This window comes from Apodemus sylvaticus, chromosome 2 (assembly GCF_947179515.1).
Source record: "Apodemus sylvaticus chromosome 2, mApoSyl1.1, whole genome shotgun sequence".
In the NCBI taxonomy this organism is placed as follows: domain Eukaryota; kingdom Metazoa; phylum Chordata; class Mammalia; order Rodentia; family Muridae; genus Apodemus; species Apodemus sylvaticus.
In genome coordinates, this window is record NC_067473.1 from 80,233,882 (window position 1) to 80,355,441 (window position 121,560).

Below are 121,560 nucleotides of genomic sequence, written 5' to 3' on the forward strand. Positions count from 1 at the left end.
GACTGAACTGTCTCCTCAACCCTGTGATGAAGTTTTAGAATAGTGTCATCTCTGCCTATCAAAAGCCCCCTTACATTTATGTGCTTTCTTTTTTTTAAATCCATGACGTAGAAATATCTTCTCTGCTCATTTCCCCCTTTGTCTGTCTCTGCCGTTTCCCTCATTTCTCTCTTCTCTAAGATGACCTATCTGATGGTGTTAAATTGGTGCCATTTGTACACGCTGCAGGTGACATGGCTCAGTAAGTGAGTGAAGAGAGGCACAGTGCTTTTGTTTGCTCCACTATTAGTCAAGATCCAGGACCGGAATGAATGTATATTAAAAGGCGGTTCTCACTTCAAACAAAAGGCTTATACAATATAATGTAGCTTTTCCAAAAATGGCTATTTCATACTGGGGATGCCAAGAGTTCAGTGGTTTCTCAGTCCTAGGAGGCTGAATGTCACAGTTGTCCCATATAGTGCTGAAGGCCTGGAGGAATCCTGAGGAGCTGCTGGCTTTCAGTCTATGCCTGGAGCCGAAAGAAGCTGATCCTCATATCAGCAAAGGAACCACTAACAGCAGCCACAGGATAGAGGGACTTGCAACAAGAAAAAGAGCAAGCTGACCAAAAGCAAAGTTTCCTTCTTCCATCTCCCTGTTATCTGGGCTGCCACTTAAGATGTCTTCCACAGTAAGGGTTGAGTTTTCTCACTTCAAACAATATCAAGAAAATCCAGCACAGGAGTGCCAGTGGCTCGCCTTTCCAGTTTGTTCCAGATCCAGTTGAGTTGACAAGCAAGATTAACCATCACACCTGGATTTGATGTTAACCTTGACCTCCATAGAGGGAGATCTTTCCTTAGTTTCTGGGTTGTTTTTTTTTTTTTTTTTTTTTTTTTTTGAGACAGGGTTTCACTATGTAGCCCTGGCTGGACTGCAACTCACCAAGATCCACTGCTTCTGCCTCTTGAGGGCTAAGGTTTAAGTATCTTTTCTTTTCTTTATTAATAAAGTATCTTTATTTATTTTTTTTTTTAATAAAATACTGTGGGAGGCAGAGGCAGGTGGATTTCTGAGTTCGAGGCCAGCCTTGTCTACAGAGTGAGTTCCAGGACAGCCAGGACTACACAGAAAAACCCAAACCTAAACCAAAACAAGCAAAAAACACTGTGATATTTTTACATTGTCAGCATGACAAATGATTTAGACTCTTCTAGGAAGAAAGCCTCTGGGATCATGTAGATTAGGTGGACTGAGGGGGATGACTTCTGAATCTGGTGATTGACACAGGAAGACCTGCCCACTGTGGATGACTCCATTCCCTAGGCAGGGGATCCTGAACTGTGTAAGAGTGAAGAAGTGGGGTGGAGATACTACTTAGTGGTTAAGCGTACTTGCTGCTTTTGTAGAGGATCCAGGTTCTGTTCCCAGCATCTATATGGTGGCCCCAATCATCTGTAACTCCAGTTACAGGGGATCCAACATCCTTTTCTGAGTTCCTGGGCACTACCCATGCACATGGTAGACATAAATAAATGCTAGCAAATTTACCCACACACAGAATAAAAATGATTACAGAAAGAGTGAGGGCAGATCATGTATATACTTACTGTGCGCTCTTCTTGTTGGTGGGTGTGACCCGACCAATCCTCTCAAGCTCCTGTTGCTGTGACTTTTGTGAGCTGTGGCTCTGAAACCTACAACTGTGGATCCCAGTATTTTGTCACGGTAACAGAAAACAAAATGGAGACAAGCAAGGACCGTTTTTGGTATTCAAGCTCTTGTCTTATGTCCACGTAAGAAAGCCCACTTTGTGCTTTAAATAATAACACATTTATTAGTGTGTCCTTACATCTGAAATAGCAGGTTCCATGGTAAGGCTCCTGACTGCCATCTTTGCTCTACCCACATGCAGCTCAAGAGTGCCTTTGCAGAGAACTCCTTGGTGGATTAGACGGTGAGGATGCCTGGAAATTATAATTCAAACTGTCCTAATACAGTGATATAGTGCCATTCCCGGGAAACCAACGTGGCGCATGAAGCCTCCAGGCACAGTGCATGTGCCATTGGTTATGAGACAATCTTACACAAAAACATACCTTTCTGCTTTTGATAAAGGTTTTTAATGTTTCTCAGAATTGAATAATCATATAAACCTAAGATTTTGTGAGTATTCCTGCCAAGAAACACTTTTAAGAAAAAGTAGGAGACATTGGTTTAGAGAAAATAATATATAAGTAACAATATGGCTGATATGTGTTGAGTTGAGAGCATAAAGTTCCTAAGGTGAAGTCCTAATGCCCTTGTAATATCTAAAATGTGGCTTATCTGGAGGTAAGGTAACGTCAAAAGGAGGTCGTTATGGTGAGCACTTAACTCTTTGTGGTCAGTGTTCTTTTAAGAGATGAATAATACACAGGTACATTTAGAGGGAGGCTCTGTAAGGACACAGAAAGAAGATGTCAACGGGAGGGGCCGCAAGCGACAAAAGCCCCGGTGCCACCTTGATCTCACGTGCTTGCAGGCTACAGGATTGCAGACTAGTAATTTTGTTGTTGAAGCCACAGTCTGCGGTATTTTATTATGGCAGCCCCAGCAAACCAACACAACAGGCAAAGTACAGTCGTGGAGAAAGTTGAGGTGCCACCCAAGGGACTGGCAAAGACCTGGGCTTTGCCCGTTTCTCATTCTTCTAGTTTCTAGATGTCAGGAAATGGAGTCTTAGCGCCCTTGCCCTAACAGAGGCCAGAACACTGTCTCAAGTGAACCTGGGAGGCGATTGCAGTCCTGAGGATGCACTGTCGGGAACGTTTACCCGCCAGTTCAGACTTCAAGAACCACAGGGTAGGGCGTGTTTGCCATTTTATGTCTGTAGAAATGGAACCTTTGATTGGATCTGTGACATCCACCACAAGAAGCCAGAGTCAGTCAATTCGGCGCCCAGAACTCATAGGCTAAGCCCCGCCTTCAGCTGCTGCACAGCAACTGGCGAAGAGAAGCGGCTTGGAGGATGCTCCTCCCCTCTCCCGCCCGCCTAGGTCGCTGGCTTCCCAGGAAGGGGAGGAGTTCTTCCTGGCGCGGATGCCACCGTCGCCAAGGCAACGTCGCTTTACTGGGCCCAACGGATTACGGGGGCCTGGGGCTGCAGGCGGCCGCGTGTCCTCGTGGGCAGCGCTAGCAGCATGGACAGTCTGTACGTGGAGGAGGTGGCCGCCTCCCTCGTCAGGGAGTTTCTTAGCAGAAAGGTAATGTCTGGACACTCCGAAGCCCACGAGTATCCTCTAATGTTGGGGGCAATCAGTGGTTTTCCATCAGCATCTTTGCACCTTCGAGGGTGGGGGAGCATTCCACGCCTTCTGTTCGCCCCAGAGATTCCCCCAAGAGCGCCCCTTTCCCGGGACAGGGAAACTACATTTCCCAGAAGCCAGACCTTCCCAAAGCGAGGACACTTCCACAAAGCCAGGCCGGCGCTTGCTTGGCTGCCCTCCCCTGGTCTCCTCTGTCTCAGCAGTGCCAGATTGGCAAAGGTGACGGATCAGAGCAAGTTCACCCAGCCAGGGGCACAGGACGTGTCTGTAGGAAAGAACTTTCCCAAAGGAAAGTTCTGGACAGCCAGTCCTTTTGATCATTTTAATCAAGGATGGAAATTCCAGCTGCTGAATGAGCTTTTGTGGGAGAATTATGTAAATTCTCTACTGCCTCTTCCCAGAAGAGTTTTCAAAGTGTTTACAAGTTAGGAGGTTCTTGGGGAGGGAGTATGGGATAGGGAGTTTTCAGAGGGGTAACGAGGAAAGGGGAGACCATTTGAAATGTAAATAAAGCAAATATCTAATTTAAAAAAAAAAAAACAAGTTAGGAGATTTTTGAGTCCCACATGAGGATCTAGGAGAGGAAGGTAGGTTCCCGGAGCGGCACATTGGCTTGTCTTTTACACGAAGAGGCTGGGGACTATGCACTAGGGGCCTGTACTTCCACATGATGTCATATTGAGTTGGCCCATGGGGGCACTAATATGAGATTTGAAGCATGCACTTCCTCCTATGTTTTATATCTAAAAAAGTGTGTGTGTTTGCATGGAACAAAGGGTAAGGATTTGAGATCGGACGGTGGAAGTTTGAGTATGTGTTATTAGTTTGAAATGCAAGTTTGACATGACTACCTCATCTTCTCTCTAACACAGGAACTTTCACCGTCCTCTCATGCCTGATGTATAGTCAGCATTAGTGATAACAGGCAGTGCCCGTGCGTTATACTGGATACTTACATACAACATGCACATAGGTGTTCAACTTCATACTTGTTTTGCCGCTCTATACCAGCTCTGACCGTACCTGGTTTGAAATGCCTGTGTGCTTCTTATAAGTTATTTTTATTTGGAAAAATTGTCATGCATCTGGCTTCACGGCCTCTGCGTTGACTCTCTGCCACTGAGCCCTTGATGCAGTTTGGACGACCCGTGCCACAGGCTTGGAGGCTGATTGCTGCTGCTGTTTAAGTCTGGGTACTAGATTTAGAAGGGTCAGAGAGGCCTTCCGTTCTTGAGTGATCCAGAACTCTCTCTGACATCCTGAGGCCTTACGGCTTGGCCCAAGCTTACATCCTCACGTTTGCTTCTCAATTCTTTTTCATGTTTTCTTTGATCTCTTCTGGCTCAAGACAAGGCCGGTTTCTTCCCAGGCTCTTCAGATCATTCCCATGATCAGAATTGATCAGGAATGTCCTTGACTCACCTCGACTGCTTGCCGGTTGGTACTTACATTACAGCAGTCACCTTGTTTCACCCCCTAGACAGAGACACCAAGCTGACCTCTCAACAGGGTGACACCTCAGAAACCATCTACCGGCCTGGCCTTCTCTTCCTCCCATGGTTTATATCTAAAAGTATAAAGAGAGGCGTCTTTATTTACTACCTGTGCTAGCTAGATTTTTGTCAATATGGCATAAGCTAAAGTTATCTGAGAGGAGGGAACCTCAGTTTTTTTTTGTTTGTTTTTTTGTTTTTGTTTTTTTTAAATGCCTCTGTAAGATCGGGCTATAGGCAAGCCTCTAGGGCATTTCGTTAATTACTGATTGATGAGGACGGGCCAAGTCCCTTATGGATGGTGCCATTCCTGGGCTGGTGGTCCTGTATTCCATATGAATACAGGTTGTTTAGGCTGAGCAAGCCCTGAAGAGCAAGCCAGTAAGTTGCATCCTTCCATGATGCTCTGCATGGAAACTCCTGCCTCTGTGTTCCTGTTCCGATTTCCTTCAGTGATATGAAAGTGTAAGCCACATGCCCCTGTCCCCCAAAATGCTTTGGTTATGATGTTTTGGCAGAGCACTAGAAACCCTAACTAAAGTCGCAGAGAGCAAGCACTATGGGCGAGGGCAACTGCTTATGTTACTGGGGTTGGGGCTGGGGTAGCTCTGAGACAGGGACACCTTTACATTACCCAGGCTGTCTTTAAGCTCTCTGTGTAGCCCAGACTGTCTTTAAACTCTCAATCCTCCTGCCTCTGACTCCTGTGTTCGGAAATATGGGTGCATACCAGCGTGTGCAGTCATAATTCCTTTTCTCATTGCTTCTGCTCTGGGGCAGAGACCTTGTGATCACCACAGGCCTTTGTGCAACTAGTTCCCACCCTGTGTGTACCTCCTAGACGGCAATTGATCATCTCAAATGTTCTGTATTAGTTTGGGTTCTCTAGAGTCACAGAACGTATAGATAGTCTTTATATAGTTAGGGAATTTGTCAATAACTTACAGTCTATAGTCCAACTCCCCAACAATGATCAGCAGCAGCTGTGGATGGAAGTCCAAGGATCTAGCAGTTTCTCAGTCCCACGAGACAAGCAGGCAAGGAAGAGTGAGAGAGGGCGTCTTCCTTCTTCCAATGTCCTTATATATCTCCAGCAGAGGGTGTAGCCCAGATTAAAGGCTGTAGGTCTCCAACAGAGTGTATGGCCCAGATTATTGGGGTGTGGGTCTCCATCAGAGGGTGTGGCCCAGATTAAAGGTGTGTGCATCCATGCTTTTAATCCCAAATGATCTTGAACTCGGAGATCTCCTTGTCTTAGCCACTATGCTTCAAGGTCTCCATGCCAAGATCCAGGTCAGAAACTTTTATCTCTGAGCCTCCAAATTAGGATCATAGGTGAGCCTTCCAATTCTAGACTGTAGTTCATTCCAGATATAGTCAAGTTGACAACCAGGAATAGCCACTACATGTTCCTAACCATCCTGATAGTAAGATATGTATACTTACATTATTCCTTTTCATATAAGAGTGCTGTGAGACAAGGAAGCAAAGAAACTTGCCCAGGGTGAGCAGGCTAGACCATGACATAGCCTTGCCCTGAGCCCTCCCCTAGCAGCCTTCCAGAACGCTGTGTGTAACCCGGCTAGCCCTCAGACCCGTCTCCGCTTTAGCATTTCCCAAAATCCATCCTCTAGCATGTGATCTGCCCTCAGGAGACCTCATGATGCCTCCTGGCCATTTCAGGGTCCTGGAAGTGACTTCTGGTGCCCCAAGTTCCTGTGTCATTGGCTTCTCTCCTTCAGTGTGGCATGACCTCCATCCGTCTGCTACTTGTCTTCCCCATGGTCATGCCACAGGCCTGTCCCGTTCCAGCTTTCCACATGCCCTCATTTCTCAGTTATTTTCCTTCTCAGTCCCAAACTGTTCTACAGTAGCAGTCCATTGTCCCCACCGGTGTTTCACAGTCCCAGCCCCAATCTAAGACCTTCTCGCCTCTTTCTCTCACTTCATTATAACTCCATGGTCTGCAGTGGGCGTGGCTTTCTTATCTTCTCACCTTTAGTTACACCCCCTCTGCTCTGGGGGAAATTAAATTTGTCCTGCTTCATGCCCACACCACTGAGCTGAACTGGATTGTACAAAGATACCTCCATGTTGATGGCTGCACCTTAAACCCGTGGCCACTTAATGACATGGCGCTTCCCAGGGGCAGGCCCACTGGCTGCCCCCTGTAGCCTGTTTCCCTCTCAAATGCTGCGTGACCTTTCCGCACATCTCCAGCTTTCCATTCATTTTCCCTCAGAGGACAGAGACAGTCAGGAAAATGAGTGTCCCCCAGGCCGCTCCCACCTCCACCCCACCAACCCTCCAGGCCTGAGCCCCGCTGTGTCATCATGCTCAAGAACATGGCCCTGAGCATCCCCACTGTGGGCGTGTGCTCCTTTCTCCACTGGGGCATCCACTCAGCACATCTCCACACTGGGACTCAGCCTGGACCCCAGTCTACTGCAGTCACTGTCTTCTCCCCGTTGTAGTAAACCCAGTGAAAGAGCTGTGGTCCTGTAACCCTCAGTCCGCCTTCACTCCTTCAGCCCAGTCCATGGATTTCACTGGCATCACCTTTACTAAGGCCTCCTCATCCCTCTGGCTCTGAAGTGTCCGCATCCTTCATCTGACTCCCACTACCTGTTCCGGCCCTTTCTCCTCATTCCTGGTGGCTTTTCTTCGTACTGTTTGTTGAGTGCTTCTCTTTTCCCCAACAGTGAGTGCTGTGTAGCAAATCGGCTCAAAGACTGTCTCTGGTCTTCCTTCTTTTCTGCATCTCTTTGTGTGTGTGTGTGTGTGTGTTTGAGACAGAGTTTCTCTGTGTAGCCCTGGCTGTCCTGGAACTCACTCTGTAGACCAGGCTGGCCCCGAACTCAGAAATCCGCCTGCCTGCCTCTGCCTCCCAAGTGCTGGGATTAGAGGCGTGCACCACCACTGCCTGGCCTTCTTAAGGCATCTCAGCCTGCTGTATGCTGTCTATAACATGGCAGCTCCAGAATGTCTTCTCTGGCTGAGCTCTCCCTGAGTTCCTGCCTTCTTATCATCTGGGATACTTGTGATGTCTGTGACGTCTCCACTAACTTCTCTTTCTCGCATCCAGTGTGTTTGTGCTAGTGTTTCTGTTCACGTTTCCAACACTAAACACACACGTTTTTCCTCTCCGCCAGCCAGGTCTCCAGCTCCTGGATGCGAGCTGGCCGTCCCACACTTGCAGCACGGCTCAGAGTTAGTATGGAGCCCGCAGGTTGGGGGCTCACTCCCCCCCCCTTATCCTCCCATCCACTCCATCAGCTTTACCACCAGAGCATAGAGAGAACGGAATCTTCTCTCAGGACCTCTGTGTTTGATGCCCTGCTTCAAGCTGCTCCTGCCTTCCATGTAGATTGTGTGACTCACCCAATAACCTTTAGATGGTCACTGCTCAATTCCTTGTCCGCACATCTGTTTTCACTTCAGCAGCCAAGTTCTTCAGTCTGGCATTCCTCTCTTTAACTTTTTTTTGTTGTCTTAATCCTCAGGCTGTAGGTGCCCTTTCTGTTTATTTTTCCATGTAGCTGTGTGTGTGTGTGTGTGTGTGTACACTTACTTATGTGCTCACATGTGTGTGTTGGTGCATATGTGTATTGCCAGCATGTGTGCACAGGTGTGTGGAAGTTCAGGTTGAGATCAAGTGCCTCCCTCCAGCTCACTTCGCCTTACATGTTGAGGCAGGTCTCTCAGTTGAACTTACCAACTTGGCTAGTTTAACTATCTACCTTGGGAATCCCCCAGCCCTGCCTCTGCCTTCCAAGTGCTAGGATTACAGGAGGGCCTCACACCCACCCAGGATTTATGTGGGTGCTTGGTATCAGAACTGCAGTCTCCATACCTTATTCACTTGCCATCTCCACAGCCTCTGGGTGACCTTTCTGGCTGTATCTCCTGTCACTTTGTCCTGAAGCTCTGGATTCCCTGCTCTTGAAACTGCCGAAGGAGCTTTTGTACTTGCTGTCCCTTGTATGTGCCCCCCAAGTGCCTCCAGGGCCTGCTCTCTGACTCTCCTAATGTCTCTGTTTCACAGTCACATGACCAAGGGATCACTTCGTGACTACTTTCTATAGCAGTTCCCCCCAGACCTCTCCTGGCCTTCTCTATTTATCTGTATCTCCCCTCCCCCTTTATAGACCCCCCCTTAGCCTGGTTATGTCCTCCTCCATAGCCTGGAAGCTGGAGTTTAATCTGTTAACTCCTCTGCTCGTGTTTGGACCACTGGACCAAGGGCGAGCACATGGTTAATGCTCAACAAGTAGCTGTATTAAAGAAGTCATGCCCCGGCTTCATAGTCCCCTGCTTTGCTCTACGGTGTACATTTTTGCGATGGACAGACTGTTCTGTCATCATGGCCTGCTTCCATAGCATGCTAGCTTGCCTTCCTTCTTTACCTCCTGTACCAGGATCAGAGCCTTGCACAGCATGGCTGCAGGGCAAACCTTAGCTGAGTGAAGAGAGTGGGACTCACTCCCACAGGGTGCCTGTAACTGACTACCCCACTGGTTCTGTGTGGTGATATGCTTCAGAGCCAGCTTGGGGAGCATGCCTTTTTAATTTGTGTGTGTGTGTGTGTACTTGTATGTACTTGTGTACACTTGTGTGTTAGATGCTCTGAGACTTGGTGAGTCTGAGGCAGGTAATCAGCGAAGAATCATCATCTCTGGATGCTCCCTATCATGTTGGTTGGTGAAAATCAGGACAATTAAGGGTGTAGAATGCAGGTAGTTGCTTCTGGGCCTTCCTTCTTTTTCTCTAGAGGCGCGTGCACACACACACACACACACACACACACACACACACACACACACACACACGTTGCTTTCCCTTAAGACCGCATTCACTTTCTCTGGGTCAACACCATGACTGCCTGCATCTCACTTTTTTTTTTTTTTTAAATAAAACTCATGGCAAGCAGTGAGTTTGGTCTTGTTCTCTAGCAGCTGGAGCCACTATAAAGTTCTGAGCACACAGGCTGAGGGAGAAGTTGAGCCCTACCTCCATGGCACTTGGGGTCTGGGATCCATCAGGAGCAAGGGCAGCCCCTGGCCAGAAGGCCAGGGTTGAGACATCTTTGGCAGGCATTTGGTGGTCACAGCGTCCTGCGATGTGGATGAGGCAGCTGTTGTGGCTGTTTGCAAATGTGGATGCCAAGCTCCTGGCGGGTGCAGGTTCCCTGTTTACCATAGTCTTGGGTGTTTAGGAAGAGGTGCTGGGTAGTGACATGATGGCAGATATTCATGAGGTGCCCTGTCGGGGATTGTGTGTGCCCCAAACAGACTTCCTGGCTAGACTGATGCGAATCTCCGCCATGTGACTTCAAACATCTTTCCTGGCTTCCTTGGTTGAAAAGTTAAGGGAACAATGGTTGGCCTTTTGACTGTAGTTTGGCTTTATTTTTTTAAACGTCCATTTATTTTTAAAGGCTCATCTTTCATAACCCCAGTCTAGGCCAAACACTGAGCTGGCTTGCAGCAAGCTAGTTCCTGAATTTCATTGTTATCTATAAAATGAGTTCACAAGTCTGGCCTTACCTAACCCCAAACCAATCTGATAATGCTGTCAAGCCCAAGGTTCTATGGAAATGAATTCTGAAGTCAGCTCTAGGCTCCAGCCATGGCCATGTAAGGAAGGTTATGAGCCCGGTCCTAATGAGCCCCAGCAGTCCTCTGTTTCTACTGTGTCAGAGAAGAGAAGGTTTTCATTTAAAAATGAACAGGGACTCGGACTTCTTCCCTCAGGGTTTGAACAAGACATTTGTGACCATGGACCAGGAGCGCCCCCGCTGTGAGCTCAGCATCAACAGCAGAAACGATCTCCGCAGAGTTCTACATCTGGAGTTTCTCTACAAGGAAAACAAGGTACTTACTTGTCTTCTGAAGTGCGAGTCTGGTGGTGTCCTGGCAGCCAGGGCCTGGCAGCTGTGGCAGGAGGTTTGGGGACTGGCCAAGATGACAAATTTCAGAGTGAGCTAGGTTCAGCCCACTAGCCCTGAGTGTCCCCTGGCAAGTCTGAGGTCACTTTGTGTCACAGTGTGGGCTGGTCATGCCTCTTCTCTGGTAATTGTTTTCTATGCTCCCCTTCCCACACAACGCTATTTTCAGTAAGACTGCTTAAGGATATATTAATCAGGATAATATATTTATATATATTACCATATGTAATATAATTGTCAATTATATATATATATGTGTGTGTGTGTGTGTGTGTGTGTGTATGTGTGTGCTATACTCACATTGTCCATCCCCTGCCTGTGTAAGATTTCCCTTCTGTGGTTGTCTCTTTTGAATGTGGGTCAGCAGAGATGGAAGGTGGGTTTAGCATACCCAGGGGTGTGGGAGTGAGGAAACCAAGGGAACAGGTTTTCTTGAGGTATGGAGGTCCCTGGCCCCAGACTCAGAGTCCGCCTGCTGCTCTCCTGGTGCTCTGCAGAACATTTTGGTTCACTAGTGTCTGCCTCCCTCATACCCAGGGACTTAGTAGATGGGCAGAGACTGTGTATCTTTTCACTGTTGTGTCCCTGTATTTAATGAATCATCTAATAACGTATTGAAGAATTCATATGTATCCATGTAATAAATGGTTAGAAGCTAGAAGAGTGAATACATGAAACGTAAAAAGCTATAATCCTCACTTAATTTCTCTTTCTGTGCGTCCTTTCCAGCAATATAAGATATAATATAACATATGATATAAGAGTCAGGGAGAAACTGGTGATTAGTTTCAATAGTTCTCTGTTTGTCATACTTTAAAAAGCTACACATGACAGTTCATGCAGAAGTCTGTTACAAGCGAGAACATAAGGGAAGCCATGCTATATTGAGTAAAGTGCAGGGCGTTCTGCCTTGGGCTTCTTGGCCAGCGTCTGTGGGCCCAGTATAAAAGCTCAGAACCCACTTGTTTGATGGGAGTCTGGGGGGGGACGTGGGGGGTGGGGGGGGAGATCTCTGAACCAAAATGGCTATTTGATCTCTGACAGTCATTTATATGGGCCAGGGTAGAGATTTCTTTTTCTTTTTTGTTTCATGAGACACAGTCTTAGTCTGTAGCCAAGGCTGGCCAAAACTCACTACATAGCTCAGGCTAACCTCTAAGTATGGCAATTCTGCTTCAGCCTTCTGAATACTAAGATTACAAGTATGTGTGCTTCCAGACCCAGCATTGTGGCGCTAGAGATTGATTTTCAAAAGAAGTCTCGGGGCTAGGGAGATGGCTTAGTGGTAAAAGTTTGAATCTCCAGCAACCATAGCAAAAGCTGGCATGACTCTGCATTTCTGTCACGTCAGCACTAAGGGGCAGAGACAGGAGGATTCTAGGGTTTTGCTGGCCAACCATCTTCCTGTGCAGGGAGAGACCTTGTCTCAAGGCAATAAAGGCCAAGGATGATAAAGGAAGCCATCTGGTGTTTCTCTCTGGCCTCTGCATGCCTGTGAACAGCTGTACACACACACACACACACACACACACACACACACACACACACCACTACCAACCACTACCACCACCACCACCACCACCACCCCCACCCCCACCACCCACATATAAAAATAGATAAAATAAAATGAGATCCTAACTGATTGAATGGCGTGTGTGAATGAGAACAAGACTATTTGAAACACCCAGAGAAGCCTCCAGACCCCTTGACAACTAGCCCACTGTGGGTGTGGCAGAGAGAACCCTGGGTCAGGCTGCCTTATGTAAGGCAAGCATTCCAGATAGGTCTGCAGACCGCAGCCACTGGCCCTCAGCTCACTTATCTCTGCCTGCAGGAGCCCTTATGATCCCTTCGAGGAGGTTATGATCCCTTATGATCCCTTCCCTGGCAGCCAAGTGAGGTCAGAGCAGAGGCTGAGGCAGCCCATAGCATCCGTGTCTTCTTGTCCTCCATCCACTCACGTGCAATCCTGCATCAGGGATCCGCTGAGCCTGAAGCACTGTGTCCTTCCCTTGCTGGATTCGGAGGTGGGGGCACCGGTTGTTCATGTTAGGGAGGTGTTTCACAGACATGGAACCTTTACCTGGAAACTCCAAACAACCATTACTGTCCCTGGGATTCTCTATAAAACCACCTTATCCAAATTTCCCAGAAGCAACTTCTCATTTAAGTTATTTTTATTTTTTTCACCACAGCATAGTCGCTCTAAAGTAATTATTATCTTCACAACTTAAGATATCATCAGTCCTGGATGGATCCCTGGTTATTTGATGTAAACAAAGTTATTAGTCATGATAGAATGATTGGAGCCTATATTTTATATTATTTTATTTTTTAAAGATTATTTTATTTATATGAGTACACTGTAGCTGTCTTCAGACACACCAGAAGAGATCATTGGATCCTGTTATAGAGTTGTGAGCTACTATGTGGTTGTTAGGAATTGAACTCAAGACCTTTGGAAGAGTAGTCAGTGCTCTTAACCTCTGTGCCATCTCTCCATCCCTGGAGTCTATATTTTAAAACAAAGTATTAAGTATATAGTAATAAGTATAAGTATAAGTAAGTAATAAGTATACTTATTAGCATCTGTTGCAGGTAATTTCGAGATGCACTGAGTCCAGAGCTCATATGACCCCAGGGAACCTCTGCAGTTCAGTGTGAATATTCCCAGTGTCTTGTTTTCCTAACAGTTGTGATATACTGGAGTACCTACTATTGGGGGTCCAAGAATCACTGAAGGAAGACTCCAGATATGCAAAGGCAAAGAGCGTTTATTCTGCAGAAGTTACCAGCATGCAGGGGTCAACCATTCATCAAAATGGCAGTGACTTGAGGGGCTCATAGGCCCCTTTTATGTAGGTCTAGGGGAATTTTCCAGAAGGGTTAGGTAACCTTTAATATGATTGGTAGGAGCAAAACAGTGACATTAGTACAACTTTAATTGGCTGCTATGTTAGTTCTGTTATATTTGGTGAGACCTTGGAGAGTTTCAGAAGCCAGCTCAGCTCTGGCCTTGTTACCTCCTGCAGCTAGGTGTCCCAGGGGCTTCCTCCACTCCAGACTCACCTCCCTAAGCCAGGGCTGCCATTGACTAAGGGCCCATTGTCAGTGGAGCCTTCTGAGGAGCCTCATCTGATTCCTGGAGAATTGAAAATGTTCATTCCCAAGGTTTTTGGCTCTCTCACGATGTAAGACTGAGGTTTGGGGAAATGGTTTTAGCTTCACCTCAAGGCTGTGTGTTCACTGTGAGCTTTAGTGAGACAGGTACGAAAACTCACAGAGGTGTAATGCGGGCAACCCAGGACCCAGAGCCCCCCACTGAGAGAAAAGGCAAGATAGTGAAGTCAATTTATATGTTCTCTTCAACTCACTTCATTGGAATCTTAATTTAGACCAAGACAAAATAAATATTTTTTTTGGTCTTATAAAAATTGAGCAAATAAACACATTATTCCTGATTTTAATGATCTGATAAGGCTGCTGAACGCAGTGTTGTCCACTGGCCATGGGTCTTGGCAGGAGAGGACTAGCAGGGGAAGGCATTGGCTTATGCTGAGGGCTCCACACCAGGCCCCTCGTCAGACTCTTGGCTGCTCTGACTCGGCAAGCACTGCCCTCAAGACCATGTCTGGACACAGCTCAGCAGGGTCGGATGCTCCCAGCTCCCAGCTCCCAGCTCTTGGGGTGGGACTGACACAGGCCCCAGATGCCCGAGGCCAACCTGTGGGTCACTGCTTGGACAATTGGTGTCTGTTCAGATTATTTGGGCTGAGGGGTTTAGGAGAAATCAAAGTTCTAATTCTTGTTGTTTGGGTTTAGTAAGCCTTAGCTGGTCACATATTTAAAAACAAGAAATCCAAAAACCAAAGAAAATACTTACTACAGGCAAGGCTGGAAAACACTGATATCATTTATTTGGAAGAGTTTCCTCACATATTTTTTCCTTTCTATTTATGGTTGGGATATAGCCTGGGTCTGTCCCAGCTGACTCTATGCTTTTCATTTTAACTTCCTGCTCCAGTCTGCAATCGCTTAGTGGTCAATGTTAAAGACACATCATCTACTTTGTCTGGGCTGTGACAAGATACCTCATAGGAACAACCTAAAGCGTGAAACGTGGGATCATGATTTTAGGTATTTTAGTCCATCATGATGGAGAAGATCTGGTGCCTGGAGAGTGACACGGTGTAGATCAGAAGCAAAGAACGTGAGACTGGAACCATGGGCAGATGTGCTCCTCACAGTTCTGCCCTTTACAGTCTGCTCGGACCAGCCAGGCCCAATCTCCGGAAGGCTCCAGAATTCAAAATGGCGCTGCAAGCTGGTGATCAAGTGCCCAGAACATGAGCCTGAGGAGGACATCCCAGTTTCAAACCATCACACCCTGTAATGCTCAGGCCCCAAATGTATCTTGGATCTAAAGATGGTGGAAGGAGAGAATTGGCTATTTCAAGTTGTCTTTTGATTGCTATACACATGTGGTTTTCAGCTTCTTCCCACTCAATAAATGAGTATAATGCAAAATAAAATCAAAACAGTATTTTTTTAAACGAAAGGATTTATCTCTTGCAGTTGTTTACAGAGGGAAAGAATGCAAAAGGAGATTAGCTTTGACAGTCCTCTTTTTGACTCACAGTGCACAAGATGGTGGTTCTTTCAGAGTGGAGACTTTTGTCTTTCTTTCTGAATCCCAACCCAGTGTGGTGCCTGGCACATAGACTAAGTGTGTGTAGCATGAGTGGAAAGCTGGTAAAGTATGTCAAAGGATTGACATAGGTTTTCCACCCTTCCCCAAATGCTGTGCACTCAATTAATGGTATTTTCTCCTCCCAACGATAGGCAAAAGAAAAGCCACTGAAGACGAACCTGGAGCTCATTACCAGATACTTTCTGGATCATTTTGGAAATACAGACAACAGTGAAGGCCAAGAAGCCCCAATCCCTGCAATCCCTGTTCCAAAGAAAAACAACAAACTGCCTTTGAGATACTCAGAGACCACACTGGTGAATATATACGACCTTTCCGATGAAGACACAGGAAGGCGAACATCATGGTCAGAAGCAGGCAAAGCCAGGTACCTGCCTCCTCTTCCTCCTCAGCCCCTCCACCCTGCCTGCCATCCAGCCAGGCAAGGCTGCCCCGCAAACACGGCCCTGCTTTTCCTCACGTCTGGCTCTCCCTTCCTTCCTTCCTTCCTTCCTTCCTTCCTTCCTTCCTTCCTTCCTTCCTTCCTTCCTTCCTTCCTTCCTTCCTCCCTCCCTCCCTCCCTCCCTCCCTCCCTCCCTCCTTCCTTCCTTCCTTCCTTCCTTCTTTCCTCCGTCTCTACCTCCCTCCCTCGCTCCCTCCCTTCCTCCCTCCCTCCCTTCCTTCCTTCCTTTTTTTTCTTTTGAAATTCAGGTCTGGTCATTTCTTTGTTGCTCTTAAAGGCTTGTACTCTTAAAGATTGGACTCAGACTTCAGAGTAGATGCTCTTAGTGACGACAGCCTAAGTCTCTTGGCATCTGTTCCTGGCCGTTTTCTCTGGCCTCCTTAATTCTCTTGGCCACAAGTTTAGCATATTCTTCAGCCTCACCTCATTTTCTTAGTGTGTTGTTTCTTCAGAGCGGTGCACTGGCATCTGTGGTGCAGGATGTGTGGAGTAACTGGAACGGTGCAGGCCCTGTGGAGTGCTGACTCTTGGGTGCTTTGGTCCTGCGCTTCTTACTTTAAGGGCTTTGTGACAACATATTGGTGGACATCATTCACTTTAGAGATTGAAATGGTTTAAGATTCTGCTAGCTCTTTGGGACTCCAACCACTGAGGCATAATAGTATCTGTCAGTCAGTCCAGGAATATGTGCTCTCTCTCTCTCTCTCTCTCTCTCTCTCTCTCTCTCTCTCTCTCTCTCCCTCCCTCCCTCCCTCCCTCTTTGCCTCTCTCTCTCTCTCTCTCTCTCTCTCTCTCTCTCTCTCTCTCTCTCTCTCTCTCGTAACCAAGTTGAGAACTCAGGTTGGCATCAGCATGCATCCCCAAACAGACTTGCGCTTCCCCTCTCCTTTTCCTGATCTCTAACAAGATTGCCCTTTCTCAACAGCAGACACAGTCTGCTGTGGGCCAGCACACCTTGCTTCACAGGAAAACCTTGTTTGTCATTCCCACTGATCCAGATGACATAACCCAGAGCATCAGTAGCAATGTCTGTGGCCACGAGCTTCTCATAGAAAGTATGAAGTTCGTGTTTATTGTCAACATTAATGAGGTTGGAAGGGGAGATTCAGCTCTATCACAGCATGGCCGACCACCTAGGAGGCTCCACCTAAAAAGATTTCTTGCTCCTTTTACTGTTTCTCTCTTTTTCCTTTTGTTTCCTTCCCCCTTACATGCACACAACTCAATACACACGGGTCCAGCTTTACTAAACACTGGAAATGTGCTTTTCCTCAGGTGTGCTCCATGTACAGCCAGGCCAGGCCCACATGCCCAGCACGGCACCGCAGGCGCTCTCCTCTATCATTTGAGTGGGCAACACTCAAGGCAATCTTTCGCCTTCAGCCATTAGGACTGAGGAGCCCTGTGGACCGTCATCTATCTGACTTTCTTGTACTCAGCGGCCTTTGTCCTGATACCAAGGAAGTGCTTCCTTCCTTACCTCTCCTGACTCGGCTCATTTCCAATGATGTATTCACGCATGGTGGTTAACTTTGGCCTTTGTTAGTATTATCTTTCATTTGGAGGCTCTGTTTAAATGGAAATATTGTGTTTCTGCAGGCTTGACAGTCTGGATGGGGACATACTTGGTAATTTCATATCTTCCAAAAAACCCTCATACAAAAGTAAGCCCGCGCACATGGTCCTGGGTGACAGCCTCCCGTTGGTTCCCGCGTGGGAGAAGGTGGACCAGCTTCATGCATCAGAGCCTGGCATAGATGTGAAGAGGACAGTGGAGAGGACCAGGCCGAAGTCTGGCCTGATTGTCCGAGGCATGATGGCTGGGCCCGTCGCCAGCTCCCCGCAGGTGGGACTGCCCCTTTCTGTTTTCTGAAGACTGGGCAGTGAGAGATGGATGGGCTTCAGGCTGCTGGCTGAGAACGGGGTAACATGTGGGGACAGGAAGGCTGCCCGCCTGCTTCCTCCTTGGCTGTACTTTAGTGACCCAGTAGACCTCAGCAGGTTTCGTTACCTCCTGGCTCTCAGTTTATCTGCCTGAGTTAGTGAAGTGGATGCTTTGATTCCTCTTCCCTTACTTCTAGTAAAGACACACATTCTTGGCTCTGTCTTCGCATTTCTAGAGAAGGGGACCTCCCCTAGTCTAGAGAGTAATATTCTTTACCACAGTAGTTAAAGGGGACTAGGACATTGGTCTTCAAAGCTGCCATTTATTCTGTTTCTTTTCTTTTTCTTTCAGAAAAATTGTAAACATTTCACTGACTGCTTGGTGGTTTCCTTTAAGGAGGGATCATGATTGGGTCTCCTTAGGTAGGAGGGTACAGCAAATGAGAGGACAGTGTGAAAGAAGTTTACAAAACAATAAATGGGGAAATATGAGAAACGTGAGCGGCCTGGGCAGACCTACCCCGGTTGTGGGGGAATGCCACCTCCCTCTCTTAGCTGTCTTTCTGTGTCTACATGATGTGTCCGTGCTGGCACTAACTTTTCACTCTTGTCGCGTTAGGACACCTTTGGTGCCATGTCCCACCCAAGGCATCTTGTCAAAGAAGGAAAGTCAGAGAAGTTGGGCGGAAACAGTCTCTCAAGTGTAGAAGAAGGAATAGCTAAGTCCCAGGGTAGCAGATATGTGACTTCAGACTTTGGTGCCACCCCATAATGCCTTGCTGTGCCCAACATTGTAGTCAGCGTCAGGGTCTTTCCTTCTGTCAGATCCCTCTGGGTACCTTGAGTAGTTACCGCCAGGAGGGTAGTGTGGTGGCTTATCAGAGGAAGCCATCTTAGGTTTAGTGTGTGGCCCGCGGTATTTGCTCACAGGCCTGTGCAGGGTGGAGTGGTATAGAGTCAGTCCCCTGAGGGCTGTGGGAAGCACGGCTATACTCTGGTTGGAAGATGGTGTGAGGATTGCACTGTCGAGCTGCCTCATGCGGAACAGGTTGTTCCTCTCCCCGCAGGGGGCACATGGTGGAAGGGAGCCTTTCTAGCTGAGAGTTCAGGCCTCAGCCATGGCTCCCAGACCATTCAGTCTCAGCATCTCTGTGTGCTTCTAACAGTGACGGTCTCTGTAGCTCTTGTTTATGGGGACTGTATCTATTGATATTTGCTGTGCTGAAAATTAAAACTTGGGTTTGGAGAGATAGATCAGTGCTTAAATGAGTGTGCTGCTCCTCTAGAGGATCGGAGTTCAGTTCCTAGCACCATCTGGGGTTGCTCATAGCTGCCTCTAACTTCAGCTCCAGGGGATCTGACTCCATCTTCTGGCCTCTAAAGGCAGGCCTATACTTGGGTGCACAGTCCATATTCACACACACACACACACACAAAATTAAAAAAGTTAAAAAGTTTGAACTAAGAAATTAAAACAATTTACTTCATAATCATTAAAACAATACTGATAAACTATTCACATTAAACAACATTTTATTATAAAATTGTGCTTTCCAAAACAAATAGTTGGTGAGATTAGTAACTGCTTTGTACATGGTTTTATAAATATCTTTAATGTCTGGTGAGATAGAAAACAATATAGATAGCTTTCTTTATTTTATTTTTTATTTTTGCTTCTGAATGTAGTCTATTGTAGTACACTATTTTTATTTAAGTGTGTGGACAAAATTTGGCTTTAGACAGAATTTAGAAAAGAAAAAGAATTTAAGAACCTTTTAAGTTAGTGCCACCATGTCTGGTATATGTGGCACTGGGACTCAAACCCAGGGATTCACTATTCTAGGCAAGTATGCTATCAAACAAAGCCAGACTTCCACCCCTTAATGTGGAGCCTTTTTTGTTTGTTTGTTTGTTTGTTTTTTTGAGACAGGGTTTCTCTGTGTATCCCTGGCTGTCCTGGAACTCACTCTGTAGACCAGGCTGGCCTCGAACTCAGAAATCTGCCTGCCTCTTCCTCCCAAGTGCTGGGATTAAAGGTGTGAATGTGGAGCCTTAAAGTACATGTGTGCTGTCTGTACTTTATCAGTTCCTATAGGTCTGTCATATGTGCTCAATCCTTTATTCCTGTATGATTAAGTAGTGTGATGCATCAAGTCCTTTGGAATACATTGATTACTGAATTATATAGATCTTCTAGATGGACACATGTGTATGTACACACCACACACACACACACACACACACACACACACACACCAAAAATTGCAGGAAAAATTAAAATCCCTCCAAACCCTCGAGCTTCAGGTGGCTGATGTAGGATTCCCAAAAGTTGTGGTGTTTACCCCACAGCTGGCATTTCATCCCTGAAAACAGAACACCATTTGTTTCCCTTGCTGTGACAGGCTCAGTTTATTTTCAAGAAATGCCTGCCAAATTGCAGTCTGAATCACTATTGTCTGTCTGCCCGCGGTTCCCTGAAGACAGAAGCCAGTTCGCTTCACTCACAGACGGTTGCACAGGCCACAGCCGCTGTCCTTCCTACTCAGCAGAGCGGGCATACGTACCATACCTCCCGTTTGGTTGCTTGGAGTACTAAAGTGATGTGTGTGACACAGCGTAGACTGAATGAGGTCAATAATGCTTCATAATAAAAGCTCCAGCGGGGCCGCTCTTAAGTCAGCACCATATTTGTTCATTTTTACTGCAAGTGTGGGGCAGTGAAGAACACCCAGAACATGCATAAAGTTTAGATTCACGTACATGGCCAGCCGTGTTCCTGCCGCTGCTGTGCACCCTAAATCTTACTGCGAAAGGCAAATTGGGCCGTGTTTCTACTGCCTGTCAGTTGCCTGTCACTCTGACATGGTATCCGAGAGTAGATAATTAAACAGAGGTTTATTTAGGTCATAGCTGTGGGTCTTATGGCTCCTGTCTGTCCACTCTCCGTGAAGTCCCTTTGTTCAACATCATAGTGCGGAGGGCAGGTGCCACTCTGTTTGGATTACCTGCGGGAGAAGCGGGCTGTGAGTATGGAGCAGGGATTCAGGGGAGCTGCCAGGTTCATTTACAGCAAACCATTCTTATAGGAGTTTATCCAGTCCCGTGAGATCAGTATTGATCCCTTCAAAGAGTGTTACCTCTGAGATTTCAATTTTCTTCTTCTGGGCCCTACCTTGTCATCTAAATGCCACAGAGGACACACTCATATCATACCTAGTTACTATAGGATTTGTTTTCCCTAATGATCTGGGGACCTCTAGAGGTGAGTGGACCCCATTTTGAGAACCAGTGGTTTAGTGGGTGCCAGGGTCCTATCTTCTACCAAGATGTCTCAGTTCTTCAGTGTGTGCTGGTGAGACTTTGGTGACTGGTGAGAGGGAGGTGATGCCTTCCCCTCAAGGGCATTGCTGTAGTCTTCTTCAGTAACTGTTTTGGGAGGTGAGTTTTCTTTCCTCTGTGATATCTGAGTCTGGGGAAGTGCATGAAAGGTGGTAGCTGTAGAATTTCCCATGTTTCCTGGAAGGTGTTTGGCCACACTAGCTGGGTATTCACCGATTTTTACCAGTAAGTCACGGATGCGTCTTCTTGGGAATGGTGACCAGTGTCTTTCTCACTGTGTGCAGGTATGCCCTACACAGCTTTGGAGCAGATTTATAGTGCCTAATTATTTTCATGAGGCCAGAACACAAGAATATTAGCTGTCCTTAGTCCAGCTCAGGCTACTGCTTGCCCCTGATATTGTTTTTGGAAATGCTTAGAGATCCTGAAGTCTGGACCAAGGAAAAGCTTGAAGGTGGAGTTTGTCTCTTGGCAGCACTCGAATGCCCACTGCCTCACTGGGTAGTACCTGGAAGCCCCATTTCTTCAGCAAACCACCGATAGGAGGGGCATAGTCTGTCTGACTATTGATTCCTTCTTTTTAAATAAGCAAATCTTGAGTGCTAAGGAGATACAGGCAGCTGAGGTAGGGTCTCCATCAACACCACTGATCTACCATCAGGAGAGTGAGTGGCCTGCTGTCTGCCATGATTCTGTGACATGCCTGTTGTGTATTTGGGCTGTATCTTATCCTATCCATGGTAACGAGAAGGACGGGCTACAAGACCCTCCTCTCTCAAACATGGACCAAATGTGTTTTGGACTATTTATATTTCAGAAAGTTATCATAGCACATAATAATATCTCATTGTTATTCCTTAGATGCTTGTTTACGTCTAAGGAGAGACAGAGAGGGTGTGGATCTGGATGGGAGGGATGGTAGGGAGGGACTGGGGGAGTCGGGGAGAAGAAACTGTCATCAGAATATATTGTTTGAAAAAAATCATTTCAATAAAGGAAAGAAAAAGAAGGACTTGGGGAGGATTGTCCCAGGGATTAGAGGAAGTACTTTGTCCAGCTCCACTAGTTACAGATGCTCACTGCCTCTTTCCTTACCACCTCAGGACTCTTTCCGCAAACGCTCTCTGAGAAGGTCCTCAGCATTGAGCAGGAAGCTCCAAGCCCCAGAGGAGAGCCAGCAGCAGTCTGAGCCTTTTGTCCACACTCCAGCCTATCTGGGTCCACAGGAGGTCCCTGCTTCCAGCAGCGACTCTGTCTCCAGGAGCCCTCTGGGTCAGCTGAATGAACTCTCTATAGAGAAGCCAAATGCCACGTCTAGCAGCCCAGGGCTGTCCCAGAGGGACAGACCCAGGCTAAGAAGTATTTCAGAGGACAGCCCACTGGGGTACGGCCACCCAGATGGGAATTCCAGGATGCCCCAGGAACGGCCGGGAAGAGCATTCAAGCGGCAGGGCAGCCAGCCCCCATCTCTCAGGTGAGCATGGAGAGCCTTCCAAAGCAAGCAGCACTCGGCACACATGGTCTGGCCTCTGTACCATTCATGGGGTTCTTTTGGTTTCTTGTGCTGTCACTGCAAGCCAGTGAGGCAGGCAGGACCAGAAGATTATAATCAACCAGGAAGAAAATGGAGCCAGAGGTCACACCTTCCAAAGTTCAGGGGGAGGCCTTCTCTGCCTCTTCCGTTCTTCTCCGAGTTGTAGAAGGCTTGATGTCCCCAAGCACAACTGTTGAGTGGCACACCTGGCTGATGTGGATTTGAGGAGTTCCCTGCATTCATGAATCAGCCCCAAAGGCGTCTGTCTAGTGGGCACTCCTTTTATTTCTCTGATCCTCTTTTTACTTCCATTCTTTCATAAGAGCTCACTGGGGATTTCTGCAGTCATTGGCTTTTGACTGTTCATCCAGTCCTACAAGCGGGATGGGCCTCTTGGCTGTGATAGCATGATTCAGTCCATTCACACCTCATTTAGGACTTAGAGCATAGATTCATGGAGGAGATTGGCTGGTGGGTTTTCCTGTTGCCCCTCCCTTGTTGGGCGTTGGCTCCTTTCTCTTCTCTGTAAGAGCGATGCTGTTCTCCTTCAACGCATGGTAGAGCTTAGCAGGAAGAACTTCTGAAGGGTTTTAAGTTATATCTTCAATCAGAATGCTTTTAATTAGAAGTATCTATTCTCTGTCAGTTGGGCCAAGTTATATTTTTCAAGGAATTTGGCAATTTTCTCTCTATTTAGCTTATTGGTATAAATTACACAGTTAAAAGATGCTTTCTTCACTTTTAATTTTTAAAAATCCATAGTAATATCTCTGCTTCATTCCTGAAATTATTAATTAGTAGTAATTAAAATGTTAGTAATTGTCATTTCCCTCCTGTGCACGTGAGCGTCTGTGCACATTCACACCCATTAGTCTTATTTATTCAGTCTTACATATTTTCTAGGAACGTCCTTTGGCATTATGTGTGCCTTACAGTGATTTGGGCCTTTTTAATTATTTATTTGTTGCCCTTCCTTTTGGTTTAATTTCTGATTGCCTTCTAGTTTACTCTTGCGGGTCTGACGTGGCTTCTCAGCTGTCTTCTTTCGTGCTGTTTGCCTGCATCCTTCTGTGAGCTTAGGCTTTCTTCTTGGCTGGTGGCAAGTGAGTCACAGTTTGACGGCTGCTCTGGGCACTTTGGAGGGTGACGCACTGACTGCTCCCCCCACACTCTCGGCTCCTTTACGAGATTCTTCTTCCTTTGGGTTCCAAAGGTTTGGATACCACACCCCAGCGTGGTTTGCATTGATGATTCTTTTTGGGATACACCAACTTTTCTGACATTGAGGATTCATACTCTTCATTGGTTTTGGAAAAAAAAATCATCATTTTAATACTGATTTTGTTTCACCCCCTTTCTTTTCTTTTCTTTTCTTTTCTTTTCTTTTCTTTTCTTTTCTTTTCTTTTCTTTTCTTTTCTCTTCTCTTCTCTTCTCTTCTCTTCTCTTCTTTTCTTTTTTCTCTTCTCTTCTCTTCTCTTTTCTTCCTTCCTTCCTTCCTTTCCCCTTCTCTCCCTCCCTCCCTCCCTTCCTTCCTTTCATTTGTTGGACTGGGACTCTGTTTACACAGATACTTTTCACTGTGTTTGTGCAGTGTGGCTTTTAAATATTCTTTACATATTTTTTCTGTCATTCTCTTTCTGTGTTTCCATATAGATATTTTTCTCTTTTTTTCTTTTGCAATTAGATCTCATGGTTTCTAACCTCTGGGCTGGGACTGTAGGAACGCACCACTGTCCCCTGGGTATTTTCTCTTGATCTGTCTTCAGTTCATGTGTCTTCTCTTTTGTCATGTCTAATATGCTATTAAACTTATTATGTGGCTTTTTAATTTCAGTTATTTTTATATTTTGGATTTTTTTCACTAAAAACACAGATTCTTATTTTCAGGCATAAGATTCCTCTTGGTTTTAAAGTCACTGTCCCTGACCCCAGTGGGTGAATGACCCTGGGTCTGCTGCTGTTACCTAGTTTCCCATTGAATTTCAGTCATTTCTTGTGTCCTCTTTCCATGCATTTTTGGTGATTCTGACCGGACCCTAGTCGCTGTGTGCGGATATAGTGGGCCTGTCTGAGCGCGTGTGCTCAGCAGAGAGTGAGCAGCAGGTGGGAGAACGCCTCTTGGGAGCTCACTGTCTCCGCCTACCTTGAGTTTGTGTCATCGGTTTGTTCGGCATGGGCTCTACATTTCAGAACTCTTACTCAAGTCCTTCTTGAGTTTATGTTTCAGTAATATTTTGATGCGTTGTTTCTGTTTACACACAGTCTTCACTTTCCTGTTTATATATTTGTTTGCTTCTTGGGGTGACAAGAACCTCTCTTTATTTCTGTCTTTGTAAAGGGAGGTTTCCTCTGGGCCATCCTGTCGTGGTCTGCCTTCCACCATGGCTGTGCTGTCACCTTTGCTCCTCACTGAGATCGTGTTCAGGCAGGGCTCTCTAGGACCTGTTGAGTCTTTCTGTCCCTCCCACTGTCCCTCCAGTCCTCCCTCCCTCCCTCATTCCCCCTCGGTCCCTCTGTCCTTTGTCCCCCATCACTCCCTCTTACCCCTCCTTCTTCAGCCTTCCTTCTGTCCTGAAGCCACACTGATGGCTACTGCGGCCTCGTGCTTCTAGCTCTGTGTCTTGCTGAGGTCAGCCCTGCTGCTCCAGAGCTGTGCTCAGGGCTTCCTTCTTTCCACAGGGTTTGGTTGTTTCTGTAGTACAGCATGTCCACCCGCTCCTGAGGAGGGGGCAGTGTGGCATCTGTTAAGGCCCTGTTTCCCATCATCTCACACGGTCCCTCCCTTGTTAGTCATGTGCTTTTCTTAGGCTGCCTCCTGAGTCATGCCTTTACTCTTTAACAGCATTTATGATTACCAGAGAGTCTTGTCTGTTGTCTGTATCTTTTGCTGAAGACTCTTTTCCCAAAGGCAAGGACCTTTTTGTTCCCTGTGTTTCTGACACACTCTGTCTACAGAGAATGATCACTTAACAATACCATCCCCCACAACTGACTTCAACAGCAGTGTGGAAGTCAGCCCTTCTCTGATGTGGGTCCGTGTAGTGTAAAGCACTGTTCTAAGTATTCTGGGTAATCATCAAAGGTCTGATGGGTAACTCCACATCACAGAAGAGGAAGCATTCAGGGGCATTTGTTTGCCCAGAGTCAGGGCAGAGCCTGTCGAGCACACGAATGACTATGTCACATCTGTCCCCGGGTACAGATCCTTCCACAGCCTTTGGGTGATGGCTTCCTCTCCTCTAGCACACTGCAGATCGCCAGAGTCTTCTTCACCCGGAGCTGGTCAGCTTACCTTTAGTTTAATCCAGAGTCACTGCCTTGGGTTTCCCTATAATGCCAAGCAGCTTTGTTCTAGAGAAAGGAAACATCAACACTAGTGGGTGGGCCCACTCTCGAGCTGTGGAGGTCTGGGAGAGTGGCTCTGGTGTAGGGTGGGAGGCCGGGCTCTTCAGTTCTAGCTGACCCCGGCTTGCTCACTCTCCACCCAGGCTCAGTGTCTCTGGCTGTAAAGTCATCTTACTTCCACATATTGCTGGCCGGAGTCTTACTTTCCAACGTTGTGCCCCTTGTGGGAATCAGCAGGTATCTGCTGCTTACAGGGCTCTTAAGAGGTGTGGTTCTGGAATCTGATGATGTGAGTTGGCAAATCAACCGCATCCTCTGTAACCTCTGCCACCACAATCCTTACTAAGGCTTGGGAGATGGCATGGACTCATCGTCTAGGAAGAGGACGTGGGATAAAATGTTTGCACAGCTCCCTACCCTCCATATTTGGCAGGGTGTAACCAGGGCTATTTGTTGTTGTATTTAATAGTATGGATTTCTGTCAGTCAATCAGCATACATCTGGTTATGTGTTCCTCCCCATTTTCCTCCTCTTCTTCCCTGTCTTCTCCTTTGTCTTCCCCTTCCTCTTCCCCTTCTTCCTCCTCACTTTCCTTCTCCCTCTTCTTTTTGGGCACCATATTAAATGCATTACATTTTACTACAATGTACAATACAATCCATTTTGTTCTTCATAATGATCCATTGAGGCAAGTATTGTTTTTTTATATTTTTTATTGAGGAAAGTTTCTATTAGATAATATCTCCCCCAACCCCCTCAAACAAATAGTACAGCAATAGGCATTGGGCAGACAAGTGCTAACTATACAGCACCTTTGTGACTGTAGAGGCTGAGGGCAGAAAGCAGGAACTCCTGAGTGTTGTGGTCCCAAGGGGACAGCCTTCTTCACCTCATTGTAGGCTGGGGTGTGGAGGACACCCCTGGGCGAACTGCTCACTCTCAGAAGGAAGAAGGTTGAGCCTAGGATGTCCCTTTATATATACAAAGTTTAGCCATTAAACTAGGATATCCCTTTATATATACAAGGTTTAGCCATTAGACAGGTCCCACTTTCTTATCCCCTAAGGAGGCATGGGGGAGAGGAGAAGGCCTTGGGGTGGGCACCGAGCTTTCTCCATAGCACGGGCCACATTTGCTGAGTCCCTGCCAGGGTGCCACCTCTCTGCTTTCTCCTCTGCCTCTGTCTTCCACAAGCAAAGGTTCTGTGATGATGCAGGGCCCGCCTGGAGAACCAGGCTGCTCTCCTCGCCTTGAGGTCATGCGGCCAGCAACTGTCCACAGCCTCAGTCTGCCGTTGCTGACTGACGTTAGTATGGCAGCAGGTTTAGAGGAAGGGATCATTACCAGCAGCACCTTCTTGCAGCATTTCCGAATTCTGTTAGGTCTTACTGCAGTTTTTAATGATTGTCTTCTGTCTTAAGTCTGTCTGTCTATACCACCAGGAGCTGGCACTTTCACTTTGTCGAGGTATTTTCTTGTATTGACCCTTTTCTTTAAGAAAAAAAAAAAACAACAACTGGGCTTTGTGTGAGCAAGGATTCAGGAAACCCCATAGTTACAGCCATTGATCCCCAGGGTCCACGCAGGTTTCTGAGCTCAGGGAAGGTGTTAATGTCACCATTATGAGCGGATTTCACATGTATATGGTCTCTGAATGCCACATGGAAGTATTAAGGAAAGAGTTAATTTAGTAGAACCCCTCCCACCCAGGTTTTAAATTGGGTATTTAAAAAAAAGCAGAGTATACTAGAGGCTCCTTTGGAACCCCTTTCTCTTCTTGGCTTCACTGTCAGAGGTCTGTAGCCACTGAGACCTTTATGTGGGGCTGGGAAACAGCCCCAGTGCATGGAGGGACTTCCCATAGGTCGTGGACCGTGTTCTTGGAGCCATAAACATGTGCAGGGAGTTGTCCTGTGGTTCTCACTGCAGAGACTGTCGCTGTTGTGACTGGGTGAGGTGAGGAGGGACCAGGGCAGAGGACAGACTCAGCAAGGACATAGGGTCTTAAGCTTGATCCCATAGAGAGATGTGGAGTCTGAACTTTGGAATCCGTGTCAGTCATGGCTCTGGGCTGCCTGTCCTGGAGCGGGCTGAGCAGTCAGCCTCCTTGGTGAATTATTCCAGAGAGGTAAAGCTGTGAGCCCTGGGAGGCTGGCAGGACAGCAGATGGGACGGATGCATCCAATGAGAGGTGTTTGGGGGAGCACTGGGGCTCACAGTTGTCAGAAGTTCCAGACTTTCATCCTCCAAGGTGTTAAATATACAGTGAGCACATTGCAGAGCCTGTTTGTGGGTAGCTGTCCTGGTGGAAGTGGCCAAGCAGGATTTTTATCAGATATAAAGTACAGACTCTGGCAGGCAAAACTGCAAGAAGCCATCTCCAAGCTTAGCTTCTCCCATCAGGGCACCAGTGACATTTTTTTTTTTTTACAAGAGCATCCAGGCAATCCATCACTGGCTTCGTGGCTATGTTCTCTTATACCAATGAGACAAGTCTCACGAATCCTTCTTGGTACCCAGCCTTGCCAGGCACTAGAGATATTGAAAGATGAGCCATCTGCCCCCCTTTGTAAGCCAGAACCCATTCTGGAAGCTAAAGCACAGCCCTGTCCAGAAGCAGAAGAGCAAGGCGCAGTGAAGGGGAGCTGTGGGGTGGACAGGGCAGGGCGCCTGCCTTGGAGAGGTGTGCTCAGGGCAGGGCACTTTGGCTTCATAGGGGACAGCCACACTAGGCAAGGGGTAGCTGGGAGTTTGGTTCCCAGGCTAGGCCAGGCTGACCTGTCTCCTTCTGCTGGGGGATTTTGCAGAGCTAAAAAAGCTCCTTCAGACACCTCAGCTGCCTTGCCCAGCACTTGTCCAGGCCAGTGGTTGGTTCAGGAGACCTCGCTCCTGACTCTGGTGGAGCTTTCAGGTTCTATAGAATGGACACTAGGTGGCAGCATAACCGTGTCCATCTGTGACTTCTAGTTACTTATGCATGTTTAGCAGTACTCGGTTAGCAGTACTCCTTAAGTTCTCTCCCCCCTCCCTCTCACCATTTTTCTCTCAATCCCAAGGCCCCCCAGTCCCTTCCTGGAGTCCCCAGTTCAGGAACAGAGGCTTTAGACCCACAGGTGCCTATCCGCAGGCCAGGCTGGAGGGACTTCTGCCAGCTGAAACTTGGCCATCACTTAGGAGAGGATGTGGCATCTGTAGTTTATTGACTGTTCCCCTCACCCAGTGTCCCGAGTCTGACCACATGGGACGAGTTGTGGGTAGAATTTTCATCTTAATTTGTCTCTGCATTGTTTGGTCTTTATGTAAGACTCTGGAGACTCAAACTTGCCTGCTCTTTGAGACCTACACAACACCCAGATGTTCCCCCTGCCTTCTGGCCCGCCCACAGGACCAGGTGGCCTCTTGGAGCTCAGCCTTGCTCCATGTTCTGGCCTGGAGAGCTGTGTTCTGCGGCGCCCACCTCCCCTGGTCTTAGCCTGGCCATGAGTGACCCTGTGTTCGCACTCCTATCCTAGCCCACCACTGTTTCTTTTCCCTTCCGAGGTTGACACTGGTGATCAAATGCCATGTGGCTGTGATGCACATCACAGGTCCCCCTCTGTCCCCAGGAAGCTGATGGCATCACTGCAGCCTCAGGTACAGCACCAGGGCTCTCATGTCACCGATACTGTGCATCCTGCAGGGGATGCACAGGAGCTTCCCATGATACAGGTTTCTCCAAAGGGATACTGTCCACGTGTCTCCTCTTCTCATCCGACATGGGCATTAGCAGGTCCTGAGATCCTTGTCAGCTCTGTTGTAGGCGTGAGTCCCGGTGTGCAGAGCCGGAGGCTATCCCCTGTAGACGACGTAGCTGTTGCCTGATGGAAGGAGGCTGTTGAGCTCGGAGACAACCTGGAGATGCTTGTGGGCGTGAGTGCAAGGCCGGGTGTCCAGGGCCTCAGCGCCTTTTCTGGTCCTGAGAATCCAGTCTGCTGGGCTCCCAGATAGCTTCCCACAGATCACAGGGTACCCGAACCCCAGCAGAGGCCCACAAAGAAATGGGGCTAAGCCTGCCTTCACATTCTGGGGATCGGGGTAAGGGTGAGGCAAGGAAGGCGTCCAGGATGCAGACCTTATGAAGACTGTCATCGTCAAGGCTGTCGGACAACAGGGTAGCACCCAGAGGGCCAGCCCTTGATATTTCCATGCAACATTTCTTGTGCTTCTCACCATCAGTGGCCTGGTTAGAAGAATCTTCATACTTCTCTTTGGTTCTCTCACTGTATGAACAACTTTTATATATGTATGGCAACTTTTAATATAGATGGAGTAATAATTTGATACTTCATCTTTGCTTTGGACTCCTTAAAGACTGGGATGGGCCTTATTCCCTAATCTTTATCCAGGTCTGGTTTTGAGCCTGGCATTAATAAATGTTGAGCAAATAAATGAATTTAGAAAGTGGAAGGGAGGAGCAAACCATACTGACGAATGCTGTGGAATACACCCTGAAAACCGTTAGGAGAACTAAACAGGGCTGGAGAGATGGCTCAGTGGTTAAGAGCACTGGCTGCTCTTCTGAAGGTCCTGAGTTCAAATCCCAGCAACCACATGATGGGTCATAGCCATCTGACGCCCTCTTCTGGTGTATCTCTCTCTCTTTCTTTTTTTTTTTCTTCTCGAGACAGGGTTTCTCTGTATAGCCCTGGCTGTCCTGGAACTTACTCTGTAGACCAGGCTGGCCTCAAACTCAGAAATCTGCCTGCCTCTGCCTCTCAAGTGCTGGGATTAAAGGGTACACCACTACCCGGCTCTTCTGGTGTATCTTAAGACAGCTACAGTGTACTTAGGTATAATAATTAGTACATCTTTTAAAAAAATAAGTATAAAAAAAGAGAACTGAACCAATTCAAACATTCTTTGCTTTTCTTATTGACTTTCATTAATTCATATTTACTTTATTTTTCTCACACTTTCATCTTAACAACTAAACATCCAAGTAACCAATAAGTACAATCTAACCAACCCAGTCAACTAACTAGCCCAACCAACCAACCCAACTAACCCGACTAATGGACCAGACCAACCAAATTATCCACTGAGCCAACCAACATAGCTAACCAGGCCAGCTGAACAACCGACCTAAACTGTATTGTTGATATTCATCACCTTAAGTGCCACCTTCTTCACGACACCTTTTCTGATTGGCTCCTGCTCCTCCTGTGCACACCACACTCGGCAGGGTTGATAGACTGTCTCATTCCTCCTGTTGCCCAAGCTCGGGAGTGAACTACCTCGAACCCCAGCTCCTGTACTGTTCAGCAGTGTTTCAATAAGTAACAGTAAAGGTTAGTTAGTGGCTTTCCTGGGGGATGCTGCACACGTGCACATGCGTTTGTGTGTGTGTGTTTGTGTGCTTTGTGTGTGCATGTGGGTGTGCGTGTGCATCTATGTCTGTGTTTGTAGTGTGAAGTTTTCCCTTCAGAGTAGAATGGAACATCCCACACAGGAATAATTATCTGACAACACCACTGTCCGTCCGTCCGTCCGTCCGTCCATCTGTCTGTCTGTCTGTCTGTCTGTCTGTCTGTGTCTCAGAGCTTTGGGATGGTGATAACTGAAGTACAATTAGAGGAGGTGGCTTTATGAATTAGAGATGGGTTGTTTGAAGTCTGAGCGGCATTCGTGAGCCCCTTTCTGTGCCTGGAACACATTCATTGTTCTTCATTGTCCTCTAAGCCTAAGATTCTTGGGGGAATAAGTCAGCTGCCGTGCCTGGGACCTTAGTCCCAACTCTGGAGGCAGCTTTCTGGTTCTTTCTTAGCCCTCCTCTCTAGGCCTGTATCCAGCTGTGCTGTCTGCAGGCATTTCTGATGCTTGCAGAGTTATGGTGGGCCATGGAGAAGAATGGGAGCCTGTGTGCCCCTATAAGGACTGGGATTTAAATAAAGGAGAATCCTCTTTTTTCCAGTTCTGCGTCCCCCTGAGGAGTGAATGCTTAGGCACCGGGGTGGAGAGAGCTTGAGTCTAATCCCATTCCACCTGAGGACTCACTCAGTTGATTTCCCCAAATAGCAGCGAAGTGGCAGAATTCTGCTGTGCCGCCCTCTTAGGGATGGCACTCCCACCCTGAAGAGAAGTCCTTGGAGGCCGAGTTCATCAAATCAAAGCGACGGCTTGCCAGGACGGCTTCCTGTGTAGTCAGATTCCATGTGTGCACCTCATTCCAGAAAATTCTACTTTGTTTTCTCTGTTCATTCCATGAGAAGTTACTAAAGCCATGGGCTTTCTTTCATTTCCTGTCGAAGACAGTTTCGGAGCCATGGGTCCCTTAGAAGCAGAGCCTTTTCCTGATAGAGTAAACAGTTTTTGATCTCAGTATAAATACATGATAGTTAATTCTGTTCAGTTCAGCAAAGCATTTGCCGAGTGTCTCTTGCTGTTCAAGTGGTTTGAGGAGAGCCGTGCTGAAGAGGGACCCTGCCTTCAAGAGTCTGAGATACACAGATGTTTGATAGGACTGAGGGGGTTCAGGAAAGACAAGGGAAAAGAACCTAGCAGAAGGCTGCTTAGAGTCTGGGCCGTGTCAAGGATAATGAAGCTGTGACATGCTCCTGAGTACTCACTATTTAACAGGCCCTGTTGCTTTAGATGAATTTTAATTCTGGTGGCATTTAATCCTGGTGGCAACACTAGGAGGGCTTCTGGGCCCATTTTACAGGTGGGGAAACTTGAGGTCCAGATGACCAAGTGGATCTGTGGAGGCAGCCTGTCTTAGCTAGTTACTATTGCTGTGATGAAACACCATCACCAAAAACAGCTTGGGGAGGGAAAGGTTTATTTGGCTTAAGTTTCCACATCATAGTCCATTACTGAATGAAGTCAGGACAGGAACTCAAACAGGAACCTGGAGGCAGGAGCTGATACAGAGGCCATGGAGGGGTGCTGCTTACTGACTTGTTCCCCACGACTTGCTCAGCCTGCTTTCATACAGCATCCAGGACCAACAGCCCAGGGATGGCCCCACCCTCAATGGACTCCCCCCACCCTCATTAAGAAAATGCCCCACAATCTGTCTTTATGGAATCATTTCTTTTTCAGTTAAGGCTCCCTTTTCTCCAGTGACTTTAGCCAGTGTCAAGTTGACTTTAAACCAGTTGGCGTGTCCTCGCTGTCTCCTACCTAGGCCAAGGAAGAAGACTTCCGAGGAGTTGGCATTGCAAGGGTTTCTGGATAGTGGGTAATTCCATGCTGAGGAGATGGGGTGAACAGAAGAAAGGGCAGAGGGGCAGCTAGGACATTGGTGCATAGGCCGGAGGAGAGGGACTGTGGACTGCACAGGTGACTAGAAAGCCAGGCTTTCTTTTCTAGGCAATACAAAGAAATGAATCTCAAGTAGTTTGGGTGGCCTGGCGATTTCTTAAATCAATGATGGTTAATTATATAGGATTGTGGAGTACAATGTGGTATTTTGACACATGTATAAATTGTGAAAATGATTAAACCAAGATAGTATTTTTGTCTTCTTGAACTTTAAACATCTTTTGATCAGTGCCTAATAATTGTATATATTTTAGGATACAGTGTGATATTTTGATGCATACATGTACTGAACAAATTGGGGTAATTAACTTTCCCACCTCTTCCTCCTTTGTGGGTGGAAACTCGAACCACTCACCAGGCAGAGGCATACTTTAGGAAGCTTAGTCCAGGACAGTACTGAACAAAGTGACAGAGGGGCTGGGAGCTGAGTTTCCAGGAAGAAGAAACCTCAGAATATGGGTGGCAGGAAAGGTTGTGAGCCTGGTGCTGCAAGGATATAGGACTGTGTGGATTAAGACTAGGATGGGTGTTTCTGACAGGGGAACTTTTGTTTCCATATTTGAGGGCAAGCAGAATACAGATCCTGTGCAAAATTTGCGAAGAGGCTTGGGGAGAGAGGGCCATTAGGGTGGTACTAGCATGGCTCTGGCTGATGACGTTCTTGGAGGGTGAAGTAAACATTACCAAGAGTGACTGATAAAGGCATCAAGGCCAGAATCTTGCAGCAGGAGACCTGCATGCTTGGTTGGCATGGAGCAAGAGAAAGGAATGGTCAGCACAAGAGGAGGACTAGGGAGTCCGATCCAGGCCTGGTGAGGCAGAGACCGTCTCTAGGAGGCAGAGGCTGGTCATTTGGGAAGGGTGGCATGTTGCTGAATCTGGTGGCAGGATGGAGCGGAGGAAATCATCAGTGGCTTCAGAGAGAGCACTCTAGGGAGACGACAGCTGTGGGTAGAAGGTGGATTGCATTGTATTGAGGAACAGGACAGTAAGGACACTCAGTGTTCTGGGAGCCCTGTTCAAAGGACCTTCATCAAGAAGAGAGGCTAGGGTGTGGGTGTCAGTTGGTGGTTGTGGCGAATTAAGGAGTAGGGAACTGGTTTTCAAATTAGGTAAGATGGGACCATATTTGCAAACCAAGGCCTGAGTTCCAGCTGCAGAGAGCAGAAATACATCATCCTCAGAGCCTGGAGGAGTCTGGGTGTGTGCTAGGGTTGGCTCTGCTGGGGAGTGGAGGTTGGGGGACAGTACCAACAATAACCAATTCATTTTCTGCCATATTCCATGATGGAAACCAATCTCTGTCATGATGGCCCCAGGCACTGCAAGTTCCCAAAGTGCCTTTTAAATCCCCAGTGAAAGGGCTGATTCTGCTCAGCAGAGCTTGCAAGCTACTTGATTTCAATTTAGCAGGGATGAGAGACTCTCTGTAGAGGCAAAGATGGCACCCCAACTCGGGTGTCTGAAGCCTATGTGTACTCTAGCCCCTCCTGCCCCCGGGCTACATGCAAGAGCTGCATGCACAAGGTGGTAGTCAGCAGCTGAATACCCTCTCCACACACTACATGCGGGAGTGCAAACAGTCTACAGGCCTGGGGTGCATTTGTGGATGAATGGGATTGCCAAAGTTTCTTTCCAAGGGTTGACATAAGCAGTGTCTTCCCCTCCTCCTGAGGTTCCCTGGAGAGGCTGAGGCATCATTCCACCAACGTTTACTTTGGGGAATGTCTTAGTTAGGGTTTTACTGCTGTGAACAGACACCATGACCAAGACAACTCTAATAAGGACAACATTTAATTGGAACTGGCTTACAGGTTCAGAGGGTCAGTCCAGTATCATCAAGGTGAGACCATGGCAGCATCCAGGCAGGCATGGTGCAGGAGGAGCTGAGAGTTCTACATCTTCATCTGAAGGCTGCTAGTGGTAGACTGACTTTCAGGCAGCTAGGGTGAGGGTATTGGCTTCCTCCCACCCCCCACCCCTGAGACAGGGTTTCTCTGTGTAGCCCTGGCTGCCCTGGAACTCACTCTGTAGATCAGGCTGGCCTCGAACTCAGAAAGCCGCCTGCCTCTGCCTCCCAATAGGATGAGGGTCTTAAAGCCCATGCCTACAGTGACACAAGTATTCCAACAAGGCCATACCTCCAAATAGTGCCACTCCCTGGGTCAAGCATATTCAAATCATGACATTCTAGTCCCTGGCCTCCATAGACTTGTTCAAACACGTGAGTCTATGGGGGGGGGATCATACCTAGCCATAGCATAATAAAAAAAAGTACATTTAGTCCAACTTCCAAAGTCTCCGTTGTCTATAGCAGTCTCAACAATGTTGAAAGTCCAAAGTTCAAAGTCTCTTCTGAGACTCATCCAATCATTTAAGTGTAATCTCTGAATCAAGACAGGAAACCAGCTGGGCAAACTCCAAACTCTGCATCTCCATCTCTGATGTCAAAGCAGTTTTCATATCTCCAATTCCTTTTTCATCTTTGTTGACTGTAGCAAACTTCTCTTGCAAGAGGGCACAGATGAACTTCCCAAGATGGTGGAGCTTAGCTGGAGGACAGCCACTCCTGACAGTGGGCTTGTTGCATAGGGAACAAGGCGTTTCCTCCTTCTGCCATGAAGGTCCGGGGGTGGGGGGGAAGGGGGGAACGAGTCCCTTCACCTGAAAGGTCTGGGATGGGCGTGGCTGTCACATTAAACTGCCCCTTCTGGGCCTACATGATTGTGGCCCTCAGTCTCCCCTCTGATGCTTCTTGAGGCAAGTGATGGGAGGAACATTCTTACAAGTGACAATATGGCTTCCTGTGGCCTGGGTCACTTTGTTTACATTCTCTCTCTTTCTCTCTTTCTCTCTCTCTCTCTCTCTCCTCTCTCTCTCTCTCTCTCTCTTTCTCTCTCTCTTTAAAATTTCCTTTCAGTGAAAAGAGATCACCCAACTGCGGACCCTACGAGTGTCAGCTTTGGGACCAGGCCAAGCACTCTGCCCCTCCAAGAGACCTAGAGTGAAGGTTCAGTAATCCACACCCACCTACACAGCGCAGTGAAGGAGCTGCTGTGATGGAGGGCATGTGACAGGTGTCCAGGAACCAGCCCGAAAGCTGCCAAGGAAATCTACCCACACCATAGACCACTACAGCCCAAAGCCACCCCTGTGCCCCACCAAAGCTTCCCAATAGGTCTCAAGGCACTTTCTATCCTAGATGTGAGCAATCAGCCACCCTTAAAAGCTCTAGGAGAGAATTTAATGAAGAAAAGTTGAACATAACCCATTTTAGTTAAAAACAAAAGCGTAGCTCATTTAATATTCAGCAGAGACATTACAACTGCCTCCTTCTTCCTCTTTTGGAAGAAAACGACTCCAAAGGGAACAGGTCCTAAATGTGGGAGTCTGGGAGTACTTAGACAAGGATCGTGGCTTTAAAGTGTCGTCACAGAAAAGCCACACAGATCTCTCCAGGGAGCAATACTGACTCAGGAGGGGCGGACTGAAGTACTTAGCTGTGGTGTGGCGTGACTTCACAGCTTGCTTTTAAATGCTGCAGCAAGACGACCTCCTCCCCTGGAAAGGAGTGTGTGCTTGTGTGTCTGCATGCGTGTGTCAAAAGGAGTGTGTGCTTATGTGTCTGCATGTGTGTGTTGAAAGAAAAGAGTGATGTGGTCTGTGACCCTGAGCGAAGGGCACAAGGATATGTGATGGCTTCTCTCACTACCCTAACGTCTTTTCACTGAAGGAGATTCGAAGCATGAGGAACCAGGTAGGGAAAGTGAGTGGCAGATAGCGTGTCTCCTCTACCACTGAGGAAAGACCCTAAAAATGGATGAGGTCAGGGACATGAAAAGTTGGAATCAGGTGCGGTGATGACACAAAATGGGCTAGCCAAGAGACTGAGGGCGCATGCTCAAATGACTGAGGATTAGGGGTGTAGCAGCTCCTTTGCTGTGTGGGGATGACTCCTAGGAACCGTGGCTATCACAGAACTGGTAGCTTGCACCAGTTGGCCACTGGAAAACTGGCTTCTGTCCATCCCCGACCAGATGCGTTACCTTCATTGACCCCGCAAGGCCCAGAACCCTCTTCTGACCCCCCTGGATGTTTTCTTCAAACCCTGACCCTTTGATTAGACTTACCCCATGAGGTTCAACTTGACATTTCCTACAGTGTGGCGTGGTTCTAGTTGCTTCAAAAGGTTTATATTTATTCTGGAAAGAGCTCCAGATACCACTGGTTAAAGCGCTTCCTGCCGGCTGTGTTACCGAGGCTATTTCTTGCCTACATGATTCAGGGACTGAGGTCTAGTCTATGTCTTTGCACAGTGCCTCTGCGGATGGTAGAGGATGATGTCTGAGAAGGAAGGACTTGCAGATGTGGGAGATAGGTGTCTGTCTCATTAGATTCAGATCCTTACAAGTGAGTTCCAGGAAAGCCAGAGTCTTGCAAGGGGCTTCATTCTGCTGTGACAGAAGTTTGTATTTTTTGCTTAATTATTTTCCTCATTATGTAGCTCTGGCTGTCCTGGAACTCACTGTGTAGAACTCAAGAAATTTGCCTGCCTCTGCCTTCCACCTGATGGCATTAGAAGCATGCACCAGCACACCAGGCTTTGGCAGAAGTTTTTCTGTGGAGGTGAGAAGAGATTGTGTTGCTTACACCCCCCCATCCACCTACCCACCCACGCTTTCTTAACAAACTCCCGTGAAATCTGTTACCACCAAGGGATCCCGACAGGGAATGTAAAAATCTGAAATCCCCGTGTATTGACGTCTTGAGGCGCTTGTGTGCTCTCCAGCTTTGGGACTCTGAGAAAGTTTCAGTTTTGAGCCCCCACTCTCCAGAGCAACCTTGAATAGCTGGTTTCTCTGCCGTGTCTCAATTTCTCAGTACATGCCCTATCTGCCAGGCTTCCCACATGCAAACTGTCTGTATTCAGTAGCTGGGGACCTGCCTCAGACACAGGGTGGGCAGAGACGGAGAGGATCCTCAGTTTGGACTCAGGAGTAGTCACACCTCGTTTCTAGTGAAAATGGCTGCCAGGAGAGGCACAGGAGGCAGCTTGGCTGGCTCAGGGACACATCTAATTTTAGCCCAGAGTGAGATGGTGCTAAGTCGGGGCTGGCTTACTCACAAAAATCCCACAGCTATCTGGTTTGTGTGTGTTAGGTGGCATGATGCTCAGACTCACGAGGCTACTGAGCTTGGGACAACCTCTTCCCTCTCCTCCTTCTAAGAAATATCCAGAAAACAGTTTGTCCTCTGTGCTTTAAGAGTAGGTCAAAGTTTCCTGGAAGTTCTTTTTCCATGATGGGCAGTGTGGGATGGAAAAGGGAGTAACTGAAGGGACCAAATGGTTTCTCTGCCCAAACTGGGGAAAGATAGAGGATTCCCTGGGTTTGTGTGCCCAGGGAGACCTCTGGTCATCCACGGGCTACAATTGGTCATAGACTCCAGGGATTAAAGGAATAGAAAAATTAAGAAAAAGATACCGGAGCCAGGCCTTGTGGGGGAAGGCTTACCATTCCAGCTGCTTGAGAGACACATTCAAGGTTTGCTTGACTAAAGAACAAGTCCAAGATCAATCAAAGCGGTGTAGTAGACCCTACCTCACAAAAGGGGTAAGAGTGGGGTGGGAAGCAGCTGGAGAGGTAATCCAGTGGCAAAGCTCTTGCTTAGCATGCCTGAGGTTCTGACTTCAATCCTTGCTACCACAAACAAATCCTAGACCCAGGTCACTTTCAGAGACACATTCAGAATTCCTGGGCCTGAGACATACATACACTGTCTGGGTGGCCTCTCGAAGTCTTCCCTGTTCTTGTTTTTAGCTCTGTACATGCTGGGCAGGTCTCTGTCCCTGAGCTTTGCACCCACTAGGCAGGTTCTTGACCACTGAGCTTCCCTTTCACACCATTTCAACTTTGAAAATTTCGCAGGTGTGTTTGTGAGCATGCGTGTGCTAGTGTGTGTGGAAAGGTCGCCACTGGATGCCTTCCTCTTTTGCTCTCCACCTAGCTCTTGAGACAAGGTCTTTCATTGGATCCAGAACTTGCCTCTGTGTCACCACGGACCTATGAGTGGGAGACTGACTCAGAGGGGACAGCTGAAGCCTGAGCCTCAGTGTCCCCATTTGTAAAAATAAGGCTGAAAGTCCCTGTGCTCCCAGGACTTTGTGAGAATTAGACTTGGGAGTTGCTCTGCAGGTGCCTGGGAAAGCAGACAGTGGCTGTCCCAGAGGCAGCGCTGGCATTTAGAACACCTAGGCTGTCACAGGAAGGGAGATCCAGGCCAGGGCAGATCATCTGAAAGCCACTTGGAGACACAAGTGTCACTTAACAAGAATGGCTTTGCTTTCTCATTTGTCCCTTTCTGTGTGGTTGCTCTGTCTCCATGGCCTGACAGTGCCGTCCCACCTGCCTTTCCTAGGTCTTTAGTGAATACAGTGAGCAGGGAATGGCTGGTGTGTTCAAAATGATAATACATCATCCCACAAGTTGTTAGACACTGTCCTTTGGCATACTCGACCAAACAGAACTAAGTAGACTGAATGTTTGATGGGGCTAGGGGAAAGTCGGCCTTTCTCCTTGGCAAGGCTCCTTCCCTTTCTTGGATACATTTGTTGGCCTTCATTGCGACAGTAAGGATAGAACCACTGCCCCAGTGTGACTCTACTCACAGCTAAGCAAACATCTCCACGCAGCTTTCCAGCCACTGTGGAAACCCAGGCCACTTATGCAATGCCTTCCTGGTGGCTTGTGAGGAACTTTTGGGTCAAGGTCATGGAGACATCCTTTCTATCCCAGACTCTCATACCATTCTTGGGAGGCAAGTCCGGGAAGCTTTGTCCCAAGAAGTGCCATTTCCATGGAGTCTTCGTGCCACTGGGGAGCTGGAGAAGGAGGCGTGGATCCTAACTAGAAGGTGTGTTGGCTGGCAGTTTAGGCTGTGCCCTGCTCACTTCTGGATTACCCCTGAGTCTACATGGGCCAGACTTCCCATTGTTTCTTCAGCATTCTTCTCCATCCAGCTTCTTCTGAGCAGGCTTGGTTGAACCTGGGAGCCCAAGTAGTGGGCACAGGGGGCAGTGATGAGACCTAGCTGAAAGTAGGTCATGGACTGGCATCCTTGTGTTTTGTTTACTGTCTGTCTGAGTCAAAAGTTTGGATGCTTTGATGAATTTGGCCCTAGTCCAGGGCTGCAACCCCTAGAGACTACTTTTCTCCCAAGATGCTTATTCTCCAGGAGTGACATTGCCTCTATACATTTTTAAACTTTTTTCTTTTTTGAGACAGACTCTCTCTATGTAGCTCTGGCAGTCCTGAAACTTGCTATGTAGACTAGGCTGGCTTTGACCTCACAGAGATCTGCCTGTCTCTGTCTCCCGTGTGCCGGGATTGAGGTCGCACCATCACACCAGCCTCCTTTCCTATGTACTGAACTCCTGCCTCCTAGCACCGATTACTTAGTGAAGTGGAGCCCAGACACACCAGAAACTCGAGTCCTGAACAAGAGTCACCAGAATGAGGACCACAAAGCTTTGCTGAATTATGGACCCTAGAAGAAAGGGCAGCCTGTCCTAATGTGGTTTAAGTATCAAGAAGATGCAACCAAGGCCTCTTGCTTCCAGCATGGGATACTTGAAAATGCATGGACCAGAATGTCTATAGCCCAAGATTATGTGCCTGGCCTTGCCTGCTCCCAGGATTGTGGGGAAAACACGACACCCTCTCCTTACCCAGTCCATTTCTCTAAGGCAGTGGTTCTCAGCCTGTGGGTTGCCACCCGTTGGGGGGGTGTTAACATATCAGATATTTACATTATGAATTACAACAGTAGCAAAATTCTAGTTATGAAGCAGCAACAAAAATAATTTTGTGGTTGGGAATCACGATAACATATATTAGGGTCCCAGCATTCAGAAGGCTGAGAACCACTGCTCTAAGGCATCCAGGTTGGACTAGTCTGGAATGGCTTACTAACCCTCCAGTCAAATGGGCTGCATCCTGCTGACCTCCAAGAGCTTGAGGGCTCCCAGAGGGAGAGTCATTCAATACTAACTAAGCAGAAGCCTTGCGCCAAAGTGGAAGAATAGGGAGGACAATATGAGGGGAGGTCATAGCTAGTACAGCTTTGTTTTGCAAACTGTGCCCTTGAAAGAACCCTCTGAACGTGAGACTAGGGTAAATTTCTTTGTTCTTGGAATGTTCCAGAATCCATCTTGACTCATGGAATAGATATACAGGAAGGAGAAATGTTGGCCGTGCTCTTGGGTTTTGCCCGGGCTCTGCACACTTCTTGTCAAGGGTGTGTGCCAAAGCATCTCAGGAGGGACACATACGGAAAGAGAGTTACGCCGAGCAATTACCAACCCCCGAGAACAATGGCTCAGGAGGCCGGGGTACAACGTGTGTTCCATCCAGCCACACACTGGACCGATGGATTTTCCAGGAGGATGCAGGGCCATCAGCGACCCACCCCCAATCTGTCATCACCGGGTGATGCCTATCTTTGTCCAACCTTCGTCATCATGGACCCGGATGAGAGAGACCTGGGTATGCAGCCTAATTCCCAATTAGGGATTTTTACCACTTGCAGGAAGATCATTTATTTGGGTTGAATTGTTAAGGCAGATTGTTTTTACAGTGTTCCAAGCAGAGAGCGTTCTTAACAGGAAATACCAGACCAGCCAATTATAGTCAGGTTTTCCACATCCTCAAGAGGAAAGGAAAAAGATGGTGAGAGAAAAAGAGAAAGGGAAGAAGAGGAAGAAGGAGGAGGAGGAAGCAGATGAGGAGAAAAAGGAGAAAAGAAGAGAAGAAGAAGAAGAAGAAGAAGAAGAAGAAGAAGAAGAAGAAGAAGAAGAAGAAGAAGAAGAAGAAGAAGAAGAAGAAGAAGTCTTTCCGTTCTGAAGGCTGACATTTGGGGAACTGGCAAGTAGCGTGTGAAGTAGAGACTTGTCGAAGTCCCTGAGCTACACATTGTGATGGTTAAAGCACACAATGACTTCTTGATAACCTGAAGTCCTTCCAGAGACCTCATGTTCTCTGTGGCTTAATTTTAAAAACGTCTGCTGCTCATCTGGTGGTGGAGGGAGGCAGAGGAAGCCCCTCCAGAGGTTCGGACACCTCCTGTCCGTCACCCTGGCCACCAGTGGTGAGATGCTCAGAAACGCCCTTCCTCTCCTGAGCTTGTTAGTAACCCCAACTTCGCAACAAGCTTTGCAGCGTGTTTGCATGCAGCTTCAGCAGTGCACCTCCACCTTCCCATAGGGACTTCACCCGTGACCACATAGGAAGCCAGAGAAATGGGGAACAGCGAGGTGAAGAGAAAAAGAAAAAGAACCTCTGCCATGAAAAACCCAGAGATTTTTAAAAGCCTTTCGTATCAGCAGGTCTGAGGACAGGACGCACCAAGGCAGCTGCTTCTCCACAGAGCAGTCTAAAGAGCACGGTTCTGCGGGGAACTGCAGGAAGAGAGCAGCACGCAGCTTCTCAGAGGGAGCCTCCAAGGGGTCTGGGGTAGGAAGTGTCTGAAGGGTGGAGCACCATATGTTAACATCCATAGAGCAATCTCAGAGACACCCTAGGTAAAATGGGGGTGGCGCGAGACTCCCTTAGTTTTGCAGCTAGTGATGTCAGTCTTGTTTGGTGTGTTGGTGTGTGCAATCCTTGACTACTCTGCCAGATTCCTGTCTGGCTCTCGCCGACAGGGTCCCTGCCTGCATGCCTCTGGTGCAGCTTGAGACACAGCATTCAGAAGCCATTCTGTCCCTTGAGCTTCTCCAGGGTTCCGTTCTTTAGGAATGTCCGTGGGTATGTTTATATCAGGCGCCTTTTCAGCATCAGTTATTTCATATTTTAAATCTCTTGTGTGCTAGTGTGAGTTACATCATTAAATTTTCTACTGAAAGTCTTGCATCCTTCTCGGGTCATCCTTTCCCTAAAACTCCTGGCCACTGCAGTTGCCCGGCGTTTCATTTCATAATTCTTACTTTCATAACTTACGTGGGCAAGTGACTTTTTTGGAGGTTGTACTTCCATCATCCTTTGACATCTTCTCAGCTGTGCATAGCTGCTGCTGTGTGCACTGCACACGTGTGTGTGTGTGTGTGTGTGCGCGCCTGTGTGCCTGTGCTCTTTATTTACTTGATATAGTCACTCACTTAGTTTATACAGCTTTCTTTGAGGGAAGGTTTAAGAAGTGAGTAACTTGCCTCCCTTGCAGAGTCTCAGGGGTGCTCTCCTGAAACTCCTACCCAAGTGGGGCCTACATTCAGAGTGGAAACTGGGGAGAGTTATGTCAAGTTGGTGGCACAAATCGGCAAGAACCCAAGCACGTATGTTGCTGCTCAGGCTGCTTGAATTCTGCTTTGAGTGTCTGTCTCTCTGGCCTCCAGTCCTTGAGAGTGCGTGCTGGCGCCACAGGCATGAGCCATCCTGCTTGATAGGATTATAGTTCCAGATTTCCAGGTCATTCTTAAGTCAGTTTTGTGATTCTTTTCTTTTTAAATTAAATATTGTTTTGTGTGTGTAAGTGTGCATGCTTGTGTGTATGCTGTGGTGTGCACGTGAAGCTTCAGAGGTCAGCTGCGTGGGATGTGTCTACCGACCCCACCCCCGTCTTTAAGTGGGTCTGAGCTCCAATCCCCAGGCTTGCATGGCTAGAGCCTTACCCAACATTGTCCAGTTTGCTAGTTTTCCATTGCCTTGTTTTGACCTTGGTTATCTGCGTCTTCCTGAAGACATTCTGTTTAAAATGTTTCAACCCCTCCCTTGCCCTCTCAGTATTGTTGGTTATGCCTGGCCTTTCTCCTGGCCAGTAATGATGACCGGTTAGGCTAGCAGATCGAGGACCCCCAAGGGTGCGCCTCTATTCGTCTCCTCAGGAGACCAGCTTTGGGGATTGCTGAACCACTTTCCCTCTCTGTAAATCGTGTACTTACTTCCCCTGCTGTTTCATACTTGGCTCTCTGCTGTAAACTTTCCACAATAACAGGCTTCTTAGGACACTCACTCCCAGCTGTTAACCATGTACCAGCTGCCCAGGGTTGAGTTTTCTGTGTAGCCAATTTGAAATGTTTCTAACCTCTACTATCATTTCTTTAGTATTACTAATGTCTCTTTTTGGAGGATTGTAGAGGAGCTATCTTTATTATTGGATTTCTAAAAAAAAAAATTCTTTGCAGTCAGAAATACAGCTTGGAATATTTTGAAAATTCCAACTTGCTTGTGTTAGCTTTTGTAATTAAAGCCATATGGGCGTGCCAAGAATATATATGGTTTAATGGTTAGCTGTGTTAAATCACACATATTATTTTGACCTTCAAACATTTTTAGTTTTTCCCCCCTGTTTGAGGTATTATTTGCTGAGAGAGGTGTGCTCATAGGTAAACCCTTCATCCTTTGTTCTGTCAAAGCTTTGTTCCTATATTTTGAGAGGGCTGTTAGGAGTACAGAGGTTCCTGGTGGGTACATTTTCCCTTTTGAATTCTGTAATAAGTAGGTTTACCACTAATAATATTTAATTCCAAAGTCCATTCCTCTGACAACATTTTGTCCCATGAGCTTTAGAACAGCTAGTATACAAGAGGCACGTTCCTGTGTTTTGCTGTTAAGCTTTTGCATTTCTTTTGAAAGATCTCACAGGTGATAATGCAGCCTGTTTGACTGTCTCTTTTTGAAGATTAATTTATTTTCATTTTCTGTGTATGGGGTGTTTTTAACACATGTATTATGTCTGTGTATCACATGCAGTCAGTGACTGCAGAGGCCAGCAGAGGGCGCTGGATCCCCTGAAACTGGAGTTACAGATGGTTGTGGGCCACCTTGTGGGCGCTGGGACTTGAACCCTCTGGAAGAGTAGCCAGTTCTCTTGTTCTGGAGCCATCTCTCCAGCCCATGTCCATTTTTTTTTCTTCGTGCAGGTTTAATCAGCGTGCCTTCCTTAGTCACTGACGTAATAGCTTTTCTTTGTCTTGTTATATTGTCTTTTTGTTACAGTACATTTTCTTTATTATTTTCTTCTTTTTCTTTGACCATTGAAAACATTCAATACAGTCATATAACCATCACCTCTGTAGCTCTAAAACACTTCCTTCCTTCAGGATAGGCCCGTATTGCTCAGTGTCCCAACCTCTTAGCTCTAGTTATCTGGCAAAGTGTGATATTTCACACCAATGGGCTTGTGTGGTATGTGTGACCTTTGGTGTCTGCCTGATTCCTTTAAGGGTCAGTGGCACTGTAGCATGTTCAGTGTCCATCCCTTTATGTGGTACTGATAGGCATTTAGGTAACTTCTGCCCCAGGGCTACTGGAATGCTGTGTAGACATTCCTGTGTGTATTTAGTCCAGTTCCTGTCTTGAGTTCTCTGGTGTGGGACAACCACTGCAGAGCCGTGTGCTCGACCTAAACTTAAGAAGAAGCTGCCTGGCTCTTTCAGGTGGCACGTCTGGGGGAATCCCCCATGCTTCCCTTTGTTTGAGGATTACAGAGCGGGTTGTAACACTGCAAAGCTGCTTCTGCATCTTTATTATGATTGCCTTGACAGCTCAAGACTTATCAGTCTTCCCCTCAAGGGGGAGAAGATTTAGCCTGGCCACCATTTTCCCTGTCTCTTGTCTGCCGCCATGTCTCCTGTTTTTACTGTTCCCAGTGGGTGAGGTCATTCCTACTTTTATAGCCCATTATCATTTAGTTTTACTTAAATGTTTTCCAGTCTCTTACCGTGTCTCTTGCTCTTTTCTTTTTCCTGAGACAGGCCCTTCGGTCATTTGCTCAGTGGAGGTCTGTAAGAATCAACTAGTTGTTGTTGCCTGAGACTGTCTTTGGCTTATCTTTAATGGTAGTTTTAGCCCTGAAAATTCCCATTCAGTGGTTGTTTTTGTTCTAATCACTCTGAAGGTGTCTTCCCGCCTTCATTGAGAAGTCTTATGTTGTCTCTAGGCAATCTAGCTTTTCTCTGAAGTCTTCCTGTTCTCTGGTGTTCTGACCAGCTCAGCACTATGCATCTAGATATGTGTTTATGTTTACATGTCTTGTTGAGGCTGGGAATTCTTAGCAACTTCCTTTTTAGTGTTTTCTTGCATTCTGTTCTCTCTTCTCTTCAGCGACTCCTTTTCCATTGAACTCCAGTACTTTTCTCTCCGGGATTTTTCTCTCGAGAATCTCCCTTTTCTGGCTTGAGTCACAGCTGGTACTGTCCATTAATATCTCCTCAGAGTCTCCTCACTGGCTCCTTTCTGCTGGTCAAGCTTACCAAGTGTTTTTTTTTTTCCACTTAACATGAAAAAGTTCAAACTTGCAGTAAAACCAAAAGCATAGGAAATGACCACCTGTGTCCTCATCGCCTAAATTTAGCTGGTAGGAAGCTCTGTGTATCTTTTTTCTTACTAATATACGTGTTTGTATTTACATATTGTTTTACTGATCTCACTTTGACTGAGAGTCAAAGTCGGTATCATGAAATTCATTTCAGATTTTCTAAGGACAAGAACATTTTCTTCCCATTCACAGGACTATTATCCCCATCAGGGAAGTTGACATTAATCAAATAATATTATCTGTAGCCTTTTTTGGAACCTGAAACCAATCTGGCCACATGTTCAGTGGTGGGACAGGAGAATGAGACACCTCTTTCTTTTTTCCATCCTTTTATTAAAAATAGATTCTTTTCTCAGACAGTATATCCTGATTAGTTTCCCTTCCCTGTGACCCTCCCAGTTCCTCCTCCCCCTCCCATCCAGATCCACTTCTTTTCTGTCTCTCATTAGAAAAGAACAGGCTCCTAAGAGATAACAACATAACAAAATAAATAAAATATCGTAAGATAAAACAACTATAAGACTGAAGTTGGACAAGGCAAACCAATGGAAGGAAAGGAGCCCCAAGAGAGGGCATAAGGCTCAGACTCACCCACATGCTCAGGACTATAAAACATAAAACACTAAACTAAAAGCTGTGATACTCAGAAGGCATGCTGCAGACCCAGGCGGGCCCGCGTTGCTGCTTCAGTGTCTGTGAGTCCATATGAGCTTTGGCCAGTGGATTTAAAGGGCCATGTTCTCCTGGTGTCCTCCATCCCCTCTGGCTCCTCCACGCCTCTGCCTTCTCTTCCACTGGGTTCCCTGAGCCCTGAGGAGAGGGGTTGGTGGTGACATCCCCTTTGGAGTTGTGTGTTTCACTGACTCTCTGCATAATATCTGGCTATATATTTGTTCCTATTTACTGGAGGAGGACCTGCCTCTGCTGATGGCTGAATACGGCACTGATTTGTGGGTACAGCAGCAGACGAATGCCCTTAGGAGTCTTTTTGTTGTTAGGTGGTTTTTTTTGTGTGTGTGTTTTTGTTTTGTTTTGTTTTGTTTTGTTTGTTTTTGTTTTTGTTTTTTTTTTAGACCAATAGTATTATATTTGATTTCCCCCTAGGCCTCTGGGCTATTTAGAGATCTTGGTCACCCAAGCAGTGTTTCAGGTATGGGCTCCATCACATGGAGTGGACCTTAAGCCAAACCAGACACTTGGATGGCCACTCCCCCTGCTTTCTGCCACCAATTGCCTTAGCATATTTTGCAGACAGGACAGATTGTAGGTCAAAGGTTTTTTGGCCGGATTAGTGTTTATGTTTCTCTTTTAGTAGCCTGCAGAGTACCTTCTGGTACTACAGACCCTAGAACCCGGTGCTGAGGGTTAAGTGTAGGCCCCATCTTGCCCTGTCTGTGTTCGGTGAGCTGTGCAGGTGTTGTCTTCAGCCATGGGCTCCTGTTGTCAGTGTGTGGAGAGGATCCTACAATCTTGGCAGCAGCCTGGGTTGTTTGAGGATTTCCACAGGACGCCTTTGGCCAGCCTCTCAGTGACTCTTTCTCTCCACACAAGGATTCAGTTACTCAGGGACTAAGTCCTAGTTCTGGACTCTTGAACACAGGACCTTGGCTCGCTGCTCACTCTGTGGGCTGTGATAAGGCACAGAAATGGGGTGAAGGTCATCTGGGTATGACAAAATGCATGTCTGTCCCTGGCCCTTGACGCATGCCTCTGGGCTATCTGTGTAGTGGCACTTGGAGAAAGCATTTTGAAGCCTTGATTTATCTTTTTGTCTTTGTTGTTTCTAGTAGTTTTCACTCAAAGGCAAGAACACTCTTTTAAACTGACCTTTTAAACTCTACAGCCCTTATGCCACAAAGGGACACATGAAAGGAACAATAGCACATTCTCCACATGTGAGCACACTCGAGGTCTCCTTTGGTGAGGAGATCTATGGGACACGGCTGATGGATCGCTCTCTGGGTGGAAGTCCCATGACTGGGGAGAGGCCCTGCTGTTCCTGGCCCAGTGGACATACTGTCCCCACCCTCTCAGGAGTTACCAGGAACATTTGAGATCCTGTCCTACCATTTTCAGGATGCCATAGAAATTTATGGCAAAGGCAGCATGTGCAAATTAAAGGAGTGAACAGAGTGGGATGTTTGAAACCAGTGGCCAGGTTTCGAGTCCCTGTGTTGGCAGTTCTAAGTTGTGCAGGCTTGTGTAAATCACCTAGTTTCTGTGAGGGTTATTGCACCATTTAGCGTCCTCCCTGGAGCTCTGGCTAGTGCTGGGCATCCAGCACCCGGTGAGACAAGAGAGGGCAGTGGTCCTGTTTCCCTCCTTGGTGCCACAGTAAGTCTCCCACTCTGTGGCTGACCGTGATACTGCGTTCTTCACAGTTCTGAAGGCTGAGGTCCAAAATCAGCTTCTCCGGCCGAATGCCAAGGCGCTGGCTGGAGAAGATCACTAGATCTCCCCTGCACTCTTCCTCCTGCAAAGTGTGTCAGCCTACCGTCTGCTTTTGCCACTGTGTCTCCTGGATTAGCCCCGCTGCCTTGTGACATGTGCGCTGTTCCTACCTCCGGACCCAGGATCACCGTCCTGCCTCAGATCCTCCACATTCTGACTTTTTTTTGGTTGTAAGATAATGGCTGGAGGTTCTGGCAGTGACAATATGGACATCTTTGTGGGCTAGCCTGTCATAACATTTTGCCCTTTTGTTGCCAGGAAGACAGACCTGATAGAAAGCCCTCCATTTATGCTGGGATGTGGATACACGCTTTAGGTAGGGGGCACTGCAGTTGGGCTTTAGGGCACCGGGAATCTGTCAGAGTGTTCAGGGTAGAGCGCAGAGTGTGTGAGAAGGCACAGTGGCTTCTCCTGAAGTTCTCAGCACAAGGCAGTGCAGGCGGAGCGTGATGGCTCAGCTGCCGACGCCTCTGGGCAAGAGTCAGGTCATGTAGAGCCCTGCAGAGTAGTCTTTGGAGGCTGGGTTTATATTTTATAAGGAAGTTAGGTGAGATGGCTACTGCCATTAGCTTTAGAGTAGCGGTTTGAGTTCAATTCCTGTGCTGCCTGGCTTAATGCAAGCCACGGAACACTGCTGACCCTCACTTGACACCGAGGGAAATAACTACTTCAAAAGGCTGTTTCAAGACAGACAACCTTTGAGGTTTTCAAAGCACATAGTCTAGTGGCTGAGATAATCCAGAGAACCAACGAGGACTTTGTTAATGCTGCAGTTATTTTGGTAAACGTGGAGTTGCTATAGGTGATGGTGATGTGGGAGTAGCAGGGACCTTTAAGTAACTATGTTATGGGCGCAGTATCACATCAGTCTGCACATGCCATGGGAAGATGTGGGGACTGAGGACCGGCCACTCCAGGTGTCAGGACAGCATTAGGAGGCTGCTGAGATTCCGTAAGTGAGGAGGAAGAAGCAGAGACAAGTAGGTTTAAGAGGGCCCTGGTGGCTTTGGAGTGCTTGAGGGATGTCTTTACTGTCCCTACTTGAAATGCTTCACAAAAACCATAGAAGTCATCTTGGGCAAGTGCCTGGGCCTCATGTTCCTTGCCTGTTCCTGGGTTCCCTGTCTTTTCCATCAAAGTGCCCCAGCGTTTTCTGGGGAGCAGATGAGCTGGGGAGAGTCTGAGGGAAGAGGCTTTTGATGGTAGTGCATGAGCTGGGGAGAGTCTGAGGGAAGAGGCCTTTGATAATGTAGCTTACTTTTGCCTCATGGTTGAGGTGGGGTGCTATGCATCCATGGACCCCCTCTTCCCAGTTTCCCAGAGCATTCTACCCTCACATGGTGCCCCACAACCCCCTGTGAAATCTTGGGCACAGAACTCTGAGATTCTTTAGGATTGAATGAAATAAATTAGCTTCGCTGAATGGGATGGGCATGGGGGGTGGGTGGGGGGAGCAACCTTCTTGGGAGGGAGTGTGATGGAACTCTGGAGCCACAGAGAAAATGAGAGTCCCACGGAGCACAGGCACAGTGTCTGAGAACTGTGTGTCCCGCAGTCTTCACACACACCCTTCATACATCTTCTGGAGGAAGCCAGTTCAATGGAGGGCCCCGAGGCGAGACTATGATTGTTGCTGCAGTCATATCTTACTGTGCAAAGGCAGTGGAGGAAAATATATTTCAATGCTATGTTCAAAAGGACTGTCATTTTCAACATAGTAAATGAGTTTTTGGAGGATGATGTAAGAGTGTTGCTTTCAATGTGTTCTGTGTCCTTTGGTTCACATTGATGCATGATGGAGGAAAACAAATCTGAGCAGAGCTACTACATGGGCGGAGCCTTTCTAGAAGGTTCTGAATGCACACACATGGATAACAAGTCAGAACCACGGGGCCGCGTTCCTTTACATACATTGGTACACCCCAGAAGCCTCGATTAAATGGCCACACGTTGGTTTTTTTTACATGGAATCTGGGCGAGAAGAAAAGAAGGAAGGGAGGGAGGGAAGAGGGAGGGAGGGAGAGAGAGAGGGAAGAGGGAGGAAGGAAGGAAAGAAGGAAGGAAGGAAGGAAGGAAGGAAGGAAGGAAGGAAGGAAGAAATCTGACTTTGAATCCATGAGGGATGAGGCCGACACCCTGATGATGAGGCTTGACCTTTGCCCGGTCCCACAGTGTGTCGCAGCGACACCAGCGAGCCCTGCTGGCTGTGGCCTGCTCAGTGCACTCTCTGGGGATCGGGGCCAGTGGTCCTTGTGGTCTTCTGTGTAGTTTGTGTTCCTCTGGCAGTCTCCTCTTCTGCCCTGACATTTTTCTTTTTCTTTCAGGAAAAATCAGTTGGTGTCTGACCGGACTGGTGATAAGCCAGATGCCCTGCAGCTAGGTAGGTGAGGCTCATCCCTCTGGGCTGTCTCTCTGCACGGGGCAGGACTCGCTCCAGGTTGGAGACCTCAGGGCCAAGCCGCTCTATTCCTGTCTCCATCTACTGCCTGACTTTCTTTTCTAACTAGTTCTTAAAAGAGGAATTGGAAGCTGGGTGGTGGTGGAACTTAACTTTAATCCCGGAAGCAGAGGCAGACAACTCTCTGAGTTTGAGGACAGCCTGTTCTATAGAGTGAGTTCCAGGATAGCCAGGGCTACACAGAGAAACCCTGTCTTGAAAAATAAAACAAAAATACAACAAGCAAACATACAAAATGTGTACATATGTGTGTGTGTGTGTATACATGTGTGTATATGTATATGTGTATGTGTATATATATGTATATGTATGTTATATAGGTGGATGGAACACCAGCACTGAGGAGGCTACAGCAGGAGGATCCAAAGTTAGAGGGTAGCCTGGACCCTATGGCTAGACCCCCATCTCCCAAACCAAGTCAAATCATCCAACTGAACAAAGAATAGATTATTTACCCAAACCAAACCAGGCCAGCCAACACAAAGTAGGTTGCTTGTCCCCGGATCTGCATTGCACAGCTGTGCACAGGAGCTCTTTGGGACCATTTAGAATGTTTCTGGACAACAGTTCCAGGTCAGAATATGAGGTAGCTCTGCCTGGGGTGGCATGTCCGTATCAAAGGTTTACAAGCATGACTGAGACACGAAATGCATCAAGGGGGGTGAGGGGCTCGGCTTCCTCACTCCGACCTGTGCCTCTCACAACAGTGACTGTGCCTGTGCCACTGCACTCCTAGAGCAAGACAGAACATTTATTTCCACTGTAGCTTTGAATTGACGGTAGAGTCTGGTAGTCTCTGGAGTGGAGGATGACAGGGCCGGGTTGGGCCTGAGAGGGTGGACTTGAGCACTCTTGAGTCTGCTCTCCTGCTGGCAGCCAGCCCCTTTACCTGTTTGCCTTTGTTCGCCACATTGAAGCTATTCACTTACTTCGCTTCTTTCTCCCTTTAAAGCATTCTTTTAGAGCTGTACTCTTAGAAGGGCCTGTGTGGGGTGTGCAGCTGACTGAGCTTTGATCTAGCTGCAAGTACAGGGCAGGCTCTGATCATGGAGGCAGGCTTGTTTATGCTGCACAACACACTTCAGAGGTCCCGGAGCCTCAGAAATCACCAGGAACTGCTCGTGGAGATGATGTGGCCCTACCCAGGAAGGGCAGGCTTCTGTCTGTGGCCGTGCAGACTGAGGGATGGAGTCAAGAAGCCCTGACATCCAAAGCCCCTGGCCTGTGCAGCTCTTGAAGCTTTTCTGATGAAAGTGACTCATGTTTGGAGACAAAGCAACACGGTGCTCGGCCTTCAGAACCCCTCTCGGAACTGCTTTTGTCAGTTCCCAGAAGCCATTTGAAGTATATGCATGTGCTTTCTGGAAGGAGGGGGTCCTCTCTGCTGCTTGGATGATGATTCGGACAAGGGAAATGAAGTAAAGATAGGAACAGAGTTAGGGAAGAGAAGCACAGGGAGAGTTTGAGGGCAGGAGACCTGGGGTACAGAAGAGGCAGCACATTCTGGGGGAGGATCAGCGATCAGCGCTCCCTTTTGTAGCCCTTTGGTCTGCGTTAGGAGTCTTTGAAGCCCCCTGCAGGCATAGGCGAGGCTTTGCTGAAGGTAGACAGTGCTGAGTGGAGGACATCTTTCTTTCTTGGAAGGCAGAACTGGATGGGACAAAAGAGAGAGGTGCCCTCCCATAGAAACGTGTGAACCTCAAGAGATACAGGGGAGAGGTCTGTGATGTCCCTGGAAGGCCCACAGACAGTGGCCTTTAGGCTAGACATTGAAGGATGGGCCGGTCTCAGCCAAGAACGATATGAGGAAATTGTACAATTAGAGGCAATTAAGAGAGTGTAAGAGGTTACCGAGAGGAGCAGGCCCCGAGGGAAGTGGGTATGAGAACCAGGCAGGAACAGGCAGCAGGGAGGATTCTGAGTGCTGTGCTATGGACCAAATCACTGGGTACCAAGAGTTGCTGAAGATCGGGGCTATGCATCGGGCTGTGTAGACTTGGTGTAGGATGGATTTCAACGTAGGAACCCTGGAAAGGGGCTGATGAACTCTTGAGAGAGGCGGGGCAGAGTGGTGAGGCTCCTCTGTCAGCCTCACCCTCACGGGCTGCTTCCCTGACCCTCTCTGCTCCTGAACCTTGGCCCAGGCTTCTAGGCCAGCGTATTCGCCACTGTGTGTGAGGTGCTTCGTCTCTTTATCTGGGCTGGGATCTCTTGGAGAATGGAATGGTACCTTCACTGTCCCATCCCATCCCATCTTTAGTGTATTAGCTATGGATGTTTAGTAGAGCATTTCATGATACCAGGCCTGGTGATACAGACCTGTGATTCCAGGTTCGTGGAAATCTAGGCAAGACGATTACCATGAGTTCAAGGCCAATGTGAGTTACGAAGTGAGTTCAAATCAGCACTGTGCCGTTTGCTCTCTTTGGATCCTACTTGAAAGGAAATGTGATTCTCTTCTCTTCTGTCTGTCTGTCTGTCTGTCTCTCTCTCTATCTCTCTCTCTCTCCTTCTCTCTCTCTCTCCCTCCCCCTTTTCCTTCCTCCTTCCTTCTCTCTCTCTTTGTCCCTCCCCCCTCTTCCTCCCTCCCTCTCTCCCTTTCTCTTTCTCCCCCCCTCTCTCTCCCTCTCTCCCTACATACCCCCCTCACACGTATTTCTTTTCCCTTCAAAGGGTATATGAAATGGGAAAACAAACTCCTAGCTTCTGTTCGACCAGACATTTATATGCGGCCTTAAAAAGAGCACTCTGAAACCACTGGCATTTGCAGGCAGCTTGGTGTCTTGGCCAGCATGTTGCTCCTCGGTGCTTTGGTTTTCCCTTGCATGGCGGTCTCGCCACATCTGGCCCTGCTATGTGGTCCTGAACCAATTCCCCGCTCTGGGCCAGGTCCTCCCTGCAGAAGCCAAGGGAAGTTGTCTGCTCTTCAGCTCACCCAACCCCATATGTGTTATGGGGTCCTGCTTCCTAGACACCCATCCTCCATCCCAGACTCCGACCCCTCCCCCACTCCCACCCAATGTACTAAACAAAGTTCTCCAAATGAGCTTCAGTGGTTGCTCTGCCCGCTGGGCTGGGGCCCCTGATGCTCGTGGTGGGATTAGCCATACAGCTCTGCTCTCACCACAAAGTCTTCCTGTCGGCGTGTTGTCCCCTCCCTTCCTTTCTGCCCTCAGTTTTCTCGCCATCCCTCACTATCTTACACATGAACTGCATCTGTCCCCGCACAGTTCAGGGCAGTGCTTGGCATGCACGTGTCTTGATTTGCCATCTCCCTTGATTTCTTCCTTTTCCTACCCAGCACCATGGCTAAAACCCATTCACATTGCTGCCTGAACATCTGGTTTCTATTTCTGGTTATTTTTGTAAGGCTATGGTCACAGGGTAACGTTTCCAGAGATTCAAACTAAGAAAGGTCTCATTTAAATCTAGGTTTAGTAAAATATTCTTTGACGGTTTCATACATGCGCGGAACAAATCTTAGTCATTTTTACCCTGCTTGCCGTCTCTCATCTCCACAGCTCCCCTCCCCCCACCCACTGAAGCTAACAGCCCACAACCCCCCCCCTTTATGTCTTATCTTTTTATTCAGTGGATGGGTTTTCCCAGGGTGGTGGCTGGTTCTCCCCGGTGGGGTGAGGGGGTTGTTGAGTGAGCTACAAGTGGTAGCTGTCCTGGGCACTAAGGTTGCCCTGCGTGCCCTCGCCCCAGTCCAGGCCCGCCCTGGCAGTTTGTCTGGGGAGTACGTGCTCAGCTTTTCCAGCCCGCTTCCCCCGGTGCCTTCTCCTGGGGTCCCGTATCTGAGCGTTCTAGTGTGTGTTTCACAGGTCGGGGACAGGCCGGAGGGTCGTGCTAGCTGGGGTGTCTCCGGCTGCTGCCACCGCTGCAGACTCTGCCAGGGTTCACTTTCAGCCTCAGTCAGCTGTGTGAGGATCTACCCAGGAGGTGTCCTGGAGTCTCTTCTGGGTGCAGGTCCAGGGCAGTTGGCTTGCAGTCAGCTTGCCACTTTGTCCCTGCCCAATGTGGGACAGCTACATCACTGCCTATACCTTATGCCCTTGTAGTAAGTGGGAGCAGGAGTAATCAAGCTCTCAAAAGGACAAGTTGGGTTTGGATGGCTCAACTCAAAGGTTCAATAAATAATAGTGATAATTGTAAGAATTTACTATCGTTTTTACACAAACATGACTCCTCTAACCCTGGCCTCTTGTCATGTGACTTGTGCTTCCTGCCCACCGTTTTAAAGAACATGTCAACGCTGAGCCTGGCTGGGCCTGGCTGGGCCTGGACCACTAGCTGTCGGCTCTAAGGCATTTGTTTGATTCACTCTGTCCACCTGTAGCACAATGAAGGTGGGGTGGTATCCAGGAGCTGGCCCATCTTTGCTTTCTTCCCTGGTTGGGGAGCCCTGGGGCCTGACATAGAGGTTGGTGTCCAGGCTGAGGCACATAGCCAAGTTTCTCCAAACTCTTCAGTGTGTTGGTGGTCTAAGTGACTCCTATTCCATTTCCCTTGAGACACACCATGGCCCTGTTTTCTTTCAGAGGATGTTGAGGATGAACTGATAAAGGAAGACATTGTCCTGTTCCCACCTCCATCAATGCTCAAGCTTCACACTGTGTCAAAGCCAATTGACCTCTCGCTGGCTAAGGTAGGTGTCGATGCTGAGGCTCAGGGAGTCCACGTTGAATATACCTGATGCCGATGGCACAACTTTGATGCTTTTGACTCAGTGGTTCTTTCTTGTTGTAATATCCAGGTCACCGTGGAAGTGGGAACTTTGATGTGATGTGTAAGGAGCCTGATCCTAGAGTCAGGAAGACTGTCTTAATCCTGGGTGCTCCCCTGCCTCCTTGAGACAAAGGGGTGGGGGTGGGGTTGGGTTTTCCTATTCTAGATGATGTAGGACCCTGCTCTTTGATGACCCAGAGCTGCCCCACATGCAGCAATGTGACGTTGATGAGGTAGTTGTCCTGTGAGACTGGCTGTGTGCCCACACTACCTTCATTCGCGAGGCTCTGGGCAGCTGCGGAGCTAGGGCAGGTAGGGCTAGAGTTCCTCAGCATACCCAGGTTTGAATGTGTGGCCTCCTGGATGGATCCATGGCAGCAGGACACAGGTTCCCTGCCCTATGGCCTCCTTAGCAGAGGTCCCTGCATTCCTCAGGACCCTCAGTTGCTAGGGTGTCTTACCCCTCCTTGGACTAGAGGTTCCTGCAGGATGGATTGCTGTGCCTGCTGTCCCACAGCAGCTGTTCAGCCCAGATCCAGAAGAAAATCTAGAAGTTCCTAGAAATGCAGCTAACTTCTCCTTGTTCTGTTGACCTGTGTCTACTTAGCATATATATCATGAAATAAAACTATTTTTTTTAGAGTTTATTTTCCCTTCCCTTTTTTGTTCCTCTGTGCTCTCTGTCCAGCTTTTGAAGTTACAGAGGGCCAGGCACATGGAAGAGAACCCAAAGCCGGACACCCATGCCCTGACCACCCATGGCCACAGCTGCGGTCCTCTGCACAAGGCACTTCCACTTGGTGCTCAGCCTTGGAGGGACCCAGAGACTGCCCAGCAAGATGTCCCAGACCAATCAAAGGGAGTGGGTTTCACAGATGGGAGAGGACAGGGCTTCAGCTTCTGGGCCATGGTTAAACACACTGGTATCCCAAAACTGTCCCTATGACTAAGAGGATAGCAACAGTCTACCCAGAAGATCCAAGTCTGTAGTTTTCAGGCTGTTGGAAATGCACCCCAAAGCAATTCATGGTTGTACTTGGCACAGGAGGGGAACCGAACACTGATGGATGAATTCATTTATCCAATGTGCTCTGAGCCTCATTTGATGGAGACATGTAGACAAACGTTTCTGTCACAGAGATTCCTTATACTAAAGGAAGAAACAAAGAATTGGATGTAGTGGTTAGTGATTCAGGTCCACAGGGGGAGCCTGACCTTGAGAGCAGCTTCCAGGGAGGGGCTGGAGATCAGCTTTCTGGTCTTAGTGCCTTCTTGAAGCGTCAGAGTACACTCCTACCCCATTATAAAACTTCAGCTGAAAACCATAGACCATCATGGAGTGTCAGAAAGTGGGGTCAGTCAGCGTGCAGCATTGGTACCGCAAAGTGCTGGGCAGAGGTGCTTGGGGTAGTAGAAGGGAACCACAAACTGAATATCCTCTGAAATCTAGAGATGTTGGGGAATTGGAAAGGTGGAAACATGCCTGAGGAGGTGGTAGGAAGCATTGTGGACAGTAGGATTTTCCATATGATTTAAAGGGAGATCACTTACGGTGGCATGCTAAAGAGAATTCTTTTTTTTTCTCCAAAAAGCTAGATAATATGCTTTTGACTTTGCTCAGGGCTATAGTCTGTTTTGCAGTTACTCATATCTGTTGTGATGTAGAAGTAGCCAGAGAAAAATATAAACAATGCCCATTGTGTGTTAATAAAACTTGATTTACAAAACAAGGTAGGTGCCAGATTTAATTTATGGACCATAGTTTGCCAACTTTGTGCCAGAGTAGCTCTGAAACCTTGCAGCAAAGTTGAATCATTTAGGGCAGTTTAAAATCTGATAGGAGATAAAATCTGGTAAGACAGAAAGCCACTTTCATTCTACACACACACACACACACACACACACACACACACACACACACACACTCAAAACAACAACAACAAAAGCCAAACACACCTATGGATACCCAGGTCTTATCCTCAGGAATGTGGATTGATTGACTGACCTGGCCTGTGACCTGCTCATTAGGATTATTTTTAAGTGTCCCTAGAGATAATTTTAATGTGAGGTCAGGTTGGAAACTTACAGTCTTTCTGATGGAGGATCGGAGGATCCCTGGTGAAGCCAAAGTTTTATATTTCAAGGTCTGTGTAAGGAAACTCTTGGCCCATGTTAGCATGGGCTGGTGTGGTTTACAGACGTTCCAGAGGTAAGTAAGACCCTTAAGGTCAGGTTTATCTTCCTCAAATATGAGAAGAATGGCCTTGCAAAATAGAGACCACTGCCAGAAAACGCACTTCCTTCTAGAACCCAAGACCAACTCCTGCTGAGCCTGTGCTGCAAGTCTTGTTATTGTTCATTTTATAAACAGCCAATAAAATGCTTTTTCCTCCCAGGAGATAAAGACCCTTCTGTTCGGCTCTACCTTTTGCTGCTTCAGTGAAGAATGGAAACTTCAGAACTTTTCCTTCAATGACATTGCCTCGTTAAAATACGGCATTGTGCAGAACAAGGCAGGTTGCTCTTGGGGTCTCCAGGGACCTTTCTTCTGGGTTGTCCTGCACAAAGCGGGAACGTTATTTATGTGGTGACCTCTGAGAGCATCAGTCGGGTGATCTGGCCTACCACACGGTGCAGGCAGTTAAGATGGGGATGCTAGAGTGGGAAGAGCCACTGTGATCCTTGCTGGGGGACATTCTAGTCAAACTCACTTCCTGTGACACTGGGATGCCACCCCGAGGAGCAGAAGGTGGCCTTGAGTAGGCTTGGAGGCATTGAGAACCTTCATAGGCCTGACCCTGGGGGGAGTTGGGGGGTTCGAAGGTAGTGCTGGAGAGGGTCACTTTCAAAAATGGAGGCCAGAGCGTGGGAGCAGGGAGTTCAGTGCTACAAGAAATGCCAAGGCATCGTGTGCAAAACAGGTGTCAGAAGAGTGTGCAGTGGTTGTTACAGAGACAAAGGTGGGTGTGGGAAGCTCTGCACCTGCTTTGGATACACTCAGCAGGATAGTCTCAAGAAAGGCCTGAAGATGTTTCCACTCTGTGGCCAAAGGCTGCAGGACAGCTCCGTTCGGCACCTTCCTCAGGCATGGTGCTTCCCCTGGCCCTGTGGCTGGAGAAAGGGCCCTGATAGCATCAGATTCTGCCTCCCTCTGTGGTGTGGCCAGGCTCAGCTTCTCTTTTACCTCAAGGACACACTGACCTATCGCTCTGGCAATCCTTGGACATGGCAGGAGTTGTCTGAGTGACAGAAAAACCCTTGGTCATGTCTCTAGCTTCACACCTGCCTTTGTAAATAGTCACTTTCATCCCACAAGGAAGGATCTAAAACTCCCCTCTTTCTTGGAGCAGGGTGAGGCCTAGGAGTCTACATACAGACAGGTCACCTTGCTGAAGGCCCCTATGGCTGGGGCTAGAGGCTGGTGGGTGGAACGGACAGCTTCTTGGGGTCATTTTTACTGGTGGTGACATGTGTCTTTCTCTGCAGGGTGGTCCCTGTGGAGTTCTGGCAGCTGTTCAAGGCTGTGTGCTTCAGAAACTCCTGTTTGAAGGAGATAACAGAACCAACTCTAATCTGTAAGTCGGTGTTCATCTTCCCTTCCCGAAGCTTCTTTAGAGTGTCCAGAATAAACAAGCAAGCGTGGGTGTTTCCTGATATTTCCCATCATCTCCTGAAGGTTAAGCAGGGCAAGGGTGACGGCAGCTGGGTAGCAGGACTCCTGCTGACCCGGTTCGATGGACACAGTACTTGTGGCTCTCGGAGCAGCAAGGAGGGTGACTCACGCTTTGCTCCACATGGCGAGAGATCAAAGGCGGCTCTGCAAATGGACTGCCTCCTCAGACCCTGCGCTCACCCCCACGCACCTGCTGACCCTCTGACTAGGCCCCAGGCCTCCTCCGCCCTGCTTATCTCTTCTGTCAATAGCAAGAACTGCACACTCCAGCCAACTCCACTGTGCGTGGCCTTCTCCGCACTGTGGTCACGTACTTTCTGTTTCACACACGAAGTGTTTGTACCTAGGCACCCCTGTTCATCTACACGTGGTCAACACTCCTCAGTCACCTCTGCAATGAGAGAAGTCAGCGCTTTCTCTCCCTCCTCCCACCAGAGGTGCCAAGCAAGAGGTTTGAGATTTGCTGATGATTTCTGGTGGGACCATCACTTTCTCTGCTGTCCAGAAGCACTTGACACTCCCGATGTGAGGGTGCCTGTTGAATTAGGGACCCCTGTAAGTCTCAGCAGGGCCCTTGCCTGTTTCCCTTCTTAGCTCGGGGCTGTGATAGTGGTACCCTCCCTTGTGGCTGCTGGACTTGGACAGGAGAGCCAGGCAGAGAGCCAGGTGGGGATGGGGTCGTGCATGTCGCCAAGGGTGGGCAATCTTCCTGCAGGCACCTTTGAATCTTACTGACATCTGCAGAAGGAAGGAAGCTCCTTATTCCTCTCCACATATATCCGTGTCCTACCTTTTGTTCTTCTAAGGTTTCCTGCCTCTCTCCGTATACCCTCAAATTGTTTCCCTGTGTGCCCAAGTGCTTTGCCTACTGGTCCCTCTCCACATGCTGAGAGTGAAGGCCTTCCCTGACCCGCATGCCCTGCCTCTGATTACTCCACCACGTACACACTTTCATTCATTGGTGCAGTTAGGTGTCTGTATCTGCCCCCTCCTTAGATTAGAACCCCCCCCTCCATGAGAACAGGGACTTTCCTGAGCTGCCTGGTCCACAGGCTGCCTCCTGGAATCCGGCACAGTGCCTGGTCCACAGAAGAGGCCCTTAGGATTTTTGTTGAATGAGTGCATGAAGAATGAATGAGTCGTTCAGACAAACAGGGAGGGGATGCAGAATGGTATTCCCGTAAAGAGCACGATGGGCAAAGCCCCAGGGCAGGGAGAAGAACAGAGGTCGCCTGAGGTGGCCAGGGATGGAGTAAAGCCAGGCCACCCCGAGGGCCTCGGACTCTCGGGAGTACTGGCAGCTCTGAGTAAACCTTGACCATGGCCCTGTGAGTGATGTCTCATGACTCATGTCAGCCCAAAGCTCCTTCAGGACCTCGTTAGATTCCCTAGACTCAATACATAGATGGTTTCCCAGCTGTTGGGATGCCGTGTTGAAGCTGCTCGCAGAATGGGATGCTGCCCAGGACATAAGCCATCTTCGTTTCCTGTAGTCCACAGAAGGAGGCCAGAGCTTTGAAGGCAGGAGGTCACCAGGTTGGAGCCCAGGGTGATGAGTCAAAAGAACCCTATCACGTGGTGGAAAGTGATACTCTTCCCCCCACCTCCAATCATGGCCTGCCATTGTTTAGCGTCTGTCAAGCGTTGTCTAGGCCTACTCTATGCATCACTGCACAGGCAACTTTACCTGCTCTGTTAGAGAGAGGAGCAGGAAGCACTGTGGCCTTGGTTAGAGCTCCCTGTGCTGGGACCTGGAGAAAGAAAGTGGGCTCACCTGGACAACAACCCCCGGGGCAGGCCTGCGGTATTTGTATGAGGGACTTGGGTCATGCTGGGTGCTGGGGCTGAGGGCACACATCTGGGAAGAGGATGGAAGTTGCTATTGGGGTTTATGTGACGTATGAGGATTGTGTTCTATGTGGGAGCTGTAGTGTTGAGGACTTGTGTTGTATGGGGGGAAAGTTGTACTGTGTGTGGGGCAGTGTTAAATTTTTGAATTACTGCATGTGGGTTGCATTTCATGAGAGATGTGTTGTGTATATGTATGAGTTGCATTATGTGCATGTTGTATTATCCAATGAGGGGGTTGTGCTGTGTGGAGATTGTATTTGTATTGGAATTTTATAATGTAGAAAAGTTGCATTGTATGTAGGATTTTATTGCACGTGTGTGAATTTTGTTTTATGGGATAATTGGGCTCTATTTGGAGGACCTGTTATGTGTGTGATTGTGTTGGATGTGAGGGTTATGCTATTTGTGAGTTGTGTTTCTTGGCTGTCTTGTTGGTTATTTGAAGGTTGTATGTGGTTTGTGTTGTATATGGATTATGTGGTGTGAGGGTTGGGTTGTATGCAGCTTGTGTTATATGTTGAAGTGTTGTGTTGGGGTATTTGCATAGGCTATGTTTTTTGAGTGGGTCATGTTTTTAGAAGGTGTGTTGTGTGTTGGTTGTGTTATGTCTGTGGGTTATATTCTGTTTGGGGTGGGTGATGGTATGTATGTGGGTTATGTTGTGTTCTGAGTGAGTTGTGTTGTATGTAGTTTGTGTTGTGTGAGTGTGTGATACTGTGCATGTGGGATCTGTCTGTGGAAGATGACAGCGCTTTCTTTGGACCTGGTAGCTCTGGATGGTTCGCATTATTCTGCATCCCACAGCCGCATGGTCCTCAGGCTAAGCGCACAGGATGTTCCTTCCTACTCAGTGAGAGGGGAGCAGGAACATCCATAGGGAGAAATGATGGAGGGCTGAGCTGTAAGAGCCCCTAAGAGCAGCAGGGGCTGGTCCTGGTCAGAGGGCTATAGGTAAGAGAACCGATGTATTCTGTAGTCTCCCACCAAGACGTGGTGCTGGCTGCCTTAGGCAGACAATTAGGGAAGGGGAGGAGAGCCATGGGGACACAGCTTAGGCCAATGCTGATACAAGAACAGGGCAAGTGGCTGTTCTGGGACAGGAGGAAAGGAGGAGCGCCATTTGCAGTTTGCGCCTCTGCCTTACTGGTGTTCTGTGGGTTGCAGGCTACAGTAAGTATCCTTGTCTGGTGGGTGCCGGGTGCCCTTAGGGAGGGAGAGTCTGTACTCAGGCTGATGCTGCAGAGAACACAGCAGCTGGCTAGGACCAGGCTTACAGTGGGGGGAGGGGAGGGGAGGGCCTCACATCTCTGAGTTAGTTAAGTTAGTAAATTCCTTCTCTGGTTGCACTCCTTGAGAAAATGCAGACAGAAACTTTTGAAAGACCTTCCAGAACCATGCAAGGGAGTAGTCCCATTGAACTCAGCCCATCATAATGCAGATGGGGAAACTGAGGCCCACAGATGGATCAATGCTAGCTCAGGGTCCCAGTACCATTGCTAAGCCAACACTAGCCTGTGACATCTTCTTGCCTGTCATAGCATGTTGTTGCACTGTAGAAGCAGTGGGGACCAGAGATGGCGGGAGGAGCTGAGGCTATTGGAGTTTGAAATAGCCGATGGGAGCCCCAGTGCCCTCTAGGCTGTTTTCAAAGCTCGTCTCAATAAAGCCTCCCTTGCCTTGGTTTAGTAAGACTAGTGCAGACAACTACACTGCATTTGGTGTATGTGTGTGTGCCTGTGCGTGTGCGTGCGCGTGCGCGTGCGCGTGCGCGTGTGCGTGTGTGTGTGTGTGTGTGTGTGTGTGTGTGCGCGCGCGCATGTGATATGGTTATGTCTGTTTTAGATGGGCCTCCTGGGCTATGCATGTTAGGTTCCTTTTCACTCTAAAAGAACAAGTTGGGGCAGAGACGAAGGCCAGCGCCCTTTTGACCTTGGGATTGTGATGCAGCTTAGGATGCTCTGGCAGCCCAAGGATCTCCCACCCGTGCAGAGCTCCTGGCCTGGATTCTTGCACAGTGGGTCAAAAGGATCCAGGGAAAGGGACGGAGTTCTAAGAGAGCAGAGCTGAGGGTGGGTGTCTCTTTCAGGGAAGCCAGGCAGAAAGAAATGCCTCTTGGCAAGGCCGTGCGTGTTCTGTATGGCTGTCTGGCCTCGTTACGACTCAGCCCATCAGGCTGGCAGCCGCCTCGCCTCACTCAGTCCGACAAAGCCAGGTGGCAGGATGCGGTGTTTTTCCACTGGACAGGAGGAGCTGTGCTGCTTGGCTCATGCCCTCCATGGGCCCCAAGAGAGCCCCGGGGCTGGAAAGGCCTTTAGAGGCTGGCAGGAACCAGGAGAGTGGATCCGGGACGTTGGCCGTGCACTGTACTTCCCTTCTGAAGTCGTGGGACTCGAGGTTCATAGAAGGAGCGCTTGCTTCTGGGTCTCCAAGATACAGGGGCCCCCGTGCCCACCACCCTCCAGCCAACCGGTCCTCTACCCTCCCTCGGAGGGGCAGAAACAAGGGAACTGTAGCCTGCACGCACTGCCAGCTCTAGCCAGAACTTTCTGTAGGCTTGGTTCACATTTCTTCAGGAAAACATGCAAATCATCTTGAGATAATTAAGGCAGAAGCGACTCTTCTCTGAAACACCTGGGCAGGCATAGGGTCAGTAGCTTCCCCTCAGCCTTCCCTAAGCACTGCAGCCTATACTTCTGGAGGAATTAGACCCTTGAAGAAAACTTCTGCTCTAAGAGCCTGGCTGGGGGCCAGATTCCTGCTGGGGATGTGACATGTGTGTGTGCTGTCTAGGACACAAGGATCTTCTCTGTCACCAAGGATGGCACCCGTTAAGCTGTTGCTCAGATAATGGTGTGGCTTAAGTCCTGGATATGTAGATAGGTACAGGTGACCCATCTTTTTGTTGTCACCTTTGGGACAAGTGCACGTCTCTCTCTCTCTTTCTCTCTCTCTCTCTCTCTCTCTCTGTGTGTGTGTGTGTGTGTGTGTGTATACGCGTGCGTGCTTGCGTGCATGCGTGCATGTGACACAGACAGCCCTGACAGCTCTGGGTAAACTAAGCAACAGAACAGCTAGACTGGGAGGGGCGGGGCTCCCTGTCACCTGGGGTCAGATACTGACCCTAGGCCTCTTGACGGCCAGTCACTGCATTCTCCACGATCCTGTTTTATCTAGAAAAGGAGAGCTCAGGAAGCCATGCCTCAGAAAGATGGAGAAGGCCAGGATACGGTGGGGAGTTGCAGACACTGCTAACTGCAAGCTGACACAGGGCGAGGACCGTAGAAACATTCCAGCTCAGAGAGGCGATGCTACAGGCAGTGCCAGTGGGACCAGGGAGGGACTGGCCCAGGAGCATGCTGTCTTGATAGTGTCACAAGATACTGGACCTGTGGGCTGCCAGGCAAACGGCAGGTTCTAGAACCATGGTTAGTTAGCCCCACCTTCCCATCTCACCTTTCCTTTTTCTCCTCTGTGACTTGGATAAATCACGTCATTCCCAAGACTTAGTCCTTCATTTTTAAAGAGGACGCCACAGCGCTGAACTCATTGGCTGTTCAACAGTTTCACATACGGAGTGCTTATCATCAGTGCCCGGCACTTGCTAAGGACTCCTGTGCTAGTTTTTAAAGTCTTCAATGACGGAGGCTGGGGAGCTGGCTCTGTGGTTAAGAGTAGCAGAGGACCCAGGTTCAATTCCCAGCACCCATGTGACAGCTTACATCATCTATAACCCCAGTTCCAGGGGATCTGGCACCCTCTTGTATACATGAATGCAGACAAGACACCAATGTACATGGAAAAAAAAATCTCCAGTGATGTTGCTTCCAAGTAAGGACTGCTTGCTTCTGTCCTTCCCTTGGAGTGCTCAGAGGGGGTCCCTCTTCTCCTGGCCTGTAGCTTTCTCAGCCATAGGTGCACCAGGCAGTGTGCTCCGATCAAGCAGGCTTTTACATGCGCCCTTCTAGTTTGAGAGTTTTCATCTGGGTGGAGGTATGGGAAGAGGCCCCACCTCAGACAACCTGGTGACAGTGTACTGTGGGACCAGAGGGGGTCTAGGAGTAATAAAACTCACGGTGGGAAGGGAGTGGCTGTAACTATTCAGTGGAGCACAGGCAGTCACGAGACACAGGGCATGCAACACGTAAGCCACAGCTGTCATCTGGAGAGCCATGATGCCCGTTTGTCGTTCCGAATCCAAAGAGTTAATGTCCAACCCTTTTAAGCCACCCAGGTCTCTTTGTCCCTAGCATGACCTCTTCTGAAACCCAGAAAAAAATTTGTTTTCAGTGTTATTTTCCTAGCAAGTGCTGACCGACCTGTGTTGGTGCTCCTCGCAGCTTAGGTCATCCGCTTTGGCGATGATATGGTCCCTATTTCCTGTGAGGAATATGGCAGGCTTCCTGAGTATGAGGAGGCATCAGGCGGTCACTGACTTATTTCCTTCATTGCTCGTCTTGCTGCTTCTGCAGCCTTGCCAATGCCAGGCGCTGCGTGTGAGAAGGTGTCAGGTGAGCCCCTGCCTGTGCATGTGGTCCAGGGGCTGACAGTTGTGCTGGAACCAGTGACTGAAGACTCCCCACACATCAGGGACCAGGCTCATGTGAAGTGTCTTGTTTCAGGCTTCCGACAGTGAGGGGAGTTCACTGTCATTTTCAGTTTCTCAGTGGGGAAACTGAGGCACCACCGTGTCTTGTTAACCTTTTATTTTAAAGTAATTAGGTTCTAATTTTAAATAACAGCCTGGCTGTGGATGCATGACTCTGTGTCCCATCATGATAAGTATTTACTAGTGTCCTGGTTTCTCTCCTCTTGTACTGGCAGAGTGTGTTTGTGTGTGTGTGTTGAGGGTGGGAGGGGGGTAGATTCTGGCATTCTCTCCGGCACACATCTCAGTGTGGCATTTTTTGGTGAGAGAAAACCTGGAGATCTCCTGTGTGTATTCCTTCGCCCTACCCCCACGGCAGGTTCACCTTGTTAGTTAGGAACTCAAGCCAGCCTTTGAAAGAATGCAGGGGAGGTCCACAGAGCACAGAGGAAAGCCAAGGAGCGTGGCACGGACGAGCCCTGGAAATGTCAAGTGGAAAGAAGCGGCTATATTTGGCCACTGCCTTCCTCCCTCTTACTCCTGCCGTGTCCCAGGAACCTCTTAGTCACCATTTTTACTGCAGAATGGCTCAGCAGCTTAGACGTGGTGCCTGGCTGAGCTTCCCAAAGCTGCTCTGTGCTACATGTCCCTGCCCTATGTCCCCATGCTCTCTGACCTTCTTCCCCTGTGCCTCCCACCCCCCATTCCCAGAGGTCCACCCTAGTGGCCTGTACTCTAGGAAATCTCTGCCAGCCCCACTTTGCCCTACGCTCTCCATGAATCTCACAGCTCCTCAAAGGGTTCACATGTACCCGGAGTTCAGAGGTCTGAGGAGGGGCAGTCCCCATCACAGAATGGCTACTGCTGCCAGTCACACACTTGTTTCAGTTGGCAGCATGGTAACATCCCTAAGGCCACCCCAGGGATCTGGCTTCTGGTCACTTGTGCTCTCATCTGCCCCCCAGCTGATGGGACTGTGTGGAGGAGCTACCTAGACATGTCCCATAGGGTGTGCCTATGCTGCTGTGTCTTCATAAACCTAAAGACGCCCCCTTTCCCACCAGCCGGCTGCAGCCCTCAGATGCCCAGAGGACTCGCTGCCTTGCCCTGGCCATTGCTGACATCCTGTGGCGAGCTGGAGGCAAAGAACAAGCCGTGGTTGCACTGTAAGTGGTCCTGGGGGGCTGTGTTGCCTTTAATCCTCAACTTGTCCTGGCTTAGCTGCTGGCCGAGGCTGTCCTGGTCTGTATGCTGGGCAGCTGGGCTCTGCTGATGTCCAAACTCCAGGCTCACACAAGAGGATGTGCTCCTGCCTGTCTGCCGCGCAGGACTTGGAAAGCACAGGAGAAAGCCTGCGACTCAGTTCCCCTTAGTGTTTCCCTGAGCCTGGGGCCACAGGCTGACTCAGCAGTGTGCACAACCATCCAAGACTCCAAAGCTTACTCTGCCTGTGTCATCAGAACCTCAGTACGGTGAGGATGAGATAGAGGGGTAAGTGGTAGAGGCCGTGACCTACCCCTGGATCCTGTTACCTTGACCACCACCAGCTCATCCCAGACACCTCCATCCTGCCCTGCAGTCCTGCAGGTTGGCTTCTGGATCTTCAGCCTCACCCCTAGGCCGCAATCATTCCTGCCTAGCTCTGTGGCTAAGTTTTGGGGAAGGAAGTGTTTTGGGAATCAGTTAATGACTTTAGCATAGTGCTTAAGAAAGGGGTCTCTCTGAGGCAGACTCTCAAAGCCATTGCTTGTTAGATGTGGAACCCTTGGGACCTGACCACACCTTTCTGTGCCTCATTTGTTGACTTGTTTATAAAATGTGATGATAATAATGATGACTTAATGGTTGTGAGAACTAAATGAGTAGGTATAAATAAATGATATGTATTAGATATAATAACATCAGTATGAATCATTTATTAATGTAAATAGATGGTGGATGATAAATGTGAGATGCTTCCAGCAGTATCTGGGCATCACATCAGTTGTGGTTGGGTTGTCAGCTACTGCTACCTGCCATTGGTACCCTATGCCAGGTAACTAATTAACCTGGGCACCTGTCTATTTGGCAGCTGTAAGGGCAGAGGGTTCAAGAGCTTATGGAACAGAAGCCCAGAGAAGAAAGATGATGTGTCCCAGGCCACATAGAAGCTGGTGGCAAGTGGGTCCCACACCCAGATCCTACTGTTAGTCAGGGCTGCCCTGGGCTACACTCCCATTTTAGTTGCTGGGGAGTCTCCGTGGGTGGGGAGGCTTCTAAGAGGATGGCTGGAATCCTTGCACTGGGTGAAGACAGTGGCAGGCCAGCAGCCCTTCCTCTGCAGATGTGTGTGCCAACTGTAAGGGAGAATCAGACCTCCTCCTTCCTGCCAGACACAGGCGTGGCTGTTCCAAGCTCACCCACCACTCTCTTTTTCCATGCCCTGGACTTGTGGGTGGGTTCATAGGAGGAAAAACGAGAAGCCCTTGGCTCTCTGTCCTCTCTGGAGCTCTGTCATTCCTGTCACCGTTGATTTCATGGCGCACACGGTCTTGCTGGCTGGAGGGTGAGCCTTTTCCGCTGGCAGAGGACTTATGCACCATCTTTTCCTTTTCAGGGCTTCAGGGACACCGCACTTCAGTCCAACAGGGAAATACAAAGCAGACGGAGTCTTAGAAACAGTACGGCTTTCTGGAAAACTATCGTGCCACCTTTGGCTTTGTTTGGGGACTATCTCCTTTCATATAAGTAAATCTCCCCCCAGCTGGGGCTGGCTGGCCGTCCCTGCAGCCCAGGCCCCCAGAATCCTGCCCTTTGGGGGTGGGGGAGAGCTGAGCGGTTTTGTGGGTTGCCGTGGTTTGGCTCATCAGAGCTGGTTCAATGGCTGAGAGGCCCAGTGTGTCCCCTCATCACCCGCCATGTGCACAGGTATCGAGGTGCCCTCAGAACCCTGAGGCAGTGCTCCTCCCTGCGCTGCCCTTCTGCCCTTCCAATCTTTAGTATCTTTTCTAGCATTCACGTGGATAGGGAGCGGCCCTGGAATGTAGAAATGGGGGAGGGGAGGTTGACAGTATGGGGTAGCAGCCATAGGCCCAGCCTAAGTGCAAGTCAGGGAAGAAATAGGACTTGGACACAGTGAAGATACTCAAAACCTGATATGCCTTCACTATTTGTTTTAGTCAGTTTGTTTCCTATGACCCAGCCCTAGGAAACATAGGTCATAGGTCACACATGTGACCCTTGAACCCTCCTTCAGGACCTTGCTTGATTAATGTTTTCTGGAAATGTGTTTTTTCCTGACTTGCTTGAGAACAGCTTGTTGGGTTTTGACCTGGCTTGGCCACGGTGACATGGAGAAGTGACAGGTCCCTGCCTCTCCTACTCCTTGTTCTAGCCTCCACACAGGGAACTTGGTCCCTGTCCATCCTGTCAGGGGAGCAGGGGGACTTCACAGGAGGAATACCTCACAACTCACCCAGCAGTGCTGGACAGCCCAGAATCACTCACAACATTCCATGAACATTTTTTTTTGGTAGGGCCTGACCCGGTATGGGGCACAGTCCCTGGGGACAGGGGGCTCACTCTGTGTGTGTTTCTTCACAGCTTACACTGTATAGTCTGACAAGCTCTGAGGACCTGGTGACTTTTCTCCAGCAGAGCGTTCATCAGGTATGAGCAGCCATTTCTTTGGTGGCATGAACATTGCTAAACGTCCTAATTTCTCTGCAAAGAGTATGGTAGGTGGAGTAGGGCTCTGGTCATCTCCACCCTGGGGTTGGCAAAGACACTGAGCAGAATGTGCTGACATAGGTTGGAGATGTGTGGGTGTGGGTGTGGGTGTGGGTAGGAGACACAGTTTCCATGATATTCTCAAAGGCTGGTCGTGATCACAGGCCTAGGGAGTTGTAGCAACTGGGCTTCATCTGGGATTAGAAGCCAAGTTGAGGCTTGGCTTTCTAGGGCTTTCCCTCTGTTGAAGGAAGCAGCCACTCTGGAAGGCTGGACTCTGAATCAACAGAAAGAGTTCTAGGACAAGCTTGGAGGTGATGAGAAAGCAGCACTCTCCTTGGGGCTGGAGGAGACCCTGCTTGTCACAGGACCTCACCAGTGTCCTGGAGAGGTGGGCCGAACCTTTCAGGACCCTACAGTAGCTGTTTAGCTCAAGGAGGGTTGCACTTCACTGCTGGTTCTGAGATTGGCTCATGGCCTATGGCCAGGTTGGACAGGGGGCAGCCCAGGGCTTTTGTAATCCCCAGAGGGATAAAGTGCTTTGGGGTGTGTGGAGGAGATGCCCTGCATTCTAGGGGCAAAGGACTTGCCTCACGGAGCAGTGAGGCTGGCTTTGGATCTGAGTGGCTGTGAGACTTAGGCCTCGTCCTGAAGCGTTGGACCTTAGTCACCTCACTTGTCGTGCCTGGATAACAGCCATGCCACCTCACAGACTGTACGTGAGGCCTAGCTTCATGGTATGACCATAGAAAGAAGGATGTCCTTTTTAGAGCATACCTGCTCCACGAGGGTCAGGAAACGCGCTGGCTCCTGCCATCCCGCTCATCAAGTGGTGAGCCTAGGGAGTGAGCACTGACTGGAGGTGGGACCTGACCTGAAGTCCTGACTGTTAGATGCCCTTCCTCAGCACGTTCCCCTGAAGATCCTGAGGGTCTTAGCACAGCCCCAGAAGTGTCCTGACCCCGGCAGCACCAGATGTTCTCTGGGAAGGAGACAGTCCCATACTGAGACTAACGGAAGATAGCCGTGGCCACGGGGCCCTGGCCCCACTGAAGCCCGTTAGTCCTAGAGCTGTTGCCTTCCATCCTGGGGCAGCCCGGGAGAGCTGGGCCTGCATGGTCATCTTGGTTAGGGCAGCTTCCTCGGGTCTAGGCGGAGGGGTCGACATGTCGAGAGGGTCCAAGAAGAGCTGTCTGTCACTTGCACCATTTCTATTTCTCTCTTTTCTTGGAATAACCCTGCAGGGGGTCTTCAGGGTGTGTGGTAGTTTCCCACCCTCGCTGAGAGCAATGAGAAGGCTTGAAGCAATGGCCTAGGTACCCGCTGACCTTAGTGCTGCTTGCATGTGGCCTTGGCCTTGGGAAAACCCTTTTGAACCCCCATCTAGAAATGGAAGCTGGAGCAGCTGAATAGCTTCTAGATCGTGAAGACTCTTGAGCTCCTATGGGAAATGGTTTCTACATGAAGTGCAGGCCCTCCAAGGGAGAAGAACCAGGGCTGCCTGCTGAGTGGAGGTATCCGTGGGCACAGCAGTGTGCCTGAGGGAAGCCCGTGGAAGTTGTCCCCTGAGGCAGATGGAACATGGGATTGTCCTAGCTATGGAAGGAAAGGGATTGAGGACCAAGGAGTGGACGTAGTGCAGTCAAGGAAAGGCTTTGGGGTCAGGTCACTGCCCTTGTGATGGTGACCCTTGGCATTAGGGCCTCTGAATCCTTGCCTGCAAGTGGGCTCTTGTGCCTTGGCCTGTGCCCTGGGAATTCTATGAAGCTGTACATGACAGAAACCATGAGGGAGCTCAGAGAGAAGGGCCTGCTGTCAGGTGAGGGTCTCTCCGTTTAACCTCAGGGCTCTCAGTATGCTCCTCGCCAGCTATGTTTCCTCAGGGCGGCCGGTCTAGCCAATACCTGGCCCCCATTCCTCTGGAAACAGTCTCTTCCCCCACAGCTTAATTTCTGTTTTTGCTGGAAGCAGTTGAGCTGCCTCAGCACTGAACACACCAAATCCATTTTTCATGGGCGTGCTTAAGAGAGGCTCCTCGTGCCAGGCTTGGAAATGGATGCCACCACTGCCCAAATAAACAGCCTCCATGCAGCGTTCATTGCTGCTCGCCACTCGAGAGGTGTCTGGTGGCCGAGCCAGTGTGAGGCTTCAGTCCAGCTGGACAGGGTATCCCGTTGGAATACCTTGGTGGGCTCGCGTCCTCCCAGGGCCAGGGCTGTGCTGGGAGAATGGCCCCTTCTTCCCAAGTGGCACCAGACATTGTTTCCGGCCCAGGTTACCTTTCATACCGTCACGATGCCCTGAGGCCTCCCATGTCTTGGCAGCTTGAATTTGATGAGATAATTTTAATAAATATTTATTGAAGGCAAGATGGAATATTGGTACCATTCATCTGTGTCCTAAGAGGGCAAGAAAATGGAGGTTTTCTACTCCCTGGGGGCCCAAAGCAAGTACTGTCTGAGCTATCATAGAGACTGGGACCACGTCACACTGCCCAGTAACAGCTTCTCACTGTGCAGTGGCTGGAATGTTCACAGCTATACCACAGCCCCGCAGGGTGACAGGCTCCTTGGGCTTGGCCAGGGAGACCGATCCTAAAGCAGAGGCTTCCCCTAGACAAAGAGGAAGTCCACAGCGGATGGGGAGACCTAGGGAGAGCTCCCTAAGGCAGCTACAAGGTGGTATTAAAGCTGCACACAGGATGGGTCACACACACACACACACACACACACACACACACACCCGCCCCGGGGCGGGGGAGAGAACAGGAGCATCACTCCGCCCCTGTCACTTCCCTTCGCCTTTGAGAATGTGCACCATAAATGACCCGAGAAGTATGCAAGGCAGGGTCTTAGTTATCAGTGTGTTTCATTGTAGAGCCCACAGCACCGAGTGTCTGGCTTGAGGTCACAGGTTTTAGATGAGGTTGATTCATTTGATTTGAGATTCATTCATTTATTTTGTTGCTATAGAAAGAGCTGGGATTGTTCATAAAATGAGCAGTGCTTTCAGGGCTCTCACTCTCCTTGCCTGAACCGTGGTTATATCCTTAAACATCACACATCCAGAAAACCCTGCCTGAGCCTCTCCTTCTCCACACTCGGCTTCCTGTGAGGCCTCCCGTGGGTTTTCAGAGGAGCTTGCCACCCTGTTCTGGCCCAGCCGCTCTCTATACTTTTTAAGTTCTTTTTCTTTTTGAGTCACCCCCAAACAAGCAGGCACACCCACCTGCTTCTCAGGTCGCTGGTTTATAGAGATCAGCCTCTCGTATTGCTTATTTTTGAAAGAAGGTCTCTCTATAGCCCAGGCTAGCCTCACATTCATTTATAGCCAACAGCGGGCCTGAGTCTTTGCTTCTCTCAGTCTGCCAGTGCAGAGATCTCAGGAGCCACTGCTGTGCCTAGAGGAACATGCTCAGCACAGGAACTCCACTCACTATTATGATTTTATGATCAGCTAACTGCCTGTTTGAATTACAGGGTGAAAACAAAGACTACACTTTAAAGGAAAGATAATTTTATTAGAACCTTGAGCTGTAATAGTTTCCGAACTGGAATACTATATTTGATCCTGAGTTTCTTGGTGGCCAAGGAAAAAATGGAAATGTACTGTTACATCATGCTTGTCAGAAATAGCCTTTTCTCCTTTTAGCTTTAAGCCCAAAAATGATTGTTGACATACAAGGAGTACTATTATAACTGTATCTTCAAAGGGGGGTGAGCTAAATCTCATACTGGTTTGAGGCTGGGAGCTGTTGACCCTTCATTTCTGTAGACCATTGTTTGAGCTGGGGTTTCTATTGCTTTGATAAAACACCATGGCCAACAAAAAGTTAGGGAGGAAAGGGTTTATTTCAGTTTCCAACTCTCAGTTCCTCTTGCAGAGGAAAGTCAGGGCAGGAAGTGAAGGCAGGAAGCTGGGGCAGGAGCTGAAGCAGGCCACGGAGGAGTGCTGCTTGCTGGCTTGCTCCCATGACTTGCTCATACCGCCTTTTTATTTTCATTTTCCTTTTTTTTTTTTAGTTTTTACTCCCCCCCCTTACTGAAAATGTATCCTTTTCGCCTATAACATTTGGATGACAGTTTTCCCTCCCTCTGCTCCTCCCACTTCCCCTCCCACCTAGATCTACTCCCTCTCTGTCTCTCATTAGAACAGAAGCTTCCAAGAGATAATAACTGAATATATTATCAATCATCAGTCAGGAAAAATGCCCTACAGCTTTACCTACAGGCAATCTAGTGGGGGGCACTTTCTCAACTGAGCATTTTTTAATCAGGTAACTCTAGTCTGTGTCAAGTTGCCAAAACCCAAACCAAACCAGAGTACACCAGAACCAGCACGAGTGCCAGCAGGCCCTGTGCTCAACCACAGTGTACCATAGCTGCTGTGGCTGTTGGGCAGGCCCTGCTTTACAACCTGCTGTAAGCGGAGAGCCCTACCTCACCTGTATTTTGCAGTGGAGAAAAGGGGGTCTGGGCCAGGAAGTTCAGAAACATCTCTACAGTCATGTGGCAGGCTCAGAGTGGCAGAGCCACATGGCCAGGTGAGGGTGACTAAGACGCAAAATAGACCTGATGCAGTATCAGCAGCATTTTAATGCCAGACAAATCAAACCGGAGATAAGCAGCTATTCACAGTCACAGGTGACAGTGATTCCAGAATGGAATGTGTCACCACTGTTGCTTCTGGCTTTGGTGCCTCTGGGGTCATACAAGAGCTCTATGGTGGTATTTCTGTCGCCCAGGACTGTGTTCCTCTGTCCTTTAGAAGGTCTGGCTGCCTGAGAGGCTCGAGGGTGGAGATGTCTGTCTGACAGGTCCTCTTTCCTCCTCCCTCAGTTCGAAGCGGGGCCCTTCGGGTGCATTCTGCTCACCTTGTCTGCCATCCTGTCCAGGTCCCTGGAGCTGTAAGTATCCGCCCTCTTCCCAGGGCAGGGGCTGTCCATCTTGTTCCCTGGGTGGCACTTGATGAAGCTACAAGGAGGGAAAGCTGGCCGGCGTGAAGAAGAGTAGTCACAGTCTATACTCACCTCTTCCCGGGGATGGTGGGAACGGGAGTGGATGGCGGGGGATGGGAGACCTCCCTCCCTCAAAGACCTCACAGGCAGCTGCAGTGCCTGCAGGCTTGAGCACTCCGTGGATTCTCCTGATATGTGTGCAAGGATGGATAACGGAGGCAAGGACCTGGCATTGCCATCGGGGACCACAACAGATTAATAGCACATGAATTTTTTGTGAAGTACAATCGACTGATTCTCCGTTCCTTCCAAGCCTAGACAGGGTTAGAGTATGGAACTCTGGGGGAGGGGGATATTGTTAGGGGTACCTGGTGAGGAGGATTTGGGAAATAGTTCTTAGCAGATTTGGGGAAAGGGCTGAGCCTGGGTTGCCTCGGCATAAAGAGCATTTGTTCCCCTGTAGATGTCCGCTGCGCTGGCGGCCTAGTGCTGTCTCCCTGGGCCTCTGCCGTGGGTGGGAGGAGGCGTGGGGCTTTGCAGCCTCGTGCGCTGGCCCTCCTGCTGCTTGCTGATGCTGACCTTATTAAAGCAGGCTGTGCACAGCACTTTCTAACGGCATTTTACTTCTAATCCTGCCGTAATGACCTGGTTCATTCCTGGTATGGGCTCACGTGCACGGAGACCATAGCCTTTCTGACTTCTCCCAGGCTTGACTTGCTAATCCCTGGATGGTGGGAGGGATGGATGGGGGAGCTTTCGGCCTCACTGAGGGGAGCTGTGCTCTTGGGGACCAGGCCTGGTAGTTCTAACAGTCAGCTTCTCCAGCTGTGCTGGAGCTTCTGGCGCAGGGAACAGGCTGTCTTGTCTAAGGGTGTGGTGACTGTTGCTCTCCCTGGAGCACCCTGAAGTGAGCAGGCACCCTGGCCACATGCAGGGTCCTGCACGCAACCCTCTCCCTCCAGAAGGGACTCAGGGCCCCACACCTAAGTGATCTTCTTACTGGGCAGAGCCTCTGCCACTTCTCCCTGACCCATCTGACCTGACCAGGCAGGTCGAGGGCAGTCTCTATCCAGGTTGTCATTTGTGGGCATTCATCAGTGTGGGGATAGCATTACAGCCTTACAGCCCTGACAGCCAGGGAGCACATGTGTGCACACACACATACGGACACACACACACACACACATACGGATATGGACACGGACACATAGACATCAGTTCACAGATAAACACACACAAGTGTCTGTAACATGGACACAGAGGTACAGTCCAACTGACTCCAGGGCCTCTGGGTAGCTTTCTTGAGCCCTGTAGATCTTAAGGTTCCCAAGGCATGATAGTCGAGGTTAGGCCTCTTCCTTCCCAAGGAGCTGAATAGGGACCTGCTATGGGTTGGGTTTTATCTCACAACAGAGGTCTCTCCTCGCCTTCCCTTAGAGCTCAGAGCAGAGGACAGGCCCATGGCAGTGAGAACAGCAGCAGCCGCAGCCTGTGCAGCTTCAATGTGCCCAACCCTTTGCCGTGACAGTCGCACTGCAGAACGTGGAGTCACCCTGCTCCACTGGGTGGATCCACTATGGCCACTATGGCTTTAGGAGGGAAATGGTCTGCCTAGGCAAGCTGGAAGCCAGCTACCAAGCAGGCTGGCCCTGCATAGCTTTGTTTGCTTTGCTGCATACAGAGGCGAATTCTGATGATAGACAGACTTGGAATCAGGCCTGATTGCTTCTATGTGCCGGAGCTTCTACCCCTAAGAACTGGAGATTCCTGGGCCACTCATCCCTCGTGATTTGCCCTGTCTTTCCTCCACAGGAAGCTCCTGGATTGTAGGCAGGGGAAGGTCATCTCTGCTTGGATGCTCCCACTTGGGGCAAACCTCTGGGGGCATGAAGATGAACTGTGTTACATGCCAGCCTCCAATAGGTCGTGTTACTCCTTCCCTCAATCTTGTCTCCTTGACACCTGTGAGGTCTTCTCAGTATGCACAGCCTCAGCATGAGCAGGTCTTCACAGTGTACTTCCCGGCCACATCTAAGCACAGTGGAGCCTGAGGTGGGCCTGGTGGAGAACGGATCCCAGACCCGGGATGCCCAGTGTGAAGTGAACTTGAGGAGCAACCGTTACCTCAGAGCCATTCAAGTACGAGGCATGTGGACTGAAGACTTCACTGGGAACCAGGGCAGAGCTGGCTTGCCTGGGCGGCCTCTGCAGATACCTCAGAAGGCTGCTAGAGGTGGGAGCATCCCAGCAGAACTAACCTTGCTTGCACTTCCTGTGATCCAGGGGCTTCCTTCAGAGGAAAGATGGGTAGCTGTGAGGATAGGAACAGCCTGGGCGGTCCTAGTGTTGCTCAGCTTCTGAGAGTGGTGTTGAAATGGTCACAGCGCTCATCTCCCAGCAGACGAGTATGCTCTGCTGAGCATACCAATGTCCCAACCCTCAGTGGCCTTTCTCCATAGACATCTGGACACAGAAGTACAGATGTTACCCAGCTCAGGCACCAGGTGGCCTATTGGCGAAACCAGGAATGCAAACCTTTTACAGTTTCATTGTAGATCAGGGACACTTAGATCCACTGTCACTCAGCGGCCACCTGGCTGGCCAGGGTGTCCTCAATGCTTTTACAGTAGCTTACTGGGGCTGATGAAACTAAATCTAACTTATTCTTCAGGAAAATCTATTTCTGCAAAATAAAAAAAAAAAAACATTTCCAAGCTCACTGTGCGAAGCAGGTACAGTCAGGTAGGCCGGTGAGTGTGGCTGTGGGGGGAGGGCGAGGCCCTGCCTGCCCCTCAGCATCTGGCATGACTCTTCCTTGTTCCCAGTTCTGCTTAAAAAAATGTAGGGAGCAGATGATGGCCGAGGGCCTTCCTGCTCTGGGTTCCGAGTCAGCTTTGGAGAATCCTTTGATGCTGTTTCTGGATGGTCTGTTACCACTTTGAGTGGTAGTTGGAAACAGGTCTTAGGAGACTAGTTTTTAATATCAAAATGCTGCTTAGCTATGAGAGTGCTGGGCTGGGAAGGCCTTCTTAGTTCATTCCAAATACTTGTGTGTGTGTGTGTGTGTGTGTGTGTGTTGGGTGGGCACTGAGATGAATATTGCTGTTCTGAGACTGTGCAGAGGTTAGCATGATGACATGTGTGATGTGAGGGAGTGACAGAAGGGGCACACTCTGCCCTCCCTGGTGGGGTTCTTTCCAGTTCAGAGGCTGCTCTTAAATCACCCATAGGTCACTTGTGAACCAGAGTGGAGCTAGGTGCATGCTGTGGGCAGATGCAAACCTAGCGTACCCAGGCCAGGTCTCCCAGGAGCAGGCAGAAGCAGGCCTTTGAATTTGCTTCCCCCAGGGAGGGCGGGGCTTGTGGAGGTTGCCCCCCCACCCACCCTCACAACTTGATTTCAAGCTGTTTGTGTTCTTTCTTTAAGCTCTGCAGTTGCTTAGAGTAAAGCCTGTGTTACATTTCATGCTCTCATGACTTGTAGACACTGAGCCGTGTGCCTAGAGATTTCCCTAGGGGGTTCTTACAAGCCCCCAGGGATGCTCAGAGCCCTACAATCATGGTACTGCCCAAGTCAGGCTTGGGTAACCCAGGGCTAGGGGTGGGAAGGGGAAGCGGGGCTGCTCTGGGAATCACAGGCTGGCTCACAGTGAGGCACTGCCCGCCAGTGGCAAGAAGTCATGCCCGCAGCCCGAAAAGATGTTGGTTTTTTGTATCCAGTGACCATTAGTACTCATTACTGCAGCATCTGTGGCAGCAGAAGGTCAATCTTGAAAGTCCAAAAACACAATGTTGGGCAGCACAGCCAGGCATCGAGGGCCAGGGCCTTGCCACACCGCATCTCACCATGTGACTCTTGCCCTCAAAACTCTTGAGATTAGAAACAACAGTGCCAGCAGGATATTTTCTTTTTCTTGAGAAAATAGCCCTGAAGTGAGAGTCAGCCATGGTGGCTGGCTAGGAAGGCAAGTGACGGAATGTCCGTCTGGCCACAGGAAGCAGAAGCCAAAGATGAACTCATTCGTGTAAAGCCTGGGCGGAGGAGAAGGACACCCCGGAGTCAATGCTGTCTTTGGCACTTGGAGCCTCTGCATCTTCTCTGCGTCTCCCAGCTGTGTTCCCAAGAAGAACCAGACTTCCCACAGTTGCACCCTACCAGGTGTCGTGCTCCCACACATCGTGTGGCTAGCCCTAGCTGTGCCCGACATCGAATGTGTGAAACCTGGGGTGCCCCGGGAAGACAGCAAAGATTTACTCTACTGTCCAGCAATAGGATGTTTTGGCTTCAGTCAGGAAGTAGAGGCTGGGGGAGCATAGGAGAGGAGGAGAGTCAAGGTCAGTTCGGGGAAGGCCCATAGGCTCTTCTGAGATAAAGATAAAGGCGGGCACAAAGCTAGCCCACTTGCAGACGCCCCCCCCCCCCTCCCAGGGGAGCTGGGAGGCCAGAGACGTGTGCAGTGAGGCTAAGAGCTAGGAAGCTCTTGTTGGGAACCTGCTGCCCCTACACATGTGTGACTTTCATCATGATGATGTGTGCGCAGTGCTTGGCAGGCAGCATCCTCAGAGTTCCTAAACATTCTCAGTTCTGGATAATGAGAGGTACCAGTTACCCAGACCAGGAGCCCCAATGCCTGGACTTTCATCTCCACACACAGCTACAGGCTCCATGTTGTCAGACAGATCTCCAGTCCTCTCCTACCTAGGGCTCTCTCATAATGTGCAAGGCTGGCCAGGATGGAGAGGGACCCTGGTACTGGACCATTAAGATCTTTAGGCTACAGCTGGGAGATGACAAGAAGTCCCTCAGTGAGTTCCCTCAGTGAGCTCCGACAGTACTTCCCATGAGAGGAGAATATGCTTACACTGCCAGCTAAACTGATGGAGACCAAGGTCAAGTGTGGAAGGGAAGACCCGCGTCTCCGCAGATGTCTCACGCAGACTCCCTTATGAGTCACCCTTCATGTACTACCCTGTGAGTGTGTGGCCAGGGCCTTCCATCCTCTCCCCTCAAGGAATGTGTCTCAGTCAGGGTTCTATTGCTGCTACGGAACACCATGACCAAAAAGCAAGCTGGGGAGGGAAGGGTTTATTGGGCTTACACTTCCACACTGCTGTGCATCACTGAAGGAAGGCAGGGCTGGAATCCAAACAGGGCAGGAACCCAGAAGCAGGAGCTAATTTAGAGGCCACAAAAGGGTGTTGCCTCCTGGTTTGTTCTATACAGCTGACTCCGCGTACTTTCTTATAGAATCCAGAACCAACCAACCATCCCAGATGTGGTACCACCCATAGTGGGCTGAGCGTTCTCCCATCGATCACTAATAAAGAAAATTCTCTACAGCAGTGGTTTCAACTTGTAGGCTGAGATCCCTTTGACAAATCTCTGTCTTGAAAAATATTTACATTACGTTTCAAAAAGTAGCAAAACTGCAGTTATGAAGAAACAACAAAAATAAGTTTATGGTTGGTGGCGGGGGCGGGGCGGTGTTATCACAACATGAAGAATTATATTGAAGGGTTGCAGCGCTAGGAAGGTTAAGAACCACTGCTCTAAGGCTGGCCTGCTGCTTGACCCTAGGGAGGGATTTTCTTAATTACGGTTCCCTCCTCTCAGATTGTGTCAGGTTGTGTCAAGTTGACATAAATCTAGCCAGCAGACTGTGAAGTCAGGAGGCGACCTAGCTTCCTGTGGAGGAGAGGATCCTTACTTCTACCTTGGGCTTTTGTGATCTTTGTGGCAGCCCAAGGAACAGACCACAAGCCCGAGATCATTCTCTTACTTCTCAGGGATCTGTGAGAAGTGAAAGATGATTTGCTGTCCTAGCTGACAGCGACACTTGTCTTGTAGCCCCCAGTTTGATAGGCTGTGCATATATCTTCGTCCCTGGAGGATGGTGACAGGAGCTACTCAGGTGTCTGATGACTAAAAGTGGAAAGAGAGCAAAGCTCTAGATAGGCCCACATCAGCCTGGGAACTTGATGGCCTTTTGTACTTCCAAGTTTAGTTGTCAAGGTCTGACAGGTCCCCAGGCTACAGAGATGGCAAATTTAGCTGGGTAGTGCCCACTAGTGCTATCTGAGGGCAGTAGCTCTGCCAATGGACACTGAGCCTCGGGGGGTGCACCAGAGGGGCCCACTCTGTGGTCCAGGATACCGTGTGATTGATAGCTGAGGCCCTCCTGACCCTCAGGTCTATGTGTATGTTTTTGTTCTCCCTATTTCCTCCATTGAGGGTTCAGGTATCCAGAAGAAGAAGGACCTCAGTAGGAGGAGAGAGGGCAGAACCTTCCCGAAGGGCAGCCTGGGCTAAGGGTAGGCCACTGGTTATGTCCCTTCCTCGGCTTGCCACCTGGAATCTAGCTGTTGGAAGCTGTTATCAGGGATTCCCTTGCTTCCAGCTTCTCCCACTTGGTACTTGATGTGCATCTGCAGGGTCTGGAGCCCAGTTCTGGCCAGTAAGGAACCAACAGAACATTACCTGGTCCTAAAAGCCCTTTGTTGCCTAGAGGGGCAAAGAGGTCATATGAGAAAAATTGGTATGGGCTCTGAAGATAGGAAGGAAGGAGAGGAGAGATGAGGTATTTCTGTCTCTGAGGTAAAGAAGGGCTGGTCTCTTTACAGAGGAAGGCTGTGAGGACTGGCAATTAGGGCTTGTCAGACAGAAAAAAAAATCAGTCTCTAGGAATGATGCTGAGAGGACTGGTGCCCGAGCCAGGGAGAGATCAGGAGTCACGAGGCACAGGCAGCTTGGGGGTACAACACGCAGGAGTTCCTTGGGGATGCTCTGGGAAGTAGTGAGGACCATGGGTCGCTGTTCTTTCTTTTTCCTTCTTCAGAAAGGCCCTTCTTCACTCTGCAGAGCTTCCCTACACCGCGGGAAGGACCCTCCTGCCATGATGCTCTCACCTTATGCAAGGCTTCTCCATGGTCTGATCCCTCATTGTAACAACCCTGTAGGGTAGCTATTGTTATCCTAGAGGAAGAAGAGGCCTGACATTCAAGCACCTGACCACTGACCTGTCCCCCTGGTTCTTCCTGGAAGAACCGTCTTCCCCAGTCCTTTGTAGATGTCCTCAGCTACATTTTGACTTTTTGGAGGCCCGGTTCACCATAGGCTCTTGGCTATGACATGAATGGTTGAGGTGGCAGGAATTGTGACCTCTCAGTCATTGTTTTCCTGTTTTTAATTATTGTGATTGTAGGAAAAAGGAAGTGACATTTACCACATGCCAGAGGCTTTATATAGTTTATCTCACTCTGTTCTCACAGTAACCCATAATAGGAGGCATCGCCACGCTCATGTGGCCTTTGGAACACAGACTCCCAAGAAGGGGTAGACTTTGAGCTTAAACCCAGTCCTCACCAACATAGAGCCCAGATTCTCTCAGCTGCGTTACAGCCACATGTCTCACTGCAGAAAGTCACCTCCTTGAAGTAGGTTGGGGGTGCAGGATGCCGCGATTGGACAGGGCCATGAGCGTAAGAGATCACCCAGGGACATGGTTCTGCAGAGCCCAAGTGCTTAGGCAGAAAAGGGATGGCAGGGTTCTGTTCACCCAAGGCTTTCAAAGATAAGTGTCAGGGACCAACCACCCTTGTTCCCATCCCAGAAGTTCCCAGAGATCACTAATCTTCCCCTGGTCTCTCACTCCTTCAGTGCGAACCCAGGCTGTGAGGGAGGTAGGGTTGGTCACTTGGATATCGGAGGCTGAGCTGGCCACCAACCTGCCTTTGTTCAGGAAGATAGACTAGAGGTGGGGCCATGTCTGTGGGCTGCATGTGCCTATTATTGTCCCTTCTGCTTAGAAGTTTCTGTGCCAAATGCCATGTTCACATGGGAGACTTTTAGGTGAAGGGACAAGCTGGCTGGCGCCAGGGTTGGTAGAAGCTAGGTGGGGTTCAGGGCTCTGGCCTGCCTGGAGCTGACTGCGAGGCTAATGTCTGGCTATATGTCAGACCATGTTGAACACTGGCACTGGCTGCCATGTAGCCACACAACAACAAAGTCCAGTCTTTTCTGGGACTTCAGTTTCCCCATCATTGAGATATGAGGGTCCCGTCCTCCCGGCCTCCCAAAGCTTTTGAGAGAAGAATGCATTTGGAAGGATCTGCAGCTGCAGATCGTATCCTGTGTTGTCAGCTTGCTCCACAGCAGAAGCACCAGCTGTTGTGAGATGTGTGGAAAGGGCAGAGGCCCTTGAATCTTGGATGTAAGATCACTAGCTTGGACCAGTCCTCTTCCCGACCCTACATTTGAGCCCTCCTGGCCCCGGGGCTCTCTTGTTCTGTTCTTTGCCGGGGACCTCCAGATGGTGAAAAGATTTGAGGGGCTTGGTCTTTGCTGGCCTCCCAAGAACTGCTCCCTGTTGCTTTGTGTCACCAGGCGACTGGCCCATGACCCCCACATGTGTTGGGAGCAGGGTATCTATTACTGTAGCAGTCCCACCTACCAGGTCAGCTTAACTAAGGCTTTCCCACTGTGTGCTTATTGGCTTTGCAGAGCAGGGAAGCACAGTTTGCTGGAGGGACCTGAAGCATAGGCCCCTCCTTCCCCAAGGAACCCATGACCCTCACTACTGCGTGTTGTACCCCCATGGCTCAGGATCCTAGCGGGAAGTGTGGAGCAAGCTAATCTTTGCCTTCAACATAGAAGCTCCTTCCTTGGCTTCTATAAAATGGACTACTGCACAGAAGATTTTGTTAAAAGAGAGCTTTATGTCTACAATGACATTGGAAGTCCCTTGTCCTAGTTAGTTAGGCTGGTGCTAACAAGGCTGGGAACACACTGATGCAGGATACAGAGACAGAGACAGATACAGAGACAGAGACAGAGACAGATCTGTATCCATTGAATACAGAACCTTATTCTGACAACTCTGCAGGGTGGTGGGGTCAGGACCCACCCCACTGGCTTCATTTTAATATAAGCACTCATTTAAAGGCCCTCACTTTCCCTAGATGCATATTGTGAGGGTCCCATAGTTGATTGGGAATGTGTGTGTGTGTGTGTGTGTGTGTGTGTGTGTGTCTGTGTACATGCTACTATACTGAGGATTGAACTGAGAACTTCATGTTTGCTGGACAAATGCTCTACTGTTGAGCTAAACAATCCTTTTCCATTTTAAATTTTTTAACAGTCTTACTCTAACCCTGCTGACATTGGACTTCTTTCTTTTTTCTTTTTAATTTTGTTTGTCAACTGCTTTGAGTTTGAGAAATCCTATTTATAAGATAGGATTTCTCTGGCCCTAGTTCTGTAGACCAGGCTGGCCTTGAACTCAGAGATCTGTCTGCCTCTGCCTATGTCCTGGGATTAAAGGTGTGAACCACAGCAACACTTTGACCTTGGATTTTCAGTCCTCCTGCCTCTGCCTCCTGGGTAACTGGGACTATAAGCAGGTTTGTTCCTTCAGGCTGGATTTAATGTATGGATTTGGGGAGACATAATTCAGTCAAAGACCATTTTTCTCCGGAATGGGAGGCTGAGGCCTAGGGCCAAAACACTTGCAATTCTTCTTCAGCAGGCTGGCGCTAGAACTCAGGCGGCATCAGGCTTCTGTGCAAGCTGATCTCTTGTGTAGCCAAAGCAGAGGAGGATGGCCTCTGACCCAGGCCTCCTCACACGTGGGCCTTGTCAGAGCTCCCCAGGGGAGGACTGGGCCTTGCCATTGCCAAAGTTGTAAATCTCTTAAGCCATAAGCTGCTCCTTGGCGTCTCCCGGGTGCCCTAATGTGAAATACACATGTCCCTCCCTTTTAAGATCCAGGCAACTTCTGAATTTCCCATCGTGTTTGCACCTAAGGATGCAATTACCATTTCCTCCCATTGTCCGCTCTGCTAGTCCCTCTTCTCCCAGCTGACGCAGGCTTTCGGGCCCGCTGGGTGAACACGCGGCCGAGGGCTTATGAAGATCGGGCTGCTTCTGAAAGCCACAGGTGGCCGGCGGCCAGTGATGCTTATCAGTCCCCCCAGGACTGCTTTGAGGTTATTTTCTTCTCGTCAGAAGATGTTGTATATGCCACAGAGAACGTTTCCATCAATTCTTCTGCCTCAGCTAGCGCCAACCCAGCACTGTGCTTGCCATGAGTCACCCCTTGCTGGCTCTCTCCCAGGCACGCTGGTCTGCTTCTAGTGGGCGAGACCTACAGACCTTCCCAGAGCACCCCGCGGCCTTTGTGGTTCTTTACAGGTCTCTGGGACGCTACCTGGAGTCTATCTCCTGAGCACTACTTTCCCATTTGACTATTCAATTATAAAACCATACACCTGCGCACGCGCGCGCGCGCGCACACACACACACACACACACACACACACACTTTTGTGAGGGTGGGGAGGAAGTATGAAGCAGCTTGAGTCTGTGAAGTTATCTGGGAAGGGAAGAGGACTGGACTGTGCATTTTGGGGACCTTAGACTTGTAGCGTGTATTGAGACCAGGTTCTTGCTTGTCTTTCACTGACTGGAAAAACAAATGCCCAGTCCCTGAGTCCTTGCCACCCGTGGCCCCAGCTCAGTGCTTCTTCTGGGTTGTGGATGTAGGAAGCAGATCAGGCCCTGGGCATAGAGCCAGGTCGGCAGCTTGCAGTCGGGTCTGCGAGTAGCCACAGAGGCCTAAGTTTCAGACTCTCTTCTCTTGCCTACTCCCAGTGCCCACCTGTCTGAGCCTCTTTCCACATCTTTTAAATAGATGTAGTAAGTCCTTCTTGCCTGGGGGCCTCATGCTGTGTGTGGTCAGTGGCCATGACTACTTTCCTCTGTGCTGGCCAACTGGTTCTAGGACACATGACGTTGGTGCCTCCACAGAGACTTACCTTAGGATGTCTGAAGGGCCAGAATCCTAATGGTAGGATGAAGGTGATGGCAGGGAGGGCTTTGAGGCTGGGCATGGAGACGTTCATGCTTTCTCATGGTCAGCTCTCACCCGTCACCGGTGAGGGTCCCTGTCACCATGAGAACCCTGAGCCGTTCTTTCCTCTCAGCTTACACCCGTTTGTCTAGTTTGAAGAATTTCTTTTGGTAAAGAGCCTCTTCACTCTGTGCTGTTTGCGGTTCTGACCCAAGTACAGAGCTACACAGGTAACAGGGAGAGGGCTCGTAGGCCTTGGACACCGCCTGCCAGGGTTTCCCACTATCCTAGCATCCATGAGCAGAGTGTCTTTGGCAGGCCAGCTGTCTCTTTGAGGCAGGGTTTTCCTTGTGGGTAGGGAATCTTGGGGGGTGTGGTGCCCAAGACAAAAGCTGCACTCAGGTGGCAACAGGCTTTCTATGGTAGGCTGACTTCTAATGCCAGCAACTTCCTACCATAAACACAGTCAGTTTTAAATGAGAAATGTATATTTTGGCTTATGGTTCTGGGAGTTGAGGGTCTGTATCTCATAATGATCTTCTTGCTGGCAGAGTCCTGAGGAGGGACAGGGAGCACACAAAAGCAGAGGGAGCACCTGTATGCCTCCTCCCTCCACCCTCCCCTCTTCTTTTTCTTCCCCTCTCTCCCACCTCCCCTCTGTTTGACCTGATCAGACTAACAAGTCAACCATAGTGGCTTCATCCTAATGACTTTACTCAATCGTAGTCTAATCCTAAAGGCCTCAACTCTAATCACCATAGTTACTAAGAGTCTACCTTCTTGGGCTAGGGAGATGGCTCAGTTGGTAAAGTCCTTACTGCTTTAAGTGTGAAGACCTGTGTTCAGATCCCCAATACTCGTGTAAAGGGGCCAGGTATCGCTGTGAAAAGCTGTAACCCCACCCCTGAGGCGACAGGAGGATCCCTGTGGATCCACAGTGCAAACAGTGAGCTCCACTGGCCATCCAGTCTGGCGAGCCCTAGGCTCAGTGAGAGACCCTGTCTAAAAAATAAATAAACAAGGCAGTGCACCACACACATATAGCCAACACCATCTGCACTTAGTGGGCTGTCTGGAGCTGGCAAGGGTATGACTGGAGGATCTGGGAGGAGCTAGGACTAAAGGGGATAGATATCGTATTTCTAAACGTGAAATTCTCAAAGAAAATCTTTTAAAAGTTAAGGTGGAGTCTGTCAGGATGGCGCAGTGGAAAGAACACTTGCCACCAAGCCTAGTGACACAAGTTCAATCCCTGGATCCCACATGGAGAAAAAAAGAACCTATTCTTGTTGGTTGAAAGTAGTCCTCTGTTTCCCTGTGGCAGGTGCTTGCGTGTTCATGTATGAGTGTGTGTGTGTGTGTGTGTGTGTGAGCACACACACAAACAATAAGGTGGAAAGTTATAGAGGTTATCGGACATCAGCCCGTGGCCTCTAGAAGCATACATGCATGTACACAACTTTTTACACTCTTACTGTCTCACAGTGGGAGTTACGTTTTAGCACACAATCCCTTGGGAGACATACTCCAGCCATATTGAAACTACAGCAAAGCTATTAGAGTCTGTTCCAGCCAATTTCTCCTGTTTGAACAGGTTGACTTGACTGAGGCCCAGAGACAGGCACACACACTCCATTGTTACTGGTAATTGTGCTGTGACTTTTGGACATTGGATTCCCCACCCAAGGTCCTTTTATATTTCACTCACCAGATTTTGGTGTGATCAAAATGGAGGCCAGTTTTGTGTCACCACCCCTATAATGCAACAAGAATGCTTATGTTCTCAGGAAATCTGAAATCCATAGCCCAGCCCCAGAGAGAGCACCTGGCTGCTCAGTGTGCCACACACTTGCTAATGCCTCTCTTTTTCATGCTTTCTAGTGTCCGCCAGGACTTCGATGTCCCCACCAGCCATCTCATTGGAGCTCACGGATACTGCACACAGGTCAGGAGGCAGTGGGGTCGGCAGAGGGGAAGCCAGGCAGCCTTCCCCATCCTGAGTTACCTTCTTTGTTCTTCACCTCAAAGACCCGCCAAGCAGCTCTCATGAGCCTGCCTCTTCTGGCCTTCCCTGCCATGGAGACCTGGGAAGAAAGCTTAGTTTGCTTTCCACATTTAGCACGCTTCCTGCTGACTGGTATTCTTAGAGCCACGGGGATGCACAAGAGGTGGAGCATGAGTTTCACTTAAGTGTTGAACTGCACGGAGCCCAGGCTGTTTAAACATGCCCCAGCATGGCTGGCAACCCCGGGGAGCGGCATACGTCGATTACACTTGCAGAGGGCATTGCCTTCACAACCGCCCTTCCCTCTGCATCTTTACAAAAAAACCCCGTTGGGGACCAGAGCCACCCAGACCTCACTTGTCATTCATCCTCCCTGTCAGGGAATGCCACTAAAGAGCATCACAAGCCTCTCTTGTCTGCATGAAGACAGCTTCCTTTCTCAAGGCCTCTAGGAATGGCCGTGAGGGTCAAATAAACATGTTGTCTCTGGGTGTGCAGAGCCAGTACTCAGTCTTCTGCCCAGATGGAAGCGCAGGGGGCCTTTCTTCTCATTGAAAACCAGATGGAAAAACTTTCCAAACACACACACACACGCACACACACGCACACGCACACGCACATGCACACGCACGCACACACACACACAAAACAACCCAAGACAGTACCTTTCTTAGTAGCCTCTGACCTGAGGTACAGTATCTCAGAGCAGTTATTTCCTTTGAGTTATTTTGTCATTTCCCCTTCAAGGACACAATGAGGCCCCTTCACTGTCTCCTTCTAATGAAGGCCCCTTGGCGGCCATCAGTGGAGGCCTAACTGTCACTGGGGCAGGGGTGTTTGTGTCATTTACCCAGAATATCATTCTCACAATTCAAGAGAAAACAGTTCTGTGAACTTCGCCCTGAAGAGCATAGGTTGGGTAGAGGTGGCAACGCCATTCCTGCAGGCTGGGAGACAGCCGTGAGCTTGCTTGCCTCACTGGCATGCTAGCCTTTGGGGGGGGGGAGGGGAAGGGGGATAACACAGAGGGACTGCTTGTCTGAACACTAGGGGTGAATTAATCAGTCTGTCCCCAGAGAGCCAGCGGAAGCTGCTACCTTTTAGCTGGAGTGTTTGTCTTGCCAGGATTGCCACTAGGGTAACAAGGGTGGCACTGGTGCCACACTCGGCAGATGTCAGTGAAGGCTCAGACCAGTCACTTTCAGGCTACCCGGCCAGGACAAGTCCTTTCTCGTCCGTCAGGCTCAGTTTGTTTATTCCTAACCACTGATGGGACGTAGTGCTGTCCTGCCTCAGTGCTCCACCGCAGCACAGCTTCCAGAGATGGATACTCCTGGAGGTGCCATTCAGCTGCTGACACCAAGTCCAGGTCTGAGGTTCTATATTTGGTGCTTGGCTGGGCATGAGGCGTGAGCCACAGGCCTGTCGGATACCTACTATCTGAGGCAAGCTCAGCACCACCTTTCGCTGCCCTCTCTGCCTCTTCCTTTCCCCCTCCTTGCTTTCCTTAGCATCCCCATGAGTCCCCTGTAAGACCAGGGCACCTCCTTGGTACAACAGTGTGCAGGGTTGGCTGGCTTCCTGGCTGTGAGATGCACTGGGTCCTGTGAGATGTTATCATTGAGGGAAGCTGTGTGAAGGGTACACAGGAACTCTCTGGACTATTTTTGCAACTTCCATTGAGTCTAATGTCATTTCGAACATTAAAATGCTTATTTTTAAAAGCACTATTTTTCAAGACTCTCCCGGAGGTCACTCTCCAACAAAACTGTTCTCACTTGGTTATTTGATTGTGTGTCTCTGTGGGGCAGGGAACACTGTGCACACATTTTTATAGCCCTACTCATATCCTACATTAGGTTTTGACCTCACAGATAGTCCTTGACCTCCATAACTGGCCCGGAGCATGGAGCCGTGTTGTAGACACTCTAAGGTCCCCCCAGTGCTGACTTAGGACAGGCTCCTGTATACTTTGTTTAAGGAGTGCTTGTAGCTAGATTGCTGAGTCCTTCCAAAGGCAGATTTCTCCCATCGGAGCCTGTGGAAAACTCTAGCGTCTACGGCCCCAGCCCTGCACTCTGGTTTCTCGTCATCCTTGGTTTCTTTCCCCCTCCACCCTTTTTCCCTTGTTCTCAGCCTCCCGTCCGCCCTCCCAAGGCTGATTTCAGAGATCTGACGCAGCTTCCCCTACTCTCATCAACAGGAACTTGTCAATCTTCTCCTGACCGGGAGAGCCGTGTCTAATGTTTTCAATGATGTAGTGGAGCTGGACTCGGGCGATGGGAACATCACGCTCCTCCGGGGCATTGAGGCCCGCAGCGACATCGGTTTCCTATCTCTCTTTGAACACTACAATGTGTGCCAGGTACCCACATGCACTCCCGCATCCCAGCAGCCTTATTCCCTGGCCCTATTAGATAGACATGGAGGAAGGGAAGCTAGGCTCTGGTTCTGAAAGCTGGCTGGAGTTCAGGTCCAGTCTGAATACCAGCAGCCGAGGAGAAATATGACTTTGCTGCCTTTGCCACAGCCGCTTCAGACTCAAAGAGTAGATTCTGGGTCCAGGAAGGAGAGCTGAAAAGAACTTGTAAGGGTTCATAATGTGGCTGTGCATCAGAGTGGCTGCCTCTAGTGTGTGTGTGTGTGTGTGTGTGTGTGTGTGTGTGTGTGTGTACATGCATGTGTATGTCTCATATTCATGCATATGTGCAGTGGGTTGAGAGAGGGAAAAGATTGATGTCTTTGACTTTGCATTACTTTCTTAGGGCTGCCGCAACAAGAGAGGTGCTTTTGCTCATAGTCCTAGACCCCAGTGCTCCCAGACCAAGGTGTGAGCTAGTTGTGCTCCCTCTGAGGGCCACCAGGTGAACCCGTTCATGTCTCCCTTGACTTGTGACATATTTCAGCATTCCTTGTTGCTCCTGGACTTTTAGATGCAGCATTCCAGGCCATGCCTGTATTGTCACTTGGCTGTTTGCTCCCTACGTCTCTGTTTCTGAGAACCTCAGTTGGATGAAGGGCACACTCCTCCAGTATGACCTCATCTTAAGCAGTGGCATGGACAGCAACCCCAGTTCCAGATGAGCTCCTCTTCAGAGACATGGAGGGCTTACATGTCTTTCGAAGGGACATAGCTTAGCTCATAGCTTCTTTTGGCCTGTTTGCTGGGTGTGCTCCCTATGCCTCCTGTCTTGCTGGGAAAGAACACTTGCAGTGAATGTGGTGAGGCACTGTGACTGCGCCATGGCTGGCCACAGCTGCTCTCAGTCAGACCTGCTGCCTCACCTGCATTCAGATCTTCTTAGAACTCACGCTTAGTGGCTCCATAGCACCCACTGTTCTGTGGCTGGAGGTGTGAGGAGCACTGTCCTGAGGTTAACAGGAGACTGCTGACACCTCTCAGACACCAAGAGTGCAGAGGCTTCATCGTTGCCACAAACTGGAAAAAGTCTCGCCATATGGGCCCCTAGAGTGTTAGGTAAATGACTCCAGGGTGGGAAGGGGTGCTGCCCCTTGACCACCTATCTGAGTGACAGACACCCCAGTCCACAGAATGCAGACATGTTGGTTCTAACTGCCTGGAGAGGAAAGGGCACAGTTCCTTTCTGGTTCTGCTGCTGTCAGGACTAAGGCAGCAGTTTGACCATGTGGCCAAAGAGAAGCACCGAGAGTCTGGCAGGCTCCCAATACTCTCCAGCCTCCCAATCCAGGGTAAGCTTTTCCAGTTTCATAGACTCCAGGCTAAGCATGAGCCCTGATGTCTTCCTATGGTCCAGGCTGCCTGGGAAAAAAATAACCTGTTTTGATTTGATCAGTAGGGAGCAAATGGTGAGAAAAACAGTCAAGATCATTCTTCCTTCAGAAATGTGGGCCCAGTGGCTGTTTTCTTGTAGATTCCTTGAACCCACATGGGCCGCTTGCTGGTCAAGCTTGGGAGGATTGTCCTGTGTGGGGAACAGACACCTTCCTGTGCTGTGCCATGGCAAGCTCACTAAAGGAGGGATTCTAGATGTGCTCGCTCTCTCGAGAGGTCGTCAAGGCTGAGTCTTGGCCTCTCCCACTCTCAAGACGCAGGTGGGGCCTAGCAGCCTTCGCCGTAACACCGCCTCTCCTCCCCACGGAACTAGGCCTTCTATCAGTCTTATTCAAGGAAGCTGGACTGAGACAAATTTTTGGCCTAGCTGGCCCCACTTACTGGATAGCATTAACAGAGCCATGAGGAAGACCCAGTATTTGAATATCATTGATCCTGACACCCCCTTTCCCATCCTGTTCCTTCACTAAGGCAGTAGGAAACAATGTAATCACACCATTCTGTGCTCAAAAGCAGGGGCTCTTCCTTCTCCAGGACTATTGGAGCTATGCTGTATCTGCTAAAATTCATATATGAAATCCTGACCCCCAGGACCTCTGAGCAGGACTGTATTTCGTGATGGTATTTAAGAAGGTGATTAAGTTAGAATGAGGTCACCAGGATGGCCCTAATCCACACAACAGTGTCGTCATAAGACGAGATTAGTGCGTAGACACAGAGAGACCTTGTGAGACAGAACGGCGGTCAACCAGAAGCAGGAGAGAGCTATCCCCGGCAAACAGTCCAGATGACACCTTGATTTCAGAATGCTCCAGAATTTTGAGAAAATAAGATTATGTTGTTCAAGCCACACATTCTGTGGTCTTTGCTATGTGGCCTGAGCACAAATAACTAAAGCAGAGATTAAAACCCCGAGCTTGCCGTGGCCTATGGCCCTCCCAGAGATGTCCCTTTCCTCTTCATTTGGCTCCCGATGCTGGGCCTTTAGCTACACCTGCCTCTTAGGGGTCGTTTCTTCCTCTGGGCCTCTGCGTATCCCCTCCACCTGTCCTTCCCAACCCTACTCTTCCACCTTTGCCTTAATGTTTCTTTTTGAAAGGGAAGTCCTAGTCATCTCTGTCATTTCTCTAAGTAGAGTTCTCTCACCTTGTCACCTTCCCTCCAAGCACCTGATCCCTTCGTAGGCCTTTCCTTGATCTAAGTATCACATTTTATTGCCTTCAGGATGGACATTTCCTCACATTTCAGCCCTTCTGAAATGATAGCACATTGTTCTAGTTAGCAGTGTGTCACACTAGGTCAGTGGCTGCCTCTGTTGGTTACAGGAGACGTGATGGTGACTGACAGGGTGGGTGCTGCGCTTCTGTACTCGTTTGAGTCATTTCTCTCTGCTGTCTTCATTGATCTCATTTTCTCTAGCACGGTGCCCCCGTAGTCTTTTGTGTTGTTGAGGATAAAGTGTGAGTGCATCAAATGAATGCTACCGTCATAGACAGGAAGGCAGCTCTGCTGTGGTCAAGTGCTGATCCTTGAGAACAAGTGCTTGAATGCCACACCCTGTACCTCCTGGAGCTGGTCACCGCTTCCGTGAAAGATTAAGATCCAGATTTAAAAAAACACTCCAAGAATGAGCAAGATGGCTCAGCAGGTAAAGCACTTGCCACCAACCCCCTGACCTGAGTTCAAGACCCAGAACCCATATGGTAGAAGGAAAGTACTAACCCTAACTTGTTCTCTGATCTTCATACACACACACACACACACACACACACACACACACACACACAAAATTACTAGTTTTTAAGAAAAATTAAAACTACCCCTAAAAATTCATATGTGGATGCAGTGATCTATTCAGAAATAAATATAAAACCACTATAGTCATCTTCTGAAAGCTTAGAAAGATGATTGGATATAACAGACACACACGCACACACACATACACGCACACACACAAACGTTCTTGATAAAGACAATGCAAACCCAAAAAGATACTTTTCAAAACTAAAAATTAAAAAACAAAACAAAACAAAACATGAAAATACCAAGGACTAAAGATATTACTTTCCATAAACTGAAAATTACAAATCCCTAACAGAATTCATGGTAGAGCACTGGCCTATCACACTCAAGATACTAGATGAAGACCCCAGCACATCAATGGAAGAAAATTCCAAAGGGTTTGCAAAGTCATTTATCTAAGGAAGTATCAGTGCCCAGGAGACAGGCAGCTGGAAGTACATAGTGGAGTTTGCAGCCACCAGCACAATGAAGACCACAGTAATCAAAACAGGCATAAGAAGAAACAAATGGATCACAGAAAACACACACAAACACGTGCACACCCCACAATGGCTAGATTGCAAGTTAATAGAGAAAGGATAGTTCACTTAATAAAAAATATTACAGGAGACCTAGGCCTATTATCCTAGAACTCAGGAATCTAGAATTTTAAGACCAGCCTGGGCTACCTGTGGAGTTCCTGTCTCCATACAACATACAAACAACTATCCCCCCAGAAAACAAAGACTAAAAAGAAACTCAGATAACAAAAACCCAGAGAATGTTGTGACCATTCATTTGATAAAATCTGGGCGTCTGTCAGTCATTTGGCACATACACGTGAAAAATTGTTCCCATCACATCAGCCTGTCAATCAAGGTTAAGTCAGCTTCACAGCTTAAGAGTGACAAGAATGAGATGAAAAAGGCACAGAAGCTCGTGAGGCCATGAACGAGCTGGCCTTGCTGGCCACAGCTGGCAGAGGGAGACTTTGACGGGATATAGCGCGTTGAACGATCCTTGGCCTCAAGGATCCCTGGACGCCATTCTCCTGAGAACATCCTAAAGCACACTTGTGGCTCAAAGGCCACCCGTTCGCATGTTCCGAGTCAGATCATTGTTAAGGCTGTTCTTACTAACTTAGTGTTTGTCAAAACTCTTCGCATACATGTATCCTTGTTGGTGTGAAAACAATTTGAATGGCATTAAATAAAATCTCAGGAGCTAGGAGTGTCTCTCGGTGGCAGAGCACAGGTTTGCCATAATCTCCTGAGTTTATTCCTCAACAGTAAAAGTAAGTTTAAAAGTTCAGAAGAATAAAAGCAAACAAATAAAAGCAGCCTATTAAAAGTGTATCATGGCCGACAAGAGAGAGCCTGGCCCTCACTAAGGAAATGGCACACCCAGCTCCCTAAGACCCCTAAGGAAGTTTCTCTGGAAAATGTCTCCTCGTGGAAAAGGCTTGTGAATGAGTACACTCATTTATAAGCCCTCAGGGCAGCTGTTTTGCTCTTAATCTTTTGACTGTTGTTTATAAATGGCAAACTGCCCTCTATCCCTCATTTGGAAAATCCAGGAGCTGATGGCGCCCAGGCCTGCCCATGGCTGGGTTGAGGCACTTTCCCTGCCTGTTATGAGTGAACACAGAAAGGAAGCTAAGCTTGTAGAAGGGTCAGGCGGGGTCAGGCATGCCCCTGTCTCAGAAGGAGCAAGCTTGCCATCCAGGGGAGTGTCACACACAGCTGAGTGGACAGGGGCTTTATGTAGATAAGAAAGCTAGCACTTTGTGAACGTGGCTCCTACACTCCACTTTCTAGGCAAGTCCTTCCTGGGGCACATGAGCACAGCTCCTCCATCCCAGCACCTGCAGCTCAGCATTACCCCTGAGGTGGGACCTGCCTCGCCACTCTTCTGTGGTGGGACCGAGAACAAGTGTGCCCTTCTCCCTATTGGAAAAAATAGCTTCATTCTTTCCTTAATCCACAACGGAGACTGCAAAGACCTGAACAGCAAATATCTTATCTCCTGGGGGAGGCTATGGATTAGGCAAGACCAGTTCGACATCGCTGAATAACCTAGGACTGGTAGATGAGGTAGGCGCTGCCTAGGGCACTCACAGAAGTGTATTATAGAGGGCCGCTTGCCCAAGGGCTCAGAAAGCAGTTTTCTCTTTGCAGGAAGCATCGTGCCAGTGTTCTGGTGTGTGTGTGTGTGTGTGTGTCTGTTTTGTTCCCACATGCCCTTGGCCAGTCATGGGAGTCCCTGGCTAGCAGTCACCAGAGCCTTTTTGTTCTGTGTTCTGGAGCCTCGTGCTGTAGGCTCCCTTTACCAAATAGCCTGCCATGCCCTGAACTTGTCAGCGGTTCACCTATAGCCTGCTCACTCAGACCCTCCCTCCTGTCTCCCAGGGCCCCCAGTTCTACCTGTCTTGAAAGCACAGTTCTAGTTGAAGTCCAGTATTATTACTGAGGACCTTCAGTTTTCAACCATTTGCTGGCACATAGGGTGGTGGTGGTGGTGGTGGTGGTGGTGGTGGTGGTGGTGGTGGTGATGGTGGCGGTGGTGCATGTGTTGAATGGTGTCACAAGGCAAAGGGTGCACTATGATATTGTGGTTGAGGGGGCAGTTGGTCAGCTGGGAACTGGAAGGAGCCAATGATAATCTGCTCTCAGACTGAGCAGTTGATGTGATAAAGCTCTCAGAAGGGCGGACAAAGAACAGGAAGGCCCAGTGTCTGAGGAGTTCAGCAAGAATCAGTCATGGCTGAGCTACACATGAGTGAGGTGTGTGAGATGACTGGGTTGTGGCATGGATGTCACCTAGGACCAATGGGTGGTGTGTGTGTGTGTGTGTGTGTGTGTGTGTGTGTGTAGGGGGCTGTGTGAGTTCCCTGTGATCCTTGTTGTGGGGTGGTCAGCTCTAGAAGGTAGGCCTGTGGTCTGGGCAGCAGGAAGGGTTGCTAGCATCACACCAAGGATCTCTGGGAAGCAAGCCTCACCTCAGCTGGTAAGCATGTTACCTCAGGTCTTTCTGTCCTTCAGGTGGGCTGCTTCCTGAAGACGCCACGGTTCCCCATCTGGGTGGTCTGCAGTGAGAGCCACTTCAGTATCCTCTTCAGCCTACAGCCGGAGCTCCTGTGCGACTGGAGGGCTGAGCGGCTCTTTGATCTGTATTACTACGATGGCTTGGCCAACCAGCAGGAGGAGATACGGCTGACTGTGGGTGAGACAACGCATCTCTTCAGGGAGCCTCCAGGCTGCTCCAGAACCAGCCCTAACACACCTTCTTGGGATAATCATGGGTCACCAGAGAGTGGGGATAGCCTGGCCGCCCTGCGAAGCCATGGGCCTTGAGCGCTTGATGGCACTAGGGAGAAAGTGAAGTTAAGACCACATGCAAGTGCTGTGTAAGCTATGCTTGGATTTGAATTTAAGGCAATAGGGTGTCCTAGGTGGCTTTAGGGAAGAGGACTAATGAGACCACAATTGCTTTTGGAAAAAATATTTTGGTAACTGAAGTAAAGCATAGGTTTGGTGAAGGCTGGAGGTAAGAGGCCAGTGTACACTGTCTTGGTAAGAATCAATGACCAAGAAAGGGGGAGGATCCAGTCAAGATGAAGATGGGCCCATCATACCCAAGGGTTGGGGTGGGCCCCCGGAGTTGCCCGCACTGGCCGCAGGGTCAGTGCATATCCCTGAGATGACATAGTGCTTTCCCCCTTCCTTCCTAGATACCACCAAGACTGCCCCAGAGGACAGCTGCAGTGACCTTGTCCCTCCTCTTGAGCTCTGTATCAGAACCAAGTGAGTGGGGCTGCCTCTAACTGATGTGCATTGGTTGTGGATATCAAGCCTGTAGACAGAAAGACAAACAGCTTCCTGGGTAGTCTGATTTAGAAGGCTGTGGTCAGGTAATACCATGCGGCTGATTAGACGCTGGCCTGGGGCTTATACTGAAGCTGATGTCTCCACTGGGCTGAGAGTTTGCTGACTTTCCAGGAGCTGAAAGACTGAATAGAATTGGGAGAGGGGATGGGATAGTCAGGGCGTGGTGGGATGTGGGTGACCACAACAGGAGTACCTCCCTACCCTGTGGTAGAGCCACTCAGAGCACTGAGCAGGGATGCTCCTGTCTCTGAGGCACTAGGTTGGGTCCTTGACTCTGCTTTTAGGGGAGGCTGCAGCCAGGCTAGAGTTGGGAAAATCCCAGCCCTTTCTTCCTAGGCTTTGTTGAGCTCCAGGCTGGGGCTGAGCTCTGTAGGCCTGCGGGCTTTCGCTAGTAGAAGCCTCTGGCTTATTTGGGCAGACTTCTCAAAGTCTGCAGTAGTGACCAGGAGACCTCAGTGTGTAGCAGGGAAGCAGGGAGGAGTGTCTCAGGAGGGAGACAAGGTTCTGGTTGCTACAGGGATGTAGTTCATGTTGTGTGGCTCTGAACATGAGTTCTGGAGCCAGCCTGCAGGCTGACTGTGAGACACTGGGCCTCACCTATCTGACTTATTTTGTCATCTGTAAAGTGGGGGCAATGACAGCTTGGAGGCCATGTGGGTATTCCTAAACGCTTTCTGGCATTAGCCCTCACTGTCATTGTCCTTGGCACTTGTGACTCGGTGTTGTGTCAAGAGGAATCTGCTTCCCAGCTGGGGTCAGAGTCACAGCCTGGCCCTGAGATACCGAACACCTGAGAGACCTGTGGCAGGCCTGGCTGGAGTGCAGGCCTGTGGTCCCTTGTAGAGAGACAAGCCTTTGAGCGGGACTGAGGAACAGAGTAAGGGCTGCCTTGGCACTGTGGAAGCATCAGGAAGGGGAAGTGGGAGGGCTGCAGGCACATCCCCATTGTGCCAGTTCCCTGCCCTCCCACACAGGGATACAGCATTCCTGCGGGGTCATAGGCTGGCTGCTTTCATCAGAGGATTAGGGGCACATGCGGGTCGCTGTCCTTTCAAGTACAAAGGGCCACTCATTCAAGGTGACGAGTGAAGGCTTTGAATGGGGAAAGAAGGTGATCCTGGCCTTGGCACCTATGCAGGCGAGCAGAGGGGGCCACAGGGTGACCTTCCTGAAGGAGAAGGGCCCCAACTGGCCCCTAGGCACAGCTTCTATCCTGTTTAGACTGTGATGCTCCTTGAGATCTCTTTCTGACTTTGTACCCCCCCCCCACCAAAAGTACCCCCTAGTCCTTCACTGCCCTCCTTCAACAATAGATGGTTCCTGATTGGCCTTGGCCAAGCGTTCCCCCAAGCCCAGCCTCGACTAGCTTTCTGAGCTCAGTCTGATGGGCAGTTGTTAGAGAATGGCTCAGGGGTTTGGCCTACCTTGAAGTAGCCTCTTGCCTGAGATAGCTGGCATGGAGCATAATTCTTCTTCTTCTTCTTCTTCTTCTTCTTCTTCTTCTTCTTCTTCTTCTTCTTCTTCTTCTTCTTCTTCTTCTTCTTCATCATCATCATGGAGGGTGGGCTTGGATCTATTCTGTTGGTGCTTTTGTCTCTTTGGCGTATCCAAAACCCATCCCGCACCCCCAGTGACACCTACCTAATGAGGTGCTGTAGAGCAGCTAGAGGTGGGGAGTGGGGCCTGGCTTACTCTGTCTTGGGCCTGGATGAGACAGAGCCATGGCATCTTCAGAAGTGTTTCTCAGTGTTTGTCACAGACAGAAATAGGACTATTTGTCAGGGTTCGGGACATCAGGCCTAGGGACTTTCAGGGTTCCAGACACCATCCATCCCCGGGGTGGCTAAGGGAAGCCCGTGTGAATTCTGGAATACTCATTGGGCTTGGGTCCTAGGCTTGTAGACATTAGCTTCCTTTGAAGAATATTTTAGAACTGTAATCTCCAGGCCAACCAGGACCTCTGTGGGGAGGCCTGAGGATGTGAATTCCTGTGCCGTTACTGGTTGCTGCTGCTGCCACAACCCTAGATCACTTAGGAAAACATTCATTGATTTGTGTTTACAGAGTGCTTTAGTGTGCGTGCGTGCGCGTGTGTGCACGCGCGTGCGTGCGTGCGCGTGCGTGTGCGTGTGCGTGTGTGTGTGTGCACGTGTATACCTATGCATACGTTGGAGGCCAGAAGAAGGCAGCGCATACGTTGGAGGCCAGAAGAAGGCAGCACATATCCTCTACACCCACCCACCTGGCACCCAGTATCCTTCAGGTAGAGTCTCTTAATGAACTTGGGGTTCATCTTTTCTTGGATAGTCCAGGCCAGCAAGCCCCAATAATACTTATGTGAGACACCTGGCTTATTCCCTGAGTGCTGAGATTTGAACTCCGGTCTTCATTATTTCTAGCAATCACCCTTCACTGTGGAGGCATCTCTCTAGGCCCTAGTTTTGAGAAGTGCTGTTCTAATGATGAGTAAGGACCTCCCTGGCTGTACCCATGTCCTTCTGCCTTATGATCCTGCCTTTCCATGTCAGTTGCGATGGGAGGCACCAAGCCTGTCTGTATAGAGGCCAGGGAACTTTCTTCCTAACACCAGGTCTTTGCCTGTTCTATGTTCTCAGTGCATTCGTCATGGTGGGTCTACTTAGCCATTACCATGGGAGAACTTTCCCAGAGTTTTTCCCAGAATTATTCCCAGAAGGCTGAAGGGGTGAATGAAGAGTGGAATGGCTGGGTCCCCGTCCCCTTGATCCATCAGATAACAAGCCACTGTAATGGGAAACAGCAGGCCAGGAATCCTAGTCCAAGGGGTTGAATTACAAAGGCTTTGCGTTTTGTTTTTGCTACAGATTCTCAAAGAGCTCAAAGGAGGAACTTGGGAAAGTGGCTTCTGAGGTCACTGTGGGGACCTGCTAGTGTGGTCTTGGCTATGGGGGTGAGGGGACAAACCCTGCTGCCTGTAGGGTATGCATGGTGGCGTATAGTCCATACTCAGGTCACTGTCAAACCCGGAGTGAGATTTCACATACCTGGTGAGACTCAACTGAGCGTTAAATCCTCCTGTCTGTATATGAGAGCGGCTAGCTAGGGACCTGGTAGATGAGATTCCTCCTCAACATGCCAAGGCTCATGGAAGCTCTGTCTTGATTCTTTAGAAGAAACAGCTGGATAAGAATTAGTTCTCACTCTCAGAGAGTTCAATCAAATGGAAATCAAATTCAGAATCAGCCATGATCAAATCCAGAGGAAGATGACCTCTTATCCTTAAGCCCAGCTTTGCTGCCCTGCCCTGTACCCATGTCCCTACCTATACGTGGCCATCTGGCCATATGTTTAGTCCATAGAGGCATGCCAAGCATGCCCCCCAAGCTGACCCTTTCTTTTATAGATGGGGAGGTGAAGATTTCCCATGTAGCAGTCTGCCAAGTCACCTTGAATCACCAGCAGCTTGGACCCTGACTGTCCCAGCTGGGTGGTAGGTCACTGAGCGGACAGTGCGATTTCCTGCCACCTGACTGTGTTGTAATGGAGGCGTTGCACAGGCCCAGACTCTGGGTTTTGCCTTCAGAGATCAGCATCCTGATTAGAAACATTGCTAGGTCCCTGCAATGCCCCTTTCTTTGGTATGACGCACATCTCAGCCCCACAGAGTGTCGTGTTACCTTTGCTGTGTCAGGAATGTGGGGTCTCTCTCTTGTCCCTCCCCCTGTTGTTCTGAAATGACATCAGCCGAACCAGACTGTTTGGGGGTCATTTCTAACAGCACACGCTGACCTCTCCCAGGCCTCCATCCTCACTGGAGTGAGAGAGAAATGAAACACTTGTCAACAGGCCAGAGAGCAGAGGAAAGAGCTCACAACCGGGCCTGGGGCTAGGGTCCAGATGTTTCTGTTTGGAGGCTCAGACAAGAAATGCAAACTAGTTCCAGACTGGGTCAGTGTCTCTGAGCTCTGGAGAGCGTTGGCCTCCCACAGGGATGCTCTACCCATCTAAGTACCCCCTTCCCTGCTGATGCCCTTGCCTGGAACCCCACCGCTCATGTCAAGCACACTCTGATGTGCTGCGGTCCATATATTCCCACTTTGCCCTGGCCTGTTTCGTCACATGGGTTGTCCTCCTGGTCTCAATCCAGCCCAGCTGTTAGCCATGATTTTCTCTTTCCTGAGCCACTGTAAGAGAGAACATAGAACCACAGGTGTATCCCTGAGCTTTACCAGATGCTCTGAGCATGCAGGGGAAGTCGGGCAGGAGAAGGATCCAGTGGGGAAGGTGGCTTGGAGGTGAGGACAGGACAGTGTGTTGAGTTGTGTAAAGAGTAGATATTCCTTCAGTCTCTACTCCACACTTTGTCTCTGTATTTCCTCCCATGGGTATTGTGTTCCCCTTCTAAGAAGAACCAAAGGATCCAAGGGGATCCATCCATACACAGTCACCAAACCCAGACACTAATGTGGATGCCAACAAGTGCTTGCTGACAGGAGCCTGACATAGCTGTCTCCTGAGAGGCTCTGCCAGTACCTGAGGTGGATACAAAGGTCGATGATCACAGCTAATCATTGAACTGAGCACAGCGTCCCCAATGGAGGAGCTAGAGAAAGGACCCAAGGAGCTGAAGGAGCTTGCAGCCCCATAGGAGGAACAACACAATTTGAACCAACCAGTACCCCCAGAGCTCCCAGGAACTAAATCACCAACCAAAGAGTACACATGGAGGGACCCATGGCTCCAGCTGCATATGTAGCAGAGGATGGTCTTGTTGGATATCAAAGGGAGGAGAGGCCCTTGGCCCTGAGAAGGCTCGATGCCCCAGTATAGGGGAATACCAGGACAGGGAAGCAGGAGTGGGTGGGTTGGTGAACAGGGGGAGGGAGGAATGGGATAGGGTGTTTTCAGAGGGGAAACAAGGAAAGAGGATAACATTTGAAATGTAAATAAAGAAAATATCTAATAATAATAAAAAAGTCTGTCAAACTGTTAGGTCATGGTAGTGCACACTTTTAATCCCAGTTCTTATGAGGCAGAGGCAGGCAGATCTCTGAGTTCAAGGTCAGCCTGGTCTATATACAGAACAATGAGTTCCAGAACAGCTAGAGGTACTAGAAACAAACAAACAAATGGGGTATAAAAAGAGTGAATAGTCAAGGACCCCGATTTCCCTGCTGAAGATCGGGGGGGGGGGGAAGCAGGTGTAGAAGGGGAGAGCTGGGGCGGAGGACTGTCCCCACACCTCACAACTCTGGGCAACAGGAGATATCAGCCTTCCTGAGCCTACTGCAAGTGCTGAGAGCCATCTCTAAGCCAGACCTCTTCTGCAAGCGGCCTGAATCTAAGCCTAGAGGAAGTGGGGTGGGCCAGGAGGAAGACTGGTCAAGGCCACAGGTGGCAGGCAGCATGATGGGCTAGCTCTAGAACCACCGCTGATTTGGAATTGCCCGAGTGCAGGGAGAGAAACTTGCACACAAGCTGTTTGGAAAATCAAGAGCAAAAAAGACCCCTGGGTGTGTCTGAAGCGGTTTGGAGGGTTATAATAGGCCTGCCTTCTTTTTGCTGTTGTTGGTCCCGTGTGGGATCTTCTCTTATATGAAGTACTTCAGGTTCAGCAGTGGTCTGGTGAGTTCAGGCTGGAGCCGACCGTGCTGTAGTTACTGACCCGACCCGAGGCTGGGGGAATAGGTCTCTGCATGCTGTGGCCTTCTCTGTGATATTGCTATTGACTTTGAGCTCAAAGCTCAGCTATTAAGTTGGCGGTCCTTGGTGGAGTGGTTTTTCACCTTTGGGATTATTTGGCAGTTTTGGAGCAATTATAGTCAGGAAGAGGTCACAGAATGTCCTACAGTGAACAGAACACCTCCCACATCAGAATTATCCAGTGGCAAGGTGGTTTGAAGTGTACCGTGCCTGCCTCCTGAGTTACTGAGGACAGCCTGGACCGCTGACTCCCGTTGTCCATTCAAGCACCTCTCCATCTCACCTGTTGGTTCACTTCCCTGCAGTCCCTCATTGCTGCTGCAGCACTGTAACGACTCTTCTTACTCCAGACTGTCCCGATCAACTGTCATGCTCAGCCCTTGCAGCATTCCACGTGGCCCTGATTTCCCATTCCATAGCAAAGTGCTTCTCTCCACAGCCTTTGCACCTGCGGGCCAGGATGAGGGCTAGTTGCCTTGTGAATGGCTTCAAAACCAAACACAGACCTAGCAGCCTGCCAGTGAGGCTCCACGACTGTCATGATATGGATGTTGTTTAGTGGTGGGTGAATGTGACTCTCCCTGTACTGAAGCCAAACCCCAGTTTGTGTGCTGGGAGCCCCTGGAAGAGCCTAAATTGCCTGCAAGCAGAGAAGGTAGAGTCTAGGGGTTGAGAGACTATGAAGAGGGTGGCTGTGTAGTTCCTGGGGACCAGGCTGAGGGTGGATGTGTTTCTCTCCTTTGTGCCCCCTTTCATCACCATTTGGGGATTTCAACCAGTGAGCCATCTCTTCAGGCCCCTAAGATGTGTTCTTAGTACCCAGAACATTGATGCTTATATAAAAATCTTACCAGAATAATAAAAGGTTATTTAATGGTGCACCTCAAAACAGCAAAGATGAATAGGAAAAGATAATTAAAAATTTCAAAAGAAATTTAGAATTGTTACAGATCCTGAATCAGGATTGACTCAATAGCTGCAATAGATCTGCCCTACTTTCAGAACCTAGGATTAGCACCTCTCCACCTATATCTGCACAGGGTACCAGTGAGAGCAGGGTCTGTTTTCCTTGCTGATAGACCTATGCTGTCTTCCTGGGAACTTCATGAGAGTTCCCCAAATCTTACCAATAGAAGACTTCTCACATAATAATTAACCTCCCAAGTTACATCAAGTTGCCTAGCAGTAGGGTCACGTCTACCGCTCCGTGAAGGCAGATGCTAGGGACCGGCTGTGCTCTGTCAAAGTAGATGTGTTCTGTCTACCTGACCAAACCTGATAGAGTCCCCTGGATCTACCTGATGTACCAGAGCTTGGAATGGGGTCTTGGGTGACAGAGATCACTGAGCCACTTAGCTCTCCCGTATCTACTAGATCAAGATTAACCTTTGGAATTCTACATTGATGATTAGGAAGGAGCTTGGGCAGCAATGATTGCATTGGTGTTTGGTTCCCAGCATGGGGTAGGCTGGAAATGGATCTTACAAAGGTGGTTCTTTTAGCATTGGATCTCAGAAGATCTCCTTTTGAATTGTTTCTGAGTATTGTGCCCACGATGGAACCAAATAGCTCTCCTGCCTGAAGCCAAGGGCTGACTGCCACAGGGCTGCCTGTCCCTATGGGGGTGAGAGCTTACAGCACTGCTGGGTAGCATTACTGGATGCCATCAAATGACACCAAAGAGAACACAGAATTTTGGGAACAGTTCCTCAAATTAACATTTATGCCATGAAGGCTTTCCCCACATGCCCAATCTAGTCTTTTAAGCAGATTGGATTTTACAAAAATTTCAGATACCCAGCTTTCCTGGGACACTGACTAGAGTATACATCAGGGCAGCATCTGTCTTGTACATTTGCACACCTTCTGAGGTTTAGGAAGTATATCTCGTCCCTGCTGTACCCTGGTGGGGTTAGAATGTGGTGCTAATTGTTCCTTTGTGGTTGTATGCAGCTACTGTCTTCCATACCGAAGCATTCCATGGAAGAAAGAGAGTTTGCAGCGAAGATTTGTTGTCTTTTTTTTTTTTTAAATGACAAGAAATCTGCTTGTTTCTTTGATGGGAAATGGGGTGGTATAAAACATAGAAAATATGAAACAAGGGAAACATAATTTATAAATCTGCCCAAAAACTGCCTATAGCTTATGGAAAAGTGAGTTAGAAGACAGAGGGAGTATGAATTCTGCTACCTCTGGAAGAAGTGTAATTTTCAGCCTGAAAACTAGAGATACTGAGGCAGCAGTGAAGAAAGCTGAAGAAGACAAAGAGCTCTGAGGTAGAAAATGGGGCCTGAGTTGGAAGATGGCTATAAAGGGCGGGGAGCACTGGGCTCAAGGCGAACCGTTCAGTTGTTGCTCTAAACGGAGGATTCAGGACCACCTGAGAATATAAAAATCCAAGGTTGCTTAAATCCCTTCTTTAAAGTACCATATAGTATTCACATGTGGCTACGCATCTTTCTTTATGGTTTAGTCTCTGGGTACTTGTAATATCTAATATGCAAGCACTTGTTATACTATATTGTTTACAGAATAATGACAGGAAAAGTCAGGCTTACATGCTTAATATAGGTTTGTTCTTGGCTTGGGGGTTGGGGAGTTGTTACTATTGTTTCTTGATCTACAGATAGTCCAACTGTGGATGGGAAACCAGAATGCTTTAGTTATTTTCTTGGTGCTGGGACCACAATACCTTAAACAACTTAAAGGAGAGATATCTCACTTGGTTTGTGGTTTCTGGGTGTTCAGCCTGTCCTGGTGGGGAGGGCCTGTGTGGTAAACAGAGCAGCTTAGTTCTAGTGGCAGGACCACGTGTCAGGATGTTCACACCATGGTAGACTAGAAGACTGAGTCTGCGGAGAGTCAGGGGTTGGATATCATCACCAGAGACCTTTGTCTAGTGACCTCACTTCATAAAGATTCCCCAGTTGTCACCACCAAGCAGGAAGCAAGAATTCAAACCATGAACCTGTGGGGGACTGTTCAAATTCCAGCCATCTCTCTGTGAATAAGGCCTCCTGCTTCCAGTCATTCTGTTGGGAAATACTGCACTGTTACTCTGAGTGGATCTGTTTTCTCTCTTGCTGAGATTTCTGCCTTGGGATTCTGGGCTTTCCCAGAGAGTTGCTGAATTAAAACAAGATCAGCTTCTCTTTTCCTCTTGCCTGTGGCACTTAGGATTTTGATGTGACATCTGATTTAAAACCATAATGTTGGTTTCCTCTCCAAACTTCATACACTGTGAGACACTGTTAAGCCCCAGTCTGCTTAACAGAACTTAGCTGCTCTGACTACAGCGCTATCTCGCCACATTTTACTTCAAGTTGTCTTAGAACCCGTATGTAGGCAGACTACCTGTACTAGTAATTCTCTATCTGCAATAAATATGACTCCCCTCAGTTGTTTAGAAAATCAGCTCTACAGGTGTTAGGAAGCCCCCTGGTCTCACCTACAGTAACTGTTCCATTGGATCTGAGATAACAGCATTTTATCTACTTAGTTCTTCTTAAGGCTTTATAAATTAGTTTTCAAAGCCTGTTTGTTCCTGCGGTGCTCACAGTGCTCCCTGGCTTCCTGTGGCCCATGAGCAATGTCCCCGTCTGCTGTCAGCTGTCCAGTCTCCTCTGCATCTTTCTTCTCCCCTTTCTTACTCCTCTCCAGCACCATGGACATCTCAGAATATCTGTTTCTCTGGTCCTACACAGGTGCCCCTGAAGGGCCACTGCCAGGCACTGCTGGACAAGAGCTGGGTCTGGATGTACTTGGATGAGTAAAGTCATTAGAGAGCTAGCTGTAAGCATCAGAGCCAGACACAGGACAAGCTCCCTGTCACCTGTGTCTTCCCCGTTGTTACCAGGGTTCCTGGAGTCTTTCCTGCATGCTATATAAGTATTTAGGTTGGCTGAGAATATGGAGAGCGAGCGAGCAGGGTGGAGTCCTCAAAGCCTACTTCTTGGGTCCCTGTAGCTCTAACATTATCCTGTCACTCTCTCCATAGGTGGAAGGGGGCATGTGTGAACTGGAATGGCTCAGACCCCATCCTGTGACCCTTGGATACATGGAGTTCTATGGCTTCAGCACTCATCATTGGGATGACCCCTGGACCCCAGGTTTTAGGGTCAAGTCTCTTAGAGGAGTCACCCTGCCTGAGTTTGCATGGCCACAGAGGCATGCGGAGTCTTCCAGTTCCTTCCATGAAGGGCCGTGGTAGGGTCCTGTGCACGGAACTGCTGAGGTTCCCTCCTGGCCCAGCCGTGACTGCCAAAGGACAGGAAGGAGGCCACCAGAGACTCTGCTGCCTTTCGTTTGCATCCTTCCTGGATAGCCCTCTCTCCATGGCCTCTGGTGTCCCCGGCCTTGGGGACTCTGGAGCCTTGTTACTGCAGCTTCCATAAAGCAATAGTCAGGCCTGTGACCAGGCAAAGACTTTGTGGTTCATTGGTGTGCGTGGGACATAGGTCTGTTCTCATCATGCCTGGGATGGAGCAGGGAGGTAGAAGCCCGGGATCCCGGCGTGCCAAGTGTCTCCTAGCCAAGCTGTGAGGCCAAGCCCAGCCCTGTGTCCCAGAGATGCCCTTGTCTGGGTCCCCAGGTCTCTCAGTTTTCCACAGGAGCAGCATAGTCTAAGATATAGGCTACCAAGAGCTGCTAAAGGTCTGGAGAGCTCAATTCAGGGAAGACCTGGTTGTCTTGTGAGGCCACATGAGGATGGGGTGGGTCTAGAAGGAGGCTGGGATGGGCAGTGGTAGAAAGCTACCCAGGGAATGACTTTTTGCCCAGGTGAACAAAAATAAAAGATGGGGACAAGCAGACGGATCCAGTGTCAACTTCCCTGTGGCTGTGGGGAGAACTGGCTGCCGTCATGAGTGGGCAGGACTTTGGAAGTACTCACGGTGCAGAATAAGGATAGAGGTTGGATGGGAAAATGGTATCTCCTGAGTTTCTCTTACCACATGGCTTATATCCTCTGGATTTCATCAAGGAATGTGATAAAGCAGCAATGGGTAACAAGGGAAGAACTCCTGGACGTACTGGATGGTTCAGAGCCAGAGTTCAGGGCTGCTTGCCGCAGTTCACAGGAGGTACCTCAGGGTAAAGCTCCAGGCCTCAGATCCCTGTCATGGCTGTCCAGGAAGAAACTAGGACCAAAAGAATGGTAAAGCTTGCAGGTGCCTCCACCCCCAGCCCCGCAGCCCATCTTTGCCCTCCAAGTGTCCCCAAGGGGTTTAGGAGCCTAGCTGCTTTAGGCTGTGTCCTCTGCAGTAAGAAGTCCCCTTGCTGTAAGAAGAAACCCCCTCCTTTACGGTGTTAGGGATTTGGTGAGGACAACTATCTTGTGTTCCTGTGGGTAGGGCACAGGCTGTGTCCCATCTGCAGACCTTTGGAGAGGCAGAGAGGAGTCAACCATGCTATAGAAGAAACAGAGGGCGGGAAGGGCTGTGTCCTGCACCAGGCTCCCCTGGGGCTTGCTGTGTAAACTTTAGTGGCCATTCACAGCAGGTTCCCAGTAGAAATGCTTCCTATATCTCCTTGAAATGTTTATGCATTTGTTTTCCTTGGCTGCAGATGGGCAGCGGTGGAGTGCCTGACTGAGGAAGTTGGTTTCCCTGCAATGGCCTTGTTTATCAGCCTGGGGAGGAAAAGTATCTTTTCAATGAAACCCACTGGGTCTCCTTGCCAGGGGCTCTTTGGCCAGGCTAGAGAAAACAAACACTTCCCAGCATTACTGCAGAAGGTTGACCCAACAAAGCACAGAGCTTGCTCTTCGAGGAGCCTAGATGCAGACGCCCGAGCACTATGCCATGCTGTGGAAAGTGGGCAGAGCTGGGTACGACCACTCCCAGGCTTGAAGCCTTAACATTCTCAGTAACCTGCTCAGGGCCATAGGACTGGAACACCTCATCACAAGTGGGCATTGTTCTCTAGGGGTGCAGTGGCAGGTGTCTGTGGCTCACAGCCCTCTCCTGAACTGTATCAAAACCATTACTGCTCACATACATGTGTGCTAAGGGTCAACAGTTTTCTGTCTCTCTTGCTCTGTGAGGAGACAAATTCCTGAACAAGCTGGCTGGTCTTTTCCTGTTGACTTTGCTCTCTCTTCATTGTTTGTTCCTTGATCTAGAGAGGGGCAAACAGGCTGTGACAGTTGACTTCTGACTTATTGAAGAGTGTGTGGAGCCAGTATAATGGCCACTTAACTCCAAACTCTCATGAGGAACGACCTCCCTTCCCTGGGATGCTCATTTGGGCAGGGCGATGACAGCCCGCTTTCACTTCCCAGTCTTGCTCCTGGAGTCCCCCAGACCCTGCATGGCCCCTGGCTCTTCCACAGAAGAGGGTCAGCCACAGCTGTTTGTTGTTTTTACATTTTATTGATTCTTCATGAGATTCCCATCATGCACTTCAGTCCTGATCATCTCCATATCCATCCTTTACCCTTGCAACCTCCCCAGCAAAATCACACACACACACACACACACACACACACACTACACTAATCCCCCCAAAACAAAGCACAGAAAACATCTCACTGTGGAAGCTGTAGCACGCCACTGTGTGTCCCATAGTATACCTTTTGTCCACACTTCTTTACTGGTAAATGTTAATTGCAATGAGTCATTAGTCTGGTTCAAGATCTTCTGTGACACCGTCAAGATTGGATCCTCGTTGGGACTCCTTCCGGTTATCCTGCTGTTGCCCTGTGTCATGGTGGAGATTCTGCAGCTTCAGAACAGCAGGACTGGCCCTTTCACTTGTCCCAGCTGCTCACAGATGATGCAGATGTTGGGGTGGGACAACTCAGAGCCCTGGACCTGGGCCTGGGTTGTAACTGAGCTGGTCAGTACACTGGCTTTCCCTTACCTGCACCACCAGGGTGATCTCTCCAGCATTGCTCTGGCTAGCCACCCAGTGCCTCCATCAGCGGGAAGCAAGGTTACCTTTCCTGCTATCACTCATGCCCTTGGGGCTGGCTCACGGGCACCTACACCTCCAGAGTCAGCTCCATTGCGCTGCCCAGTCAGGGTCAGGGCCTGCACTCCCAAGCGCTGCAGCCTGAAAGGGGTAGGGACAGCTCTCTTGCTCTCATGCCCCTCCCCCACCCCCAGAGCCAGTTCTTCTACTGCTGCAGGTGGTGGGGGAGGAGGGGGTAAGGGCATTACCCTGCACCCATGCTACCTTACAACAGACCAGTGGCAGACTAACTGTCCCTCTCACAGTTCATTCTTGGCGCCAGATCACCCACACCCCTGGCCAGCTCTGCTGTACTATCCAGTCAAGGTGCAGGGTCTACTCATGAGGGGCTGAGCTAGCTCCCCTCTGCTCAACTGCTGGAGGTGATAAGAGGTATAGGGATCACTTCTCCCATACCTCAGCCACCAGGGCCAGCTCCATTGTGCTGTCTGGGTGAGGTGCAGGGGCCCTTTCACAGTTGGTGAGAGATGGGGCCAGCTCCCCAGAGTGCCACAGCCAGTGAGGGGTGCAGCCAATTCTGCATAGCCCCTGAACGTCCCATGGTCCCCAGTAGCTGCCCTTACCAGGGATGTTCCCATGTTCTCTAGTGGTAACATGAGCCATGGGCATCAACACTGACCACTGCATCTGCATAGCCACAGACGCAGACATGGCCCTGGGCTTCCCCATGGCTCCGGTGGCAAGGCTGGTCACTCACAACAGGCTGTTCCTCTCCACCCTCCAGTCTTCATGTCTATCTCTCTTCAATAATGCACACTGTGCGTCTAAGCACCACATACTGGCACACTGTGGTGACTCCTGCTGTCTTCTGACCGCTCGCCTGGCGGGGCCCTGGGGGACACTCACCATCAGCGCTGTGTGGTAGCAAACAGGTGCCTGGGCCATACTCCAGAGGGCAGGAGCTAGACAGTTCTTACCTGTATGTCACAGCCATTCTAGAGGCTGCTCTTTGCCACCACTGGGCACACAGATAGCTCTGGCTCCTTCATTTCTCAGGATGTCTTATGCTGGGGAGTCCTTCCCTGTCTACTTAGGACAGGCCTTCAGTCTTCATTGGGGACAACCTCTTCCCCGTTCCTTGTGTGGAACACCAAGTCTTTGCTCCATGGAATCCATCTGCGAGTCACAGGAACGCCCGTGTGCCTTCCGAGCGCACACTGGGTCAGCTCTTGCCTGTGCATGGTGCCTCTGCTTTTGCCATGACTCTCCCCAGGTGACTCAGCTGCCGTCCCTTCCATTACGAGTGGGCATTGTCCATTTGGACACTTTTATTTCTGTTTTGTTTTTCAAGACAGAATTTCTCTGTTTAGCTCTGGCTGTCCTGGAATTCGCTCTGTGGATCAGGTTGGCCTCAAACTCAAAGAGATCCACCTGCCTCTGCCTCCCAAGTGTTGGGATTAAAGGTGTGTGCCACCACTGCCTGTCTGGGGGCATTGTTTTTCTAGGGATGAAGTAAGTGGGTCGGCTTCTGTGTCCCATAGCCTTTTCCCAACCTGTATTAAAATTGTAAATGCTCACATACATGTGTGTTGAGGATTTGTAGTTGTCTTTCTGTTGATCTACTTGGAGATGTGCTCTGAAGCTCACTGCAAGCTTTAAAAAATTGTCCTCAGGACTGTCTTACTTGGCTTTAGGAGCAAAGACACAACTCTCTCTGTCATTGTATTTGATGCCTCTATACAAGACACTTGCTAACGATAGGACCCAAGTTGCCCTATGGCCAGAGGGTAGGGATGGCCAGCTTGGGAGGACATTGGCTCTGTTCCCTCAGGGTGCCACACGAAGCGGTTTCCAGAACAGCAGAATTCCTGGCATTCAGAACTAGGCCAGGGTGCGGAGATGTCCCAAAGTATAAGGGTGCACTCAGACTTTGTCTGATTACCTCCAGTGTCTCTGTGTTACAGGGATGGCACCAGCTCTGACCGGGGTCAGCAGGGCCCCCCAGTTTGCTGAGAGTGAAAAGACCTTGTTGCCATATGCACTCAGCTCTGCTGAGCAGACAGCAGAGGGCTTTTCCTGGTCCTGGATGCTAACCTCACTACTCAGAATGGTCCTCAGAGCAGCAGCTTTCTGGCAGTTTCTGACTCAGGCTCCATCCCAGCCCCGCCCAACCAGAATCTGCATTTTAAAGTGGTGGGGCAGTTTTAGTCTGATGCTCTGATACAGAGCTTGTGGATTTCATGAAGTATAGAGAGACACACAGGAAACTCAACTTGTAGGTCTCAGAGGAAGAAGCTGCCCAGAATCCACCTGACCCATATGTGGCCCGAAGCACTTGACTTAAGCTTGCTGAGCTTTTGTGTCTTGTATGTGGAGCTGCAGCCTCACAGCAGCCTAAGATGAAGCAAGATCACACAGAGAAGCACTTAAAACAGGTCCCAGCATGTTGTGGGGGCTCAATGTATGCTGCTTGCCAATCTCTGCAATGGACAAAGAAGAAACATCTGCAAGCTTCTACCATGGACCTTAAAGCACAAGTGTGCAATTGAGTGATCATTGCACACTGAAGGACAGTGTGAACAGGATGTCTGCCTCATCCTGGAAGAACAGTGTGTTCTCCGAGGACCACTGCTGGGAGCCAAATGCAGATGAAGACCCCATGTTGGCCAGAGTGGGGGCACTTTGCTTGAAAAGGGGATTTGCTCAGAGTTGTCAGGTCTCTATCCCTTCAGGTGAGGGGAGAAGGGGGCTGCTGGTGGGAAGGCAGCTCAGGTAAGGAGCACATGCATGGGGAAGGTGATAATGTCCTGTACAGGGCCCTAGCACGGCCATCAAACCCTCAAAGGATCCTCAAAGTTACAGGAGGCAATCAAATTAAGCTGCCAAATCACTTGGCAGGTATTTGGCTCCACCCACCAGAGTTCTCCCTCCTGCCCAATCGTGCCCTAATCCTCATGGGGCTGTGAGAGGTGTGATTATCAGGCAAAAATGCCAAGCATGTGTGATACTGAAGATTGCTTCATGCACACTGCAGGATGGGGGGCGGGGGTTGGCGGGTAAATGGCATAGCCAGGCATAATGTGGCCAGGGCTTTTGTGTTAAGCTTCTAACAGATCTAGCAATTGCAGAGGGCTCAGGGCCCCACCAGACAGGCCAGGGGCTGAGTGGTGACCAGTCCCACCTCACCTCACCTCACCATGCTCTCTCTCCTGTGCCCAGTCCCACACATATCTATTATGCACCATTCTTCTTCAAGAGAGTCACTAAAGACCTTCTCTGCCTCTGCAGATGGGGAAACTGAGGCACTTTTCTTTAGTAGCAGGCTCTTGGTGGCCAGATCGCCAGGTGATACTTGAGCCTGCATCTTTCTGTGTTCTTCCTGCCGGAGGTGAGCTCCGCCCACCTAAAATCACAGCAACAAATGTTCACGCCCCCATGAATCTGTCACTGCTGCAGCCTTCCATGGTGTTCCTTAGTGTGGCTGGGCCTTGCCTTCCGGCTCTCGGGTATGCCTGCCATATCCTACATCACATGGGTTGGCTCCAAAGCCTTCCTTGGAAAGGCCCTGAGGTACTTTCATGAAGCTCTCGACTTCTTCGCCACCACTCCAGACCCTTGACAGAGGGCGATGGTCCATAGGCTCTCCTTTAACACAGATGCGATCACACGTGCATACACACGCCATCCCACATCACAGGCATCCTTTCCATCTTCCTAGGCCCAGGGCTCTCCCTTCCTTCTTTCCTCAGGTACAAACCCAGCTGAAGGTTATAGCCACGTGCTTTGAGAAGCCCTGCCCTGTCACTCCCCAAAGCATGTCTCCACCAACAGCCTGTCACTGAACACTGGGGCTGGGCATCTAAACCGTTGGTTCAGGTTGTTCTGAGATTAAACCTACCACCTTTCCTGTGGCCTCTGATAAGGGTGATTCTCGGTGTTTATCTTTTTTTGGGGGGGGGGCGGTCCTCTGAGTCTATGAAGTTTGACAAACTCGCACTTCAGGAAGCCTCAGAGCTCTTGGTGATAAGCGCAGTGCATGGCCACCTCCCTGTGGCCCGCTCACTTTCAAGGTACTTGAGACATTTGGTGTCAATATCGTCCCTGATCCTTGCCCTGCCCTGCCCCTTCCTGCCCCAGCACAGGAAGCACTGGGGCATGATTAATAATTACATGAGGACAGTGTGTAAACAGTCACTGCATGGGAACCTTGCGCTGAGAAACGGTTGTTCACTATCAATCTCCTGACCTGTGCCCTACACATTCACAAGCCCAATTCCTTCTTGGATGACTGGGTGGAGCAGACAAGAGTGCACCACATACACTGTGGTGGGGTTAGGGTTGGGGAAGCAGGGACACAGGAATCTGGGGATGATGGAAGATAAAGATGTCACAAAGGAATCAAGAAGGACTTTAAATGGGCTGATGAGTTTACTTCTTCCTATGAGTACTGGGGACCCACAGAAGGCTTTAGGGTAGAGGGGGTTCCAAGCTGCCTTCAGGAGACTAAGGTGCCAACAATACAGACAGTAGACCGTAGAGAAGGGACCAACTTCAGCACTAGGGCCAAAGGACCAGGTGGGAGAGAATGAGGCAGCCTAGGAACCAGAAGCATAGGGCCATGTCCTGGATTCAAGTCCTGCTGTCATTGTTACTGTGCAAGCAAGCTTGGCTTGGGGCAGCTGCCCCCTCTGTTGGCTGCTTGGGCAGATGCAGGTCTCCCAGGAACAGTCTGTAAAATATCCTAGCCTCAGATAAAGATTTCCTCCGGGAGGTGCCCAGCCTTTGTTCAGATTCTGTCTGTGGCTGGACCCACTGCTGTCCGCTTTGGTCTTGATGGTAATGGCTTGGCTCCTGAAGGCTGGTGTTGCAAAATGCAGCCAGCGAAGCAGGATGGTTCTTAGTTCCTTGATAGCCTTGGGCAAGCTCATCCCATGGGGTCACTTGGTGTCCCTATCTATGTCCTGAAGGTGTGAGACCCCTTTCTGACTGTTTGGGGTTTCAGAGGCCATTATGGAAAATGCTCAACCCCTGAGACCAGGAGATTCCATCAGATGTTAAACTTGCAGCCCCAGGATGGAACTCTGATCCTTGCCTGGTATCAGGCTCTCCTAGAGCCCTAGGTCAGAGGCCCACATCTGTCTCCCCCTGCTGTTGTCCTCCTGGGTTGGGGAACCTTGCTGCACCAGTCACAGGCTGTGTGCTGTAAGACAGAGTAGGGAGATGGGATACTGGAGTGTTTTGGATTTGGAACTTGGAATTTGCTTGGCTTAAGTCTTAGTTCCCTTTCCCATTTATGTCATCAGAATTAAATTACAAAACAACGGTTTGGGGCTATAGCTCAATTGATATTAAAGTCTTAAGTTTAACTCCCACTACTACATAAACCTGTCATCCCAACATTTGGGAAATTGGAGGCAGGAGAACAAAAAATTCAAGGTTGTTTTTGGCAACAAAGCAAATACAAGGTGAACACACACTGCGTGAGATTGTCTCACAACACAAGCAAGCAAACAGGTGCCTCAGTTTCTCTACCCTTATGACGGCAATAATGGGAGGACATGTCACCCCTCTGGTGTGTAGATACTGCAGAGAGTGCTTAGAATAGAGCAGGCAACTAGAAGTGCTCAGCAGTGGTTGGCCCTGCCCCCAGGACCTAGAGAGAGTGCCTGAGATGCACATGTGACTGTCTGAGATGTCTCCAGAGAGTGAGGCTGGCTGGACCTCATGCATGCTGCCTGAATCCTGGAGAAGAGTCTGACCCCATCATTCCCAAAGTCCCCTCCCAAGTGGCGGGTCATTTTCCCTTGGGCACCTCTGACCTGCTCTCCTGTGGCTCCTGGGCCGCATGGAGAGATGCCTTCTGTTATTTGGTCCTCCCCGTACCAGGCTCTGGTCTCTGGTTTATAAGATAAGACTGGGCCAGATGATGGGCCCTGAAGCCGGCCTCTGTTCCTTACAGACTGGAGGCCACCATGACAAGCTCTGGGTGCAGTCTTGGAGATCCTGGGGCCAGATATGGAAACTACGTCTTGTGCTGTTCATCCTTCCTCCTCGCTCAGCTGCTCTGTGCAGGAGCAGAGGGTGCTCCCGAACATCTCCCTGGCTGAGGGTGGGTGGAGTTTCCTGCAGCCCCTCCCCTCTTATCTCCCCTGGTTTCCTGAGATTCTGGGAGCTCCTGTATCTGGGTGTCCTGATTCCACACCCAGGCCCTATTGTGTGGGAGCCTGGTCTTTCCTTCAATTCAGCCCTCTCCCCACCAGTGAGCAGCCTAGAGAGTGACAGGTCAGCAGCCCACAGACTCCGGAGGAAGCCAGCTAGCTGGCCTGGGCCTTGGTGTCTGTGAACCTGCTTCCCAACTCCAACCGCCAAGCACTTCCCCTCTTCCCGGCACAGCACACACAGCTTGGCCTTGCACCTCTGATAATCTCCTGTTCCCTGTTCTGGAAAACCATCAGGGTCTAGAAAGCTGCTTTCACGTGAGAGTCTGGGAAGGGGGGGACATGTCCCAAGGACAGATGAGTCCTTAAGACCTGCTCTCTGCTACCCTCTCAGGTCAGTTTCGTGTACTTGGTAAGAATGTAAAACGGGCTAGACAGAAGTTCCCCTTGGCCCCTCAGCACGGGCCTACTTAGGTCTTTTTCCCTCTCTGTCTCTGTCTGTATCTCTCTGTCTGTTTCTGTCTGTCTGTCTGCCTCTGTCTGTCTGTCTGTCTCTCTGTGTCTGTCTGTCTCTCTGTGTCTGTCTGTCTGTCCCTCTATCTCTGTCCCCTACCACCCTGTGCTCACACTCACCTTCTAAGAGCTGACTCCTCACTAAGCTCTGCCCCCTCCCCAGCCCCCTACTGGCCAGGCAGGAGGAATAGGCTCCCTCCAGCAGAGCCTTTAGCCTGTCCATTCCAGCATCTCCATCTGCGTGCTCCAGACCAGCTCAGGCCTCCGTATCTGTACATAGCAGAGGAAGGGGTTGCAGAGATCACCACAGCTTGGAGTTCAAGTAATGGGAAGAACACAGACTCACATAGCAGGGCAGTGAGTCCCTCTGTTAAAGTCCCTTTCTTAAAGTCAAAGTAAGCCAAAGCAAGGCCTCATGGGAAGCCTGCATGCGCCCAGCTCAGAGGCTAGAAGGCCAGCCTTATCCCTACACCGCCACCTCCCTTCCTCGATATAAACAAATCTATTGCCATATTCCCTCCTCCGGGAAACCCTTCCAGATCGCGGAGAAGAGGTGGGGTTCTTCCACTGCCCGAAGACCCAGTTACCACTTCCTGTCCTCGGGCCTGCGTCTCACCCAGCCCCTGCTGGGTTACATGATAGAGGTTTCTTTCCATCCTGTTTATTGGCAGGGGTGCTCGGCTGGCCGGGTCCAAGCCAGTGTGCAGTGTGTAGATGTCCCCCTGGGCACGAATGCCAGTTTTGGCAAGGGGGGGCCCACCAGGAGCACTATGTTATTTCTGAACCATCTTTTTTGTACAAGGGATTAGCCTATTGCTTTACTGAGCCCCAGGCCTCCCATAGCACACCCAGTGGGTATACCGTCTGCTCGTCAAGTCTCTGACTATAAGATATGTTTGGTCAATTTCCTGGCAGCCAGAATCAGAGAAAATACTTTCAAGTGATAACAGGCAGCAACACTGGTAAGTGAGAACTATCAAACAGCCTTTCCATTCCTTCAGTGGCTCGCTGCTCAGATGGAAGTAACAAGAAGTTGTATTCGGTCACTGGATAAACAGCTGGCTGTGTCTGGGTGTCTTAACAACTCAGTCCCTTGTAGCTCTGGGACTAGTTGGCATTCCCCGGGGGCATGTCAGAACATGGAACTCTAAGTCCCAGTCAGACTTAGGAACCAGAGGCTGCATTTTGAGAAGTCTTTTGGAGAACTCATATTCTGGTGAGAAGCTGAGAAATGCTGGGGACTCCTTAGATGGGTGTTTCTAGAACAGATGTGCAAGTTCCCTAAGGAATGCCTGTTATAGTTCCCCTCTGTCCTCTGCAACTTCTAGACACCCCCAGGCTTCTTGGTAGCCCTCTGGTCTGTGCAAAACCAGCCTGGCTTTGACTGACCCTTAGACTTTGCTCTGAGATGGTCGGGTTCCCAGAAGTGTGGGAGCTTTCTGCATGCGCTGTGCGCTCCACACCGTAGTTTCTAACGGATGAGGCAGGATACCAGGAGAGACTGGCTGTCCTCCATGATGACAGACTTTCCTCAGTAACAAGCAGGGACACAGTGATCATACCAGGCTCAGGAGCTATCCTGCTATTAGGATAGGGCAATCAGCTCTAGAGACCTCGAGAGGCCCTCCAAGAAGCTGCGACTTGAGAAGATAGACCCTAAAGAGTTATTACCTACCATGTGGAGGAGAAGAACACATTTGGACTATGGCCTTGATGTGCAGCCCTGGGACAGGTGGCTGAGTAACTAGGACAGGAGCCCCTCAGAGCCCTGCCATGGAGTGGCTGCCTAGGAAGGGAAGATATGTTAGTCAGGGGACAGGACTCACCAAGGGGCTTTCTCATCTGATAATGCCAAATTGTCTGTGCTTCAAACCCTGCCACCTCCAGGAAGGCGTCTAAGGCTTCTGCCTCACCCACCAGACCACACCCAGTAGCATCTATCTCATGAGTGTGGGCTCCCTACAGCTTGCAGACCAGGACTTGGGTCTCCATTTGTGACCACCCATCCTAAGCCATGAGCGTGATCAGAAAGGATGGGACAAGCCAGGAATGGCTCATGAAGTGGCAGGTCCCTTTTGGTGTGCCCAGTACCCTGCGTGGTACTCTGCCTGGCAGAGGGAGGTGGTGGCCTGCTCTGTATGATATTTGTGGAACCACTTGAGTCTCAGTTTACCTATGTGCAGTGGGGTTGTAGTGATCAAAGCCCCAGTTGCTTTACTACTCAAAGGTCCTCAGAGGCAGGGGAGGAACTCAACACCGACCTCCTGGAGAGCTCAGGAGTAGATGCCAGGGAGTCCCTTGAAGTGATTTGGTAGGACCAGGGCCACAGTAGCAGAGCAACTCCCTAAAGCAGAAAGAATGTGTGTGGATCTGGGGGCTGGGCCCGGCTGGGGTTTACAGCAGGGATCCATCTCATCATTTTCTTATTAGAGGAGACAGTGATTGCCTGTGTGAGATGCTCTTGCTGGCCTGGTGGGCTCCAGGAATGTTGGCTTCATATGAATAGAATGCTCAGATGGACACAGCGGGAGAGATCTCCAAGGCAGTGGGGCAGGGACCAGTCCTACTGACTCCACCTCCCACCCCTAGGACTCAGCCCACTAGCCTGGCTCACGGCTCCATGATCCCGAGGTGATAAAGCATGAGCAAGAATGTTCTCATAGGTGCCCTGCCCCATCTTTGCTCCAAGGGAGCCCGGCACACACTTTGGCACTGGCTGGCTGATGGAATAGAGACGTCTACCCCCATTCAGCTTTGAGAGTGCGCCCCCAGATGTCCTGTCTGCAGAACCTGTTCCCCTCCTGACCACGGGCAGAGGATCTTCAGGGTGCAGAGCACTGCCAGGAGATGAAGAGAGACTAGCACACCTGTAGCCAACAGTGTCCCCCAAAAGAAAGGCGGTTCTAGGAGGTCCTGCTGCTGTACCCTCTTTCGTGCTTTGACCTCTCCATCATTAAATACAGCTCTATGGACTGCATGAGGAAAGTCAGGTCCCTAGATTAGGAGCAGCTACACAGGTGGCAATAACTATGAGCACTTGGAATGGGTATGGGACAGAAGCATAGGGACCGGTGCTACTGATGCAGGGCCATAGTGCATGGCAGAGGAGCTGATGTATGGAGGGCTATCTTATTCTTTGTGGGCACACTTGTGTCCATGTAGGTGTCCCTATGTGCACACATTCCTATGCATGGCACCTACATGTGATATATGGATGTATGGGTAAGTAGGTATAAATTATGCCTGTTTGCATTCAAGTGTGCTCGACTATGCAAACATGTGTCATGTGCATGTGTATGTGTGTACACATGACTGTGTGCATGTGAGTGCGTGTGTGTGTGTGTGTGTATACATGCATGCAGCCCATTCATAACCATGGTGAGGAAGAAGGGACATAGGTCTGTAATGGGACATGTGCTAGTGTTAGAACCTGGATGGGCTGTCAAGGGGGACTGGGATGAGGGGGTCAGCAAAACCATCTCATGGGAGCTTGTTAGAAAGGTTAACCAGAGTTCATCAACATAGGGCAGGTGTTGTGGTTGTTGAGGGCACTCGTGACTATTGGTGGTGGATCAAGCCCCACTACACTTTCGTGGGCCCTGAATCCTTCAGCAGAGCAATGTGCCCAAGGCTCCGGTGCCTATGAGCAACAATGTCACTAGGGACACAGCCCAGAATGGGAGGCTTTCTTGGGGATGGTGTCTTGGGCCCATTGGGCTTTGCATGCTGGAAACCTGAAACCCTCAAAAATGCCAAAGAGACCTTGGACTTGGAAGCCTCTGATTCTCCTACAGCATCTCCAGAGGAGATCCCAGAAAAATCAGACTTGGCTGAGAGGTGCAGGACACCCAATGCCAGCCCAGAGAAGACACAGCCCAGAGCTATTCAGAGAAGGGGTGTTTGTTCATGGAGGACACTACCAAGGTCTGTAGTCCTGACTTTGAGCTTGGGTCTGAACATTTGGGCATAATCTGTGGGGACTGTGGAGCGTAGGGGACAGCTCGGTATGGATTTATGAAACCCTCAGAAGCCGAGCAGACAGGACAGCAATGGGGGAGCTGCTGGCTTGGAGGGGCAGCTGAGGGCTGCTCTGTAGGTTCCAGGCCTTTCTTCTGCCCAGGTACTATGGTATCTTCCAAGAAAAGCTCTTTTCAAATCCCATGCAGCCGTCTGAGGAGGTAGCCTTCCATCAGGAAGGGAAGAGGGGAAGCTGGGTCTGGCTAGCTGATCAGAAGAACACGGAACGGCAGACTATTAGGAATCCACCCTGAGGCCCACTCCCCAAGCTCTGAACCATGTTTCCTTTCCTTTCTGAGCCCCAGTTTCTCCAAGGACTTGAGAGCAAATGGTTTCGGGACATCTTCTCTTCAAGTTTTATAATGTAACGAGGCAAAGACTGGAGATGTCTAAAAAAAAAGGCCAGGGCAGCAGGGAGCAGGAAGCTATGCCACAGGGCTGGGCCCAGAGTGGAGAAGGAACCCAGAGTGAGGAAGCCCTCCCAAACCACGTACACACATGACACTTCCTCTCAGGGCCCCACACAGCAGCGGAGCCCCGGTCCTGCCCTGTCTTCCCCAAGGGTGCGGTCTGGCTGCCCATTTCAGAAGCCACCAGCTGTGCCCTCTGCACGTGGGAGGGTACGGCCCTCCTGGGCCATCAGGGATTCCCACTGCAGAATAGGGCTTGATAGATTGTGACTATACGCCGTTATGGAGGTCTTTGCCAGCCCTGGGCCGGTTGGAATAGAGGCAGAGGCAGCCCTGCCTCCTCAGGCGCCCTCCTTGGCCTCCAGCCTGGTTCACTAATCTCCGTTTTTAATCCTGGCCATGATATAAGGATCAAAGCCGTGTAGACTCCACCAGGTCAATGGCAACTTTTTCCGTTCTGTTCCAGTGACTCTTCCACTACAGAGACTTGATGGTAAAACATTAAAATAGAAAACCCCACT

At 49.5% G+C, this 121,560-nt stretch overlaps 1 protein-coding gene across 1 annotated transcript; it reads left to right on the forward strand.

Moving 5' to 3' along the window:
- The first annotated feature begins 3,053 nt into the window (after window positions 1-3,053).
- Mindy4 (MINDY lysine 48 deubiquitinase 4) lies at window positions 3,054-108,331 on the forward strand. Its single transcript, XM_052173779.1, has 18 exons — window positions 3,054-3,227; window positions 10,537-10,656; window positions 15,573-15,808; window positions 17,483-17,729; window positions 22,210-22,580; window positions 51,375-51,430; window positions 56,053-56,159; window positions 58,636-58,752; window positions 59,726-59,814; window positions 67,413-67,514; window positions 68,945-69,008; window positions 69,931-69,996; window positions 74,895-74,962; window positions 87,741-87,804; window positions 90,068-90,229; window positions 96,502-96,682; window positions 97,191-97,263; window positions 107,027-108,331. The coding sequence occupies exons 1-18, from the start codon at window positions 3,165-3,167 to the stop codon at window positions 107,073-107,075; spliced, it is 2,235 nt and encodes a 744-aa protein (XP_052029739.1). The 5' UTR covers window positions 3,054-3,164; the 3' UTR covers window positions 107,076-108,331.
- Window positions 108,332-121,560: the final 13,229 nt, after the last annotated feature.

What these genes read in the sequence shown, in the direction of transcription:
- Mindy4 (XM_052173779.1), top strand. Translation starts at nt 3,165, where the DNA reads ATGGACAGTCTGTACGTGGAGGAGGTGGCCGCCTCCCTCGTCAGGGAG. An exon ending in GGGAGTTTCTTAGCAGAAAG is followed by an intron (nt 3,228 to 10,536) that starts GTAATGTCTGGA and finishes TTCTTCCCTCAG; the next exon opens with GGTTTGAACAAGACATTTGT. An exon ending in CCGTCGCCAGCTCCCCGCAG is followed by an intron (nt 17,730 to 22,209) that starts GTGGGACTGCCC and finishes TTACCACCTCAG; the next exon opens with GACTCTTTCCGCAAACGCTC.